Here is a 144,179-nt window from a genome sequence, read left to right on the forward strand (position 1 = left end):
CATTTATAGCTGTATATACCTGCTTAAAGTTATATTCCAATAAATTGGTGCCTTCATCTGCGGTGGAATTACAGTGCTGCTAGTGTTGTGAATTCCGCTGCAGGATTTGTCCTTCCATACAGTTATAGCTGTATATGCCTGCTTAAAGTTGCAATACAGTGCCTTTGTGTTTACCCTGCTACTGTTTTCCCATATTTTGATCTGTATAACTCCCCAATGAGGCATAAAGTTAAAATTTGTTTTTGAAATTCTAATCGTAGGACTAGAGCAGCTTGAATTTTTCCCTAAACCTCTTGTCCTTGTCTTGTTGTGGTTTTAAAAGTCTGTGTCTCTGGTTTCACCCCTTACAGTAATCTCACTTCCAATGTCCCTGCCTCTTCTCTTTCATTGCTATTGTCTGTTGTGTAACCTAAGTACTTTCCCACCCCTTGTTTTCCCTATATCCATAATACTGAGTGCCCACCCAGCAAACCAATATTGCACTTTGCAAGCCATCCTTACTATAAATTGTCTCCTGCTCATTTTCCCAGAGTTCCCATCTGCTTGGCACCCTAGCCACACTCTGAGGAGGTTCTATGTTAATCCTGCTTCATCCTTGGTAGATAAGAAATTTATTTTATTATTTTGCACTTCAGTTAACTGTTTAGAGTGTTGCTGCTTTATTTTTTGTCTTATTTGTTGATCTTGCCGTTAAATCATTCTAAAGGTCCATAATATATGAAATTGCCCTTTCAATGTAGTTTAAGTTTTGTTGTAGCATTACACTTGCCAGCAATCCTTCTTGGTGCTATTACTTCAAGAGGTAAACAGTGCCCTGTACAGGCACACATGCTAGGAAAGTAAATTTTATCTATAAAACTTTTAGAACTGAAACCTGAAACTTAGTGTGACTTAAAACAAAGCCGTTGTGCAGAGTCAAGCTTGTAGTGGCTAGTTTGCACATTAGACAGCACTACTATCAAATCTTAGCACAATTTAACCTAGTGTAGTAGCAAACACCAGAGACCACCCATGGGAACCTCTGTATAACCCAATCTACAATCTGCAGTAGCTCATCTAAATATAGATACAGACAACAGGGATATGCAATTTCCAAATGTCTCCATAGCCAGCTTCATAGATATGGGCATCTTGAGACAATGTAGCAGTTGTCTCATGTTCACAGACAACCATTTAATCCTTAAAAAAACAAATACAGTATGCTAGAGATGCACATACACAATTTCACTGGAGGCAAAAGTCTCACATACAAACAAGGTTGTCAAGAACACACACTTCATGCACTACACATAATGCCCACCACACACATAGCCACACACATAGACCAGCCTATGCTGAGGCATTAAAAATCAATCTTTGCAAACCTCAAAGACAACCTCAAACTATAAGCAGGAATGCCTATGCTCATCAATCACTACAGCACTCATCAAAAGCAACACCAAACACTACACATACATCTACATCCAGCACAGCTCAGACAGCAAAATACATAAGCCAAGCAAATACATTACCTAGGAGTCATGTCACAGGAGATTCCATTGTATGACACACAGATGCCCCACTCACCAGACTGGACAAGGAGAAGAGAACTTCTGGTTGTCTATCTGGATCCAGGCTCCACCAAGTTACACATGCACCCAAGTCTCTACACTACACGTACCAGTATGATTATATAATAGTCCATGTGGTAATTAATGACCTGAGACATACTTCCCTGGACAATATGAAGAGAGACATTGTTGATCTCTCTGAATATGTGGCTCAGGCAGGTACGCGCCTTGCATTGAGCAATATTCTACCTTCAGCAAGGATGATGCCAGAGTACAAACAAAATGTGACTGACTTCAATAATTGGCTTAGTTTCTGGTGTCTTTCCAGGGGGATTCAATATTTGTCAGCATGGGTGGACATAGGATGCAAAAGATGGTCTGCACCTGTCTCCCTAGGTTTCTAAATACTGGCTAAAACTTTACTCACTCACTTACAGCCTGTTTTAGGCAATGCAGAATTGACAAACCTACCATCATAGCAAATAAAACCCAAAGGAACCTGAAGATGTTACTATTCAATTCTAGGAGCCTAAACAAGAAACTACACACCCTACAAGCTATTCTCAACTGTACAGATATGGACAAAAGATGGAGGACTCTCAATCTATATTAACAAGCATAGCTCTATGTTGATTAAACAGGACATCGGGCTGGAATTTATCTATGTGCAATGTGCCATAGCCAAAGTTCCATACCATATCTTAGCAAGTGTTAGGTCACCCTCTATGTCCCTAGAATCCCATAGCTCATACCTGGACTTATTGGGGACACTCACCATTAAACCAAATACACTATTCATGGTAGTCTTTCATTACTCCTCTATAGACTGGGAAACATATACTGCCTCATACTCACAGGCACAATGATTCCTGGACTTTATTAAGACATACAGTTGACCAGATAGGTAGCACATCCACCAGAGGTTCAAACATACTGGAACCAGTACACACCATTATGGGGAGAGCACTACACCTCCTCCCCCAAGTCTCTCTGGTGAGGTTGGACCACAAAGTTGTCTCCACTGAAATATAAATCAACTTGATAACCTCAGCAAACCTGGTAACAGGAGCTATTCCAAAGTAAAGTACACTGTATTAAACGATACTTTATCAAAGCTCAGTGCACTTTCCAACCCCAAGTTCACAACAACTTATGTGGAATTGTACACAGAGATCCTGTACAATCATGTAAATGGGTGTTTAGAGGCTACTGCACATAAAAGAAGTAAGCTCTAAACAAACTCTATAAACAAACCACATTACCCTTAATAGAGTATATACAACAAAAGGAAAAAAGACATGGATAAAATCAGGGAGAGTAACTCCCACAATGATAAGGTCTTTCTAATTAAACTAAACATGAAACTAAGAGGATGGATTAAATCCATCAAGACAAATTACCAGATCAAGATAGCCTCACAGACAAGACAACCACTAGGCCTTCTACAGCTATGCCTGAAACCTCAAAGGCAGCACAATTCAGTGTGCTGAACTGGTGGTCAATGGTGCCATCTTAACTAAGCAGATTGACAGAGAATTTTTTGGTTGACCAATTCAGCTCAAACTTCACCCCCACTCCCTCTCTGACTTTCTCCATGAAATACCTACTAGCATAACCCCCTAACTGTTAATAGGGAGCAGGTCTTCGTAGTGCTCAGTAAGGCCAAAAACACAGCCTCAGTGGGCCCTGCCAATATCCTGAGATGCCTCCTAAATATCTGGAAACATTACCTATTAGGATTACTTGAGCCACTTTTTGATTATAGCCTTAAAACAGCCTTTGTACCATGAGAATGGAGGACTGCAATGGTTATCCCACTTCACAAGGGTGGACCATCAACCAACACCAGAAACTACAGACCTATTAGTCTTAAAAGTCTAATATGCAAAGCCATGGAATGAATTATAATGAAAATGATCAACAAAAACATAGACAACCTTCAGACACTGGACCCAACCCAGTCTGGCTTTGTCAAGGGAAACCTGGTAGACTTCTTTGAGAATGTCACCAAGGCAATGAATAAGGGGAAAATGGTGCATAAAACCCACTTGGCCTGGCTAAGGCATTCAATACAATACCCCACTCATGTATAGTGGACAAACTCACAAAACTGGGCATAGACCCCTACATATCTTGCTGGATTGCCAGCTGTGTCACAGACAGGACCCAGGAAGTCAGGAGTCACCTCCATGAGCAGACCAATCACTAGTGGGGTACCTCAGGGCCCTGTGCTGGAACTGCTCCTATTTGACATCTATTTCTCTGAGGTCAAGGTTAATGTCAAAGGCCTTTGGCTGATCAAATTCACAGATGACTGCAAACTGGGAGCTGTCATAGATACCCCATAACAAAAATATCTTACAAGAGAGTCCAACACAGACAAATGACTTCTGCCAAAGCCACAGACTAAAACTCAGTGTCAAGAAATGCATTAAAGTGCTGTTTGGTCAAACTGCCACCCAAGCTAATTACTTCATCGATAAGACTCCCCTAAGAGTTGACACAGTAGTCAGGAATCTGGGAACATATGTAGACAGTAATCTGCCCTTTGACCAACATGTGGCCAAGGTAGTAAGAAAATCATTCTATGTTGCCCAACTTATAAGTAATGGCATGGTATCCAGGTCCAATGAAGCCACAGTGCCACTTTATTTGGTCCTTATCAGACCTATCATTGACTATAATGCCCCCTTCAGTATATGCACCTGACCAAACATATGTAACAGTTGGAATGCCCACAAAGGTTCTTTACCAGGAAAATCCAGGTTATAAACAAAGTGTCCTATACAGATCACCTTAAAGCTCTATCTCTATACTATATCTCCTGTGCTTTGCTGAGAGATGATCAATGCCTGGCATACAAGATATCCTCAGATCTAGCTGTGATGGACCTTTTTCACATCTGCAGAATGAACAGCATTAGAACCGCTATATCCAGGGATTTAAATTTTGCTTGTGACATAAATAAGACAAGTTGGTGAGACAGATATGTGTCAGAGAATCCTCATGTTCTGGAACATGTTCCCCATCCATGTGAAGCAGAGTCCATCTCTAACCCTATTTAAGCGTAACCTTGACCAATGCACGAGAAACTGGAAATTCACCCCACATCTGGCTCCCATGTATGTGATAGACAGTGGCAGACAGTAATACCCAAACTAATATACCCCTAATATAACCTCTAGAATCTTCCTACCTAACATACCCCACCCTAATAAATAATACATTGGATTGGATTTTATGACTAGGCTTATAAAGGTCCTGATGGTCATTATCCTAGTATATAACTATGAACTATGAAGCTATGAACACTTATCTCATAACGCCATTCCTCCTGTCTCAACTGTACACACAAATAACAATCTGGGAGTGTGGTGAATTGGTAGACTTTAAGGATTCCCTGCGGGATGCATTGTCGGAGATGCTAGGTGGTCAGATTGGTCTGACGAGGGAGACGATTTTTCTGAGCTGTGATACAAAATCAGAATTGCCTAGGCATTGTAAGGCCTTGCTGTGTCTAATAATGGTAGCTGCCAAAAAAGCAATTACTAGAAAATGGAAATCAAAATCTAAACCAGCTATAGTAGAAGTGGTGAATATAGTAACAGAGATAAAACAAGTGGAATTGAGATCTTTAGGAAAAGGGTAGGAGCAAATTACATAGGAAAAATGGGACTTGTGGGAACAATACATACAAAGGAGGAATGAGGTTTAAAAGGCAGCAGGACTTAAATGAGCTATGTAATGATTGACTGAAAAAGATTGGGCAGATTATAAGTGATGTATAATGTTTGCAAATGGGAGTGTGTCAGTATGGTTTGTGGTGTAAAAAGCTTGCAACTAGGATTGTGTTGCTGTGGTTTGTTTTCGTTTGTATAAATGTATGATTGCCTATGTAGTAAGTGATGGTTTAATAAAGATGTTTCTTGTTTAAAAAAGTCAGGAATTGAATAATTTATGTAATATTGCTTAGGTTATATGATACATAGCAATATATGTGAAGTAAAATGTTTGTTATATTAATTATAGTGTGATTACTTTTATATGAATGTAAATTTGCCTATGCCACAAGTGATAATTCAATGAAGGTGTTTAGCAAAAAAAAAGCAAAAAATACTGTCCAAAATATCTTGTTGACCACTGCCAGCATTATTGTAAAAACATCTCACTGTGCCATTCCCCTTTTCTCAACTGTCCATGCAAATCACAAAGCTAGAAATATTGCCCAAAACATCTGGTTGATCACAGACAGCATTATTGCAAAAATAGTAATAACATTAATCTCAGTACACTATTCCCCTCATCCCAATTGCCTGCACAAATCACATAGCTAGAAAAAAAATCCAAAAATGTAAGGTTTATCACTAAGAGCAGCATTAATATAAAACAGTAATAACAGTTATCCCACCAACACCGAGACATACCTCTCATCTTTGACCAGAATAATGTCCCTGACTTTAAGATCTGCCCATTGCTGAAACTCCTTCAGTTGAATTAGCATCTATATTTGAAGGTCAAGAGGTCTCTATTCCTGTGATCTTGCAAAATTTAGGTTAACGTAATGTGGCTGGTTTGGAGCATTGTCCCCTAGAGCACCAGATGTTCCATAGGAGCACTTTCTTTTAGTAGGAATGTTTTTTATTTATTTATTTTATTCAGCAAAAAATAAATAAATAAATAATTACTTTAAAAAACATAAATAACCAGAGAAAGGGCACCCCTGGAAGCGCAGCTCCCTGGGCAGTTACCTAGTTTGCTTGTGCGTAAGGTCATCCCTGATTGCAATCTAAGATACAGTCCAAGACAGCAGACTAGGCAGAGATTTATCATAACACCATTTATAGAAAAATGCAGTAATAAATGACTAAGTAAGGCTCAGATCCTGCAGTAATTCATAGTTCTCTCACAATCATGAATAAAACTACAAAACTCCCAGAAAGAGTTCAAACTATAAACAGTTAACTTTTACAAGTAATTCTGCTAATGGGGATAGGCGTGCAGTAGAATGTATGAATGATGCTCAGATCTCACAGTAACTCACAATTTCCAACAACTGAAACTGATGCTACAAGACTAAGGTCCCAGAACAAGTTAAAAATGCAAACAGATAACTTTTTTTTTTTTAGCTAAAACAAGAAGGAATGCAGAGAAGTACAAAAACAGTATCACCACACAGGCCACTATAGTTGTAACTGGAAATATTTCAGCAGAATGGAAACAGAAGTTTTTTTCTTCCCTTTTTTGATGAAAAAATGAATTTCTCACAGTTCAGGACTTTTCACACTTCTCAGAGTCTTGAATAAAAGACCCTGGGTGGGAATGCCTCCATACTGGTTATAGCAGACTAGTAGCAGAGAGTTTTCCAATCAAATAAAGCAACTAGTGAAGCTCTTTGAATGCAGAACCTGCAGCAAGTCAGAGTTCTGTTAGCCCTTTTTTTCTGAACTACAGCTCAGTGACCCTAGGCATGCTTCCATAGATGTGTATAAGCTTTTGTAATTTGCTTATATGAACTGTCTAAAATAGTGCGGGTTTAATGAAATGAAAGATGAACAAATCAGAAACAGAACTATTATTGGGCAGGCTGATGTTGAAGTGTATCAAAATTTACAACTTTAAGTGTATTTAACTTTATAAGACACAATTCAAATTACAAGAGTGAATTAGCAAAGAAACAAAATCCTAACTTAAATGTGAGATAAAATTCAGAGAAAATGACAAGTTCAAAAAAATATATAATACTGGTTAAAATACATTTTCTTTAGAAAAGGAGTGAGTGGAAGCTTAGATCAGAGCATGGAATGAGGCAGAAGGTGTAATGGATGTGAAATGCTAGGACATTTTGCAGTCATTTGTAAGACAAAGTAAATAAAGAAATTGCTTTTGAGAATAAAACTAAATATAATGTTCAGAAAGTGTTTTTCATGGGTTATTTAAATATTGTGCCCAATACTGTTTCAGACTAACAAGTAAAACTCCCTTTTTACAGAACTCACATGAGTTTCAAGACTGATACAAGGATTGATGATACTGTATTATCACATGATACCTATAGAAATACCTCAAAACATCTGCATTTCAACATCTGCATTTGCATGACGCATAGACAAAACAGAATCCCTGCTTGCAGGCAAATTCAAGTACATTGGTAGATTTCTAGCCATATCTGAGTGGAAGGGGTACAAGTGTGAGTTATGGGTTTATGTGCTGGTTGTCTGTATATAAATAACTTGCTCATCAAAGCTGTGTCATGATTGTCAGGATAAATGAAGTCAGCATAAATGTGTTTGATTAAGTTGGTCTGCTTAACTCTGAACCAATAAATATACAATTAAAGCTAGATGTTGTTCCATACATCTTATCCACACCAAGAAAAATATCATTCTCTATGCTGTTGACAAAAGAAATAGAACTCAAAAGAATGCAAGAACTTGGTCTAATAGAAAGTGTAACTGAACTGACAGAATGGTCAGCACCAATGGTTCAATTAATTAAGAAAAATGGCAGGGTACTAATAAGTGTTGACTTGGACAAGCTTAATGTTGCAGTCATGAGAGAAAGATTTATTCTACCCACACTAAAAGACATAACACATAAACTGGTCAATGTCTTCCTCATGAAATACTTCAGGGTGAAAATACATTTTATTTATTTATGTATTTATTTCACATTTGTTTGCCAGGAAAGTCTAGCTGGTAATAACCTCTTTTCAGCACAAACCTGGGGAGAAAAGTTCTACAATTAAATCAATTTTACACACACAGAAAGCATCATATATACAGAAGAAAACAATACTAATATAGAAGGCGTATACAAAGGGCATGACTGCAATCAATCAAATGCTACAAGTTATACATGCTGTAGGTGGGGAAGAACAGACCTTACACATTAGAAGAGAAAATGCTGCTGTAATGAAGCTAGAACAAGAAAAAAACATGAGTTTTTAGTTACTACAAATGTATTCCTTTTTTAAATAAGAAATATCTTTATTGAATTATCACTTATGACATAGGCAATCATACAGTTATATAAATGAAAACAGTGTTAACATATTTTCAGTTGAAAGCATTATACATCACATATAATCTAATGCACAGTCATTGTCAGTCAAACATTACATAGCTCATTCAGTTCCTGCCTCCCCTTAAATCTCATTCCTCCTCCAAGACATTATTCTGCAGGCATTGTTCCCACAATTCCCATGTTTTTCTTTGTAATTTACCCTACTCTTTTCCAAAGCTCCCACTTCCAGTTCTTTTATCTCTGTTACCATACTGACAACTTCTAGTGCAGTTCGTTTAGACTTTGATTTCCATTTTCTAGTAATTGCTTTTTTGGCAGCCACCAGAACTAAACTCAGCAAGGCCTTACTATGTTCAGGCAATTCTGATTCTGTATCACAGAACAAAAAAATAATTTCAATAGTTGCATTAATTTGCTCAACCGGTATTTGTGACAGAGTAGTCTGCCATCTTATTACCCTCCCAAAAAATGAAATGTGTTTACAAGTATCTTTTTTCCCCATCACACCTCCAACATTTGCAATCTACCTGAGGAAAAATCTTTTGAGTCTGCTTGGAGTATAACAATACCTATGCAAACACTTCCAAGCAAAAATCCTAAATCTTCTATACTTTGTTGTATATTTGGGTGCCATAGATAAAGCCTCCAGTTGTTTCTTTGTGAATTGCTTAACTTTGTTGCATATTTACACACAATACATACGTTCTCCCATTGTTTCTTTGTGAATTGCTTATCTTATCTCTATTCTCAATCCTTTCTAACCTCCTCTGATTTTGATCCCTATAGTTATCATGCAATATTTTATATGCCTTACTAATTATCCCTTTTTTAATGGTAGCTTCTGTTATAGATTCTGCTAAAACCTCTACCAGTACTGGTCTTTCACTTTGCCTATATTATGATATCAATCCTTAATAGGGCAGGCAGTCTCTAGTCTGCAGTCCAAATGTATTCTTGGTCTCACTCTTTAATTATTTGCTCCCAATACCTTGGTTCCTTTGCCAGTGTTCTCCAGTAAATTTCTGCTCTCTCTTGCCTATTCTCTGTACCCCTAATTGCAACCATTCCTAAAGGCAGAATCTCCTTTCTGCATTCCCATGTTGGTTTAGTTCTTAGAATACTTTCTGCCACTTTATGCATATAATATTCTGTATGGTTATTGTTATCCTCCTTAAGGATCTACATCCAAAATCCCAGGCTCTCCTTATTTCTTGAGCTTCCCCTCATTTCATCATCATCCCTTTCCACCTTGAATGATATATTTCTGTTTGTGCTATATGTAGGAGCCTTAACTGTGTAGCGGTGAAATACCCCTCCAAATTAGGTAATCCTAAACCACCTTGTTCTATTAGATCAACATGCCTCACTTGACTCTTGTCTTCTTCCTCTCCCAGATAAAATCCGTCAACTTTTTATTAATTGCTATCCACAATGTCTCCTTCTGTTGATAAAACTATGCCTGACCTGTGTATAAAACTAAAGGGACTAAAAACATTTTCACTGCTTGCATCTTGTATCCATAAAACAGAAATTCCAGATTCTCAGTTTTTGTATTATCTTTTGTTTAATCTCTTCCTACATATTCTTAGCTGCCATAACAGAATCCTTTTTAACCCATACTCCTAAGTATTTCACTTTATCATGTTTTCATAGATATTGGTATTGCTGAACCAATTCGTGTGTGGGTACATAGTTCAGAGCTATTGCCTTTGTTTTATCTTCATTCATTTTGTATCCTGAAAAGAGACTAGAAACTGTATCAGAATGTTCCACAACACTGACATGTCCTTTTCTGGTTTTATCAGGTATAAAATAATACCATCTGCAAATAAAGCCAACTTTTCTTCATTACCATACTAATTATATATTTGAATTTCTGAGTCCCTTATTTTCTTTGCCAGGGGTTCTAAATATAACACAGATAACAAAGGTGAAAGAGGGCTCCCATGCCTTGTTCCTCTGTTCTGTGTCAATGAATGCAAATGGTTCCTTTGCCCAACTCAGAAAATCCCAGTTTACTCTGTTGAATACTTTATCGGCATCAAGCCCCACCACCAACATCAGTTGTATTTTCTTACATTCTGCTTTCCTCTGGATCATCATTGTTCTATTGATGTCGCCAAATGGTTAACCACTCCTCCACAAAACCACATTGATCCATATCTATCAATTGTGGCATCATCTTTGTCATTCTGTTAACCATTATAGACATAAACACTTTATAATCATGGCTTAGAATCAAAATAGGCCTGTATGAAGCTGGATCTGATGTGTCTTTACCACCTTTAAGCATTATAGCCATCACAGTTTTCTTCCAGGATGTTGGTGCTTCTCCTCCTTTTAAAATACTGTTAAACAAAACCTTCCAGATCTTTATCAGTTTCTTCCCTGCTAGCTTCCAAACTTCCACAGGAATACCAATTATTCCTGGAGACTTTCCTGTAGATTTTTTTATCTCAGCTCCTCCTCTCCTAACTGTTAATAAATGAGTCTCATCTATTACAAATGTATTCTTATGCAATATGTAGGACAGATAATGGTTTCTAAGAAGAGTGAATATCATTTAGTAAATTTTGAAAGACAAGGATTATTTGAGAGTACGTGAGAGGATTTGTAAAAAAGATGCGGCAAGATGAAAGAACAGATAAATGGACAGAGGTTTATTAGTAATGAAAGTTTAAAGGATGAGAAATAAAATAGTGAGATGTGAAGAAAATATATTAAGAGCCTTCTGTGGAGACTTAGGCTATGTTTAATTAATGGATTCTTTATTTATTTATTAGCCTAACCTGGAAGGATCTTCTAGAGGAAGGTAATGAAAAACAAATGACCTTCATTGCTCCAGTGGGAAGATTCTGTTTCAAGAGCCTGCCATTTGGTATAGCCTCAGCACCTGAAATTCTTCAACACTAAAATGACTGTTAGGATGCTACAGATATTAAACATTTTTAAAAAATAAATTATACTGTTGATCTAGCTGACTTGGAGAATCTAAAAGAGTAGTAAAGTAATCAATCTTATGTTGAAGGCTGCTTGTCTTCTGTCAATAAGTTCAGAGACCATTTATGGGCTGAAATCCAGATTCCTTTTAATGATGATGGATGTATGCTTTTCTGTACAGTAACAAACTAGTGAGATGCTAACACAATTAGGATTAGTAGTGGTGGGGCCTGAGACTGAAAGAGGGATATGATTGTCCTGAAACTATCTCGCATCAGATTGGGTGTGCAGCTTTCACCTAATCAGCAGGATAACTATGACCGGCCAGAGCTTGTTTCACAGCAGATTGGGTGTCTGGCTTTCACCTAATTAGCATGGATTGCTCTTTCATCCAACCAGACAGGAAAATGTCTATCCTCTATGTCCATATCTCCAAAATATGTGAATAAAAGAAAGAAATAACAATATTTAAAATTTCAGACCACAACTAGTTCTGCCAAACATCAATGAACAATTTGAAAGCACTTTCAGGCACCTACATCAGATCCATCATTCTGAGAAAATATCTAAAAATGAGCATATACAAAAGGCTAAAAAAAATGAAAACAAATTATTAAAAAGTGTTTTAAAATTCTTGCATTTAGGTGTTGGCCTGCTTTTATGGGGCTAATGACCCTTTTATTCAATAAAAATTAAAATTAGAAAGAAAAAGAAAAATACATTCCAGAAATTATCCTGATATACAATAAGATCATATTTGTGAATGTGTCCTGGAATTGTAGTTTAAACCATATTGTGGATGGTCATCTTAATATTTCAGTGAGTCAGTTTGGGTGAGAGTCTTGTTGTCTGTTGGTAACCAGTATTGCTGCGAAGACCTGCATGATGCCGTACTATAAAAATGTGAACTATCCTGGCAAATTAAACTTGATGCATATAGAACCCAGGGCTAAATACCAGTTGCTCTAGTAACAGTATTTAAACCTCAGGAACTCAGTCACAGACCATACTCCTAATGATTCTTGGAATCAGCTGGACTAATTTCCTGCTAAAGGTACATGCTGGTCTCATATTGGCTCATGCCTGATTGGACAGGTCAGATTCCTTTTGCATAGGACTTGGCTGACTGGAGAAGATCCGTCTTTGGTAGACAAGAAATACTGTTGTTCCATCTTTGGATAGTCATGTCTCTCATGGTCTCCATCAGATACAGCTATCTGTAATTATCCCCAGGCCTTAGCTTCCCTTGCTCCTTTTAGGGATATTGACTTATTTGTTGTTTACTTATCTGCATTCTGGTGAGTGGGTTAGTCCTGCTGGGCAATGCTCATTTTCAGGGGGGGGGGGGGTAAGGGAGGAACAAATATATCCAGCAAAACACATAAATATCCACAAATTAGTAAAAACAATACATGAAAAAGTATTACATGACAATGTCTTATTATACGAATATTGAAAAGTGTTGTGATGTTTAATAGAAAACAGAAGCTAGACTGGGGGTGTTTTAGAGTTAAGGGTGAAAGGGAGATTAGGACAGGAAAGGGGTTAGTGAAGAAACAGCAGTGTAGTATGGTGTGCAGTACAGAAAGGTAGAGAAGAAGGGTTAGAGTGGTTAGAATTCAATTTATATCACAGGAGAAATAGACATGCAACTAGTGAAGTGAAGTGAAAGTAACCTTAAGGTTAAAAAGATGCTAAATGGATTGGGATGCATCAGGTGTCGTTGCACTTGTAACACACAAGCATTCCTTGGAGGTGAAACTTGCATTGTTTTAAAAGAAGTGAGATTATCTAGTAATGTTAGTTTGAAATGGAGGGAGGTGGCTACGTAAGAAGATGCAAGGTGCTATATCTCCATACTCGGTTCTGTTTGTTTCTTAATGTAAACAAGATTTTTGTTGTTAGGTCTGAAGTTCCTGGCAGCTGAGTGCAAGTCAGGTAAAGGGATTCAAGCTGGGCACTGATTTGTGTGAAGAGGAGATGATGACTGAATTTTAGTTTCCACAGAACATACAGGTGTGACTATCTAGTACTGGTTGAGCTGGTAATTCTGCTGTTTTGTATTATGTGGATTAAGTTTGTTGCACAGATTTAGTAATATTACAGATGACACTTCTTCTGTAGAATAATTTAGGGAGTAGTATAGTGTTGACCAGAGTCTGTATCATGTCAGGTGATAAGCATCTGCTGATGTGTTATTGACTTCCTAGCATATTTATGCCTTTTCCAATGGTATGAGTATGTTCTGAAAAGATGAGTTTGTTACTGGTTATGAGACTAAGATATTTGTACTCTCGTAAAATCTCTGTACTTATATTGATTGCATTAGCAGTAGCAGTGCTTTTTTATCTGGACAAAAATCCACAGTTTAGTTTTGCTTTCATTTAGGAATAGGTTGCAGCTTTTTCACCAGGTTGTTATTTTGGCAAAGGGTTGTTATATTTTCGATGTAAGTGTTTGTGTCACTACATATTAAATTGAGTCATCAATGAAGTCGGAAGTAGAAGTTTGAGGCCTTTTGTATGTAGACTTATGTCAGTAGTGAAGATATAAAATACATGTGAGCCAAGAATGGAGCCCTGAGGTATTCTGCAATTGCAGTTAATGGAGTTACATAGGCAGTATTGCTATTAGTTTGGGTTCTGTCTATTAGGTAGGATTTGAACCAGTCCAATACTGCCTGAGTACAGCCTATTGGTTTAAGTTTATGTAATACAATATCATGATTTACTGTAACAAAGGTTCTGGAGAAATCTAGGATGTGAGCTGTGGTGATTAGGCCATTGTCTAATTGAGTGGTAGTATGATTTATTATTTCTTAAAGGGATGTTTGAGAATTGTGACCTACTCTAAAGCTATGCTATGTTTTGTTAAGTAGGTGACTTGATGTGAAGTGATCTTTTAGCTGAACATGTAATAAGTTTCCATGTATTTCAGAGACAGGACTGAGTATGAAAATTGGTCTCTAGTTTTTCATTCTTTGTTCATCACCACTTCAAAAAGTGGAATTAATTTAGAACACTTCCAGATGGTAGAGAAAAATGCCTTTCTGTGGGTTGCAGTTAAATATTGCAGTTAGTGGATAGGCTATGCTGTTAGAGATTTGTATTAGAAATATGTGTGGCAGCTAATCAATTGAGGGTGAGGCATGTCATCATTTTGTTGAACACTTTTTAGTGATTTTTTGGTTATTACATATAATGAAAAGTTGGGGAATAGTGTTATGTATGGTGATGTATGCATTTTGAAAGTGGATGAGAATACATGGGAGAGTTTGCCTATAACTCATTTGAAGTGAAGGGCAAATGTGTTTTCAGACTGTTGGTTGCTATGGAGATTTAGTGGGTTGGGATCAGCAGCTTTTATTTAACCCTGAGTGTACTGATGTTCTTACAGAAGTCAGCTAGGTTGTCTTTGCCATTTGTTTCTAAGCTGTTTATCTAGTTTATGTGTGACTGTTTGTTTCTTTGGACTGTGTACATCTTCTAGGCTTTGTCTCAAAGTTTCTTAAGGTTACATATGGCTTTGTCTATCCAGGGAGCCCCAGTTAATGAAGGACAGCTCTTTAGTGATTTTCTGTTGTTAGTTTGTTACAGGTTTTGGTGGTGATAGTTTTTGATGTTGTAGGTAGTAAACTGTTTTCCCAGAGGGTGAAAATTGGGTTGTGGTCACTGAGGTCATTTGAAGGATGTTAATGCTTAGTCAAGATCCATTCAAGAGTGTCGCATCTTTTGCGTTTTGGATCACATCATGTGGGATGTGTTAGCTGTCAGAATTCCAATATCTGGAAGCTGTAGTCTGGATTCTGTTTAGTTATGGGTTTTTACAAAATATTAAAATTACCTATAAGCATTGTTTCATTTGTGTATTTTGCCTGATACTAACTTAAAGTCTGAAGGAGCATGGTTGTTGCATATTTAAATAATAAGTAATTACATCTGATGTGTATCTGTTTCTTGCTATTGTAACAGTGACAATGAGTGAGTCTGGACTGAAATGTTGTTAGGGTGACAGGAAAATTGGGTGGAAGAGTGTATTTTTAACCATAACAAGCACAATACCAGTCTTTTTATTTGATCTCTCTTTTATATAGATAGTGTGAGCCAAAATTAAAATTTTGAGTTTTGAATGTTCAGCTTTAGTCAGGTAATCCTATGCAGTTGCATTAATGGCATAGTAGGTTTGGTATACAATACAACTAGACTACAGTGGCAACAGCTGCACACATAAGAATCCCACAGTAAGCTACTATATATTGAATGTGTCTAAATAACTGTACATTGCTGAAACCATAGGAAACAATGTAAGCAAACAGTAGTATGTCTATTTACAAGGGCAGCTTACATGACATAACTGCACTAAACCAAGGTATGTCCTGTCCCAAGTAGAATACAACTGGACATGTGTCAACATGGCAAGCAAACACTGTAACACACAAGGGTGTGGGGAGAAAGTATAGTGAAGGACCAGAAGAAATTATGTGTAACTGTCAAGTAGTTACTACAAAGACAAGGAAAGACAGCTCAGAGGGCACAGAGGAGATGCTAACTAATTGTTATACCCCTTCATTATTGGGAGTTCATCAGTACATCCACTGATGCGTCCACTGAACAGATGAAGTTTACTCGCCACTGCTAGCTTTCTCTTCCTCTCTCTTAGTCTTGGTGTCCCATCCCTATCCTTATTTTTGGGGAAAGGTTCTATAAAAAAAAAGTGATACACTCCCAACAGCTGCAACTTGAATTGCAAAACTGTTGTCTTACAGAAACGTGTTACCTGGAAAGCTTTGTAGCACAAAACTCTGAAATAATTAAAGCCAGTGAAGGACTTAGGGCAGCTTTCGTAAGTGAGTGATAAATGATAGAGCTTGCAAAGTTCAGTTTTATTAATAACATTTGCATACATATCAGAAATCAAACAGTGGTTCTAAATAGCAGTTGAGGTAGAAACTGAGGCATACGTACTATGTCTTAAGGGTAAGGCAGAACAGAGAAGTAATTGTAGCTGCCAAATAAAAGGAAAAACAAAGACTATGGTCTTCCTGTTTCTAAACAACTTCCCCTTCAGATGGTAGTACTCTAATATGTATAATAAAAGTTAAGGCAGACCAGTGGTACTGGAGGTAAGCAATAGTAGCCACCAAATAAAAGTTAAAAAAAAACAGGGCTATGGTCTTTCTTTGTTGTACAAGTTCCCCTTCAGATGGCAGTACCTTTATTTTATTTGGCCATTAGACACTTGGCCAGTTGTTAGCTTCCTGTACTTATTGTCATCATGCAGGTCACTGTTATGCTGTGGTTTAATGACTACTCCCTTGATCACAGTCTATCTTTTGTATGTTGTTTTTGGTGGCTAAGACCTTTATTCTTTTCTGTCCACTTTACCTCCTGCTTCCTTCTCTGCAGTACCTCTGTGCTGTTCTCCTACTGCCTTTTTTGGAAGCCACTTTATTAGGTCTACTCTTTTGTAGTCCACCCCATTTTTTTTCTTTCAGATCTCTGTTGCTATAGTCCTTCTGGTACAACACCTATGTCGTCCCTTTGTCTAGTCATGCTCTGTGGGTATCTGTTTTTAGTTCTGTGTCCTGATGAGGGCTTTGGTCCAGCAAACCCAACTTATCAGTCTAGATATCATTATCCCAGTGTCATTGCAGGACGCTGCTGCCCCCTGCATCATACAACATGCATAGTTCACCTGCTGCTGTTGGGGCCTTTCAGCTGCTTCCATCACCTGTGTTCCACCACAAAATATCATTGCATTCCATTTACTGATTGTCTGACATGATCTGCATACTGTAATCCCCATTGTTTGTTCCCTGATTGGCTATATTTCAAGGCTGAGATGAAGCAATTGGAAGGATGGACAGGTTCTGACTATTGGTTAAAATTTTAATTTTGATTATTTCCCAGTAGCTGTCACGCTGGTCCTCCTTAACTAGTTAGCTTAACAGTATGAGTGGTGGTCTCTTGGACAAATGTTTTGATTAATATCAAGTATTTTTTTAGGACAAACATTCTTTATTTCCTCTCCAACCATATTACAGATCTTGGGCATTCCATGTGCATTGTACCTCCAACCATATTTGGTATACCCAAGCTACATAAAGACCTTGTTGACCCCACCCTCTTCGTCCTATTGTAGATGCAAAAGCTTCAAAGACTTATTTAATAGCTAAATTCATTGATGTACAGTTAAAAGACATTTTGTTAAACTGTACGTGGATAGTAAAGGACTCTTGGGATCTCCTTAAAAAACTTGACAAAGATATGTATACAGATGACCTGTCCTTTATTACCATGGACGTTAGTGACCATTTCTCAGTGATCCCGCATGATACAGAGATTGAGTGGTTTTATCTATATTTATGTAGATACACCACTATTAGACATGACTGGATCTTAATACTTACAACTTTGATGGAACTAATACTTGATACAAATGTCCTTGTGTTTGAGGGACAATTATTTAAAGAAATAAAGGGAGTAGCAATGGGAGCCATTTGTGCTCCCATTTTTGCAAATATTGTCTTAGCTTTCTGGGAAAGGGAGTTTGTGTTTACTAGTAATTTTTTGGGATACTGGAAGTATTATTGCAGGTATCATGATGATGATCTTATATTCTGGGACAATAGAGAGGAGGAATTACAGCACTTTTTGTCCTTTTTGAAAGAAAGCACAGATTTCCTTGATTTTACACACAGTCTTAATAAAGAGGCTATTAATTATTTAGATATCACTATTTCAAAGATGAGAGAAGATCAGGCCTTCAAGACAACATTATATAGAAAGCCGACCTATTCTAATACTTTACTTCATTACAACAGCTTTCATCCAATACATCAAAAAAGGGCCTTAGTAAAAGGGCAAGCGGTACGTCTTGCAAGAATGGTGTCAGACTGGGATAATTTTCTTGATGAAATTCAGATATTAGAAGACATCCTTTTACATAGGAACTATCCCTATGATTATTTACATCCTTTACTACAAGAAGTGGTTAAAAAGAGGCAGAGAGGTATTTTATCACCTCTACTGGGGAAAGGTACTTCATTCGATATGGCTAACAAAGAGAATGATAAAGAACATAACACTAGTTTTTCTGTTACAGGTGTCTTTAGTTATAATAAAAAAAATAATAATATTTGTGAAATTTTGCAACAAAATTGGAATATATTTAATATTGATTCTGGATTTAATGAGCTGATGGGTTTTAATCCTAAGATAGTTTATAAAAAGGATTTGTGTTTCAAAAACATGTTGGAGAAGAATACTAGAGGGTGTTTGGAGATAGGAAAAATGTTGAAATGTGGTTTTTGTTTGCAATGTAAATACATTTTAGAAGGGACTAGTGTCTCAATACCTATGGAAAATTTTTCTATAAACAGAAGTTTTCCTGCAGTACAAAAGGTGTGGTGTACCTTGCCCTGTGTCACTTTTGTAAAAGTTTCTATATAGGTAAAACTATTAATGCATTAAGAACGAGGATATATCAGCATTACTATGATATTAAAAAGAAGGATGCAAAAAAACTCCCTTGCCTCACATATCTTGGAAAATGAAGGGCATTATTTTAGTTTTACCATTTTGGAACATGTGTTTTTGAATGACAGAGGGGGGTCCTAAAAATGATTTTTTTAGAATTATTAGAGTTGAGGTGGCACTTGAGAACTAATGCCACCCAACAACCAGGGCTAAATAAGAATGTATCAATTGGTTCTATTCTTAGGTTAAAAGCTGATGGCTTCATGTAGTTATTTGTTTGTTTTTTATTTAAATGTATGTTGGAAATGTGTATGTATATATATATATATATATATATATATATATATATATATATATATATATATATATGTTTTAGTTTAGATAGGATTTTATGAAGTTTTAAGCCTTTCTATGTTTTATCAAATGTATTATCTATATTTATAGGTATTTATTTACTAATTTTGATAATATTCCTTTAAGTAGGAAGGATAGGCATAACTGTTGTTTAACTAACTAGCACATGATGGGACATATATATATACATTTTGTTGAGTCAGTTGTCTGTCTGTTTTTCTACTAGATATTCTGATGAAGTTTTGTAATATACTAAACGAAAGCACTCAATAAACATCTTTTGTGGATTTTCTGTCCTGCTGGGGTTTATTTTTACTGGTTTGCTTTTCATTCGTTTTTGATTTTTTTTTTAAGACAAACATTCTTTATTTCCTCTCCAACCATATTACAGATCTTGGGCATTCCATGTGCATTGTACCTCCCTTTACCTTTATATTAAATGACAGCCCTTTTGGTATTAAATCAAATCATGACTATTCGTTTTTTATACAGCAGGGTCATGCCTAACTTTAGTGTTTACACACTTCTTCTTCCCCATTGTATATTTTGAGTGAGTAGCATATGTCAAGCCATTACATTTTTTGTTTCAATGTACCATTCCTATATCAATGCTATACACTTATACAATGTACAGTGAACAAATTTGAACTACCCCCCACCAGCCAAGTAGCATGTCTTTTTCCCTCATTTTCTTCAGTTTTGTTTTCTTTTCCTTATCTACTAACTCTGCTTCCTCATTTTGACCAGGTCATCTGCCTAGTATTATCTTTTACTTATTTCTCTCTTCCAGTTCTGGAAACATTGTGATTTCCTAATTTGCCATTTTTCCCTTATTCTTAAGTTTCCTCTTCATGGCTCCCTCATGCACTTTCTCTCTCTCTCTCTCTCTCTCTCTCTCTCTCTCTCTCTCTCTTTCTCTCACTCTTCTCAAGGTTTTCCATTTCTTTCTTTATCTACTCTACTCCTTCATTCCCAGGAATGCCTCTTCATTGTTAGCCATTTTGTTCATCATATCAGTCACATTCTTTCCCACTGGACATTTTCTATTTTAACAGTTTCTTGTTTTAACCTCCTTAGCTGTTATTATTAGTAGCTCTATGTCTCTGTCACCTTCTATCCTGTTTTGTATTGTTTGCCTTACTTCATCTTTGGCACCTTTGAGTCTCTAGTAACTCCTGAAGATATACTCCCAAGTTCCCCTGCATTCTTCACATCTCCAGCATACTACCAGTGGTCCTAGAAACATCCTAGCCAATCTACACAGGGTATAAAAATATTTATGAAGACATTTCCAAGTGACTATTTGAAACCTTTAAAACTTTGATACATATCTTGGGGGTTATTTCATTCCATTCCTCTACTGTTATGCTTATTTTAAGTTCCTGCTCCCATTGCCTTCTATGCAGTTCTACTTTTTCTGCTCCTGTGCCTCTCATCCACTTTCTCCCTGTTCTTATCATTCCTCTGGTGGGCCTCCCATCCTGCCTTCTTATATATATTTCCAGTATCAGTTCTAGATCCCACCCCTCTTGTGTCCATTTACCTCTCATCATGCACCATCTACCTCCTAGACCCTGACACTTCCATTCCTGAGTCTCTGCTGTATTATATTCGTCTCTTATTGGCTATGTTTTAATAATATTTCCAATTAATAACTGACACCAGTATTTAGTTTCTTGCTTTGCCTCTTCTCATCTTCAGAGGGCATTTTATGTGTTTCTATTCACATTTTTTATTCCAGTCCTTATTATCCTTTCTGTCTACATTTATCCTGTTTTCTCCACCTCCTGCTAAACAGTTTTAATTTCTTTTTCATAGTCTGTCTGTAGTCTCTTTATTTCCACTTCCAGTAATATATCTACTATGTCCCTTTTCCTGCTATTCTTCCTTTCTCTGCTTAAAATCATTTCTTTACAATCTGCCTCATAGTATGTATCTACCATTCTCAGCATATTTGCTATCTGACATGCTATTAGGTTCTCCAGTAAGTCTGGAACACCCAGGCCTCCTATTTCTATTGCTTGGGTCAGTTTCTCTCGGGATATGCTTGGCCTCTCCTCATCCAAAATAAAGTCTATCATAAACTGTTTCATTTTCTTTTTCAAGAATGTGACTTCTATCATATTCCAGAAGGCTTTCATTGTATAAGTAAATTGTGGCATAAAACACATTCTCAACCCTTGAACTCCCTGATGCATTTCTAACTTTATTGCTGATGATTCTTCTAACTGTTTTTATCTTGCCCAGTATTTTCTGTTATGTTACTTTTTCAGATTGTTCTACCATTCTTCCCAGCCATATCCTCAGGTATTTCACTTGAGTGTCCCACATCCTTTCCATTTCCTCTTCTCTGTTTTGTGTATCTGTCTCTCCTACTAGTATAGCCTTAGTTTTAGCTCTAGTCATTTTGTGACATGATATTTTCCCAGACTTATTTAGCATGTCCATATTTTCAGGAGGTCCTGTCTGAACTTTGGTAATGCCAGTAAAATGTAATCTGCATACAGCATCATTTTCTTCTCCATTCCTTACCATTGATACCCATAATGCATTTCTTGTCTTATTTTTTGGCCAAAGGTTCCAGGTATGTTGCAAATAAGAGTGGAGACAATGGGAAGCCCTGCCTTCTGCCCCTTTGCATTTGTATTTCTGTTGATAATCTTGCTGTAATTTTCATGGTGGCTAGTGCACCCTGATGTACTCTCCTAATCAGATCATTTTGTTTCTCTGGCAAACCACATCATTCCAACACTGTTTCATACATATCCTCCCAGGCAACCCTGTCAATGACCTTTTTGACATTTAAGACCACCAGTGCCAGTTTTTCCCCTTTAACCTGTGCTTCCTTATTATCAAAAATGCTTTGATCAGATTGTCCGTCAATCTTCTTTTTCCCCCTACAAAACCTCTCTGGTCCTTGTGAATCAACTTGGAGTATGACCCTAATCTCCCTACTAATATTAACAAGAAGCACTTGTAATCATGGTGTAATACAGATAGTAGAATGGTATGACACTTGGGACATGGTACTTTAGTAGAATGGTAAGACACTTGGGACATGGTACTTTTGCCACTGTTATGTATCACTGATAGTTTCTGTCTCCATGATTCCAGAGAGGGACCTCCATCCTGGACTTCTTTGAACAGAATTACCTATCTTTCCACACCTCTCACTTCTTAGTCTCCCACACTTCAGTCTGGATTCCATCTGAGCCTGGTGATTTCCCGCTCACCATTCTTGCCCAAGACCTTGCTATTTATTCTCATTTAGGAGAGCAATCTGTTTGCTTCCTTCTACTTTCATTACCTTCTGAAGTACTTGCCACTCCCAGTCCTCTCCCTGACAAGGGTTACTTTCCTGTTCTTCCCTGTTCTATATGTTCTGGTAATACTCTTTAAAGCCTTCTAAGACCCTTACTATATTACTTTTTATTTTACTCCAGTCCCTCTTTTCTAATTTTACAAATTCCCCTCTCCACTTCCTACTCTCTGAGACTGGCTGCTAGCACTTTGGTGGCTCCTGGGTTACCCATAAAATATAACTTCTTTACCACTATTTGGTTATTCCATATTCTTTCATCTTCCCACTTCTGAAAACACTGTTTTAAGAACTCTCTGTCCCCTCACTTTTTTCTCCTTCCTTCTCTGTTTATGTATCTCTGCCATTTCCTGTAGCAAGACTTAGAGAAAGCATACGACAGGGTGCCTAGAGAGGAGTTGTGGTATTGTATGAGGAAGTCAGGAGTGTCAGAGAAATATGTAAGAGTGGTACAGGATATGTACGAGGGTAGTGTGACAGTGGTGAGGTCTGCTGTGGGAGTGATGGATGCGTTTAAGGTGGAGGTGGGATTACATCAAGGATCACCTCTGAGCCCTTTCTTATTTGCAATGGTGATGGACAGGTTGACAGACGAGATCAGACAAGAGTCTCCATGGACTATGATGTTTGCAGATGACATTGTGATGTGTAATGAGAGTAGGGAACAGGTGGAGGAGACACTGGAGAGATAGAGGTATGCTCTAGAGAGAAGAGGAATGAAGGTCAGCAGGACTAAGACAGAATATATGTGTGTGAATGAGAGGGAGGATACAGGAATGGTGAGGATGCAAGGAGTAGAGGTTGCGAAGGTGGATGAGTTTAAATACTTGGGATCAATAGCTCAGAGTAATGGTGAGTGTGGAAGAGAGGTGAAGAAGAGAGTACAGGCAGGATGGAGTGGGTGTAGAAGACTGTCAGGAGTGATTTGTGACAGACGAGTACCAGTAAGAGTGAAAGGGAAGGTCTACAAGAGGGTAGTGAGACCAGCTATGTTATATGGGTTGGAGACAGTGGCATTGACAAAAAGTCAGGAGTTAGAGCTGGATATGGCAGAGTTAAAGATGTTAAGATTTGCACTGGGTGTGACGAGGGTGGACAGGATTAGGAATAAGTATATTAGAGGGTCAGCCCAGGTTGTCAGGTTTGGAGACAAAGCCAGAGAGGCAAGATTACATTGGTTTGGACATGTGCTGAGGAGAGATGCAGAGTATATTGGGAAAAAGATGCTAAGGATGAAGCTACCAGGTAACAGGAAAAGAGGAAGGCCTAAGATAAGGTTTATGGATGTGGTGAAAGAGGACATGCAGGTGGTTGGTGTGACAGAGCAAGATGCAGAGGACAGGAAGAAATGGAAACAGATGATCCGCTGTGGTGACCCCTAAACGGGAACAGCCAAAAGACGATGATTTCTATCTGCACTGCTTATTTTAATCTTCTTTTGTTTGGTCCCATTTTTTTCCTCATTGTATTCTATGTTAATTGCATCCCCTATTATGCCTCTGATCCCTTTTTGCCTCCTTTCTTTCTGTTTAGTAAGCTAGGAATCACCAGTGTGGCTCTAGTTTTTTCCTCTCGACCTCTATCAAAGCCAACGCCATCAAAGAATGATCTGACAGTGATATGGGCTCTATTCTTTTCCAGTTACCATTTGTGTCAAATTTATGTTAATATAACATCTGTCTAATCTAGCCCTAAGTATTGAACCTGTGTGAAAAAAGGTATATCCCTCCCTTCTCTTCCCCTACCTTATGTATTATATGCTATCCATCCCATCATTCTCAAGTAATTTCCTAAAAATCTTCCTTCTTTAGTGAACTTCCTGCTTTTCAGACCTTTATTGACCTGATTTCTTTTTCTCATTAAGTTCCAGTCTCCCATCAGCAGGCTTATTCTTTCCTGAAATGTATTTATCTCTATCAGAATAACTCTGAGGGTCCTTACGTCTGTATGTGGAGGGATATATATATATATAGACACAATAGGACATTTCCTTCTATTTAATAATCATTTAATCCCTACACGTCTCCCTTTTCTTCCCTGTATCTTGTCCTCTATTTTCAGTGGACTTCCTTTTTTTACTATTATACTTACATCTCTTTGTTTGTTGTTGCCCCATGCTGAATTCACCACAGACCTGTATACTCCTCTTTCCAACGTTTAATTTCTCATTCTGGTAGGTCTGTTTCCTGCCTCACTTACACTTGGAGTTTGTTCATTTCACATAATCTAATACAATCACTGTCTCTGGTCTTGCACCAGCCCACTAACGTTTCATGAACGTATTCTGAATCCCCCATTTTATCTTCTGTCTTTTTCACCTCCCTTTTTCCATTCTTCTTTTAGTATTCTTTTGAACCTTAGTTTTCTGTCCCTTTCCATTCTGCCTTCTTTGTCTTTGGGTCCCTTTTCCATTGTTGCCTCTTCTGTCACCCCCCCCCTCCCAATTTCTTAGTAAAACCTTTCCTAACTATGCACAATGTCCAACTGCTTAAAATAATTCCTTTCTTTTTCAGGGATATGCACTCATTGTGTGGTATGTGTCACCCTCGGTGTCCATCCTGTCATCACTATGATAGTGCTTATATTGCACAATAGGCATGAACATGCTCCACTATCTGCATCTCTGCCTAGTTATTCTCTTCCCCCTTTCATTTTTCCTACTCTTCTCTACTCGTTTCTCTTTTCAGTTCATATTCTGTCCTCCTCTGCTTTTCCTATCCCCTTTACACCTTTTCCTAAACGTCTCCCACCTGTGTTTCTTAGGTATCCCCTTTACACCCTTTTCCTAAACTTCTCCCACCTGTGTTTCTTAGGTATCCCCTTTACACCCTTTTCCTAAACTTCTCCCACCTGTGTTTCTTAGGTATCCCCTTTACACCCTTTTCCTAAACTTCTCCCACCTGTGTTTCTTAGGTATCCCCTTTACACCCTTTTCCTAAACTTCTCCCACCTGTGTTTCTTAGGTATCCCCTTTACACCCTTTTCCTAAACTTCTCCCACCTGTGTTTCTTAGGTATCCCCTTTACACCCTTTTCCTAAACTTCTCCCACCTGTGTTTCTTAGGTATCATTATTCCTTATTCTTCTTGTAACATTAATTCTTAATGCCTCACTTAACTTTTCTTCCCCCTTCATCCCATGGTTGCAAGCTCAATTCACCTGCATTTTTGTCCTGCAACTATTTGCTTTATGCTTTGATCTGTGGATGTACTTTGCCATTTCCTACCTACTCTAGTTTTGTACTTTCTCTCTTTATTGTGCTGTCCACAACTTTTAGTCTTACCTTTCCTTCCTTCTTTTGTTTCTTATCTTTCCCTTTTTTCTGTATTAAGGTTTGGTTTGGTTTTTCGGGAGGGATCTTATTCTTATACAGTGTCACTTCTCTCAATTTCAAGTATCTTTTGTTATGGTAATTATTATAAGTATATACCATCAAGGTGTAATTACCTTGTTTTTCTTTACATTGTGATGAAATTTGATAGATCAGATAAAAGTGTTCATCATCTTTGCACACTTTTCCTTCCATAAAGATGGTGGCAGTTTGGTCTTCTTCTTTACCTCATGTTGATTTTATATTGACGTTTCACACATAAAAGCAAAGTTCATCCTGAATATTATTTTGGACATCAGTAGCAACAAAATTCCAATCTCTCACACTTATTTTGGGTGAGATGAGCTTGTGGTCGTAAATAGTCTTGTTAATTGAGCAAAATGATGTGTTCCTCTCCACAGAGGATATTTTTTGTGTTGGTAGTTGTGTGAAAAAGTATGAAAACTGTAATTGTCCCAAGAGTTTAGGATAAAAATATTCCTACATTTTCTTGAGTACTTGCAAAAGCAATCATTTTGTATCTGTAACACCCAAATATCATATGAAACAGCATAAACAGCTCAAATTCACTAAGAATCAGCCTTTATTTTGGAAAAAAAATAAAGTCAGGCCTTTGTACTGGTTAAGTGTATTGTTTACCCTGCAAAATCTAATTTTTTCTATAAAATTGTCCACTTTAAGCATTAGAAAAGATGGTAACTCTAAGCAAAATAGTTCAAAATGTTGTGAAACAAAACTGTATTGGCCCAATTCATAGCTCTGTGATTTACACTTAACTGAAAATTTGGAGGTAATCTTAATGTTTTGTAAAAAGAAAGACATTGTGACAACTTTTTTGTATCAATAATGCCAGAATTCCCACTGCCAACATTTACTGTGACTGACATGGAGTTTGTAGATGCTGCTCTTGTGTTTCTTGTTAGCAGCAAAATAAGTCATATGGGGGAATAAAGTAATCTAAGCTTAATTTACAGACTAGTGGTTTATGAGAGTAGAGTGGAGTTCACAATTTTAATATTTATTGTTTAAACTTGCTTTTGTGGCAGTGGCATAACATAAAATTTAAAGGCTGACTGAGAAGAATGTGCATTTGAATTATTGAAGGACTTCTTGGTAACTGAACATTGTGAAGGTACTTTGAGTCTCATTTTTCAGGACGCAATAGCTGTTTGCTAGGAATATAATATTAAGAGGCATTAGGGGAAAGGGCAAACTGTACATCAGTTCCCCTCCAGCAGGGTATTAATGTACAAGTAATGCCCACTGAAAAATGAGTCCGCTGCTTCACGGCAGCATATCAAGCTGCTGTAGAGCTCGGACTGATAAAACAGAATAGCCGCCATTATTTTATTCCCGCTAAGAATTACTTTTTCTGTTTAGTGAGTGAAAAATGTAAAAAAAATGTTGAATGTATTTATTTTTGCTCGGAATTTATCTCTTTGTTCATGTCAACGGTCAGAGAAGATGCTGCACTGGTGTTGTGGTATGAACATGAGAGCTTTACTGCAATGAAAAAGAAAGTTGGATAGTTTTGCTGAAACCCAAATGCAACCTTGTCTTGTGCACATTGTGTATTACCCATCACAGGAAATGCTTACATTTTTAGAAAACTTTAGCAGAAATTGTTTATTTATGCCATTACTGGCTGCATCGCTGGGGTAGCAGATATATAAGCTTCAACTTCAGTGTGAAAACGGTATGTATCAGACACATCACGGATGTTTACACAAATTGCCTTGTAAGATAAACATTTACTAGTAAACCTAATATATTAAACAGGTCTATATTAGTAAATCGATGCAGCAGAAAGCCGAACACCATTTCATCGACACATATGTGTCAAACTTCCAGGTAACCGACCGCCCAGATCACCAATTTTTTTTCCTAGGGAAAAAAATTGGTTGGCCGTCACTGTGAATTTGTCCTTTTTCCCACTGTAGTGCAATCTCAGAGTTAGTATATTTAGTTGGGGGGGTTGGGGGTGTGGGGGCAAAGCCCCCCACTTTATAATGTTTGTACTGGTGTGTTGTATGTAGTTGGCCTACCGATTGTTTTCCCTAGGAAAAAAATCGGTGATCTGGCCATTCGGTTACCTGGGAGTTCGACACATATGTGTCGATGAAACAGTGTTCGGCTTTCTGCCACATCGATTTGGTAATATAGACCCTATTAAACATGCTTAACAGACCAATGAAAAGAAAACAGAAGAACTGGGCAGCCTCGCATCTGGATAGTGAAAAATATGAATATATTAGGGAGGAGGTAGGTGGATATATGGGTGCAAACAAGTTAAAATGATTTTAGCTGTCATACCCAAAAGACTTGGAGAAATTTAAAAAAAGAAACTTAAAATAACAAAGTGTGTGTGTGTGTGTGTGTGTGTGTGTGTGTGTGTGTGTGTGTGTGTGTGTGTGTGTGTGTGTGTGTGAGATTGTATGAAAGTAGAAGAGGCTGTGTGCATTTGTGTGTGTGTGTGTGTGTGTGTGTCAGGCAGAGAGAGAGAGTAAGAGCAATCCCTGGCAGTAGCAGAAGTTAGGAGGTCTGTAAAACCTCTTGGCATACCTCTCAACTGTCCAGATTTTCTCAGAATGCCTAGATTTTTGCTGCACATTTTTGGTATGTTATTTATTTGTTTATTTATTTAATGAGATTTTTTTACCGGGAAAGTCCCCTGGGCCAAGATAGCCTATTTTCAGTGGAGGCCCAGGGAGAAAAGCTCCAACAGAGAAAGAGGTACAAATTACATAAAATTCCAAGAAAATTACAATAAATGGGTACAAATTATTTGGTTATGACTTATACCACATAATGACATACCACATAATAATACAAGAAAGAACATACAGAGGATAATATACAAAATTTAAAGTTTACATAGGAATTAAAACATGATTCGTACTGAGACATGAAAGGGAAGGTTTGAAGGTAGAGTGATGAGAATTACAAGGAAGGAGCAAGTCTTAAACAGAGAAACACTCAGAAACAAAGGAATATGACATTGTGTTCACTGGGTGGAATATGTAGCATTGTGAATGTAGGAAAGGGGAGGGAAGAAAAGAGAAGTATGAGAGAAAGAAAGGGAGATAGAGAGGGATAAGGGAATAATAATGACAGTGAATAGAGAGGGGAGAGACGAGAGAGGGAGGTAAGGGGAAAGAATGGGGAGAGGAGAGTTATTTTAGTTAAAGAAGGAGAGAGGAGAGAACATAATAAAGGCAGTGTATAGAGAGAGGAGAGAGGGAAGTAAGGAAGAGGAAGGGGGAGGAGGAGGGTTTGGTTAGTTAGAGAAGCAGAGAGAAGAGGGGGAGGAGGGAGGGAAGGAAAGGGAAGTGGAGAAAGCAGTGGGGAGAAGATGTTAAGTTCCAGGCTTCTGTGGGTAGAGTTATGTGATGTCACTTTGTGTGACACAGCAATTACATAACCACTTGGAGAGAAGGTGGTTATGTAAAGCAATTATAAAGTTGGTGGGGCATTGCTATAGATGGACAGAGGGAGGTAGGTTGTTCCAGATCTTGAGAACATTCCAGGGGTTCAAGAATTTGCCTGCCGATAGTTTTGGTTTATGAGTTTGGAGAAGAAATTGGTGTTCAGATCAGAGTGTTCTAACCGGGTTGTATAGGGTAAGAAGGGAGCTGAGTGCAGGACAGTCATGGGGTTTGTAAAACAATTTATGTGTGGTAGTGAGCTGTAGGAGGAGTAGATAGTGTGGGGGTTCTAAGCATCGTAATTCTTTTAGGGCTATACAGTGGTGTGTAGAGTGGCGGCTATTAGTTGTGAATTTAGCAATTTTGTTATAGCATGATTCTAGTTTAGATAGCAGTGATGATTGGAGATTGGTTAGGATGGGAGCACCATAAGTTAGAGATGGCAAAAGATAAGATAGAGCTAAAGTTCATTTAGAGGGGCAGGAAAGGAACTTGTTATGCCTGTAGAGAAGCTAGAGTTTTTTGTGAGTTTTGTTGATATTATTCTGAATGTGAAGATCGAATTTGAGGTTTTCATCAGTTATTACCCCCAGCAGTTCAATGTCACTAACTCAATCTTAGTTGAGTTGAGTGATAAGATTTAAAAAGGTGTCTTTATTAATAGGTGTATTTTTCTTAGGACTAAATATAATGAGTTTAGTCTTTTGGGGATTTAAAGAGAGGTGGCATTCCTCATAAAACTTTTGGTTTTCTGCTAAATCAGTGAGAATTGATTTGAATTACAGCTGAACGTTTATGCGGGATACCACGGGTTTTAACAATTCATTAACACTGAACTTTTAAATACATTTTACCGAATCAAACAGTATATAAAAGTCATTGACTTAAAAAAAGTATCTAGTTTAATGAATCAAAAAAAATAAAATAAGTAAATACCTGGGCATTTTAAATTGTTATATTTTGGATGTAAAATGCTTCCTCCAACACCTTTAACATATACTACAGCAAGTTTGAAACATTAGGCGGAGGAAATATTTTACATCCAAAATATAAAAAAAGAATATAGTACTTAAAAAAATAAATAAGTAAAACACAACAACTTTACAGACCCCATTCTCTAAGCAAAATAATGCCCTCCAGGGTGTGCATTGATGTGTAATTAACACCCTTAGGGGTGTAGAGGCCCTTACACATTAATACACACCTTGTCAGGCATTACTGCTTGCTTACAGCATGAACTTCATGGCTACTTTCAGCAGTGTCACTCAAAAAGGGCATGCAGACTTAGAAACAAAATGTTCTAGAGCATGAATCATTGTTCAGATCACTTGATGAAAATTCAGAGGCAGCAACAAAAGTTAATTCATATCTGAACCTTTGACTAAAAAGAACAAGCCATTTTCTGATGGTGAACTAGTAAACATTGCCTGGGAGTATCTGCAAGCTTTGTTTGTCTTGACAGAACCTCATTAACTATTAAGTCTTTTACACCAGACTCTTGCCAGAAGAGTTGAAGACACCGCATCCAGTAATGAGGACAGCCTGATTAGTAGGTTCTTAAGTTGCCAAGTATAAACTTTATGCAATCTGCTGAAAGTACAAATGCAAGTGATGCAGTTCAGTTTGCTATCTTTGTTATACATGCAACATGAAAAGTTGTTCTGGAAGAGCTGCTAGAACTGTGACATACAGAATGTACAACAGGTAGGACATATTTGAAGAAGTAATGAAAATTGTGGATAAATTCCATCTACCAAGAAATAAGCTAGCAGGCTTCACAACAGGGGAAACCTCATTCACGACGGGCAAAAATAACAGCTTCATAACATTAATGCTTATTTTGTTGCCTCATTCCATTATTATCCATCACTGTGTCATTCACTATGAGCAGATGTATACAAAGTTCTTAAAACACAATACATCATGGAACAAGCAGTTTCAGTAGTAAACTCTAATAGGAACAGAGGCCTTCGTTATATAAAATTGAAAGCCTTTATTTTAGAGGTCAAGCCTGAGTGCAGTGATGTCACTAAATATGTCCAAGTTTGCTGGCTTATTGGCAATGCCACTCTGATCAGGGTCTAGAAAATGCAAAAATATAATTTTTTGTTTTTCAGAAAAAGGAAAAGATATCAGCTTTTTGTATGATAACATGTCTGAATGACTTGGTATTTACAGTGGACATTATACCCAAAGGAAAAGGACAACTTGACCATATAATAAATGACCATATTGTTTAAGTAACCCAGACATTTCAGTTGTTGTGAAACCAATTACTGTAGAAAAAAAGTTTCTCACTTTCCTACACTGCCAACAAAGCTCTTGTGCTTGTGAAAATTGTGAAGCACAATAAATACAACAAAGTCTTTGCTATTCTGATAGGCACATGTAACTGAAGATTTGGAGATTTCAAAAGGAATTGTAATAGCATGCAGATATTTAAAATTCCTTTTGAAGTGGATCCAGCTGCAACTACTGATCAATTCTCTACAGAACTCATTGGCTGTGGAACCAAAGTGAGTTCAGTACAGCATTCTGTGAAATAGAGATTGTTTTTTTGTCAGCAATATATTCTTATTGAACTGTAATCAAATCTTCTAAGACTTCCACTTAAGTGTATTTCATTACTTTGCAACGCATATTGAGTTAGTTTCTCAGATAAAGAACATTATCAAAGTCCAGAAATCATCTTTTGGAAACATATTTATCAGAAGAACTTCATGCCAATGCATTGCATGCTTTGCAGGCATTAACTACCTTTGCAAATGGAAGCAGTACAAACTATCTCCAGCAGATACTATCCTACTGAATTGCTCCACTTAATGCTTCATTCTTTGCTATCACATACTGATGTCAACGGGTATTTTCTCAGATGGAAAACATCAAGTTAAAAATCCAGAGCTCATCTTCTGGAGCCTTAGTGATTGGGAATACTCCAAATTTGTGCACTGAGTGATGATGCAGAGTTTGATTAATTTTGCAAACAAAAAATAGTACCAATTAACTGCAGAATTTGTGAGGTACATAATTCTGGGTGCATGTATAGCACTTATGAATGTGTTTGACTGTATTTTTGTTGTGTGTTATTTTACAAAAACTTATTTATTTATTTAATATTTGTTTACTGAGCAAGTCCGACTAGGACAGAGACTATTTTCAGCAGAGGCCCAGGGAGAAAGACAACAGACACATGTCTTTGAAATGTGGGAGGAAACCCAAGCGAATATAGGGAGGACATGCAGACTCTGCACAGAAGGCACTCCAGCCAAGAATTGAACCAGTGAACCTCTTGCGACAACACTAACTGCTGCATCACTACTCTACCCAGACTTGATTCTAATGTTTGTTTGGTACTTGGAAAGTGTATACACCAAATCTGACTTGTGCTAAAGGAAAATATTTAGACAATGGAGAAGTACGCCTAGATCACACAATTAGTGCTAAGTCCAAATATTAGTTGGTGATTATGACCTGTCAAACTTTTATTGAGATCATATTGTGAGAAGTTTGTCAATGACTGCCATATTAAATTTCCTATAATCTGGTGTTTGGTTTATTATTCATCAGAAGGCATCTCTTCCATTGCTTTAGTCTTACTATTACAGTCAGGTGTGCCATCCTTTCCTTCATCACAGCCATCATGAGTTGCTGTAAAGAAAGACCAGCATATTAGTTATTTTATTTTTATACAGAGACATTCCAAATTCTAATAAAAAGATCTGCTTGTTTTAAATTATTTAAAAAAAACAGTGATCAAATGGTACTATACATAAAACGAATCAACAAGTTTTCGTTAATGAAGAAGCTGTTCTCATAGATTAGTATAACATAATTCATTTCAACTGTTATCATAAAGAAGTACATTACTGTTTATTATTTCTGTGTTTTTGTCATGCAGCAGAGAGCCTGAATCCATTAGACTGATTGATATGAGGATTTTTCCACTCATTAAATAATAACTACTGCATTAAGAAGCAGCTCTTATCAGAATGGCTAAAATAATGTTGATTCATGGGTAAGGCAGGCTAGATGCATTGCCAGTCACAACTGCGACAGACGACTGGTGGCCCCCAGAATAATATACTTATCTGGTGTGCAGATGAAGCTAGCTGCATCTTTTTAGTTATGTTCATAATCTCAAAAGCACAATGCAGCAATGTGCTGATCATCAATGATGCTAAATACACTGAGGTTTAAGATACATCAAACTATACCCCAGTTAATTCAGCCCATACTTTACTCCCTTTCCCTTCTATCTGTCCCTCAGGATTTACCTGAAATTGTCTCACCTGCAGGTCTCACATAAGACCAAGTCCTAGATGCATCTTAAATAGCATTATGTATGATTTAGCCACCTCCCCCCAGCAACATTGTTCAACCTCAGTCTGCATGCAGATGTTGTACCAAGCAAATGGAGGACCCATCATAAGGGAAGACCTTCCACAGACCTAAGCAATTACAGACCCATAAGGCTGACCAGTCTTATATGCAAAGCCATGGAAAAACATATTATGGAGCTAATCAATAAGGACATAAGTAACCTCCAAACACTGAAATTTGGATTTGTCAAGGGTAGGTCATGCTTAGTAAATGTGGTGAACTTTTTTTTTAAAGGTTACCAAAGGAATGGATGAAGACAAAATGGTACACACCACATACCCCATTCTGGCCAAAGTTTTTGACACAATCCCCCACTCAGGCATAGTGGAAAAGCTAAATAAACTGGAAATAAACCCCTTCCTGGCCTGCCGTATTGCCACATGGACCAGAGATAGGACTCAGGAAATCAAAACAGTGGAAGTTACCTCCACAAAGAGACCAGTCATCAGTGGAGTCCCCCAGGGTTCTGTGTTAAACCTTTCCTGTTTGGCATTTACTTCTCTGAAATAAAAGCCAATACCAAAGGGATCTGACTGACTAAGTTTGCAGATGATTACAAACTGGCAGCAGCCAATGAATCTTAAAATGACTTAGCCATCCTTCAGGAAGGTTTGTTCCAAATAGATAACTGGTTCCAAAATCATGGACTGAAACTAAATGCCAAAAAGAAAAATGCATTATTGTATCCCATGAGAAATGATGTACCCTGAGAGCTGCTATATTGATAATATGCCCATAAGAGTTGATCCAGTTGTTCAGGATATGGGAACTTACATGGACAGTGACCTAATTTTCAACCATGTGTCCAGCTTATAAACAAAAGGACTGTGTCTAGATCTGGGGATGTTATTGTCCTCCTTTACTCAGCCCACATTAGTCCAGTCATTGTGTATAATGCCCCCTTTGGCATGTATCTGCCAGACACAGGCAACAACTGGAACACCCACAGATATACCTTACTATAAGGATACAAGACCTAAACAATATATCCTACACTGACTGACTCAAAGCCTTGTCGGTATACTCAGTATCCTGCAGACTGCTAAGAGGTGACCTGTGTCTGGCACACAAGGCATCCTCTGACCCAATACTGATGGATTTACTGCACATCAGCAAGTCAAATGGCATCAGAAATTCTCAGTTAAGGGATCTAAACCTCTTTTGCAACATCAACAGAATGGTTTGGAGGGGCAGATATATCTGGCAGAGGATACTGCTGCTCTGGAATAGAGTCCATCCAAGTAAAACAATGTTCATCTCTGTCTTTATTCAAGTGCAACTTGGATCTATGAATAGGAAAAGATAATGTACCCCAAGAATGCCACCTGCACTATTAATGGACAGACACAGTTCCTAAATGCTTTATCCCATGCATGAGTAACCTCGACATATCATGCTATGATCACAGTTACTCTCACCAGGGGTAATATATAACTATAAACACGGGATGGAAAGGGCCAGTCTAACACCAAATGGTATAAGTTAATTTCAGCACCAAAAGGGAAAATGGATAGGTTTAAAATGGCATGAAAGGGCAGCTAGCCTAGTAATGGCCTAGGAACCTATCTCCCACTTAATCAGTGTTTGCACTTTGATCTAAACTGGAAGGCAGTTGGTGGGTCTGCTTATTTGCTTTGTAGATAAATTATAATGCAGGGATGAAGCTATGAAGATCACATTGTTTGGATTGCCTATAGCAGCACACTATCAACTACAAGGTTTACAAGACAGGGGATATTTCATCATAGGTTGCATTTGTAATGTCCCATTCAAGGGCCAAGAAATGCCATGTTTGCATCTGTGGGCATGAAGTCAGGTGATGGAATATTTTCTGATGAATGTGCACTTATGCCAATCTGTGAAAGTAAAGATTCCAGACTGGCAGTTCACTGGATGCATATTTATATTCTATGTTAGACAGTAGCAGGGGAATGAACAGACCATGTATTTGTCAGACTCAGTGTTTCTGTTTTCTTAATATCATTCAGTTTCCCAGTTTGTATATTAAAACTGAGAAGATGAGGGGTAAAAATTTTAAAGCCCTTCAAAACTGATTGGGCTTATTTTCTCTTTGTTAGCTTGTTTCTTGGAAATTAGCTTCAACAGGTTCTTTTAATTGCAGTTTCCAAAATATTTTGACAAAGAAGTGAAAGACTGCAAAATGCAATACCTCTAGCAGGTTCTAGGTGTGACATCCTCTGCGCTATTCAAGTGTTCCTTCATCTTGTCAGTTATTATCATCTTGACACAGCTGTTAAAACAAGCAGATACTTAATAAATGCCTCCACAATGAAACCTATTTAAGTATCGCTTTGCAAGTAGTACATTTATGATGTATTTTAGAAGTTATGTTATTTTATGCAAGTCAAAGACACATTAACATGCAATAGCTAGAGATGTAAGGGTAATGATAATGCACATAGGTTCAGTATATGTATACTGACATTAATGAGATAGGATGTCACTAGAGCAGCAACAGAAAATAGACGAGGAAGGGTATAAGCAGAAATAATCAAGAAAAACACAAGTAGAAAAAATTCTGATAGTGGGCAGGTTGAGATAACAGTAGATAGGTAAGATGATGAGATGGGTACAGAGGAGGTGTTAGTAGGAGAGGATTAAGGATATAGGTTAATTGGAGGAGCAATAGTAGGGATGAAAGAGACCAGAATAAGAATGGTGGAAGAATCAGGGTGATTGATAGCGAGATTGGAAATGGAAGCGAAACAAAGTGGTGTTTGCCAGGATGAGAACATGAGCATAGCAATGATGAAGTTAGGTGTTGTTTTAGGTTGTGTTTGAAACAAGGGGTAATGTTGCCTTGTTTTAGGCTGGATGGGATGGAGTTCCAGTCCTCAGCAACATGATTATAGTGAGTCGCCTGCACTGTTATGAGACTTGTTCCTGGTCAGGAGATATTTGTTCTATCAGTGGAGATTCCTAGGAGGGAAGCAGTGTTTGAGGATGTTTTTTTAGTGATGGGCAAGTGTTGGGTTTCTGTATTATCTTGTGGTCACTAAGTAGTTGGGAGTGGCTAAGGTAATTTGGTAGTTTGAGCTTGTATAAGAACTTCAGTGCCAAGCAAAGATGTGAACAGTGAACAGTTTGATAAGTTGGATGCAGACTTAGCTATTTTATCGCAGCAAATCTCTAGTTTATTTTTTAAGGAGGAGTAAAGGTTAATCCGGATGAGTGCTGCATAGAGAAGTGAAGGGAGAAGATAAGATGTTGCTAAAGAATTCCTAGAGTCGTCAATGAAAAAAGCCAACTTTTGATTAGTTTCTGTGATGGCTTGAGTGATGTGTTGATCATATGTTAACTTATCATCAGTTAAGACACCAAGAAGCTTTGTGTTGGAAACTGCTTCAACTGAGGTACTATTTGCTGATGTAATGTTGAAGAATTGTTTCTGCACTGACAGAGATTTGGGTAAAACAGCATTATTTTGTTTTAACATTTAAAAGTAGTTGATAGTCATCCAGCTAGGCCTCAGCTGAGGAAAAAGAGTCCTGGGTCATCATGTGGAGCAGCGATAGACTTGGCACAGAGTATATGAGCATGGCATTCCCTGAGTATTGTGCTATGGAGGCTTCTTTGGTAGCTTTGTAAAGATTATTAGTGAATGTGTTTAATAGTAAAGGACCAAGAATAGATCCCTGAGGTGCAACAGAAACAGACAGGAAAGGGGAAGGAGATCTAGTTTCCATTTTACAGCCTGGAGTCTGTTAGTGAGATAGCTATGGAAACAGCTATCTACTAGACATAATGGTAGATCCTTTCTTTACAATCTGTCCGATATGACATATGGATCCTTGAGCTCCAGCTTGGATCCAGTTTGGACAATCTAGTGCTCCAAACTCAAGCCCTTAATAGACTTTTTACCCAGAATGCCCTGCTCCTCCCTGACTTACTCAGATCAAGCTTGACATCTGTATTCCTGTGGTTTGTACTACCTTCATTCAGAAAAAAGGCCTTGGGTAATTATGCTGGCAAGGGAAAGGATGGTGGGTTGTCGCATTGCACAGACTGGAATGAAAGGATCTATCATTATGGTAAGTACATAACTTCCATATCCTATTCATTCAGTCCATCCAATCCAACATATGAGACAGTGTCCACAGTGACTTGTACCATGGATGATCTTATGACAGACCTTTCAGTATAGAAGCCTCAAAGGAAGCCCTGGGTCTAGACATACTATCTAGCTTATAGTGCTTGACAAACACATGGTTGGAAGACCACATGGCAGCATGGTAAATCTCATCAAGTGATAATGGTCTGAAAAAGGCTGTTTAAGTTGTGACAGCTCTGGTTGAATGAGCCCTCGACTTAGTGGGTAGTGGTCTATTTTGTGAAAGGTAGATAAATACAATACAGTCAAACAGCCATCAGGAAAGAGAAACATTAGAAACTTTCCTGCCCAACTTATTATGTGCAAAGGACCCAAATAGCTGCTAATTTTTTCTGATGAATGCTGTCCTGTGAACATAAAAGCAAAGCTGTCTGTATACATCCAAAATATGTAGAATGTATTCTCCCTTGTTCTGGTAATTTGAAAAGAATACTGGCGAATGAATAGGCAGACACCAATTGGTTTCTGAAGTTACTTTGGGCAGGAAAGAGGTATAGGTTCTATGGCTAACTCTATCTTTAAGAAAAATGAATGGAGAAATAGAAGATAATGCATGGAGTTCAGAAACCCTTCTGGCTGATGCAACTGCCACTAACAGTAAGATTTACCAAGATATATATATATTAATTCTGTGAGATCAGTGGATTCAAAGGGAGGTCTAGACAAGACTTACAAAACAAAATTCAAATCCCAAGGAGGAGCTAGATCCTTAAAAGGTTTTATATAGCTTACGAGACATTAAAAAAGAGTTCTGAAACCCAGTGTGGAATGAGGAAATAGCCACCAAATGCACTTTGATAGTGGAAAAGCTAGATCCTGCCATAAACAAAGGAGACAAAAATTTCAGCACATCAGCCACTAGAGCCGAGAATGGATCTATGTTATGAGCCTCAGCCCTTATAACACATCTCTTCCATTCACTATGAAAAACATTACATGTAGACAATTTCTGACAGGCAATAAGAATATGTAATATGTCAAACATGAAGGAAGAGTCCCATGGCATCTTTGGAATTGGAGAAGCCAAGCAGTGAGCTTCAAGTGGAAGGTCTAGGTGAAGTTCCCGGCATGGGTGAGAGAGCAGATCCTGAACTGGATTTGGGAACCAAAGGGGTTTCTTTGAATATTGTCATAGGACAGGGAACCGGATCTGTCTGGGCCATAATGGGGCAATGAGAATGACTGTCACCTTGCACCAAATGGCTTTCTGTATGAATTTTGAGATGAGCAGAGTGGAAGGATAAGGATGAAGTAGCCCCTGAGGCCAACTACTGGACACAGCATTCTGTGATTTTTTTCCCTGATTAGTCAGAATGGCAAAAGAATTGCTGTACTTTGTGCTCTGAGGGATCGCAAATAGATTACAGCATGGTTCATCACAAATGGATGGAAAAATCATCCCTGCAATCATTAGGTTTAGTGACCACTTGTAAGGAAGGAGAAGGTTTCTGCTCAAACTGTCCACAAGATCATTGAGTCTCCGGAAGATGTGTGTTGCAACAAGAAAGGTGTGAGAGGCCATCGCTCATCGCCCATTGCCATACCCTCATGCCTTCTCTGCAGAGTGGGTAAGATCTGGTTCCCCCTGCTTGTTGATATAACACACAATGGTCACATTGTCTGGATGTTTAGTACTCCAACAGGAAACCATTTCTGTAGTTCATGCAACAGAAGGAGAACTGACCTAACCTCTAGAACATTTAGATGAAGACAAGCCTTTGATTCTGATCAAGAACCTTGGACCATCCTCCCTTCATAATGCACCCCCACCCCATCCAAGAGAGGATGCGTTTGTCATTACCATTGTTAGTTGAGATAGAACTTGAATAGGTTTGCCCACTGCTACCATCAGGACTGGAGCCACCATTTCAGATGCATTCTGCACAACTAAGTAATTCTGAAGGGAAGGAACAGTGAATCTTGTTTCTGGGATGACTGAGGCTGCAGCATCCACTGTAGAATTCTCATGTGATAACGGGTGAATTGAATCATAAGGATAGATTAAGCCTAATACTCTTAAAACTAGTATTGCTTGGCGATGATCAGTTTCCAGTAGAGACTGCACTACTGCCCTCTGTGATATGATCCTGTCCTGTGGTAGTGCAGTCTGAGTAACTCTGGTGTCCAGATGATATCCCAGGAACACTATCCACTGAATGGAGTTCAGATTGAACTTGGATAAGTTTTCTGGAATGCCCAACATTGCACAAAGATTTAGCAAGTAATCCTTTGCCTGAAGAAGAGACTCCCTAGAGGTGGTAGTCCAGTCCCTAGACCCAATCCCTTGGCTTCAATACCTGTCAGCTAGAATTATCCAGTCATCCAAATATGGGAATGTTTTGAATCCCTGTAGTCCTAAATGAGCTGCTACCACCACTATGCAATTGGTGAACAACATGGTGGCCATGCTGAGACCAAATGGTAGGGTCTTGAACTGAAAATGACTGGCTCCTAAGGGGAAGCATACAAAACTGCTAGACTCTTCCTCTATTTTTGTGTGAAGATAAGCATCCTGGAAATCTACAGAGCACATCTATTCATTCATCTGAAGACACAGAAGAAGAGATTGCACTGTGGCCACTTAGGAGTGGGTCTTTTTGACATAGTTGTTTAGGAAGCTTAAGCCCAGAATTGGACGGATGTCCTCTGTCGCTTTTGGAACTGAAAAAGAAGCACAAGTAAAATCTTGACCTATGTTGGTCTGGTGGGACCTCCTGGATGGCTCTTTTTTGCAAAAGAGAGAGAACCTTTCATGTGGTGGCCTTTGCTTGATTGTATGGGACATCAAGCAGTGGATGTTGGGGGGATGGGGGTTATTCCAAAATGGAATCTGATAAACTTTGGATATTATCCCTCTCGCCAATCTGTCTCCTGCAATGGCAAACCAATTGAGGGTAGAGGGAGATGCCTTCCAACTACCTCCAAATGGAATGGTCTTGCAACCCTTCAGGGATTCTGGGGTCACCTGTCTGAGAACAGCCCTCAAAATCCCTAGTGTTACAGATCTCTTTGATGTCCCGGACTGCATCCATTAAAATGGCTGCTTCTGTCATGACCACCTCTATCAGAAAAGCAGTCATACTAGTGGCTGGACTTCTAAAACCAGAGTGATTGAGACCTTTTTTGGTTCCTGGAAAAGTGCACTGAGGTGACATGAATTTCACTTCTACCACAGAGTGCATCTTATCATTCTGATCACTCTTCTGCAGAAGTTCTTTAATCGATGTACTAAACAATCTTCAAATGGGGAGTTGGTAAAGGATGCTTTAAAGCTGTCTGCAAAATCACATAAGTAAATTCAAGCATGATTCATCATCACAATGCCTGCTGCAGTTGCTCTGGCAGATCCATCTGCAACATTATATTAGACATCTTTTACATTGTGGTCATAAGTTTCTTCTGTGACTCAGGCAGGATTGGGTTCTTCAGAGTGGATATGGCCTGTTACACCAGATCCCTATGGAACTTGGTCATAAACGTGGTCATATGAGAGATGTGTAAATACTGAACAGCAAATCACACCAACTGGGCCTCGAGTCAGAGGAACAGCTGTATAATCCAACAGGAACAAAGTTAATAAAATTCATCCACATGACTCAGCAGCTGAAAAATAATTGCTTTATTGATAAAAGTAAGCGCTTTTGAGTTCTGGTCCAAACGCTTCCTCAAACTTTAATAAAATCATTTTAAACAACTACTACTAATATAGAGGGTAGTCATTAAAGATAACCTATAGACTGCCTAGCCTAATTACATCATCACTCTTTGAACCCCACATCAAGTTGTTAACAATGCTGCAACTAGAAACTGGAGACTACTAAATGCCAAAGTCATCATCTTCAATGTCATAACATTCAAAACAGGAAAACACTCAACTGACTTGCAAAAAAATATATATATAATTTACAGTTTATGCTAAAAATACACTCATACATAAATATGGTTAAAAATGCACTCATACTTAACATAGTATGGGGCATAGTTATTTATGTATGAGTGCATTTTTAGTATAAACTGTAAATGATATATATATATATATATATATATATATATATATATATATATATATATATTTTGCAAGTCAGTTGAGTGTTTTCCTGTTTTGAATGTTATGACATTGAAGATGATGACTTTGGCATTTAGTAGTCTTCAGTTTCTAGTTGCAGCATTGTTATCAACTTGATGGGGGGGGGGTTCATAGAATGATGATGTCGCAATTAAGCTAGACATTCTATAGGTTGTCTTTAATGACTACCCTCCTATATTAGTAGGAGTTGTTTAAAGTGATTTTATTAAAGTCTGAGGAAGCATTCGGACCAGAACGCGAAAACGCTTACTTTTATCAATAAAGCAATTATTTTTCAGCTGCTGAGTCATGTGAAGGAATTTTATTAACTTTGTTCCTATATGAGAGATCTAGTTTATGGCTCATAGAACAAAGAAACTGGAAGCATAAACCCGCTTCCCTAGTTTACCCATAGCTTGACTCTTCTTGTTTGGCAGATGGATGGAGGCAGAGTCTTCTGACAACTCTTTCTTGGTGGCTGTCACAATAATGGAGTCTACTGGTGAGTCGGTCCAATAGGGATTGTTCCTGGGGACGGGGGTCTAAGGATCTTATCAGGCTTCCTTGGGAATGACTTGCAGGTATCTGGTTCCTGCCATGATTTCTTAACTGCTAACTCCGCCATCTTATCTGCTGGAACCACCCAGGAAGTAGAAAGAGTCATAGCAAATGCCTCAAATAAAACTGCTTTGTCCAAAGAGGAGAGGTTCTCTGGGCCAGGATGTTCTCTGTCACATGAGCTCCAGGATCTCTCCAAAGGAAGCGTCCTTGGGAGGGGATTGTGGGCAGTCCTCTCCATCAACTGAATCAGTGTCTGAGGTGACAGACTTGTTCAGAGTCGGTATGCTTCCTTCTGCATGCCCTTGACCTAGATGACTTGATGGATGATACTCCTGAGTCTTCTGTGGGGTGCTACTGTGATGTCTCAATAGACTTAAGGTCACTGGAATGAATCTGCCCAGGGTACACATGCTGAGAGGATAAACCCAATGGGTGGGGTTGATAGGGTGGATTCTTGATCATGGGCTCTTGTGGTTCCATCTTATCAGGCAAAATGAATTTCCCCAACACCTAGAAGGATGTTCCGAATTAAGTGGGATTCAAAGAGACCCAGAATGAATCCTTGAATCTGACGGAGAGGACAGCACTGAGGAGGAGACCAGAGCCTAAATCTCCAAGCCCAGTAAGTCTGACAAAATCAACAGAGCTGACCACCTGATCATTCAGCTCCAAGACTCCGACATTGGATCCAACTGAATTCATATCAGTGAATTTGAACCCAAACCCCTGTGAGCCAATGACACTCGGGTTAGTGGATCCCAGGTCAAAGGAGCCAGTTGACTGAACAGATCCAAGGGCACCAAAGCCAAGCCACGGGCCAGTGAAGGAGCCTGGATGGTAGTAAAGTGAACAGATCTGATCAGTTCCATAGCTAATGGAAAAGCAATAATCCCCATCTCCATCTGGGTTTTAAGGAATCTCTGCAACAGATGATCTGGGTCAATGGAGGTGCTCTTGTATGTTTTGAAGGAGTTGGTAGGCAAGGCTGAAGAAGATCTTGAGACAGGTTTCTACAGTGTCTTGGGGGAGTCTTGAATGGTGATGGTAGCTGGAGGTTCTGGATCTGGAGATGGAGTGCAAGTTGCTGTGCAGGCCACATGCTCTTCATCATCAAAGCTGGGCCTGTGGGTTCTGCTGAATGTTTTCTTTGCTCCGATACTTTGGAGTGAGAATGCTTCTCGGAGAATTATTTTTGATTTGGATGTTCTTGGATCCGGAGGAAGTAGGCCCTTGATGATCAATTTGTTCTTCCTGTTGGAGAGGGCTCTAGGCCCAAAGGCATCACAAACTGAGCAGCAGGCATCTAGATGCATCACCCCCAAACATGAATTTTGTGCTCCCCTTTAGAGCATTTCTTAAAACTGGTGCCTTTTGGATCCATGGCACAAACTGGATCACAAACACACAGAACACACACAAGTTGATAAAATGATTAAGAAAAAAAAACTTATACTAAGCTACAGTTTATATCCAGCACCTAAAATCAAGAATTACCAATCAAATTCTATGAACAACAGTAGTTTCTAATTGTAATAATGATTAACAGTAACACCAAAATGGTGAGAGAGGGAAGGAGGTATATTAACTAGAAATAATTAACTACAAATCTAAACCACCCAAAAAGGGTAAGAAAGGAATAAGAGTAACAAGAAATGACTGTCAATAATAGCCAAATCACTACAGACTTTGATGAAAAATTGAGTTGGAGCATTTGGATATCCATGTTGCTTCACCAAGAGGGGGTAAACAAGATCTAGGTTAGTCAGACAGAAGTGGGGCCTTCTGGGTAAAAAAGTCTAGGTAGGGCTTGAGGATGGAGCACTAGATCATCCGGTTCAGATCAGTGTTGGGGTTCAAAGATCCATATGTCTGATCAAATGCGGACTGAATGAATAACTGCTAGGTCAGGTTTGAGGAGAGTGTATAAAAACTTTAAAATTTGAGGAACTTTGTACATTCTATCTGCCTTTTTAGAGGCAGTAAGCTGACTGTCAGGAAAGCTGCAGGCAGTGACACACATCCTCCAGAGCTGACAAAACTGGGGGCATTGGCGAAGGTCCTGGAAATGCCTTTTGTAACAGCTCATAGTATTTTCTGAGGGACTGAGAAACCTCAAGTGTTCTCCTACTGATAACCCTGGCTCATTCTAGAAACAGTCCAGAGAAAGAGAATCCCCCCCCCACCGAGGAAGAATCAGAAACTGAGCTCTCCTCTAGGTCTCGATCAGAAAATTGAGGGGAACACCTTATTTTTGTCCCTTCATCTTCTTGTTTAGATTCATTAGTTTGAATCTCTTCAGGAAAAGAGATATCCCTCTTTCTTTTACCAGAAGCCACCTTATGAGAAGGATCAGTAGACAGAATTATACCCCGAGGAAGACCTAGTAAACTAATCCTTTCTAAAAATACAAGGAGGAAGAGTAGATACATGTTTAGTTTTATGTTTCTTTTGACATGAAAAATGAGGCCACCGGTTGTATTAATGGCAACAGTAGCTTCCCCAGGAATGAGCACTACATTATGATTAAAAGGGAATGCTTCCCTGTTCCCTCTCCCAGAACCAACAAGAGTGTCTCTCCCTTGCCCCAGAGTGGACCCCACCCCAACAGCTGGTCCATATTGTCTGTAGGTGATACACAAGAGGGAACCGAGGTGAAAAAGAGTGGTCTGAGGAACAAGCAATTGCACAGCAGTTACCCACCTGTGGCTAAGGCAAACTGCTTGCCACAGGTGGGTGACACTGTTGTGCACCTGTGACTCAGGCAAATTGCTAGCCTGCTGTTGTGGCAGAGGCTGTTTTCTTAACTTTTTCTTTTTGTGTCTGGAAGAAGGACCAAGCATGGGACCGGTAGTTTGTTCCATGGTCAAGCCAAAAATGGTGCCTCTTTCCTGGGGAAAGCAAGCACAAAAGCAGGTAAAAATCTAAAATATTTAAAAGTCACTTTTTTCACACAAGAACACAGTAAAACGCAATTTATAACACTTTGCCAGCCCCTAAAATAAAATAATTTCTTAACAAAAAAATGATTTTCAATTAATTTAAGCAACTTTTAAACTGACAGGAAAAAAAGAGTGCTTCCATTTAAAAGTACAGTAATTCTCATGACAGTCCATTAAAACATATACTCCTAGCTTAAAATAACTTTCCTAAACAGGAAAGTACAATAAAATAACAGTTTCAATAAAATGGAAGTTTTTTTTCCCTCAAAGGGACCTAAACTGCTCAGCTTAATCTCAGAAGCTAAAGTAGATGTCAATGAACTGTGGCTAAGTTTGCTGATGACAGCTAACTGGGTGCAGTTATAAAGTCCCTCTTGGACATTCACATACTCCAGCACAGCCTCGACCAGACCACACCTAGTGTGTCAGCTGCAGGCTCACCTTAAAATGCCAAAAATAAAAATAAAGTGTACAGAAACAATGAGACTTAGCACGACTGAAAAAAATGGTCCAATATAAGGTAACTTTATTTCAATGTAGAAATGCAGACTAATACATTTGGAAAATAAAAAACTGGGAAAAGGTGTAAGCTACTAGGGAAAGGGGAACAGCAGAAAGGGTGAAGAATTGTTTTATCCCCTAGGTCTCCACTGAAAAGGGTTTTTTTTCATGGCCCAGTCAGACCATCATGTAAAACAAATATAAATAAATAAATAAACAAACAAATAAATAAATAATAACTAAAAAGATACTTCAGGAAATGGGAAGATAAGTAAGAAATGTGAAACAAAACAGTAAAGAATGTGAGTGAATTACTGGTAGACAATCCATTGCTAGAAAAATATGACTTAGTAATCTAAACAGGGACAAAATATGTCTGTACAGGGGACAAAACTATGTGCAGTTCTGGATTCATCTTCTGTGATAACATGATAGAAGACTAAAGCAATTCATTGGCGAAAAACAAAAATACCATATGAGTCAGTGATGTGACAGATGTACAGAGGGATAAGGAAGCTGGGACCAATTTAAGGCAATCAGATTCACTCATTACACAGGAGGTACTTGACTCAGGAAAGACTGTGTAAGATGGGGATTGCAAGAGGCCAAGTGCTGGTGGTGTAAGGAGAACACAACAGGGGAAATAGACATATCAGTGGGTTTACACAGACCTTTGAAAAATATAGTGAACAGTTAAGCTCTTATGAGTAGGCATTTATGGGATGAGAGCTGAAGACCATGGGGACTACCAGCTGGTTGTAGGTGGTAATGGAAGTTAATACACTGTGTAGAAGCAAGGCGAGATGCTGCTAGTGAGGGCTGGGTAAAGAGCTTTGTAGCCCCATCTGGAAGGTATCCCCTCCTCAGGTAAAAGTTAGAACAGAGTGCTTTAAATTAATTATCAGACTTCAAAAGGATGGGCTGATTATGTGGGAAGGAGAGCACATATGATAGTCAGGGAATTCATAAATGGGAGGAAGAAATCAGGGAGATGGGAGGAGGAGCAGGAGAGGATGAGGGTAATGTGGGGTTGGTCCAAGAGGGATTGGTGAGAGAGAGGAGAACTAGGCTGAAGTGCCTGATCTGCTGCAGCCCGTTAGATAAGATACGGCACTGGTAGGATGAGCAGTCAGGAGGGAAGTAGTGAGTATGCAAAGGGGAGGAGCAGACAGGGGAAAATAGAACCCTTAAAGGGAAGCATGTAGAGGGATTTAAATTAGGTGCATGCTAATGGTACAAGGACAGCGCAGGTGGTAGAGCTGTATAGTAGAGAGGTCATTGTAATCTTTAGGAAATGGAGAGAGAGCAGCATCTCTGCAGAGCATGTACAGTCTCAGATATGGTACTCACTAGTATATGAAGCAGCAACAGTACAAGAACACTAAGAATATGTAGGTACGGGGATTGTGTAAGTGTAAGGGAGGGGATGGGTAAGCAGCATCTCTGCAGAGCATGCACAGTCTCAGATATGGTACTCACTAGTATATGAAGCAGCAACAGTACAAGAACACTAAGAATATGTAGGTACGGGGATTATGTAAGTGTAAGGGAGGGGATGGGTAAGCAGCATCTCTGCAGAGCATGCACAGTCTCAGATATGGTACTCACTAGTATATGAAGCAGCAACAGTACAAGAACACTAAGAATATGTAGGTACGGGGATTGTGTAAGTGTAAGGGAGGGGATGGGTAAGCAGCATCTCTGCAGAGCGTGCACAGTCTCATATATGGTACTCACTAGTATATGAAGCAGCAACAGTACAAGAACACTAAGAATATGTAGGTACGGGGATTGTGTAAGTGTAAGGGAGGGGATGGGTAAGCAGCAGATATGCAAAAGGGAGGGGGGAAGGGGCAGATATGCAAAAGGGAAAGGGGAAGATAGGCAAGTGGAGGAAGAAGCCCAGCTGTCAGAAAGGGGAAGACAGAGCTTACACGAACAGTTGAAAGGAACATCCACTTTGGTTGATTAATAAGTAAAGATGCACTTTGAAATAAGTAAATCAGGGACTGAACATTGTGCAACATGCATACATTTTACTGCTGGTGTTGCACAAGGGTAAACCTCTTTATTCTATTTTGTTTTAATACATAACAGCCTTGTATATGTGCCTAAAACTGTAGTGCCAGTGCTTAGCAGGTTGCATATCAACCTTTTGTGTTGGAATATCAGAAGGCTGTAGGTTTTAGTCCCACCAGCAGAATGTCACGGTGGTGCAGCAGTAGCATTGTTGCCTCACAGCAAGAGGTTCTCCCGTTCGATTCTCGGCTGGAGTCCGGGGAGTGCCTTCTGTGTGGAGTCTGCATGTCCTCCCCATGGTTGGGTGGGCATTCGAAAGACATGCGTAAATGGGTGTGCCTTCATTGAAGGTTGAACGTCGAGCTGGCACCTCGGAGTTCGTGAAAATCTACTGCCAATCATTAGCAGACCGGAGTTCCGCTGTGGCGACCCCTAACCGGAAAAAGCCGAAAGACAACAACAACAACATATGTATTTGCATTAATCTTCCATTACTGACACTGCAGTCCAGCATTAGACGGTGCTGCATTCCTGAGTGTACCATCCTTTAGGTGGGATATTAAACCAAGGCTTCATTTGCCTAAATTGGTAGTAGCTTAGGTGGATGTAAAAATCTCATGGCACTTATCAAAATAAGAAAGGGGATTTCTCCATTGTTCTGGCCAAAGTCAGTATATAAATACAATATTGAGTCTACTGGGACTAATCCAGTCAAAGAATAAATAAAATAAATAAATACATTGTTTACTGTCTCCTGCTAGGGTGAGTAAGCTTACTGTAATTTGGCATCTTGTAAAATTGTAAGAGGTACACATGAGCAGATTGTAAGTGTGTGCAATGACCCTGTGTTAACTTTTGTATGTTAAAACAAAATACTGTGTGGTCTGTACCATCCATCATATAAAAAAGACAAAAATGTATAGAAGTGCAGTGTGAAAATTAGCGGGTTAGTACTAACTACAAAACATCATTTTATTATAACTTGCTATAGAAAGTGCACTGTGAAAATAAGTTAGAATGTTTTATAACATATTGCATGTGAACTCTACATGTTGATAACAGACATGAAAGGATTATAGAAATTTATTGCCCAAGAATGGTCTGCCAAAGCACTAATATAAGAGTCTTTAAAGGCCAGTGGACACTGAACTGTGAACATTCTGCAGTCAACATTCTACTTTGCTCTGAAAGAAAAACAGGTAATATTTTTAAGAGTTGCACATAGAGGAATTTCAGACTACTCTACCTAACAGAAGGAGAAGGTAATGCTTAGGACAAAGAGTGAGTGTAACTTACAGATCCTGTCCATTGACAGTGCTTATCAGGGCAGTTCTCTGTCAGTCTTTCATAAACTACCTGTTTGTAGGTTTGCCTGGCAAGCTTACATCTTACTGGTCATTAAGAAGGTTGATTGCTGGAGCACCTTGCTGATATTTTCATTATTGTATGCATATCAAGCTAATATTCTAAGAAATGTAATAACTGTTTACTTCTGACTGTAAGGTAGATCTTATTTCATCATCCCAGAATGTGCTCTGTAAAGCACCTGGCACTTTTTTTGTGATGTTTATTTTTCAGACGTAGTTACTAGGCATGAGGTCTATGAAATCACTGAGAAGCCTACCCCAAATTCCCTTCTGCTCTGGAGACTTGTTCACATTTGTAAATTAAGGTTGAAGTAGTCAAACCATACACTACAGGAATCATCTCTTTAACAGCCTTAACCATCTGCACTGACTGCCGTCAACTTTCTTCTTTGATCTGATAGAGAAGATAATTGGTAGTATTGACAGCCACTGCGCTTGGGCATAAAGGCAATCTGTGCAGGTCACACCTAAGTCAGTACTCAGTCTAAGGATCCAAACCTCTACTGCATCATCAACAGAACAGTTTGGAGGGACAAGAATATCTCACAAAAGATACAGCTGCTGTGGAACAGACTCTCCATCCTAATAAGACAATGTTTATCCCTGTCCATATTCAAGTACAACTTATATCTATGGATGAGGAAACACAAAATTTACCCCTGTATTAGTACTGGATACAGGCAGCTCCTAAATGCTTTATCCCATGTATGGGCCCCTTCAAATTATCTATGATATGATTCAAGTTATTCTCTTTAGGGGTAATATATAATTATTGACCATTGGATGGATAAGGCCACTCTATAACCAAACGGGGTAGGTTATTTCCAGCAAAAAAAAAAGGAAACTGGCTAGGCTTAAAATGGCCACCAAGGGCAGCTAACCTAGTGCTTACCTATGAACTAATAAGTGCAGCTTCAGTATGATTCATAGAATCCAGCTGTGCTTAGCTGCAGCCACTTTTAATAGACTTATGCAAATGAACATTTAATGAGATGGAAACAGGGACAGCCTCATAATGTCTTATGCCAACAAGCCCTCGTCCCACCTGTTTACAATTCATAGCCATTTTCTTTTTATCTGTTATGGCACTATGAGCAGAGCTGCTATAAAAAGTGAAGTTGTACCTTTTTTATTTATTTTGCAGTTAGTGAAAATACTTGTTGTAGTTGCCAGCCTAGCTAATTTCTGATGTGAACTGCTTGTCCAGGCTGATCCAAACCTGCAGGTGACCATCTTACCAGCCAAGAAGGTGCAGGTATAGAAAAAGATTAATTCATTATAACTTTGCTGACCAAGAAATTCTTGACAGATTTAGAGTCGACATGGATATTGTAAGGGCTTTAGTGAGTTTGGGAACTGGGGGGGTGGCCCTCCTATACCTGTGAATACTAAGGTATGTATACCCCGCACTATACTTACCATGAGGACTTTCCAGAGACAGACTAGGGGGCATGGGTATTTCTCTGGCTTCTGTCTCAAGGACACTTCAGCAGTTCCTAAACATACTCGTGACTCATGTGGACCAGTATATTTATCTGTTAGTGTCACCTCAGGACTGAATCAGAACCATGAGTGCCTTTTATGGGATGCAACATTTCCTTGAGGTGCTTTGTGTTATACATTGCACCCATGTTGCCATTAGGGCTCAATCAGGAATATTGGGGAATGGTATTGAAACAGGAATGACTACCATTCCATCAACTGCCAGGTAGTATGTGATGCATGGGGGAGCATCACCATGTTAACCCAGCATCCTGGCAGTTCCCGTGACTCTCTATATTAGAAGAGTGAAGCGGCTTAAGGGTGAATGCTCTTTCGTCGGCACGTAAAGCCTGAAGTCTAAAAAACAGTGAAGTTATGGAACAGCGATTATTTTCCCAGGGGAAAAAAATTGCTGGGCTGTTCTCGGGACTTTGCTGTTTTCCTCACTGTGGTGTGATCTCGGCATTGGTATATTTAAGTAGGGGGGGGTGGAGGACGAAGCCCCCCACTTTATTTTGTCTTTATATATTTTTTTTCTTTTTGGAACAGCAATTTTTTTCCCTGGGAAAAAAAATTGCTGTTCCGTAACTTTGCTCTTTTCAGACTTCGGGTTTTATGTGTCAACGAAAGAGCATTCGTTCTTAAGTCTCTTTGCTCTTCTAATATAGACCCGGATTTCCCATGATTACCTTGTTGATAATTGAAATTTTTAAGTATATTTGTGTCAGTAGGCATATTTTCGAAAATGTATTATTTAGTACAGAACCACCCTCCCTTTGTTATGTTCCTCACATTTTTTTCATTGTCTTTTCCAAGTGATGCAGGCTACCCACTTGAACCATGGTTGATGACACCAGTTCATAACACTAGAATAGCTGCCAAGGAAAAATATAACATCACCCTTATTACTGACATGGATCATTGAGCTTGTGTTTGGCCTGCTGAAAGCTGTTTCCATTTCCTGCATAAATCTGGGGACACACTTCAGTATGACCCCACTGCTACATGCAGGATGTTTACCTTGTGCTGCAATCTGCACAACATGCTGTACCAGTCTGGTGAAGAAAAACACCATATGCCAGCCAGCTGGCAGTAGTACAGGACCTCATGTGGCACGTTCATGTATGGCACATGGCTAAACAGGAAAGAGGTGCCGTCTGATCCACAACTATGGACCTTGACATTCAGGTTAGTGTTACCTTTATTATAAGCATGCATCAATTATAGTCTATATATTCATTATGCGGTGTGGTGCAAGACTGTACATTAGACATTCCTTCTCATCTTTAAAGAAAGTACTTTTTAATTGCAGTTATCTGTTTTTATATATGTTTTGTTCAGTGGCAGCATGCATTCAGTGTCATGCTGACCGTTAACTGACATTTGTGCAGTGAATTGCAGTGGCAGGAAGCAAAATCATGAATGACACTTTCTAATGTATTGCATGTTCTTAGTTTAGGGGCCTGCTGTGAAATATTCAGGTCATATGTTCTACAGTAGTACTGCTTGTGCAGGAACATTCATTAGTTCAGAACTCCTGAGGAAAGATTTAAGTTAATAACTGGAAGAAATGTGTATATGTATGCATGCACTGGTACAGTATTCCACCTTGCAGTTTAGTGGATATGCTCACTTCCACTGGAAAGGAAAACTGTACTACATTTATTTGGTATGTTCTGTCTTCTCTGTACAGATTTTTAGATGCATAAGAAATAACTTTTTTCTCCATTATGGTGGCACTGCAAATCAGATTAACTCCTTCTGTCATAGGCACCAACCCTTGTGTCATCAAAGGTACTTGCAATCATAATTTGTGCAGTGTTGAGGGTGAAGTGGCAACACTGCTACTATTGCTGGCAGGATTTATTGTGCTATTGTAATCATACATCCCTGGTGTATAGTAAGCTTTCAATATACTGTTATTCATTCTAGCTTGCACACTCTCCTCCTTTTTTTTAGGTTTTGTTGTTTGACAACCTTATTCTCTAAATTTAACAGTAAAACTTGTCAGGTCAAACAGATGCTGCTCAATTTTATCTTGTGATATTTTCTCTGGTAGCATTATGTAGCCTGATTTATAATAGATCAAATGGGTCATGCACAAAGCCCCCTAAGGATAGTGTGGGTGATGGTGCCCATGACCCTGAGGAAGTGCTAGCACATGCACTTGATACTGACTTGCTGTGATGACATGACCTACTGGAGGCAGGTAATACCACAGACACTGATCTCATAGTGCTGTGTGACCGAAGCCTTGATTGAGAGATTCTGCAACGTGTAGATGAAGGTGGAAAAGACATGCCTGCCTCCTTGTGGGTTACCCCCCACACACATTTTTCCAGTACGATCTTGAGAGTCACTCAGTGTGCACCATACTCTACACCCATGTGTCTTGATAGTGTCCCTCCCCAACCTTGTCCTTGTCCACCTGTGTTTCTAACTTAAATCTAGTAAGTCCTGACTAGTATATGCATGGAGGCAGAGATGGCCGCTGTATGTGTCACCATACTGCACATGAGGATGATCATGGCATTATCCCTGCTCTCTACTATACCCATGCACTGGTGGAAATCCTCATTCACACCCTGACCATCTCTAGCTGACTCTGAGGCAGTGGACTGCATCTGAGCAATGTTCTGGCACATCTGCTGCTGGGCAGCCAAGGCTTTCCTTGTGTCTAGAGTGAGCTCTGAAATGTACATTCATCTGACACCACTTTGCACATGCGTTATAATGGACACTGCTATCTTTGAGATGGTATTGTCTTCCTGAAGTGCTCCTTTGGTTCAGCAAATACTGGTGTTGAGCTACAGTGGGTCCTACCCTGTACTGTTTACAATGTAGTGTTCTCATCTTCTTGACTCTGAGCCTGTGTCATTGTAGGCAGAAGTATGTATCTGCTGAGATGTCTTTGATCATACCCTTGCACTTACTGACTGCATGTCATTGTCCTCTGGCTGTGACTTAAATATGACCATTATAGCATCATTATCAACAGCCATTTTGCTGTCAACATCTGCTAGCTGTGCTGGCATAGTAGAAAGCACAGTTGTATATGTAAACTTACCATGAATGATCACTGCTGCAGTATCCTTACCTATATGGATTATATTCTGCATGGAATATAACAGCAGACCAGCTTCCAAATCTTCAAGGCATCTTCCATGTGCCCAAACCATTAGTCAGCTCAAACTGAGCTGACTAAACGACAGGTTTGGTGGCAAATTCTTTCAGAGCTTTGCTGCCAGCAAAGACAGGGAGGCTGAGCCCTGAAAAGGCAATGCTAGGAACAAAAAATAAACATCCACACTTTGGCATAAAAAATACACCAAAAAACAAAAGGGAGGGAGGGAGGGAGTGGCTACTGCAGCAGTGATCCTCCAAACATCTACTGTTAAGGTAAGCTCAATGTACACAATCATACCATGTTCATGATACTGATCACTGGTGCTATACCTTTAGCTATATTGCTAAATTACCATAGCTAACAACATCTGGGGGGTGGAAGGAGAAGAGTCCAGAATCCCCTAGAGAATGGTCCTAGCAAAGTGTGATCTGGACCTAGAGAAGGAATCAAGCTTACAGTGCATTGTAAAAGTATGTACAGAGGACCAAGTAGAAGCCTGAATCTGAAATATTTAGTTCGGTCAAGGTAGTACCTGAGTTGTCTGTGGACATTCAAGGTATGGAGTATCCTTTCTCCATCATTATTAGATTCAGTAAAGAAAATGGAAAGATGGATAGTTTCATTTAAAGTAAACTCAGATATTTCTTTAGGCATAAAAGAAGGATTAGAGCTCAACAAAACTCTGTCATTATGGAAAATGAGATAGACTTGACTCATCATAAGAGCTTGCAACTCAGAAATCCTTCTTGAAGAGGTCAGAGCATTCAGTAAAACTGTTTTCCGTGTTAAGAACCTAAAGTCAGCCAAATTAACTGGTTCAAATGGAGCAAGTGTTGGCTTCTTTAACACAAAATTAAGATCCCAAGGAGGGGCCACCAATTTTCTTATAAAAAAGAAATGCAAAACCCCTTCCAAGAACATTTTGACATAAGACTGCATTGAAAGAGCAGGATACATGGGCAGACATGCTGAAATGGTTGATGAATTAACCTTGATAGAGGAATAAGAAAGGCCATAGGGTAGTAACTCACACAACTATTGTAAAAGCAGAGAACAACTAACACCAACTATGAAACCTTTTCCATTTGTTACTGTATGAGTTTCTAGAAGCAGGTTTTCTTTCCTCCATTAGTACCTGCTGAACATCCTCAGTAAACAGACCCATAAAAGGAATTAAGACCCTATCATCCATGAAGTCATTTGAAATGATTGGTATTGGGGTGTATCAAACACACCTTTCTTGTATGAGTAGATCCAGTCTGTGAGCAAGCTTGTGGTAACTGCCCCTGGCCATTTCCCAAAGAGGGAAGAACTACAGTTGCCTCAACCAGAAGGGAGTCACCAAAATGACTTTGGGGGATGCCTTCTGAATCTTTAGAAATACCCTAGATATTAGTGGAAAGGGTGGAAAAGCATACACTAACATTCTTGTTCAAGGAAAAGGAAAGAAAAGGCATCCATCTTCCAGACCTTCTTACATGGAGTCTTGGAACAGAATCTTGCCAGTTGATTTTTCAGAGAGGCAGCAGAGAGGTGGACCTCAGGGATTCCCCACAGATGGCTGAAAACTTGGAATACCCCCAGTCTAGTTTCTATTCATGAGTCTATGCTCTCTGCTCAACTTGTCTGCCACATAATTTTCCTTTGATGGAATGAAGGATGCCTGTAGAGTGAGACTGTGCTGTAAAGCTATATTCCAAGGTAACATGGCTAGTCTGCAATGTGAGTACAACCTAGTTACCCCATGTTTGTTGGTGTACCACATTACTGTCTGTAACCACTTGAAGAGGTCCCATGACCAAAGATGGTTTGAAGAGTTGAGTGCCTTGATCAGGGCAAGTACCTCCTGGATATTTATGTGATTGCATCTGTCCTTGATATCCCACACCCCCCTACACTTTTACTTTTTTATTTTTATTTATTTAACATTTGTTTACCGGGAAAGTCTGACTGGGACAGGGCCCATTTTTAGTGGAGGCCCAGGAAAAAATGCTCCAGATGCATATCTTTGGAATGTGGGAAGAAACTGGAGCACCTGAAGGAATCCTATGTGAATGCATGGAAGACATGCAGACTCCACACAAAAGATACCCCAACCAAGAATTGAACCAGAGAACCTCTTGCTGTGAGTCAACAATGCTAACCATTGCATCACTGTGTCTCCCTCCTGAAACTGCTCCCCAAAGCAAAGTCTGAAGCATCTGTGGTGACTGACTGCTTTGGTGCAGGGAGGGAGAAGGGGAGGCCTAGATTTAAGGATATATGTTGTTTCAACCAAAGGATCTCTTCTGATGATTCCTAACACTGGGATAGGAAAAGGTAAAGGGTGTTGATGCTGGGACCAAAGAGATTTCAGATACCACTATATCTTTCTTATTTGCAGCCTTACCTGACGTATCACAAGAATTATATGTGCCCTTAGACCCAAAATCCTGAGGTATTCCCACTCAGTGACTATCTGAGTGAAAAAACTTAGAAATAGATCTAAATAAAGACATGTATTTTTTTCTATGGAAGCAAAGTTCTTTGAACTGAGGTGTCTATTTGACATCCCAGGGACACAATCCTGGGTGAAGGAGTCAAGAAAGACTTTTGAATGTTCTCTAGGAATCCCAGTTTGTGTGAGAGATCTCTCACCCAAAAAGGAGATTCCTGACACTTTGAACAAAAATTCTGCAAAGATAAGCAAGTTGTCTAAATATGGAAAAATGTAGATACCCTGTAGCCTGCAATGAGCTATAACTGGAGCTAGACACTCTCGATGCAGGGGATTGTCCAAAGGGTAAGGCAGGTAATGGATAATGTGATCCAGACACACAAAATCTTAGGAAAAGTCTGAAGTCTGCATGAATAAGGATGTGATGATAAGCATCTTTTAAGTCCAGTTTACTAGGAAACTTGAAAGAGGAAGAAGTAACTGGTTGTGAAGTGGCATAATTTTGAAACTGGACAGAACTGGCATCCAAGCATTTTCTTTTTTTGGCATTAGGAACATCCTTGAACAAAACCCTTCTCTACCTTGGAAAGAGGAACTGGTTCTATCAGTCCTTGGGACAGGATGGAGAAGAAGTGGAAACAAAAGAGTCTGATCTGGAGAATGAGGAATGATCCCCTGGAAAGGAGGAATTTCCTCCTACTGCCATCTGTAACCCCGATGAATAATTTTCAAAACCCATCTGTCTGAAATTTTCTGTTGCCAAAGAAAAAAAAATGAAAACCTTCTATAAGAAAAAAGGGCAGGGAGGGAGGGAGTCACAAGGTCTCTTGAATAGTCTTTCAGAATTAAACTGTCATTGGTTTTGCAAGGTTCAGGACTTCTTTTTAAAACCTTCTTGCCATTTCTTCTTAAATGTCTGTTTACCTGTATTTTTTAAAGCTGTTGACTCTTTTTTTTTTTTTTTTTTTTTTTTTTTTTTTTTGCTAAAATTGGATGGTGAAATAAAACATCCCTTGGAAATTTTGGAAAAGGAGGTCTGACAAATCTTAGAGATTTCCTGGATCAGCTTGCCCCTTTCATCACAGTTTTTGATCACCTCTGCAGCAGAGGGGCCAAACTCTAAATATCTATCCAAAGAAGAATTTAAAATCTCATTTTTAGCATCATCTGAGAGGTTCTGAGGATGCAGCCATGCAAGCCTCCTCAAACCAGTATCAGTGGCCATAGCCCTGGAAGAAATATCAACAGTCATACACACACTGCAAACAATGAGTTGTGGCCTATGCAGTAGAAGAACCTGAGTTATTTAAAGCAACATTTTCTTCACATGAAGAAACTGCAGACGAAACATTCCTCATACTTTCACAATTTGTCAGAGCAAACTTTAACATATGAACCTGGCAATTAAAAATTCTGAAATTCAAAGTTGTGGAAGTATACACCTTTTTTCCCATACCTATCAATAATTGTTCCATCCATATCAAAAAGAATAGTACTGGAATTAACTAAGTGCTTAGCAGAAGAGGAATAAACTAAGGCTATAGCTGCTGGATCAGGTTTGGGAATAGTGTATACAAATTTAATAGACTGAGGAACTTTATACACGCCATCTGCCTTTTTAGGGGCAGCTGTCTGACTGTCAGGGAAATTGCAGGCAGTAACACAATCCACTAAATCAGACAGAACAGGAGGGATAGATGTAGGTTCTGGAAAATCCTTCTGAGGGAATGAGAAACCTCAGTGTTCTTTCACTGAAAACACTGGCACATTCTAGCAACTGTTTCAGAGAAAGAGAAACCCGACAGGGAGAAACAGAAACTAGAGCTCTCCTTTGAGACTGAATCAGAAATCTGAGGAAAAAAAAACTTTATCTGTCCTTGTATCTTCCTTTTCAGATTCAGAATCCTGAATCTCTTCAGAAAAGGAAGAACATCTCCTTCTTTTTCCAGAAACTACTTTACAAGAAGGATAAGTAAACTACTCCTATCCAAAGAAACTTGATGCAGAGTAGATACATGCTTGGTTTTCTGTTTCTTGAGTAGATACATGCTTTGTTTTCTGTTTCTTGAGTAGATACATGCTTGGTTTTCTGTTTCTTGAGTAGATACATGCTTGGTTTTCTGTTTCTTTTTGGCAGGAAAAATGGGGCAACTGCATTACTAATTACAGAAGCTGCTCTCCCAGGGATGGGCACAACATTCTGATATCACAGGGGAAACCTTCCTTATTCCCTCTCCCAGGACCAACAAGAGAGCCTCTTCCTTGCCCACTGAGGGGACCCCAACAGCCATAGAGGATGTGGCTAACCCTGGTCCATAGTGGCTGTACATGTGACATCTGAGGGATCCAAAGTAAAAGATGAGTGGTTTGAGGCACAACAAATGGCCACAGCAAAGCCACCCATCTGTGGCTGAGATAAATTGCTAGCCTGCTGTGGTGGCAAAGGCCATTTGCTTTCTTTTTGTGGCTGAAAGAAGGACTGACCATGGGACCAATGGTCTGTTCTATGGTTAAGGCAATAATGGTGCCTCTTTCCAAGGGGTGAGAAGCAGTAGTTATCAGAAAACACTATCAGTCCATAAAAGTTACTTTTTTGACAGAAAAAAAACAGTAAAAAGCACTTTAAAAGTAGTATGCCAGCCCCACAAAAGAAAAATAAACAATTTCTCCACAGATAAAACAATTTTAATTACTTTACGCTATTTTTAAACAGACAGAAAAAATGAGTGCTCTATTTAAAAGTGTGTTACAGTCTTGAGACAATTTGTTAAAACAAAACACTCCTAGCTTTAAAATAACTTTCCTGAAGAGGACAGTAATAACATATCATCAGAATTAAGGAAATTGATTTTTTTCCCCAAAGGGAACTTATCTGTCCAGCAAAGGAAATTACAAGCCAACTGTTAATCCTTGAAAGCCTCAAAGGAGAGTACTCTTTGGCGGCAGTAAAGGGCTTTGTGCCTAAACTTGTCTTTTAGTCAGCTCAGCTCTAGCTGCTTAACAGTTTGGGTGCATGGAAGGTGCCCTGAAGCCTTGAAGCTGACTCGCTGTTAAATCCTTGGCAGGATATAACCCATATACCTAAGGCTACTGCTGCAGTGATCAATATGCTGAACATCTACTGGTACTGTTGCTGACCCAGTAAAAGAGTAAGTGATAACATGGTTACTGAGACCCTGGACCACAGTACTGACTAAGAAATGTTATGTGTTATATGTACATAGATATCCTCCTCAGTTTTTTTAAGTACATGGTTTTGCCTTCAGGCAAGCACTAACCTTCCTCCCTGGGTGTCTGCAGCTGCTGTTGAGATCGATAAATGCTGGTCTAAACACCATCTCTGATTTATGCCTGTGGCATGCTCATCAGTATAATAGTCATCTCCCTGTATGGACAGAAGGTATTCCTCATCAGCAGTTAAAAGGATCAGTATTTGAGGTTACCCACTGGTACTGCTATGGCCAACTGTGTTCTGCCTAGCCTTTGATCTGGCATTTCACAAAATGTTGTTGAACTTTTTTCTGTTCTGTGTCAGTTTGCAGTTTCTCCCCAATGCCATTTACATCCAACACCACTCAATTCCATGCTTAGCCCTCTCAGTTTGTTTTGGCCCCTTGGCCAAAAAGGCATTTGCCATATGCCCTGACAGTCTCCATGAGGATACAATTCTCTTCAAGACTGAAGAAGTCTCTCCTCTATATGAATCCCTACTGCTGCATCATGTTATCACCTGAAAAAATTAATATGTTTACTCTCCTACTGAAACCAGAGTTACACATGAAAGCTGCACATCAACCCAGCAACATGGCAGTGGAAACACCGTCCATACTAAATGTATGACTACAGACTACCATTTCTGACACGCAATCAGTATCAAAGCATTGCAGCATTCGCATAATGAATGAAAACAAGACTTTCAGTCATGCCCCAAGGTTAGTATCCCAAGGTTAGTATCAAAGCATAGCAGCATTCACATAATGAATGAAAACAAGACATTCAGTCATGCCCCAAGGTTAGTATCCCAAGGTTAGTATCAAAGCATAGCAGCATTCACATAATGAATGAAAACAAGACATTCAGTCATGCCCCAAGGTTAGTATCAAAGCATAGCAGCATTCGCATAATGAATGAAAACAAGACATTCAGTCATGCCCCAAGGTTAGTATCAAATCATAGCAGCATTCACATAATGAATGAAAACAAGACATTCAGTCATGCCCCAAGGTTAGTATCAAATCATAGCAGCATTCACATAATGAATGAAAACAAGACATTCAGTCATGCCCCAAGGTTAGTATCAAATCATAGCAGCATTCACATAATGAATGAAAACAAGACATTCAGTCATGCCCCAAGGTTAGTATCAAATCATAGCAGCATTCACATAATGAATGAAAACAAGACATTCAGTCATGCCCCAAGGTTAGTATCAAAGCATAGCAGCATTCGCATAATGAATGAAAACAAGACATTCAGTCATGCCCCAAGGTTAGTATCAAATCATAGCAGCATTCACATAATGAATGAAAACAAGACATTCAGTCATGCCCCAAGGTTAGTATCAAAGCATAGCAGCATTCGCATAATGAATGAAAACAAGACATTCAGTCATGCCCCAAGGTTAGTATCAAATCATAGCAGCATTCACATAATGAATGAAAACAAGACATTCAGTCATGCCCCAAGGTTAGTATCAAAGCATAGCAGCATTCACATAATGAATGAAAACAAGACATTCAGTCATGCCCCAAGGTTAGTATCAAAGCATAGCAGCATTCACATAATGAATGAAAACAAGACATTCAGTCATGCCCCAAGGTTAGTATCAAAGCATAGCAGCATTCGCATAATGAATGAAAACAAGACATTCAGTCATGCCCCAAGGTTAGTATCAAAGCATAGCAGCATTCGCATAATGAATGAAAACAAGACTTTCCGTCATGCCCCAAGTTCAATGCAGTGTAATAGAGGCAGAAATGTACCTCATAAATCTCAATCTTATAGCACAAGAAATCTGGACAAAGCCTAAAATAATGGGGGGGGGACAAAGGCTCAAAACAGGGATACATTTTAAATATTGCTTTTATAAGCTTAGAAAGTTGCTAGAATAACAGGATTTGTGTTAGCATGCATTTTCTGAAGGATATAAAGTCTGAAACTCAAATGTATTCCATTTTAAGGACTCCAATCCACAATGATTTGGCAAAAAAACACAAATTTTATGAGGAAAGGACCAAAACTATGAGACATAAATCTGGCCATTCTGCAAAAATCTGGACATTTGAGAGGTATGATGCACCCACTGACACTGCTGAACAAGTGAAGATAATTGTGAGAAAGGCAAAGGACAGCTAGACTTGTTTTCTGCCAACCCATATTATGATGTTACTCATAGCAGAGTAAGAAATAATAATCAAAATTTGTATAATTACCCTTGAGATATGCAAGTGATGTTAACATGCATTGTGAGATTATTAACAGGAACTGCTCGAGTCTGCAGATTCTGACATCAAGTATGTAGTTGGTGATATACCAGTTTTTGCTTTTGAAAATAAACATAATTTCGAGAGACAACTTTGCTATAACTATTATAGCAAGATCTCGACTAGTTTGTCTGACAAGAAAGGTACGTATCCATCCATAGCTTGCAATTATTGCCAATATATAATAAGAAGTGAATGTTTTGATCATACTGTGACTGGAAAACGTATAATGTTAGCAGTTATACAGACTGCGATATAGCAATGTGTTATAAATGTAAAGTTTTAATGTAGGGCAAACTAACAGATGTTTTAAAGATAGGCTATATCAGCATGTATATGATATTAAGAAGCAGAATCTGCACAATGCCCTAGTGAAGCATGTTATGATAGGAGGTCCTTCATATGGTTTCAAAATTCATGATGCTTCCATTACTCAAAGATGATTTAAAGGAAATGGCATTAGAAATTTGACAGAGAATAATCCTACCTTGGTTTAATGAATGCTATAGTCTTAAACATATTTTGATAAGTAGAAAACTAAAGCATTGATTTGATTTGATAGATGAAATGTCCTTTATGGAGAATGACACTGCTTTACATAAATTCAGTACTGATCTGACTGACAATTAAATGTCCATCACAGGGATGCTGTCACTGTATGTTATAAATTAGATGTATTATTTATTCATGTTTTTAAGACTTGAAGAAGCACAACTTTTTTGGTATGAAAGCGCTTGTTAAAATGAAGCATTTTTATGAAGCAGCTCCTCCTTTCTATTTCCTGTTTTTTGTTTTTTTTTATGGTAATAGAATTACTGCATTATAAAATATTATGCCCAGCAATAATTTAAAGGCCATGCTGTCATAACATCTTACATTGACAGCAAAATGACATTATGGCAGCCTTAGCAGTACATTCCTGTGCATACCAAAATAACCAGTGAAAGACATGTCCAGTTGTTGGACTGCTCATTGCTTTCCTTTCACATAGTGAAAGAAGCTATAGCTTTGAAAAACAAATGAAGCAGTCCATGTGACTACTTCAGTCCAGTCAATAAACCAACCTGACACTGCTATCACTTCCACAGGTATTACCCCTATATGGATGCGTGGGTGAGCCATGCTGATGTCACACCTCAGAGGGTGTGGCTCACACCTTCTTATCCCCTGTTTTCCACATAGATACTTTACTTTTGCACAGGCACTTCAATTCATAGAATAGAAGCTATAAAGGCCCCTGGTTGAGGCTCAAGTTAGCCTGAGAATGGGCAAAAGTCCTTCTCTACCTTCTGCAGCAGTCATATTGGCAGAACTCAGAAGAAGCAGCAGCCAGCACAGAGTGGAAGAAGGTGAACATCTGGGCGGAGTGGGGGAACCACTTGCCATGCCTGGGAGGGATCCCACTCTTAAGCATCAGTGTTGGCATAGGTACGATGACTGCAGAGGTGGAAAGGGGCTAGTTGGCCCATTTAGTATTGCAGGTTCAGGAGAGAAGACCAGAATTCTATAGTAAGTATTTTTCCTTTTCTCTTTATGTCATAAGGTAGTAAATATAGGATTACAATAGCATACCTCTCAACTGTATATATTTTTGCAGAATATCCAGATTTTTTGCCTCATATTTTTGGTCTATATTCAGAAAATTGTGGTTTTCTGGCAAATTAGTAGCAAATCATTAAAGTCTGAAGTTAGAAAATATTTAATTTTATGCCCTTCATAAAATGTATGCTAATACTAAACCTGTTGTTTTATCAACTTTGTAAGAGCAATTTTAAAAATTGTCCCTATTTTTAGGCTTTGTATCACTTTTATTTATGGCTTTGTCCAGATTTTTTGCTCTAAGAGGTTGAGAGTTATGGGCAACAGTATTCTTATATGTATACCTATAAAAGTACTACTTATATATATATATTTTATATATTTTATATATATATATATATATATATATATATATTATATACATATCTATATATATATATATATATATTATATATTTTATATATATATATATATATATATATACACACACACACACACACACACACACACACACACACACACACACACACACACACGCATGTCTGTGTGTTTCAGTTAAAACTTAATTTTTTCTCTGTTCTCATGTATATCTATAAATCTATCTACATATAAATATATCAATAATATGCATTGATACCATTCATATATATTTTATATATATATAACATATACGTGTGTGTGTGTTGTGTATATACAGCTGTAAGCCCAAATATTGACATTTACAAAGTCAACAACAACATGTAGACAATGCTGCTATGCATGCATTGATAGACAATCTGAGCCTATGTAAAACCTGAACTTAAAAATTGTAATAAAACATATTTTTTCAGGGGGCAAGCCCTTCTTCACACCCATACACCCCTGTAAATTATATATACTAACTCTGTGATCACACAATCTCAGGGAAAGGGCATATTTCCCTACCCCAAGAATTGTGCAATCTCGCACACCTGTCGACCATCTGTTTAGTCATTTAAGTTTTTTCAGCTAAACAGATGTCAACGCATGATAGGGATTGGAGACCCCCCACCTAATGTTATTAAAAGCTACTAACTTACCTAGTTAATAGGAACTGGACAGTACAAAACTAAGCTAGGTGGGGTGCTACGCCACCCACACACCCCAATGTGGGGGGCTGCGCCCCCCACACCCCCTACTTATATATACTAACTCCAGGGTCGCACTACAGTGGAGAAAAGGGCATATACACTGCCTGTACTATTTTCAGTGAAATGAGTTTTCGGTGAAATGAGTTTTCAGTGATTTGGTCTTGGTGAAATGAGTTTCGGTGAAATGAGCATTCGGCGATCTGATAGGAACCCATATATATATATATATATATATACAACTATTAACTACTTGAAGGTTTTTTGGGGGGGGGTATTATGTATGCACAGATTTAGTTGTGGAACTTTTTTAATGAGATTTGTGATTGACTCCCTTCAGACTCTATTGCTTTATTTAAGAGAATAACTTTACTTTTTACATTCTGATGAAGTTCTTGTAAACAATAAAGAATGAAAGTGCTCAACATCAGTTTTGCCTCTGTTCTTGATTCCATGGCTAGAAAGTTTTGAAGTTTATTAGTTTAGTTCTTTTAGCGTACTGTCAGTTTATTTACACATACATATATTTATATATGTTTACATTATTTCTATGTGTGTGTGTGTGTGTGTGTGTGTGTGTGTGTGTGTGTGTGTGTGTGTGTGGTGTGTGTGTATAAAAAAATATATGTGTGTGTGTGTGTGTGTGTGTGTGTAGAGAGAGAGATGGATGGATAGATATAGATATACTTACATATATATTTTTGCACACACACACACACACACACATATATATATATATATATATATGTGTGTGTATGTAAATATATATATATATATATATAAATAAATATATAAATATGTGTATGTATATATATATATATATATATATATATATACATATATATATATATATATATATACATACACGTATATATATATATATATATATATATATATATATATATATATATATATATATATATATATATATATATATATATATATATATACTCATATATACATAGATATACATATATAGATATGGCAGCATTATTAGTCAGTGTAAAATGTAGTAATTTTGTGTAGTATACTTGATACTTGCTTACTAGATGCTTATTAAATCATAGGTTCATAAGCATTGAATATAAAATAAAAATTGTTATAACACCAAATTATGAACAAATATATTGCCTCCTTTTGTGTCTATCTTTCCCTCCGTCTCTCTCTTCCTCTCTCTCTTTTTAATTTATGTATTGTTTTTCATTTCTTTCTTTCTTTTTCTTCCTTTTATATTCCCTTTTTCACAGGTGCAAAAATCACATGAGCAGCTTTACCACATGCCTCCTAGGTCAAGAAACATTCACAGCCTCCCTCTGCTCATCAAGAGACATCCTCACAGGGTCAGAGTGGTGGATCCTGTCCTGCAGGTCCCTTGGTACAACAGAGAATAGAAAACTATGAATTGCGCAAGATTTGGGATTTAGTTGCAGGTGTGGTCGAGTGGGCACTCAAGAGGCATCTTTGGCCCATATAAGACCTCCTTCAGTAGGTGCAAGATTTGCTGTCCTGGTTGGCTCCTAACAGAGCCACAGGCATCCTCCAACTCCATGTCAATACTGCAGATTCATCATGCAGTGGGGAATATTTTCAGTCAGGGCTTTTAGCCTATATGTGTAGGGTAGATGTTTGAGGCCCTGGATTCTCCAGGTGAAGAATCTCTGTGGTCTCTCCAGCTGCTGCATGTGCTTTGTGAGGTACATGCCGAATGGGGCATTGTACTCAAGAATCAGTCTTATAAGGGAAGAATACAGGAATGTTATGACCAACTTTTCCCTGGATGAGATACCCCTACTAATGAGGTGGACCATGTATAAAGCTTTCCATACAATGGAGGCAATATGGTGGTCAAAAGCCATTATGCTATTAACCTGAGTGCCCAAGTCCCTCACAAATAATTGCATGCTTAGTGCCTTATAATCAGTGTGATAATTTGTGGGGATGTCATTCTCCCCAAAAGGGATGATGATGCATTTTTTGACATTCAGTTTGAGGCCATGTTTCTGGCACCAGTCATTTGTTTGGATGAAACCCTCTTGGAGGATGTCCACATCACTAGGGGAATTGATGACAGCACCCATCTTGCAGTCATCTGCAAACTTGGTCACCCATAGCCCACTAGATTTGGCCTGCACCTCTGAGAAGTATATCCCAAACAGCAGAGGTCCCAAGACTGATCCCTGGGGTACACTGCTTGTTACGAGTCTACTACTTGAGGTGGCTTCCCCTATTTTAACTAGGTGGGTTCTATCAGTGAGCCAGTTTACTACCCATCTGGTAATATATGGATTGATGCCTAGTTGAGAGAGATTATCTATTATACCTGAGTGCGGAATAGTCAAAGACCTTGGCCAGGTCAAGGTAGGCGGTGTGTACCACCTTCTCCTTGTCTATGGCCTTGGTGACTGTCTCAAAGAAGTCAACCAAATTTAAAAGGCATGACCTCCCTTTGACAAAACCAAACTGTGTGGGATCAAGTGGCTGTAGGTTGCCATTGTTCTTGTTAATGAGGTCCATGATAATCCACTCCATGGCCTTGCAGATTAGGCTAGTTAAGCTGATGGGTCTATAATTTCCTAGATCGGTGGATGCTCCACCTTTGTGTAAAGGGATGACAGTAGCTGTCCTCCACTCGACTGGGACAAAGCCAGTACTCAGGTTTTGGTTGAATAGGGTGCCTAATGGTGCTGCAAGTTCCTTCCTGAGTTCATGTAGGATGCATCCTGGGATGTTATTAGGTCCCACGGAGGCTGTATTTTTTGCCTTTGAGAGGGCAGTGATGACTTGCTCCCTAGAGATAAGGGCAGGGGGCAGTTACTGGGGATGTCTGCCAGCAGATTGGCTGTATCTACAGGGCTTGTGTATGTGGTGTCCTTGTCCACCAGTTCTGAGCAGATCTGGGTGCTTCCCTTAAGATTGCTGACATATGTGAAGATCCTTTTGATTGTCTTTAGTAGATATGGCCAGTTTGGACTCGAAGTTTGCTTTGGAGGATTTCACTAGTGCTGTTATTTGTTTGTTCAGGCTAAGGAGAGATTGCTTCCAATTAGACACCTGCTCCTTCTTGGTCCTGGACAGCAAATTTTTTCCTTTTATTATAGAGTTTATTTATTGTAGATGTCCACCAAACAGGTTTAGTCTTCCTTGAGGAGGAGGATTTCATCCTGTCTGGTGTTCCTGATTCCATGTAGCAATATAAATGCTCATATAGTACTTTGGTGTAAGTTTGGACATATGTGCCAGTTCCTATGGAGGTGGAGAGGGCTGTGAAGCTGTTTATACCTTCCCTCAGGAGGTTGTAATCAGCTTTGGAGAATTTTTTTTTGTTTGACCCAAGCTAGGTGGGGTTGGGAGAGATGGTGACTTCGAAAGTGACTGCTTTGTCATCTGATCTTACCAGGGATGATGACACTGTAGAAAAGCTGCAGTGGTTACTCATGTTGGTTAATACCAAGTCCAAGATATTTTCACCTCTTGTGGGGGTGTCGACCAACTGGTCCAAGGCATTTGCATTGACAAAATCAAGGAATCTATGGGCATTTGTGTTTTGGCATAAGTATTTCTTTCAATCTATGGTTGGATTGTTAAAGTCGCCCAGGATCATGGTAAAAGGTTGAATCTTGATAGATTTGAAGAGGTACAGATAGCTGGAGTGGGCATCTTGAGTCAGAGTTAGAGGCCTGTAGCTAGCTATGATTTTAATAGGGGTCTTGTCAGTTGTTAACTGCACCTGGAGTATTTCCTGTGCATCATACTGTTTGACCAGCCTAGAGTTATGCATGTATTTTATATATATTGCAACTCCACCTCCTTTTGTTTTGCTGCCCATGGCATAGGATCTGAATAAATGATAGGAATAGTAACCTGGTATGGCTGGGGGTGCTCTCCACAGCTTTGAACCAGGTTTCTGTGACTGCACAAATGTCAGCTTCTTCCAGATTTAAGAATTCTTGCAATTTGTGCAGTTTCATGTTTAGACACCTAGCATTTAGCAGCATGACCTTTAATTTATGTTTTGATGAAATTTTCATGTTGGTAGTTTTGACCTCATGGCATTGCCTAAAAAAAGCACTATGGGGAGGCAAGTGCCTTTGCCGGGAGCCTGAAGCCCAAGGGAGACAGATGCAGGCCATCTCTGGCAAAGCATCATGGCTTGTCAATCATGTCATCCCAGGTACTGGATCCCCTTTGAATGACACGAGAAACTAAGCCAGTTGTTAAAGTCAATCACTTTCTTTGTATTGAGGGATCATTCCGGGTGTTGGTAGAATGCTGCTTAAGGCTAGGGACATACTTGCCTAGGACACATACTCAGCGAGCTCCATCATGTCTCTTTTCATATAGTCCAGGGAGGTACATCTCAAATCATTCACTCCAACATGGACTGTGACAGAGTCATAACCGCACCTGTTGAGAGACTTAAGTGCATTGGTGATATGGCGGATTCTGGCACCCGACAAACAACTAACCGTGACTTTCTCCTTATCCAGCATGGTGAGGGGTCCTTCTGTATGTCTCACAATGGAGTCTCCTATGACTAATATGTTGGGTTTATGTTTAGGCCTTAGTGGCTGTGAGACACAGGTGTGCGAACTATGTGTGGTGTGTGGTGTGGTGGGCAGTGGAGTTAGCATGCGTTTATGCCTCAGAGTTCTCTTTTATTTGGGTATGCTTTTGTTGAGGACTTCCGCATATGTGGGAGTGTGTTGTGTAGGTGTGGGTGGTGTTTGAGGTGTGGTGTTCATGTTGCCAACCTTCTCAGTACCAGATATACTGGTTTATGGGGGAGAGAGCAATGACACCAGGTGCTTGATGTAATTGCATCTCTCACAAATTGTGTTCCTAGGTGGTAGTAGTAGACGGTTGTCCATGTACATAAAGCAGTTGCTACACTGTCTGAGGATGCTCATATCGACCAGACTGGCAGGAGAAAATGTAGGAAATTGCCCATCCTTATTTGTCAGAAACTGAAAGAGCTAAGAGGGTTAAGGGAGGAAGGTCTATGAGTAGTACTATTAGATGATAACACAAGTGTTACTAAGGGAAAACCTGTAGCTGGAATACCTCACAAAGGGTTAAAAACCATGCAGCTGAAGCTGTGGATGCCACAGACCTGTATCTAGACTATGCTACTCAGTAAGAAAAAACTCCCAATGAAGCACAGATTAATCAATTATAGTAAAAAGAATAGAACTTGCAGTATGAAAAAATACAGTTAAACAGCAATGAAATGCAGTAAAATATGGTTAAACATCAATGAAATATAGTTAATCAGTAGATTGCTTTAAAACAGTAGCTCACAATCACAACAGTACCAGACAGCACTAATAAAGCAGTGATTCAGTAGAATACTGTCATAAATTTAGTGAGACTACCAACAAGCAGTAATAAAGATGGCAAATTAAATGCAGTTGAAGTCCTAAGCACAAGCAGTAAAACAAAGTTGTAGAAAGAGGTGCAGTGTTTTATTTATTTGTTTGTTTTTTTTAGTAGAAAGTAAAGAGACAGAAGATAATGAGATAATTCAAGGTTCAGAAGGTAAAGGGGTGGGGCTTTACTATGTTGTCACTATAAACAGTAGAATGAGCTGATGTAATGTGAGTAGGGGAGTGTCCAGTATCAACTTTATACTAGAGGCGGGCAACTCAAAGCCACCAAGATTTAAGACCACCACAGCAGCTGGGCAGGTGGGTAGAACAAAAAACAGTTGCACAGATTACACAGATATACAGTAAAACCAATGGATGCAGACATCCATAACTACAGCACTTTTAATACATTTGTTATGCCATAACATCCCTGTTTGTATGGCAAATGCCAACTACTAATAAATTCTATCTGATTTTACCATATAATTTCTGAGGATTCAGGAAGTATTGGCAATGTAAAATTTGTAATGGGCTCTGCAGAGACAATGAATGTTACATCATTTTTTTTTTTTGGCAGAAAAACATTTTTCTATGTATAATACCAGTAATGCAGCTTATGTAGTGGTGTGTTCCTGCATTCTATCTACATAGTATATTAGAACAATTATGTGCAAGTTCAAAGTTAGAATGCAAGAACATATGAAGAAGGTTAATAGTATCTCTCCAGTAAATGCTGTTCCTTCCCATAGTGCTGAATGGCAAGTCAACAGGACAGATCAAGGTAAATGCATTATCTGCTGCAAGAAATCAAGATGATGGCATAAAGATATTAATTTAAATTGTTTAAGGCAAGAAGCTAAAAGTATTTTAAAATATAGGTCATTGTTTCAGAATGGTTTAAATGTTGATGTCTTTTGGGAAAATTTTATGTAAATGAATGTGATATTTTTTCATTCTTGAAGGATTTTGATAGATACATATTGTAATGGTGTAGGGATATGCTTTAGTATAAAAATGTAATTGGTGATTAGGTTTGTTCATTGGTATTAAGCCTGTAATGGTAATTGTTTTGTAACTGTATGAACACTTTTCAACTGAAGACATCTAGAGTGATGCAATATACTTTTGTAATCCATTATTATAGATGAGATTTTGTTGTATTATGTCAGTATACAAAACTAACCTGTTTTGCTACAGGCACCTTACTGGCAGTATGTAGTCATGGACATCTGGCACATGTTTAGTGAGCCACTCTTAGCTGTCTTAAAGTACTGTGGGTGCACCTGTATCAGTAATTTCCTTTCTGTACACTCCTGCTCCCAGGAGGAAAAGAATCGCAAGTTTAACAAGTCAGCTTTACCCGCTACAAATTCTACCAGTGTCTAAGCTAGCTACTCATATCTTAGGTTATCTTGGCTGCAGTCAAGGCTTTATTCTTGCATAACATAGAGCCAAACTTATATTAAATTAAAAAATAAAGTTATAAAACTCACATTATGGCTTTGAAGATGTCATCCATACTTGTAAGAGGCTCATCAGACTCTGCATGTAGAATGCATGGTGTAAAAATCACTGCTAACGCATTAGGGGACATTTTGTTAGAGTCTTCTAACAAGGCCACTCTGAAATGAAAACAGTACATATATTTTTGTTAGATGAAAATACAGTAAGAATCTATCCTATGCTGTCCCTAGGCAAAGTTAGATTTAGTTAACATATTTCCAAAATGACAAACATTTAAGCACTCTACTATAATTACAGCAAAACATAAAAGCAGTAGCACAGCTAGGGTGGCATGAGACGGCAACTGCCCTAGGCACAAAGTGTTGGAAGGGCACAATCAGCCAGTCTCTGTTTAATGTAGTACTACAGCAATAGCCCACGCCTGGGTGTGGGTAATGCTGGATTTACCCACGGTTGATGTGGTTTGGTCACGAGGGCGAAGCCCGAGTGGCCAAACAAAGACAACCTTGGGTAAATCCAGCATTACCCACACCCAGAAGTGGGTTATTGCTATTATACAATGACATTATTTAAGAAAAAAAATAATTACTTTTCTTAAATAATGGCATTGTATAATTTCTCCTTACTGCCCTTCCACAGCTGTCTGATATTCTGCGGCAGTTCTGATGTACTGCACATGCATATACTTACGCAGTACATCAGAGCTGTGGGCAAAAGCAACGGAGAAAGCAAGATCTCTGTTGCTTTTTAAAGTGTCTCGCTATGTCGTTACTTTTTTTAAAGCTGTCTCGCTATGTTAAACCCATTTAACATAGCAAGAAAGTTTTGAAAAAAGCAATGGAGAAAGCAAGATCTCCATTGCTTTTTAAAGTGTCTCGCTATGTTAAATGGGATTAACATAATGAGACAGCTTTAAAAAAATCAACGGAGATGCTCCGTTGCTTTTTTTAAAGCTGTCTCGCTATGTTAAACTTGTTTAACATAGCGAGGCAGGTTGTAAAAAGCAACGGAGATCTTGCGTTCTCAGTTGCTGTAAAAAAAAAAAAAAGAGTTATACTAGTGGAAAAAGTCCGGGCGACCGGACCTTTTTCCATTACTATAACTCTGATTTACAAAGCGCACGCTGACCAATCAGCGTGCACGTTTTGGAATATTAATGGGGGGGTCGTATAATGTCTTTTAAAAGCTCCTTTGCAGTCAGACCTGAGCACTGTAGCAATGTGTGTGTGGTCTAAACTGTGTGAACTGCTTGCTACATTGTAACAAGCAGGTTGCTACAGTTTGAATAGAAAAAAATGGTTTTGTCTCTTTATTTTTTTAAACAAAACATTAGTGACATAGCACTCCATGCAGGCATGGTATAAACTGTAGCAACTATTTGCTACATTTACAGCAAGCAATTTGCTACAGTTTAAAAAGAAAAAAGTTGTTTTCTTTAAATGAAAACATGAGAACCGTAGCAGTCTATGCAAGTAGGGTATAAACTGTAGCAACTGTTTACTACAGCTTAAAAAGAAGATTTTTTTAAACAAACTATGTTGAAGGTTTGGAGGCAGGGCACAGAAACGCAACCTGATTGGGGTGCATGTCGTGCATCTGGCTACCTTGTTGGTATGCCAGTAGAAAGAACATTTGGTTTTTTTTTTGTTTTGTTTTTTTTTTTTTTTTTTTGCTTGGGGGGGCATAAATCTAACTGTAGTGAGCAGATCACTTGCACTATAGTCATCACAGTGAAGTGCTTTTTTTTTAGAAGGGGGGTACTGGTTAATGGTACTGGACCAGGACCCAACTGAACTAGCTATGCTTCTGCATAGAATTTACAGTGAAGTTAACCATAGCCTAACTACACATACACACACATATATGCATATAAATGTATTCATTTGTGTGATTGTGTGTGCTTTTAAGGAAAGTACAGCCGTTTGAATTAGGTCTCCACAACAATAATTGTATTTATTTATTTAATGATATTTTGATACTTTATGAATAACAGAATCACCGCTTCAACATCAGTTTCATTTTTATGTGCTTAAACATAAGCACAGTACAAAAACATGTGCAAAGCATTAATTGTAAAATGTGATACCAATAAATACAAGCTTTTGCAAAATAAAACAGTTATGTAAATGAATCCACATAAGAGTATAAAAATGAGGCCAAAACTAAAAGATGTAAAATGCAACAAATGAAGTAAAATTATAAAGTTCAACAGAAAACAATCTACCTAATTTATTGCTAACAAACACCTTGCCAAATAAATAGATTGTGACCTATAAAACAACCAGTGCCATTCACAAAGTCATCAAGCTAACAGCAGTGTGAATTATGCAATGCAATAGTGAAAATAAGGCCCCAGTGCTGGTAAATCCAGTAGGATCAGGCCTGGAGAAAATATGAAGCTGCTGTAGCTGATGGAGAATTCTATAAAAAACATTTGAATAAATCACCATGAAATCAAAGCTGGCTTTTAAAACAATAAAGAAGCCCAGAGAAGTCAAAGTTCAGTGAAGACCAAACACAGCCATGATCTAGGAACAGTGGAACCTTATAACACTAATGCTGTAACAACATTCTTGGTCACTCTGAAAGCAATCCTAAGATTCAGAAGTTACCAAAAGTTCTTTATGAACCACAGTTTGACCATGGTTACAGAAGATATTCTCAAAAAGAAGTAGACTATAGCTAATAGATTTCAGTCTACTGCCTGATCTCTTTCAATTTCCATATGGGTGGCTGAGGGGGTAGATTCAAGCTCTGGCCATTAGCCTAAACCCAGCTATATAAGAAACAGTACAAGATATACTAATCTCTTCCCTTTTTAACAGCCTTAGAACAAAGGCAAGCACCTCTATTATACCAAAAAACGACCCCCTGGAAGGCTGTAGATAAAATAAAAGCATAAACCAGCACACGTATGAGAAACAGAAACAGTGGGAGGAAACAATTCTGAATATTCCCAACAAGTTTCATGTATCCCCAACTTCAAAAATTGAAGAGTGTAATGAAGAGACATATACAGTAGACTGAATCACTTACTATAGCGAAACACAGTACATACTGAATGTAATCTGTAATTGTTACATCCCTACACATTGTGCAGAACCAGAGTCATGAATAGTAAGGGAAACCATTATAAGGTAATTATGTTAATCAAGGATATTACAGTTGTTCTAGTAAATCTCCCATAACAATAGATGTTCAGGTGATCACTTCTGTAGTACCCTAAGCTATAATTTCCTACTAAGAGGATGACAGCTGGCTGACTTCCAAAACATTAAGGCACTTTCCACTTGCCCAAACCATTAAAAAGCTCAAGATGAGCTCACTAAAAAGCAAGTTTGGGTGGCAAACCCTTCATAACTTTCATGCCAACTGAAAAAGGGAGGCTAAGCTCTGAGAGGACATTGCCAGGAAAAAAACAAAAACATCCACACTGTCATAAAAACACACCAAAAACAAGGGAGATAGAGAGAGGGAATGGCTACTGCAGTAGTGATCATTAGAACATCTACTGTTATGTTAAGTTTACTTACACAAGTATAGTATGTTCAACATATTGATCACTGCTGAATTAGCCTAAGCTACATGGATAAAAAAACTATAGCTTAGAACATCTGAGAGGTGGAAGGGGAAGGGTCCAAGAGCCCCTGGAGAATGGTGCTAGCAAAGCTTGACCTAGACCTGAAAAAGGAATCTAGGTTGTTGGACTTTGAAACCGTATTTACAGTGGACCAATTCTCTTCTAGAATACTTCAAGTACAATCCTTTCCAAAAAGATACAGATGAAGCTAAGCCATGGAAGAATATGCCTCCACCCTGTCTGGAATTGTTTTGTTATGGTGAGAACAGCAACATTTAATAGCCTGAGATAAGCACTTGGAAATAATCTGTTTTGACACGTTATCCCTTTTTCTACTTCACAAGAAACAACTGATAAGAAACAACTGATCAGAAGTTCTGAAAGGTTTTGTTCTATCAAGGGTAGTACCTGTGTTGTCTGTGGACATTCAGGATATAAATTATCCCATTCAGGATATAAATTACCCCATTCAGGATATAAATTATCCCATTCAGGATATAAATTATCCTTTCTCTCTCATTTTGGGGTTCAGGGAATACACAGAGAGAATGATAGTTTGGCTTACAGTAAACTGGGATACCACTTTAGACATAAAGAAGGATTAGATTTCAAGGAAACCCTGTCTCTGTGAAAAATGAGATCATGCTGACACACTATAAGAGCTTGCAACTGAGATAAACTTCTTGCAGAGGTTAGACCAATCAGCCACACTCCTTTCCATGTTCAGAATCTGAAGTATGATAGCTGAGCTTGTTCAAATGGAGAAAGTGTTTGCTTCTCTAACACAAGATGAAGATTCCAAGCAGGAACCAATGGTTTTCTTGGAGGTCTGTTATTTAATACCCCTTTCAAAAACATTTCCACATGAGAAAGCATTTAAAGAGGGTTTCCATGAGCAGACATGTGGATATGGCTGACAAATGAACCTTAATAAAGAAATAAGACAGACCATAGGAAAGTAACTCACACAAATGTTGCAAAACCAGAAAATCAGTAGCCTTGAATGAGTGATAGTTATGCTGTTGGCACTAACTAGAAAGCCTTTTCCATTAGATTATATATGATTTTGTAGTAGCAGGCTTTCTTGCCTTCATTAGCATCTATTGCATGTCCTCAGTAAACAAGTACAGAAAAGGTATTAAGACCCTATTATTCAGGCAGTCAGCTGAAGTTGTTTGGGGCTGGGATATATCTCTCTCCCCGTTCCTGTATGAGTAGATCCAGTCTGTGAGGAAGTTTGTGATAATTGCCCCTGGCCAGTTGCAAAATAAGGAAGAACCACTGCTGCTTGGGCAAGAATTGAGTCACCACAATGATTTGGGTGATTCCTTCTGAATCTTGAGAAGTACCTTGTGGAAAGTGTGGAAAAGAATATAGGAATGCCCCTGTCCACAAAAAGGAAAATGCTTCTTTCTTTCAGGCCTTGCATGGAGTCCTGGAGCAGAATTTCATCAGCTGATTGTTCAAAGAAGAGACAAGTAGATCTATTTGAGGAACTCTCCACAGATGGATTAAATCTTGGAAGACCCCCAATCTAGTTTTCATTTATGAGGATCTGCCTTTGCCCTGCTCAGTTTCTCTGACACACAGTTTTGCTCTAATGGAATTTAAGATCCCTGTAGAATGAGATAGTGCAATGAAGATACATCTCATGCTGGCATGGCTGGTCTACATAGGGAGTAAGATGTGGTTCCCCCATGATTGTTTATATACCACATCATTGTGATATTATCTGTAATTACTTGAAGAGGTCCTGGAACCACAAATGCATTAGAGAGTTGAAAGTCTTTATTAGCACTAGCATCTCTTTTATGTTTATGTGCTTTGGCCAGTGTTTCCTGTCCCGTAGACCTTGCACTTTTATCCCCTTTGATACTGCTCCACAATCAAAGTCTGAGGTGCTTGTGGTGACTGACTGCTATGGAGCAGGAGAGGAGAGGAGAGGGAAAGACTAGGATTCAGGGGTATTTGATGCCTCCACCAACTAATTTATCTTCTCACAAATCCCAGAACTAGTATTTGAAAATATAAAGGATGTTGGTGTTGACATACACAACTGTGGGCAGCACAGAGGTATCAAACTCTTATCACACTCCATGAAAGTTCTGGAGAGGTTGACTGATAAATGAATACACAGAGTAATAGAAAGGAAGCTGGGAAATAAGCAATTCAGACTCAAATCAAGATGAAGCACAACCAATCTGATGTTTGCAGGATGACAGTTGAGAAGAAGCAAGAAATGAGAGTAGTCCATCTGAGTGTTCCTAGACTTGGAGAAAGCATAAGACAAAGTTTAAAGAAAGCAGATGTATGCAGTCTTGCAGTGGTTTGAAGTCCCAGAAACACTGGTAGAATTCATGCAGCCTGTGTACAAGGACCCAGTGACTGAAGTATGAACAGTGTTCAATCTCACAGAGGGGTTCCCAGTGGTAGTGGGTGTGCATCAGGGTTTATCTCTGAGCCCACTGCTGACTGTTCATACTGGTGATGGACTACATTAGCAAACAGCTCAGAGGATCAGATCAACAAAGTTTCTGTATGCAGACAATGTTGCATTACAGGAAGACACTGAACAATAACTTCAAAGGATAGAGGAATAAAATGCAAAACTGAAGGTACATGGAATAAAACTGAATTTCAGGTCTGCCAGATAAGCTAATTCAAATGGAGAAAGTGTTAGCTTCTCTAACACAAAATGAAGATCCTAAGGAGGAGCCACCTTCAGTTTTGCATTCTGTTCCCATAGTTGTAATGGCAGAAAATGAGGGAAATCAGAAGAAACTGAGAATTGAGACTGAAGAGAAAATAGAGGTTAACAACTTCAAGTGTCTGGGATACAAAGTCCAAATGAGTCAAAGCTAGAATCAGAGTGGCAGCAGCCAAGAGGAACAGGGTGTCATGGGTAGTGTATGACAGAAATACCCTGTAGCCTGCAGTAGGCTATGACAGGAGCTAGACTTTGTGAACACTCTTAGAGAAGTCAATTGCAAAAAGGGAAAGCCAGCAAACTGATATTGAGATCCAGACTCACAAAAACCTTAAGAAACACCTGAAATGAAGATGAATAGGAATGTGATAAGCATCTTGAAATATAAAGTCACTAAAAACAAATGAAGAATTAGGGGTAACACGTTGTGGAGTGAAAGTATTTTGAACTTTGGTAGTACCACATACTGGTTTAGGAAAGACAGATCCAGAACCGGTCTTCAGGCATTTTCTTTCTTTGTCACTAAAAACATTGTTGAATTAAATTCTTTTCCCAAATGGAAAGGAAGAACTGCTTCTATTACACATTGTGACAGCATGTGTTGTAGAACAGGAGGAAAAAGAAGAGCTTGGTCTGGTGAATGTGGAGGAGGAATTCCCTAAAAAGGAGGAATTTCTTCCCACTGCCATTTGTCGCCTTGTTGAATCAGCCTCAAAACCCATTTGTCTAAAACAGTCTGTTGTCAAAGAAAGAAATGGAGATTCAGACTTTCTGGTAGGGGTAAGGGACTGCCAGGGTGAGGATGTGGAATAAGGCCCCTTATATAGCCATCCTGCCTTATGTGACTATCCTTTGTTCTGGGGAGAGGTCCTGCTTTCCTTTTTGAACCTCCATGCCACTGTATTTCATATGTCTGTTTTCCAGCATTCTGCTGAAACCCTTTATTTTGTGTTTTGTTTGAGGGAGGATGACATAATGGTTAAGGTGTTTACCTTAATGGCACAAGGTGCAGGGTTTGATTCTCACATGGGGTAACTGGTTAGGCTTCAAATGGCCCAAAAGGGCAGTCAGCCTAGTACTAACCTATGAACCTATGAATCTTGCCAAAACTAGATGAGGGAGAAGAAAATCCCTTGGAAAGTTTACAGATGCGTTGGGGGGGGGGGTGAAAATTCTGAGAGAGTTTATGAAATCAGCTTACCTCTCTAATCACATTTTTGATTACCTTGGCAGCAGAGGGGCCAAAAACTAATTCTCTGTTCAAAGGACATTTTTTTGAGGTTCTGAGATTGCAGCCAGACAAACCTCCTCAACATGGTACCAGCTGCAAAAGCCCTGGATGCAGTATCTCCACAGTCATAAAGACCTTAAACGATGAATAGTAACCTGAGAAATAGAAGAAACTAAACTACACAAGGCAGATTTTTCTTCACAAGAGTGAACTGCAGATAAAATCATTCCTCATACTTTCACAATTAACATATGAGCCTGACAATTTAAAATTCTATTAATTGAAGTTGCAGAAGCATGACCTTTTCCCAAACTTATCAACAGCTTTACCATCCTTGTCAGAAGGAGAAGGCTTAGACTTAAGAAAATGTTTAGAAACAGCTGGCTTAACTAAAGCTATGGTCAGGTCTGGGATGCGTGTATAGAAACATGAATGACTGAGAAACATTAAACACTTTACCTGCTTTCTTAGGTGTAACAGTCTGTCTGCCAAGGAAACCACAGGCTGTGACAAACCTATCTCTAATGTGGACATCACTGGTGAGATGGGTGTAGATTCTGAGAATTCCAGTTGTAACAACTCATAGTATTTTCTGAGAGACTGAGAAATACTCACACTGAAAACAATGGCACATTTAGGAAATAGTCTCAGAGAAAGAGAATCCCTTACACAGAGATTCAGATACCGTGTTCTCTTCTGAGTCTGAATCAGAAATCAGAGGAGAAAAGGCTGTATCTGTCCTCTCACATTCTCTACAGATTCAATTTCTAGAATTTCTTTGGGAAAAGAGGAATCACTATTTCTTTTACCAGAAACCACTTTATAGAAAGGGTCGATAGCTGGTACAAGACCTTGAGCCAGATGTAATAAATTACTCCTGTCATGTGGAGCTCATACAAGAGAAGAGAAATGTTTAGTTTTCTGTTTCTTTTTGACAGGAAGGTTGTGGCAAATAGTTTTATTAATGGGATCAATAGCTTCCTCAGGGATGCGGGGCAATATTCTCCCAAGACTGACAAGAGTGGATCTCCTTTGTCCACTGAGGAGACTCTGACAGCCACAGAGGAGATGGCCTAAGTGAAATGGGTCTACTGCATCCTCCCTGTTGCCACCCCCCCCAACAAACAAGCACACACACCACCTGGTCCCCCCATCTTGGCCTACCAACACCATTCAGATTACTTTTTTCTTATCTTTTCTCACAGTTACCTTGCTCTTCATGTTTTTACTGCAGTTATTCATTCATTCAAGACATTTTCAGTAGGCAAGACTGCTCTCTTTTAACTATGTAGAAAACAACTGCATTAAACTGGGGTCCACAAGGCCCCCAGAAGCTATCAGAGTTTCTCGATGCTTTTTTTCTGGAGGTGCATTTTACAGTTTTTTTTTTAGCTTTTACTTCCACTGATGGCCTAAACAAAAATTATAACTGAGGGAAGTTATTCTGTTTTAGTTCTTTGTTTCTTTTTCTGAATCCTTTCAACACATTCTAACTGACCAAGACTACAGTGTAATAATGGGAGTAGAGATGTCAGGGTCTGGAGACAGCAATGCCCACAGAACCCATGGGAATACTACATGGTCTGGGATGCATTTTTCATTTTTTAAACAACTTTTTCATCCTGTGATGGCCTGAACAAAAATTATGATTAAGGGAAGAAATTCAGTCTTGCTCTTCAAATTTATTTTTTGCTGAATCCTTTCAACATACTGCACTGTAATAACTAAATTACGCTGGGGGTCTGCAGGCTGCTAGGCACCACAAGCCAGTGAGTTACAGATGCTTTGTGGTGCATTATGGAACTTTTTTCTAAATTTTTGATTCAATGATGACCTCAACAAAAATCATACATAAAGAAAGAAAGAAATTTAACAATACTTTTTTTTTATTTCAGAAGAACAAATGAGTTGTATCGAAAGATTAATGTTCAAAGTTAGTCATATAGTAGTGCACAATAAACATAGAAGCCAAATGCTTGTAATGATTTATAAAACATCTAGAAATAGTATCTGCCTCCCTAGAAAGTCACTTTCTATGTATCCCCATCTGGTGTTAAATTGAGATGAAAATTAAAAGTCAAATGGCCGCAATCATATTTCAAGTCGCAGCTGTCATTTTGTATACAGCATGCCTCCTCACCCCTACCTACAAAAGACAGTGATCTGCAATGTACCCCTCTAATGACTAAAATGGACAAGCTGAAAAACAAATAGAACATATTTGCTAGCAGACATTCATAAACAGAATGCTTTTTTATCCTCCCCCAAAAGATAGCCATGTGTAAATTCACCTGATGTTGATAATGACTACACTGTCCCCAGCCAAACATGTGATAGTGACCTCTAAGGTTTGAGGTGAAAGTTAAAGCAATGATGACATCATCCCCAGCTCCCCACATAAGCTACAGTGACCTTCTCTGTACACCTCTGAGCAGGAATGGTTTTAGACTAGATGGGGTTCCCAGGAGAGGAATCATTTGCTTAATTTACAGTCATTTCTCAAAAGACCTTCAGTGTTTCTGGGGGAGACTGGAGGACCCCCCCCCATACCAAGGCTATATAAGTGGATTTTGACATTGACTTTGTAATAAACCCCACCAAGCAGTTATAGCCACATCTATATCCAATGCAATGCTGGCACAGTGGTGCAGTGGTTAGTGTTGTCACCTAACAGCAAGAGGTTCTCTGGTTTGATTCTCGGTTGGGGTGCCTACTGTATGGAGTCTGCATGTCCTCCCTGCATCTGTGTGGGTTTCCTCCAGATGCTCTGGTTTCCTCCCACATTCCAGAGACATGCTGGAGGTGGATTGGACACTCTAAATTGGCCCTAGGTGTGAATGTATGGTATGCCTACCAAGGAGGGTTGGGTGCTGGGCAACCCGACCCTGTAAAAACCATAACTGCTACAAAAGCAATGGGTGCCTGCAAGGGCGGTCATTGGCCAATGTGCCACATGGTGTGAAATGGCAGAGAGAGAGAGAGATGTACAATGCAGATTTTTAATTATGATAAAAGGGAATGGACTTTTAATACATTTCAACTTTTTAATGAATTTCACCTTTGTGCGGTGGTGCAGTGGTATCATTGTTGCCTTACAGCAAGAGGTTCTCCCGTTCGATTCTCGGCTGGAATGCGGGGAGTGCCTTCTGTGTGGAGCCTGCATGTCCTCCCTGTGGTTGGGTGGGCCTGCGAAAGACATGCGTAAACGGGCATGCCTTCGTTGAAGGTTGAACGTTGAGCTGGCACCTCGGCATTCATGAAAATCTACTGCCAATCATTAGCTGACCGGAGTGCCGCTGTGGCGACCCCTAACCAGGAAAAGCCGAAAGACAAACAACAACAACAACAACCTTTACTCTAAACAAACATTTGCCCCACATTAAAATATTCCAAACTGCTTCACACAAACCACACGAGTCCTGCAAAGCCAGAATAATAACGAAATACCAGCAGGCAGCTAGTTATTTTCCTCAACAGACAGCACAACAATTATACCTACTCTGTCTGTGTATATCAGGGTCAGGTGTCAAGTTAAATAACTCATCTTATTTTCTCTCAAATACATACTAGTCATTCAAAGTTAGACAGCAGTGACTGCTTAAGACTGAGCAAAAGGCAAGAATGTCAGTTGCTTTCATCCAGACAGCCCCAACCCCATAACTTTTAACCTCTTACCTCCAGATTCAAGGACAGATTAAAAAAAAAACATCAAGGACACATTTTAAAATATTAGTACTATTAATGTCATGAGTTGACAGAATAAGACTATGAAATAATATGCATTTGTGTAGTAAAAAAGTGTATAACTCTAATTATTGTCATTATTTATTAAGTGTAACCCACCACCTTAATTAGGAGGGAAAGAGCTAATGTACAAGACCAAATCAGGGACAGTTGACAGAAATGCCCCCAACCCCAGCAGTTATAATAATCAGGTCAGATGGCCATACCTCTCAACCAATTACTGTAGGAATTCTGAAAAAAAAATCCAAAAATGAAATAAGGGACAAAAGTCCAAAATTAGGGACAAATTATAAATATTGTTCTTATAGAGACTGGCTAAAATAACAGTTTTGAATTGGAATACATTTTTTGAAGGAACTAAAATTAGAAAATCAAATGTTTGACATTATCTTGTGCCTTAAATCCTCAATGATTTTCCAGAAAACCCACTGTATGAGGAACAAACCAAAAATAGGAGGCAAAAACCTGGACAGTTGAGAGGTACGTTGATGGCCACATGATAATTTTCACCTTTTCTAGTCCACACAAATAAATTGCCATATAAAATATTCCAAATTGCTCAACACAAATCACAAAGCTGAAACTACCTCACAAGACATCTGCAGCAGCTGGAAATGCCACAGAAGTACCTCACAAAGAGGATTATTTGCCTCAAACCTCCAGCTTTACTCTGTAGCATATCGCCTACTCCGAGGAGATCTCTGCCTAACATATAAAGCTATGTTAAACCCAGAGCTGTTGGACATGTTACACCTAAAGAAATCCCAATCCCTCCGAGCTACATGCTCAAGGGACCTAAACTTGTCACCACAATAAACAGGACATGCTGGAGGGATAGATTCCTATCCCAGAGACTTCCTACACTCTCAAACAAGCTACTCATCTATGTCAAGCAAAGTTCCTCATTAGCACTCTTCAAGAAAAATCTTGATGAGTGGATGGGAAATAGGAAATACACCCCTTGGATCACTTCTGTGGCTCTGCTTGACAGGGGCACAGGAAATTAACTTTCTTGGGTGGCGTAAGCCAGGGAACCTTGTTGGCTAGGCTTACTTAGGCCCTTGGGCCGATAGCCTAGTACCTACCTATGAACCTATAAACCTATAAAGCAAAATACTGATTGATCACTGCCAGCATCACAGAACAAAATAATAATACCGACCTTACTGCTTTCCGTGCAGCACTGTTCCTCTACTTCCTGTAATTTTGCTACTAAAAATGTCTTAACTCCCAGGCGGAACATTTGCTATTTAAAAATACCCCAACTCCCAGGCTGAAGCTATAGCTGATCATTAAAGTCAGACATTAAAGATGAATGCTTTGATTAAAAAGAAAAAAATTATATTGATACAAACAGTACTGTGAGCGCCACCACTTTGCACCTTCCAATTCGAACGTTGCGCGGTCTCTGCTCCAAGACCTCGCAATGTTCAGGTCTAACCTCACATTGCTTGACATTAGTGCTCAAGTCTAGTGGAGCTCCTCCTCCCTGGGGCACCCATCATGCTAAAGACAGGGCGGGTCTTGTTATAGCACAGTGCGGCATTTTATTTATTTATTTATTTATTTTTTGCAATGAAACAATATATTTCATTGCTTTAAAAATATGTAAATAAATTCAAAAGAATGCACTTCCAAGCATAGTGATCTAGGCGATTGCCTAGATCACCTATGCACAAGGCTGGCCCTGTTGGCTGCATGGACAACACCAGAGGGATCCAGAAGGAAAAAAAAATGAGTGGTCTGAGAAACCAGCTTGGCCACAGCAGACTCACCCAACAACTGTGGCTGAGGCAAGTAACTAGCCTGCTGTGGTGCAAAGGCTATTTAGTTAACTTTTGCTTTTTGTGGCTGGAAGAAGTTCTGATCATGAGAGAGGTAGTTTGCTCCATGGTCAAGCAGAAAATCATGCTTCTTTTCCAGGGAAGCTAAGTAGTACAAGTCAGTAAAAATAGAAAGAAGTTTAAACTACTTTTTTCCATTCAAAACACAGCAAAAAAGCACTTCAATACACTATGGCAGCCCCAAAAATTATAATAAACATAGTCTCTCCAAAGAAAAAAAATAGTTTTATTAAACAACTTATAAATTGACAAGAACGGAAGTGTGCTCCCATTTTAATATATACTAAAATCACATGGCAGTTATCAAAAACTCATTTAACTAGTTTAAAAATATTTTCATTAACAGGAAAATTAGTTAATAATGAAATGTGGAAGGGTTTTCCCCAAAGCAAACTCATCTGCCCGAAAATGAAATAGCCCAAGCTGATTATTGATCCTCAAAAGCCAGCAGAGGAGCACTCTCTTTTGTAGCAGGAAAGCTCTGAATGTCTTGGCAGCCAAACCTGTTTTTTAGTCAGTTCATCACAAGCTGTGTAATGGTCTGGGCATGTGGAAAGTGCCCTGAAGCTTTGAAAGCTGATCGTCTATTATATCCTTATCAGGATATAACCCATATAGCTTAGACTACTGCAGCAGTGATCAGTATGATGAGCATCTACTATTATGGAGAGTATACTCACTCACCATAACAAAGTTTATCATTCAGAGCATTTCTGCAGGAATTACAAAAATTGGATGTGAGAGTGCCGAGGAATGTGCCCTCTCCTCCCAGAAATGTGTAGATGCCATCAATATGTCCCACAGGACAGTGAAAACATATCCTGTCCTGCTTCCAAAATAGGCATCTAATGTTGTATGCATAGAAAAAAGTGAATGGATGTCCAAATAACAGCCTCACAAATGCTTTAAACTGATTCATTTGAAGAAAGCAACGATGGTTACTGCTGACCTGTTGTATTTATTTATTTATTTATTTATTTATTTATCGTTATTTTTTAAAGTTTGTTGAATGAGGTAATGTTCTGAACACATATGCACCTTTGTCTGGCTAACTAAGTCACACTCCAGAAACATACGACACTAATCACTTTGTATATCGAGCTGAGAGAATATACATTCATTAAGAGGACCTTGTATATAGACTGCTACACTGTACATAAGTGTTCATACTAATTGTCAAAATAGAAAAGGTGACAAAATGTAGGGACAGGCCACAAGCAAAAGGGGGATGCATTCCAGATGTAGAATTTCATAGAAAACTGGTATCTTTTTGCAAACATATTGTGAGGAGGGGATGGATTAAGGGATATGACAGAAAAGAGATGAAAGAAGATAGGATAAATACAATTATTGGGTAACACAAAAGAACAGCAATCTCAAACATGTCTTTTCTCACACAGCCTCCCACAGCCCCTGAAAGTATATATACTAGTCTCAAGACTGCCATAACTCATAAAAAGGGAGTATTCTGAGAAACAAATATCTTGGATCAGTATATGTAAGTCTAGCTTTTTTGTTCATTCACTCTTGATATTCCTGTACTAACAACTCTCAGCATTTCAAATGGCTAACTTCTTTGGATTAGGACTGATGTTATTATCTTTACCTGGTGCTTGATATCAGTAACCAAGGCCTCTTACAAGACTAGCAGAATGTGGCGGGATGTTTACTCATTCATGTAAATTGGTACTACAGCATTAGATCTGTGGCGCAGAGTTGCCAGTGGCTGCCTGTGGCCTACAGGCAAAAAATTAAGCAATTAATATTACCTTAATAGGCTATACATCGAAAGGTTTCCTCCAATAAGGAGATCTGTATACAATCCACTTTTTTGAATTCTCTTTTATTTCAGTAGGATTGTTAATGATTCCACGTCTTTGTAGTGGGCAGTCCAGTTTAAGTTCTTTTTCATATACAGCTCTATTCCTATGGAAATGACATACCTACTACTAGAGATCATAGTCTATACTGGAGCTTCTAAAGAAACATCTTAAAATATAACCATTTCAAAATAGTGTAAGAAACTTCTGTGTGGAAGATTTTCAGTCCATCTATCTCTAGTTAATCACTGTATATTAATCAGATCAGACAAAAGTAGTAGATGTAGCAAACGTAAACTCATCTTAAGTCAAAAAAATAAAAAAAATAAATAAATAATATATAATTGTACAGAATTACTAAGTATTCGAAAGTAATCCAAGCAAGGCAGGCAGTCTGTTTCCAGTCGAAAATCCTGTATTAAGTACACAGACAAGCGATCCAAGTAAAACAAAAATAGAGTAATGGTTTCCTCACAAGCTTTCTAAATATATATATACTTTTTTATCAGGCAAGGGAGTGGGTTTTTGTGCTGTAAAACAAAGTGTTATTGGTACACATGTTAAATTCACATCCCTTCCCCCATCAGTGTGACATTCGAGCTGGTCCTGCCCTACTTAGTAGGGATCATAATAATATAACCCTTATGTACTTTAAATAAAATTTATAATGATGTGGTACCTCTTATTTAACCAGATTATTAAGTAGATTATTAAGTCTGTGATTTTATCCAAGACAATATACTACATAGCTGGAAATATATCAACCTTAGTCCATTTGCCAATCAAAATATATATATATAAATATATACATATACATTTTGCATGTAAAAACTCATTTGTAAAAATCATATTCTATTTTTATAACCTATTGTTAACAAAAATCGCTTTCGTCCTGCTAGACTTCTTCAGGTCTGTGTACAAGAACCCTAAAAACTATCTATAAAAAATATATATATAATTGTATAATTAGTTAGTATTGTTATTACACAGCATTTTGAATAAAGTGGAAAAAAGAGAACCAGAAAAAGAAAAAATGTATGATGGAAACAAAATATACACTTAAATTATAACTGATTTAAAATGATATTTTAAACCACCTGGTAAAATAAAATAAAATTAGTCATTTAAACAATGTGGCAATTTTCTAAGTTCCAGTGCACTTTTAATTGAACAGTAGTAGTTTGGTCCAGGCTTCCTAAAAGAGTTCAGCTTTAATTGCCACGAGTTCATGTTTCTCCAGAATATTCGGGATGTCTCCTTCAAGATCATTTCATACTTTTTCATTGTCACTTCTTTTAAAGTAAAAAAAAGCATACTTAATCATTTTATGCACTTTGTCTTTCATTACATTATGTTTGCCATGTAATGATTTTATAATTTTTGTGAACCTACACTTATGGCTTGAACAGTAAAATAATGGATTGATTCACTGATCGATTAAATGATCGACTGATTGATGGCCTTTGTGAATTCACAAGCTACTCTCTCAGTAAAAAAAAAAATTCTCTGTCAAGTAAACTTGCATCTGACAGCCCATTCCCTGACTTTGAGTCTCACTTTTACCTCTTCATTTTCACATGTGGAATCCTGAGCACACAAATTATATTCACCCCTCTAGGGCTGGTATGATGATTACTTCTAGGTCCTTGCAGCCAAAATGTCTCCTAGTTTAGCATCGCCTAACTCATCCTGATATTAAGGTTGTGGTATCCAGAATGCAGACCTTTGTACTTAACTGTACTGCATCTCATTCACTATGTGCCTGCATACATGTAGAGGATGCACAGAGCACAGGCTTTTCCCCCAACTGAGGACTGTGGTCCAGATTTTTGTATCATCTGCACATATTTCTTTACCAGACATACCTATACTGAACAGTGAAGGCCACAGCACTCTTCATTGTGGCACTCTGCTGTTATTTCCCTAACTCCTGACAGATACTGATTAACCACTATCTTCTTCCTCTGAATAATCCAGCCATCAATTAAGATTCTGCCATACTGTTAGCTCCTTCAGCCTATAGGTAGACTTAACATGGCCTGAGTCCAGCACCCATGAAGCTAAGGGCTGTGTTCCTGAAATTCTAATTTCATTCTTATTTATATATTTTCTCAGTTATTTTTAATCCTCCTATGGTCCTGTTCAGTGGTTCCTCTAACTTCATCCATCTGACCTATTTATTCCATTGAGTGTGACAACCAGCTATCCATAGTCTAGGCCTACTATTTTTTGTTGCTGACAGGGGATCCTAATTAGTCCACTCCATACCCTCTGAAAAGAGTCAGATGGTAAGGAACAGCTAGTTTTTAACTCCAGATGAAGTCTATAGTTTACAGCTGGTGAAAGCGCTCAACCTTTTAAATAAACGTCTCACCTGTTTCCAGTCTTCCTCTCCTTTTTTTGTTTTATCAGTTTGTGGCTGTGTGGACTGTTCTTAGTTAAAACTACAAATATGCAAGAATGAGTAACATCAACAGATATCAAATGATGACAGGTGGAATACTGCAATCTGGACGATGTCATGAGTTCCAAGGCTTTACAGTAACATTAGGATAGACACCAGCCAGAAAAGAAGCAGCAAAGAAAATTTCATATTCAATTTATTCCAAACAGTTACACTGTTCATCTGCTGTTCAGGAAGTGCATGATATGAACCGATGAAGGGCCTGACACATACCAAAAGGAAACTCAACATATTTTGGGATAAGGAGAAAGAATCGAGGGAAATACTTACTTCACTAAATGAGAAATCAGACGTTGTAAAGTCTTGTAATTTTCAGGTGGAAGTTTTGCTGTAGCCTTGTAAAGAGCAGTGAGTTGTTCTTCCTTAGGGCGATCTGCAGAAAAGAAAGACTGCATTGTATCATGTGAGAATGCTAAGGTCTTAGAATCAATGATAATGGTATATGAAAGGGGGAGCAGAAGACACATGCAGCAGTTTGATACACTTTAAAAATAAACACTAAACATTTTGTTGAATAACGTGATACCATTCCTATTCATATCTTACCCAGCAGGACTAGGTTGTTCAGTCAAACATGTACGGTTCGGTTTTGGTTTTAGAATCTCAGTCAAATTTTCATATGGATTTGTCAGTGTGTTTTTCTCCCATTGCTGAGGCACAGTGACCCCAAAGTGAATGTAGTTAAGCACCAGGGGTGATAGGGACACAAGACCCTGCAATGAAACTCGCAGAGAAATAAAAAGTTTTTCTAAGCTTCCCAGTCATCCATTTAGCTGATTTTTTGAAGACTTTGAATATTTGAGCAACTTGTAGTCCACTGACTGACATGGATCCTCATCTTGCGGCTGTCCTTGTTGGCCATCTGCATACAGCTTGACACTACTTTTAGATTCTGTTCCTCTGTCAAATACTCAAGCTCCACCCTCCCTCCCAAATTAAGGCTACCTACTGCCCCACTAGTAAAAGCTGGTAATCAGGAAGCTATTGGGTTCCCAGTAAAAAAATCATCTCCAAGGAAAGTAGGACAATGTATTTTTGCACAATATGTAGATGAATGTGCAATGATAAATCTGTCCCATTTCCCACCCCAGTTCTGATGCACACTGGAACCTTTTCTATGTGCCTTGAATCATTTTGTCACTATTTGCTACCCCATCCACTTGAACAGACAGCTGTCATGAGACACTCAAATTGACGCTGTCCTTCCAACATCTAGAGTCTTTTACCAAAACTGGATTGTGTTGCTACAGAAAGAACTCCAGTCAGCAGGGAATATGTTTATCCCCTTTGTTTACCTACTTGCCTTTTCTGCACCATGTCAACCGAATCATGTCTGATGTGATTTAGGTTTAAGCTGAAAATGCTTAAAATATGATGTTAAAGGGACAGTCCCAGGGATTTTTGATTCATCACTGGGATTTGATTTTGATTTGTTTTGATTCAGCCTTTGTTTACATTTCAGGTTTGCCTTTCTGAGCATGCTCACCTTTAGCTGCTGGGGGTGGGGGAAGAGTGCCTGAAGGAAGTTTCAAAGGTGTTACCCAAATTCCATCTCAAATTACATTCATACTGACAAAGCTCTCCATGTGAGCCATTCATTAGTTTAATCTGTGCATTTTAGCCATTGAGAAAAGTAGCCTGGCATTTTATGACCTGACTGCTGCTGCTACTCTAAAAAGCACATCAGTAATGCAAGGCTATCAAAACATTAGTAAACAGCTTTTTGTTTCTTGCATTTCATATTTTATTCTGCGGTGATTGTGAATCTTGGCCATCTACAACAGTTTTATGGCATGGTTTCTACCTACAGAAAGCATCTGAGTCAGGCAAACAGTAGTGGAAAACATATTTCTCTTTCTTTCATGTTTTACTGGATTCTGATTTTTGAATACTATCCTGGTGAAGTGACTTTCTGACCTGCTAGTAATTCCATAGAAGGCAAGTGTGACAGAAGGTTGGAGCATTAGTAGACACACTCTTTTTATCCTTTTTCAGCTTCTAGTTTGATATGTGCTGATTTCTCAATACTACTAGACAAATGCACATTTTTTTATGAGAAGGCTGCTTGTACATCTGTAGAAGCATGGGTGATGCAAAATTTAAAAAAAAATAATATACACTGATGTCCTTTTTCCCTGGCACAGCTTTCTTTATTTTAAATATGAGCCAGGAGCTGGGGGCATAGTTCCCCAATCCAATGTAAATCGGAGCAGAACACAAATCCAAAGATTAGTTTATCCTGGGAGCTGAAACAAGACTGGAACTGTGGATTTACAGGATATTTAAAAGTAAAATGACACTGTGGGCGGGAATGAAAGTGATGTGTTGAAGTGGGTGTGACTTCTGTCAGCTTAACTCGGACCCTAATTTTAAACACTGGGATTGTCCCTTTAAAGTAGAAGGGAACATCCACTTCAAAATGTATTCATCAGGACTGGCTGATGAAGACATATAACAAGATATTGAGTTTACATTTTCAATCTGATTGTTTAGATGATCAATGATTTGGTGTAAGTTAGGGCTTATGCTGTCCTTGTGATGACTAGCTTAAAATATTATTTTACAAAGAAAACGAGAAAACCCTTTAATCCCTTGCCAAAGTGAAGGATGGAATTTTATGTTAAAAGACAGGTTCAAGAGTGCCTTGGATACATGGAAATCACTTTCAGTTAACCTAAAGTCCGGTGGCTTCTTGTCCAGTAATGAACAGATCTGCAGCTGGATATCTTCTTTTCAAACTTTTCAAAATGGAAACTTTTCTATTTTATATATTGTTAGGCTCTAACTTAGGAATACTCTTCACAGTCTCAGGTTGTCAGACACCAGTTGGTTAACTACTATAACTTCTCAATAACCAATAAACATGCTCAGGACAGCTTATTAAATTTCATGCCCAACTCTGGAAAGCCCTTCTCACTTCTATGAAAAGGAGTGAAACCTACTCATTTTTTTCTGTAATAACCTTTAAAAATCATCTACCTGAATCTTCTAAAAATAAATTGTGGCACAACTGCATCTCACCTCACAGATTCTCCATTTCTGAAACAATATGTTTTGCAGCAGCTTTATTAATTAAAGCAGTACACAGACTCCAGTACCCTGACTGCTATAAGGATTTTTTTACTTCAGTGATTATTGCACTGAATATTCCTAAGTCATTTATTGTTTTGTTAATTTAGTTATAAACCAGATTTATCTTTGCATTTACTGAAAATTGTATTTCCATTGTATATATTGTGGTTCTTTTTTTTTTCAAAACAGGTTTATTGTTTTAACATATAAGAGAAATATCATAACAATTTTATACAAGTAATTAAAAATAGGTATTATTATAATATTCAACAAAACAACTAAAGTATTTACAAAGACATCCACTACAATCAGATCAATTAATTAAACTAAAATACCATGCTATTGAAATTAAATTTTTTTTAACAAATTTTGTAAATTATCCCATACAATATAATAAGATGTTTTTCTATTTGTTCTTGTCCTAATTGTGTTTATTTCCATATGGCACACTATATTCATAACATTTTTAAATTCATTGAACGAAGGAGGTGTATCTGAAATCCAATTTCTAGTTATTATTTTCCTAGCCACTGCTAGAATAGACCATAACAAGGGAAGCTTAACCTTTTAACACTTTGAGGTACAGGTGTGTTGAATAATATAAGAGATTTAGAAATAATGAAATTATCTGTAAAAGAGCCTGCAAAAATTCATTAATTGACTTCCAGTATTCTTTCAATTTTATACAGTCATAAAACATATGAGCCCAGTCAGCATTAATTTCTACATTACATCTCTTACATAAATTATCTTTATTATTTATTTTATTCATCATCAAAGGTGTATAAAAGATCTATGTAAAAATTTCCATGTATAAAGTCTCCAGACAATGGAAGACGTAGTTCTATAAGCAGATTCCAATATATATTGTTTATCTTGTTGATTTGGTGGGTCCCCATTAATAGAAGTGAAATAATTCCAGTATGAATCTACACTGTAAAAAGTTTCTTGTCTGATAATTTTATGTATGTATGAAAGTTTACCTTTATCAGAAACTTTATGTTGTAAATTTAATATCAAGTAATCAATCAGTGTTGGAATAGATTCTTTAACTGTTATAGACATTAGATCTATTTTATTAATGAGATGTTGTCTAAAGGTCTGAACCTCTAACCAGCAAGTTTCTCTTAGATCAAATTCTTGTTTTAAGAAATCTAGATTTTTAACTTTATTATCAGATATCAACTGATACCAGTACTTTAGATCATTATCTATAGCTAAATGAGTTCCTTCAGAAGTAGATGACAAAATCATACCCTGAGTATACATTATAGGGAATACAATAAAATTCCATTCCCTATACTTAGGGTGCATGAATATAAAGTTACGATAACTAATAATAATATTTAATGGGTAACAAACCATATGTTTAGGTGTAATAGGTGAAGTACAAAATCCCTTTAGTAACCATAACATGGAGTTATTTACAATCATATTTTTATGTGTTAAGGAGATTTTCATGAAGTGCATACTAATTAGCTCCCAATAATCTTTCCATTTTGTGACATATGACTGATCTATTAATAAAGTAATAACTTTTACAATAGAAGAGATAGTATATAAATTAAAGTCTGGAAAAGAAATACCCCTTTGAGACCAGCTATTAGTATGTTTCTTTAATGCAATCCTAGGTCTATTAGGTGCCCATAGGAAATTTAACATTAGTGTATTCAGTTTCTTGATAATTATTTTTGTAGGTGGAAGTATTATTGATTGTATTAAGTATAAAATCTTGGGGAATATTATCATTTTAATAATTGTAAGTCTCTCCTCCATAGTAAAAAACATATTATTCCAGGTATTAAAAAGATTTTATATATTAAGAAAACAGGTATTATAATTATTATATATAATAGATTTAATATCTTTAGATAATATTATACCTAAATAAGTTATCTGACCTGAATTGGGTACATATTTAGTAAAATCACTAATGAGAATATTTTTCGTGTATATATAGGTAGTATTTTAGTTTTTTCTTCATTGAATATTAAACCAGAAATACTTTTAAAATTCATCATGTTATCAAATAGAGACTGCATAGAAGAATTAGATCCTGCTGATGTAATTAGAACATCATCTGCAAAAGTTGAATTTTGGATGTTGTATTTTCATCTATTTCAAAACCCTCTATGTCAGTACTGTTTCTGATCAAATTAGCCCAAGGCTCCATTACTAAAGTGAATAATAGTGGAGAAAGTGGACATCCTTGTTTTGTACCTTTAAGAATGGGTATTTTTGTGAAACATATGTTCCTACCTTAATATAAGCCAACGTTCCTTTGTATAAATGCTCAATTAGATTTACAAATGCATCTGAGAAGTTTGTGCACTTCATTAAGGTAAACAGATAGTCCCAACTTACTGAATCAAATGCTGAACTTATATCAAGACTAATAAGTGTCAAATCTTTCTTTTTCCTATTTGCAAAATCTATTAATGTTAAAGTTCTTCTTATATTATCAAAAGTATTTCTATTTACAATGAAGCCTGTCTGATCTATATCTATAATGCCAGGAATGATTGTCTTCAATCTATCAGCAAAAATACTCATAAACATTTTATAATCAACATTAAGTAATGAGATGGGCCGATATGAAGAACATCTAGTTGGATCTTTATTAGGTTTTAAAATTGGCGAAATAAATGTATATTGCCAAGATGGGGGGGGGGGTTATTAACTCAGTTTGGGCCAAAATAAAAACCTTATGTATTAATGAATATGTACTTTTAGAAAGGATTTTATATATCTCTGGTATAATACCATCATTACCCGGTGCTTTGTTTGATTTAAGCTTATTTATTTGTGTAATAACTTCTGTATATGAAATACTCTTGTCGAATAGTTTAATCTGTTGTTTATTAAGCTTTTTATTCATGTTTGTGGTTATAAACTCCTTTATTTTATCTTTAGGTTCCATGTTAATGTTATTATGGTTAATTTTGTGAAAGTGATTTCTAAATTCATCTAGTATTTCTGGTATACTAGAAACATTCTTCTTTTCCTTAGAGAAAAGATTTCTTTGATATGGTTTTGTTTATTCAACCTTTTTGTTTTATTTTTAAGTCTATGTAAGTATTTGGGGCTTATTGAATAAGACAAAAACTTGTATTTCTCTAAAGTTATTTTAACTTTATGAGTTAAAATTTCTTTGTATTTCTCATTTAGTTTGTTTATTTCTTCAATAACTTTCTTGTCCATAATATTTTCTTTATTATTATGTTTATAAGAGTCTAATTTACTTTGAATATCTAACAATTCCTTATCCCAAGATTTCCTTTTATTATTATACCATCTGATACTTTGTCCATATAGATATGATTTTAAGGCATCCCAAATATAAACAATGGAGACTTCAGGCGTATTATTTATGTCTAAAAAATATTTTACTTCTGAAAGTATATATTCTTTATAGTCTTTTAGTTGAGTTAAGTATGCTGGTATCCTTTCGATCTGAACATTATGAGTATTTTTTATCATGAATTCAAAAACAATTGAATTATGATCAGATATAGGACATGAAATGATTTTGGAATTAATTAAATCTGTTACCATCTGGTTAGAAATAAAGACCCTATCTATTTTTGAATAAGTTTTGTATCTGTTAGAAAAAAGGTGTATGGTAATGATTTTGAATCTATCTGATTATTAATATCATTCAAATGATAAGAATTAGCAAAATCATTTAAATGTTTTGCATTAGATGTAATTCTTCTTTCCCTATAGTGGTAGTATCACTTTCATGTAGTATACAATTAAAGTCACCAGCTAAAATAATATCTCCTATAGAGAATGATATGATCTTATCAAGATGATGTTTCACTGTATTAATACCAATTCCAGGTATCCAATATACATTAATTAAAGTGTAAGTCTTCCCATTAATTTGTATTGTAACCATACAAAACATTCCTTTGTCATCCTGATAAGACTTAATGGTTTTAGGAATGGGCATACTTTTATTCCATAAAATAGCCACTCCTCTTTTTTCTGAGTGTGCTCTGAACTAACCAATACTGTATATTTGTTTGTGGCTAGTTTATCAATATCTTTTTCAAGAGATGAGTTTCTTGCAGGAAGACTAAGTTGGCCTTATGTAAATTAATGTATCTTATTAGGCTTGCCCTTTTACATGGATTATTCAATCCATTAATGTTTAAAGAAATTCCTTTTAAAGATGTCATTTGGCATTTTTAAAACTTAAGAATCTTATGATCAAAATAACAAATAACAAGATAAGTAATGTTACATCTCCTCCTTTAGGTGTACCTTTAAATATAGCTGTATTTATTGAATCTCTTATGGGATTTCGTATTGGATTCAATTTTGTTTGTAGTGACAATGAATGTACAAAATATATTGTGGATGTCAAAACTATATACAAATAACAATGAACAAGTGAAAATAATGTAAGGATTAAACCTTGCATCCAGCCTGGAGTTATAAACTCCAACTTAGAGTAGTATTTACCACTCAAGTTAACCCCCTACCCTAAGTAGCAGTACCTCACTACCACCTTATCAATTTAATACTAGTTATATTTAACTGAGGTTAATAGTTTTCAATTCAATTATCTAGCAAGATAAGACTACACATTTGGTAAAACAGCATCATATAAACTAAAATAAACATTTTTTTTAAAAAAAAAAACTGTTCATACTACTATATACATCCATGTAATATAAAACACTTGTATTCAAATAGCATTCAAATAATATTGATGTTAGAAATCAAGAGGAGAGAAAAATAAGTTCTAACATTCATTTAAATCAAAAACTTTGGCTAATATGATTCAGACATTACATATATTAAGATGCATCTATTTTCTGTCATGTAAATGCAATTAACAGCTTCCAAAAAAAAAACCTTGAATTGCTTGTATATGAGTATTTACTCAAACTCATTATTGTCAATAGAAGAAAATATTGTATTCATAGAAATTGTTATAAATCATACTGCATAGTTATGCAGATTCTCAGAAACACTTATATACATATATACATACACACACACACACACACATATATATATATATATATATATATATATATATATATATATATATACACACACACACACACACACACACATATATATATATATATATATATATATATATATATATATATATATATATACACATACACACACACACACACACACACACACACACACACACACACACACACATATATATATATATACATACACACACACACACACACACACACACATACACATATACATATATATATATATATATATATACACATGCATACACACACACACACACACACACACACACACACACACACACACACATATATATATATATATATATATATATATATATATATATATATGATCTCACTGAGTTGTGTCCTTGCCAAGCACTATCTTACTTGCTGTCCCTACAATACATCTGTCTGCTTTATACAAAATAATGCACAGCAAACACATTTTAGTAACCAGATTTTACAACCATGCTATACTACTGCTTTAAAATATATCACATGACAATTTCTTCCAGAATAGAGTTATAAAATTATTTATGCTTGTCAATCAGATGAATTAAATGAGTTATAGTAATGTATATGTTTGGAACATAAGTTTTTAACACAGATTATTAAGCTGCTGTTAAGTAGATTTTCAAAAACACTTGAATAAATGTTTCATTTTCTATGCCTTCTAAAATAAGACATTTACTTACTACAAGAAACTATCATTTAAACTCATTATAACTGACATATTTTATGAATTATAACATATATATTTAAGTAATTATATAAAATAACTCACATTTAGATGTTAAAGAGTTCATTTTCCTTCACATAGTCGCATTTGTATCATTTATATTTCCTGGTAGAGTGACATTCCTGAATCTGTGATGTGTCAGTGTGATATCTAGGTCAAAGGTGAGACTGGCTGCTTTCAGCTTCTCTGTGAGAATTCTGAGAGTTGAAGCTTTTGAAGTAGCTCATGGACACTGTGCATGAGACAGCCCACATCCCAGATTGTCTCTCTTAACATTTTGGCGGGAAACTTATTAAAAACTAGTGACAAACATTCATTTAGCAGTGTAAATGCATCTAAACATGACAAAACCTTCACAATGTATTTTACAGGTTATTACAGCCTCTATGTAAGTGAAATTAAGCCCAAAATTATTAATAAGTAATAAAACTCAATATTTTTGTCCCAACTCAATTTTTATGCAAATCTTACTATTTACTGTGTCTCTATGATCAAAAGCATTTCTATATATTAATAAAGAAAAGAAAAAGAGAGTAGAAAGTAAAAGGGTGTAAGGCAGAAATAAAAAAATGTAAGAGAAAGCTATAAGAAGTATATACAATGGAATATTACTTACTGTTTATATTAATAGAGTTAAAATAAAACATTATTTACTATTATTTAGTTCTAATTATTATTAGTTAAAGCATGACAGATTATTTACAAACAAGCATAAGCAGTATAATCAAGAAAGTATAATTAGGAATAGCATTTGAAGAACATATAAACTTTTTACAAGGAATAAATATGTTATTATTCTATTAATCATATTTTCATTACTCTTCTCTCCCTGCCCTCCCCCACCCCTTACCCACTACATAATCTAAATAGAATGTCATTGTTTAAACAAAGAAAAGAAGAAAAGGAGAAGAAGAAAAAAGATAAAGAAAAAAAATGTATCAAATTACTGACCTTACTTCTCCTTTTCAGAAAGAGAAACAAGTTGAATCACAGCTTGCCATTAAATCTCCAGATATTTTGACTAGTTATGAAACAAAACATTTCTTTGCACACAGAGAATAACTTTGATTAAATCTTTTCAAAATATTTGTGGCTTCTGGAAATGCAGGAACTATATTTAAAAGATTAATAATGAAATAAAATGATGAGAGAAAAAAAACATAGAACAAATAATTTGTTTTTTAGTCTCTTCTTCTTCTCTGAAGTCTTCCACGAAGTTTCAGTTGCCAGTCTCTTTAATGAAGGACTAGCCCATTCCATTTCCTCTAATTTATCCAAAATCTTATTTATTTTGATAAACAGTAAAGCAGAGTCTAAGTCATCGAAAATTTTAGGACCATCAGGAAGGAAGATTTTAAGCTTGGCAGGAAACAGAAGGTATGTTTTAAACTGTGCTTTTTTAAGCTCCCTTATTAGTGGCAGAAAAACTTTTCTTTTAGCTATTACCATGGAAGAATAGTCATTGTCAAAACGCACAGTTGTCTCATTAATCTTAACAGGAGCTTTAGCCCAAGCAGATTTAAGAACCATCTCTTTATCAAAGATGATAGAAATCTAACTATAACTGATCTAGGATATTTTTTGTTAGAGTTAGTATTAGCTATAGATCTATGTGCTCTTTCGATACCAAAAGAGAATGCTTCTGGTAAGTCTAAAGTTTTACCATGTTGTTAAAAAAGAAGTAATATTGTTACCTTCAATATTTTCTGGCAGTCCAAAAATCCTAATGTTATTGCGCCTAGATCTATTTTCCAGGTCATCCAGCTTTGTTTGTAAATGTGTATTTTGTTTCAGCAGAAACTCAATGTTGATTTCCTCTTCTTGTACTCTATTTTCCATGTCATTCACAGCTTCTTCTATGCCTGTCATCTGGATCTTCTGTTGTTGCAGGTCTATATGTAACAAGTCTATTTGTTTTGTAGTTTTTCTATGAAGGTGTCTATTTTAGTATCCATTTTATCCATCTTAGCAGTAAGTTGCTGGATTATAATTATCAGAGACTGAAGTTCTTTCTTGATGCTGGAGTCTTGAGAATTTGTCTTACTGGAACTCATTTCAGACTGATAAACTGACAGGAAAATTTCCAAAGTGATTTCTGACAGGAATATTGTTAAGATTTCCTTTCTTTTTTAGATATAGTTCAAGAACTATATAAAACAAACATATTTAGAAAGAAAATTACTTCAAAAATTAATTTTTTAAGTAATGAATTCCTGTCAGTGTAATGAAATTGGTGGAGCTGAAGAAATCTGCTGCTATCCTGTGTTCATCCTTGGCCACGCCCCTATATATTGTGATTCTGATGACATCTTAATGCAAGATGAAAGAGCTTAACTTGATTTTTATTTTCATTTTGCACTACTAAACTCATCATTTCCCGCATCTTGGACTTTGCTTTTAGTTTTGTTGTATATACATATATATATATATATATATATATATATATATATATATATATTAAATACCCCTAAATACTGCAGCTTTTGAGACTGTCTTCATACTCTGTTACTAGCATTCCTTTCACTATCAGTGCTGCCTACTGCTAGACTCTTTCAGATAGGAGTGCCCTTCAATACTACCCAATGTACTCCTGCTGTGATCTCACGATACCTGCTACAGTTCTATGAGCGCTTTCCTATTTCTTGAATTTGTTCTTGTTGGAATACACCCAGCATCTTATTGGCTTTAGTTGTTACCCTTTCTTGTTGCTTACAATTATTCGTTTGTGCTGTAATGCCTTTCACTGATATCACACATCTATAAGGGTACTGTTAGCAGAGTCATAAATATGGTGAGACAAAGGGGGTGGCAGCCCCGGGTGCAAGTTATTAGTGGGTGTAATCAACAGAAGCTGATGTTCTGGGAATGCAGTGCTTGCTCGGCTTTATGCCAGTATTGCATTTGTGTTCATTGCTGAAGCACATAAGCGCTCAGTGTGTGGTGATTGTTACATCTGTTTTGTAGCTTCAGAGTATGAAAGAACTTTTTCTTTTCCATTTTGCTCCTCAATTTGGAATGGGGGGTAGCTTTGGAACCAGCACACAATGCCAGATGAAATAGCAATGGTTGTGACTGCTAGTACATATTCTGTATTCAGTACAGCACTTCTATAATATATTACATTTTTAGACAGTTTGCATGGCAAAATAGAATCAGTTTAAAAAAAAACTGGCATGTTCTTTCCTTTTCTGTTCTGTGGTGATAGCTTGCTTGTGCCGATGTTTTAGACTTGATCACAATGCCAGCAACTGGGGTTCAGTGATGAGCTGATATAACTGGGGGTCCCTCTGAATGGCAAGTAAGACTCAGCACCTGAATCAACATGCCTTTGTATGAGGGTGAGATGGGGACATAACAACAGCCCTACCAACTCCCAGTGAAGGTCAGTTGCATCATCAAGGAGTGCTTAACTAATGGAAGAAATGGCAAGTGTAAGGGATGCTGTGATGTATTTACTGTCTGACAGTAAAACTAAAAACCTAAGGAGGTGATGTTATCTTATCCACAATGAGACTGATGCTGTTCGAGCTTACAGAGCTATACCAGCCTTATAACATGACAAGGTGCTCTGTATTTCCAGGCTATCATAAGGTAACATTATGATGGCTGAGGAGATCATAATCCCCATTGGGGAAATAATTACCCTTAGAGGGCTTGCTTAATGTTTGCCCTGCAGTTTGTGGTTGCTACAGGGAGAACATCAAAACAGCAATGGCGTCAGAGGATGATGTTGATTAGCAGTGATCAGCACCATGATGGGAGTGTAATGTGTGGGAGGATGGATTATGAAAAAGAATAAAAAGCAGAAACCACCAAATGCAAGAATAAGCTACTCTTACTAGTGAACAAGCTGTTGTTTTTCATCCTCAGACAACACCTAGTGGGTGCATAGACTATTACTGGCAATGCGTCTCCTGACATCCACTCTCCAGAAATGTTGTCAAGAGACAGGGCAGACACTTGCAGCTGATGTTTCTTTGCAGTGATGAGTATATTCTTTATTGGTTTACTCCACAGGTGGGAGCATTATGTCTTATTCACCAGTTCCTCTACAAAATGGTGCAAAAAGCTGCAAAGAATAACCACAATTAATGGGTATGAGCAGTACTGTGTAATCTGCAGGATTCCCAAACTGCTGCCTCCATGAATGCCTTCAGCTTTATTGTTTACCTAGGTACAATTAAAAAGGAAATCAGGTACCTCAGTGTTGTATGATAAAATATGTAGTAAGAGACAGCATCATTAGTCAAGTCACTGAATGGCTTTTGTAGTCTGTGATGGAATGGTATTTCCTGGATTGACAGGATTCAGTTTGGTTATAACACAGTTATTTGCAACTGAGTCATTAAATGGGGTTTTGACTACTTGGTTTTTAACCTAATCTGAGTCTCTGGAACCTTTAAGTAGATTATATTAAGTAAAGTGGTACATGGAGGGTAAGGGGTGGCTTTCCCCCTCATACAGTATTTGTGTATTTTCAAATCTGTTTAGCGGAGCAGGCTGAAATAGCGTTTGGAGAAAATGGACTCAATTAGGCATACTATAATTTATTTCTTTCAAACTTACCAAGTGAGGCAATAAACTCCTTCTGCAGTTCAAAGGTGATGACAGGTTCTTTTAAGTCACAAAGCCACTGCTTCAAAATACCAGCAGTCTCATGGATGCCATATTCCTCCAGTTCCACAACATCCAAATCTCCAAAATGAAACAAACCATTGTTACCGACCACATTCTAATGCATCATGTACAAGGTATGCAAAGTATTCAGTAACATAAAGAAGCAAAAAGTGATATGATCTTATTTATTTCACTACAAAGTATATTACAGGAGTATACAAGATGCACTATTCTTTTTTCAAAAAACTTAAGCCTCAAGCGGATAGCAGCACTGCCTAGTGGTAAGATACAATACTATCCAAAAATGTGCATTCTAGTTCACCCAGTGATACAATGACAGGGTGCCTGACAGATACTAATTAATACTCTCAATGATTATGACCTGCCAGATGAGGGGAGAAAGAAAGTGATGAATGCCAGCTTATGGAGGAGGAAGTTTTCACTTCTATAGTACCCCCTAGTGCCACCTGTCGATGATATGTAGACAAGCAGTATGCACAAGGGCCTGTCACCTCATACCCAAAGGTGCAGGCCTACATATGCTTTAGTCAGAGAATGATGATGTGATAGTATGCCTCTTGGGGATGGGGACAGAGTTTCTAGGATACATTACAAACTACCATACATAGCTGGCAGCAGTACCGACACTCACTGTATCCAAAGCTTAAGTTGGTGCCATAGGCTGGATTATAGGATAGTCATATCAAACTGAGGGAGCACATTGAATTTACTAGCGGGGCCATTGGTTGTAGCCAGCAAATTTGTTAAGGAAGTGAAATTAAGAATATTGTAGCCCACTTTCTTCAAGATCTTTCTTCCTGACAGTGATAAAACTTTCATGGACTCACAAGATGCTTTGAACTCTATCAAATAATATGAGTTCCAAAACACAGAAAGCAAACAGGTGCATGAATCTGGGGGAGGTGAGTTGTGATACAGTTCAGCAATGAAAAGAAGGTTTGGTGGAACATACACTCTTCAGATATAGGACAGAGAAGTAGTCAACAGGACAAGAGCAGTTTAAAGTTTTTAAATATATAATGCTTCAAAAGCAAAAAGCTGCTTTGGTGGCTGGCAAACAACCTATGAAGACTTGAGATATTAGGACTGGCCTGAAGGTCCACTATGTTCTTGTGAGACATATCTGTGCATGATCAAAATGTGTTAATGCTTTTAAAATATAAAATTACAACGCTTCATGAGTGGCATCTTCCCAGAGCCAGAACTAGGGTAGGGCAAAGCCAACAGCTGCCACAGGCACAAGTTGTTAGGGAGCATGATTGACACTGTAGATGTGGTGTTAATCGGTACCAGCAAGTCAGTGATGTTGAATAGGTTGGCGCAAGTGCAATGTTGGAGTCACTTAAGCAGCTACAACATGAAATTGTGTTTGCTTAAATGATTTGCTTTGAATGAAACTGTGTGCTTGTTTTAGAAACAATGACATTGGGGTGTACATGCTGGGGGATTGTCCAGGGTGCCATTTGTGCTAGCTACAGCTCTGCATTTTTCCAGAATCTTCCATTAAATTGCTCATGAGTGTTCTGTAAAGAAGATGCTAAAAGAAAACTTTGCTTATGTCTGAACCCCACCCCCACCCTCCTAATATGGTCTAAGGTCTTCCATTATAATAAGTCAAAATGCTGTTTAAAAAAGCTTAGACCAGAAAAGGGAAAGAAGAACTTGACTGATAACAGCATAAAATGGAATTATGCTTCTTTCCACTTTCACAGAAATAGCTTGTAGAGTTAAAAAAAGAGTAACTAATACAGGGGAGGTCAGGCTGAAATACACAACTTCTAGCCATCAACTAGTGATTAAAAGATCTAAAGTGATATGATGACCCTTAAGACATACAAAAGTAATGTTACCTTCTTCAATGCACTGCTGCAGTATTTTCATTGTAGCAGTTTCCCCACACTTCCTGTATATGCCTTCAGTTTGGAGACCCCTCTCTTCAATATAGCTCAAGATCTTCTCCATCAGTAATGGCACATGATTGTCCTCATTTGTTAAATTCTTCCACTCTACACCAAAGTAGGCAGGCTTTGTAATGCCATCATCCTACAAATAGTAAAGAGGGAAAATATTAGTTCAACTAAAATGCGCACCTGCAGTGTTTTCTGTTCATAAACCTGGTTCTGTAGTATTTGTTTCATGATAGGGGTGTTTGCTGCAAGTGATAAAACATAATAAATAAGATATTATTACAGTATCCAAACTTCAAATCAACAGATAACTTATGTTTTTCCTTACCAAGAAGGAATCTCCCAGACATCTGAGTACAATTTATGACTTCCACAAAAAGTAGTTGAAATTATTTTCCTTTAATCCAGTGTCTGGCTCAAGGACTTCTGATGGCCTTGGACACAGTCTGCAGTTCTGTTGCAGTGATACAGGCAGTACACTTGATTTATTTCAATATATACAGGCATGTTACTTAACAGTAAGAGATCCACCTTTAACTCTTAATTTAGAGAAACTTGTTCCTTACATGACTGTAATCGTGAATTAACAAGCTCCATTCATCTCCCCTGGTTTCAGTCAAAAGTGCTGACACATACGCACACTCCATAGGATAGAGCAACCACTGTGATGAGGTTACACCCACTTGGGGGGTACTCTTGGAGATGGGGCAAAGTCTCCTTGTACATAAGCTGGTATCATTGAAAAAGAAGTTTTAGCCCCATTTATTATCGGGTGCTTAGAGTTCAAGTGGTGGACCCCCAGATCTCATCAAGAGGGCTAACACTAAATATCACATGCCTAGGTCACCTGTCTTGTGGAAGAAGGAAATACAGTTGTCCACAAAAGTTCAATTTGATAGAGACCAGAAGACAAGCTATAGTTTGTGAACTTGGGTGAGGATGTGAAGCTTGTAGGCTGAGACAGCATTTTTTTTAATTCAGAGTGGTTTTGGATTAAGCTGATTTCCTAAAATCTTATTTAGGTTCATAGGTTCAAAGGTTCGTACTAGGCTATCTGCCCTAGGGCATTTATAAACCTAGCCAGAGTGTGTGTGGCTTTCGCCACCCCTTGGGATGAGAATACCACACCCATTTAGGGTTTAGTTTACTGTGCCTCTGTCTAGTAGTGACACAGAGATGACCCCCGGGGTAAACCTACGATCTCCCATCCACTCGTCAAGATTTCTCTTGAAGAGAGTTAGTGAGGGGCTCTGCCTAACATGGACTGGGATTCTGTTCCAGAGTGTAGGGAGCCTCTGGGTTATGAATCTGTCCCTCCAGCACGTCCTATTTATTTCTGTGTTGAGGTTCAAATCTCTTGCTCTCGTGGCTCTGATGGATTTGGATTTTCTGAGGTGGAGCATGTCCATTAATTCCGGATTGGACATGGCCTTGTACGTCAGGCATAGATCACCTCTGAGTAGGCGGTATGTGACTGAATAGAGCTGGAGTTTCTTCAGCCAGGCAGCATATGACATATGTTTGAGACCCTTTATCCTCTTGGTGAGGAACTTTTGGGGTCTTTCCAACTGCTGCAGGTGTCGGGTAAGATACATCCCAAATGGGGCATTGTACTCAATCATGGGCCTGATAAGAGAAGAGTACAGGGGCACAATGACCTCTCTTGATCTAGATGTGAATCCCTTCATGATAAGGTGGGCAATATAGAAGGTCTTCCTAACCACCTTGGCAATGTGAGTGTCAAATGAGAGGTTACTGTCAACTTGGGTGCCTAGGTCCTTGATTACCTCTTCCGTACTTAATGGATTACCACCTATGTGGTAATTTGTGGGTACCTTGTTTTTTTCCAAAGGGTATGACTATACAATTTTTGGCGTTCAGTTTAAGGCCATGGCTCTGGCACCAATTATCCATTTCTATGAGGCCTCTCTGAAGGATGCTTGTGTCCGCTGGAGTATCAATTATGGCACCCAGTTTGCAGTCATCTGCGAACTTTGTCAGCCACAATCCTCCTATGTTTGCTTGCACCTCGGAAAAATAAATGCCGAACAAGAGGGGTTCCAGGACTGAGCCCTGTGGGACACCGCTTGTGACTGGCTTAGAGTCTGACATGGCTCCAGCAATTCTGACCTTGTGGGTTCTGTCCTTGAGCCAGTTTGCAACCCATCTTGTGACATATGGGTTTACATTTAAGCTGGTGGGTTTGTCTATGATGCCCAAGTGGGGTATTGTGTCGAAGGCTTTTGCAAGGTCAAGGTAGGCTATGTGAACTGCCTTACCCTCATCAATAGCCTTAGTGACTTTTTCAAAAGTTGACTAAGTTCAAAAGGCAGGATCTGCCCTTGACAAAGCCAAATTGGGTAGGATCCAATGTCTGTAGGTCCCCAATGTCTTTGTTTATGAGTTCCATAATGATCCTTTCCATAGCTTTGCAGACCAGGCTCGTCAAGCTTATGGGGTGGTAATTTCCAGGGTCCGTAGAAGCACTGCCTTTGTGGAGTGGGACCACTGTTGCTGTACGCCACTCTTTGGGTACCTATCCTGTAGTAAGGCTAAGATTAAACAGCAGCCTTATGTGTGGGTTTAGTTCCTCTTGGATTTCATGTAACATGCAGCCCGGGACACCGTCTGGTCCCATTGATGCTGTGCTTTTAGCTTTGGAGAGGGCGGCTCTCACCTGGGCATCTGAGATGTTAGGGAGGCTACACTCTGCTGGGATAGATATTTCTCTTTTGGGGGGGGGGTGGAGAAATTTGCACTGAACCTGTCTGCCAGAATGTTGGCAATGTCTGTGGGTTCAGTGTATTTTGTGTCATTTTGGACTAACTCTGAGCATATCTGGGAGTTTCCACCCAGGTTTCTAACATAGCTAAAGAAGGCCTTGTGATTGTCTTTTGTGTTTTTTGCGATTTTTCTCTCAAAGTTGGCCTTGGATGATTTTATGAGTGATCGTAGTTTTTTTGCTAGTAGTGATCAGAGATGCCTTCCCTTTTAGGGATTTTGCTCTGTCATGTAGTAGCTTTCTCCTCCTGTTGTAAAGTTTGTTAATGGCTGGGGTCCACCAAACAGGGCGCCTGCCTTTGGGGGAATGGGTCTTGGTTTTATTAGGGATTGCATGATCCATGCATTCTTGAAGGTGCCCGTAGAAGGCAATTATAAAGGATTCAGCAGTGTGGGTTGTGGTATCCACTGGCCCAGGTGCCTTGAAGGATACCACTTCAGTCTTAAGAAGTGTGAGGTCAGCTTTTGAGAAGTTCTTCACTGTGGTCTTTTGTGGAGGGGGCGGGGGCGGGATGTGGATTTCCAGTGAGATTAATTTATGGTCTGATCTCACCAATGAGGGGTATACTTCCAGTGTGGAGCATTTTGTCCCCATGTTTGTGATGATCAGGTCTAGTATATTATCTCCTCTTGTGGGAGTGGTGACTAGTTGTTCCATCGCATTTGAGTTTATGAATTCTAGGAACCTTTGGGCTAGGGTGTTGGGGCTTGAGTAATGTTCCCAGTCTATGTTTGGGTAGTTGAAGTCTCCCAATATGATGGTATTTGGAGAGACATTCATACTCTCCAGTGTGATACAAAAGGCACATCTCCAAGCAAATGGTTATGCTCCCTGAAACCAGTCTAAATATTTATCTCTGAGACTGCTGCCCAAGAAAAAAAATACCCTTTTTGCTGTTGTTAGATGGCTTACTCTGCTGACATAGAATTTGCTGGTAAATGACTATAACTCATCAGTTAATACCTGATTGTGATGTTTTGTTGCATTTGTACTTAGTTATACAATAATGTAAGCAGGACACCAACCTAGGTTATCTGTTTCCATATATACATTTTTACTACCATCCCATTCTGTTTTGAAAACCTAACTAGTCCTTGTGCCTTCAAAACTGTTTTCTACTTCAGACTGAAAATATTTGTATCACATTTTATTTATTTATTGACCGGGAAAGTCCGACTAGGTTCCACAGTGCCTGTTTTCAATGGGGGCTCAGGGAGAAATGCTCCAGATGCATGTCTTTGGAATGTGGGAGGAAACCAGAGTACCCAGAAGAAGCTCATGCAAACTCCACACAGAAGGCACCCCAGACGAGAATTAAACCAGAGAACCTTTTGCTGTGAGGCAAAAACATTAACCACTGCACCACTGCGCCACCTATTTCACTGCACTCATATTACAATGCATCGGTGACAAGGCTAAGTTACTTCTGCTTGGCCAAAAAGAGGAGGCCAAAAATATTACATACTGATACATAACTGCTAACAACAAACCTTCAGATCAAAACCCAAAGTAGATACTGTATAATGCGGGGACAATCCCCACTCAGCATCTTCTCACACACAATGTATTTATTCCTACCTTGAAAACTCAACCTTGTCAAATAAAGGAATATTTGTGCATGTAACAGCAAGCTTCCTAAAGCAAACACATGCCTACTTTGTGCAAGAAGCATCCAGCAGTGACAATCCCCACTAAGCATCTTCTCACACACAATGTATTTATTCCTACCTTGAAAACTCAACCTTGCCAAATAAAGGAATATTTGTGCATGTAACAGCAAGCTTCCAAAAGCAAACACATGCCTATTTTGTGCAAGAAGCATCCAATGAACAGTGATATATTACCAACATATTCAGCTGCAGAGACATGAATGAACTTGGATTTACTCACTCATACAGATCCTTAATACCTATTGAATAATGTTTCATACGTAGGACCAGTCAGTACTCTGTTGATTAGATAGTCATGTGTCTTGATCAGAGTTAGGAGCTGCTGTGAATTCTAGGGCTTCAGAGGATGCAGAAGCAACCTAGTCTGGTTTGGTGTCTCTGTGCCAGAGTCCAGATATGTTAATAACTAGGGTTACCACCTTTTCACATGTCTAAGATAAGACATTTTTTACAGAAACATGAGATTTTGCAGGTGAACTCTCCCCACAACCAGTGCAAAAGAATGGACTTCAGTTTTTTTTTTTTTTTTTTTAATAATATCATACTTTGGTAAACTCTGAGTTGTTTGTGTCATGTCATATCATATTAAGGTGTTCCATATCCAGAATAATTGTTTTATATTACAATTAAAGGAAGGTTACAAAATATCTCTCATAAAAAAACCTCAGGTCATTCCTGAAATTCATGTCTTTTTCACTGGACATAACTACCCAAAAAGGGACTGCCCTGTATAAAGAAGGACAGGTGGTAACCCAAGCTGATACTGTACAAGACATATGTGGTCACCCTGAGTCCAGACAGGATGACACAGTGTTATGCACATACAATAATCCTTAGTCCTACTGTAGTTCCATGCAAATGGTCATCCTGGAGAGGGAAAGTGATATAATGATGTTGGCACATGATCATCTTGAGTCCAAGTGCACTAACACAGTGTTGCATAGACATGATTATCCTACGTTTAGATGTAAAAATACAGTTCTAAACACGTGGCCACCTTAAGTACAAATGTAGTGTCATAATATTATATATGGAAAAGCATGAATGGTGTATAGTCATGATATACAATTGAGCATAAAATGGTGTGTCTGTATTAAACGCTGAAGAATATGTAGGTGATGTGGTTTAGTTACGCTGTTATTAGGTCACCATGCATTGTAACTGTGACGAAAGGAGATACTGCCAGGAGAGCTATCTGGAATTTTGTAAATAATTGTATGTCATCGGTGAATATCAAAATTATTTACATAAGTTGCTTGCATTACAAATGTATTAGAACTACATGTCATGTGTATATCAGACTGCTCTGTACAGGTGTTTGTGTTGAGAAGATATTTTGTAGAGTGCTTGTGCTTGAAATGTATCCACAGTGTGCCCTGATAGAAGAGAACAAAAATGTACATGCACTATTGTAACAGCTTAAATGTATATGTTAACAGAGAAAACTGAAGGGTTGACCTCAGTCCAGCAAACTTCAGAAAAATATTTGAAATTAAATTGCTTTATGGCAGCAACAGATACAATGTCTGTGCTAGGCAGCTCTCTGTATTGTCTTTAGGGTGAAATAATTACTAGTCTTGAAATGTGGAAGAATGTAATTGCTTTATGACTTCCAGCATCTGCCAAAGATCTGAGGTCTATGTATTTTCACAGGTAGATGCTAAATACCGCCAGCTCCCAGTAGTGGTAGTTTCACCTGGGATGGAGTCAGATGACAACATTTGATATCATTCTGCTAGCTATCCCAGCAGTAATATTTGAAATATTAACTTGACAGGTCTCTAAGAGAGACATATCATTCTGTATTGACAAGAACCATTCAGCACATCTGCTTTGCTGTATAGTAAGTAAGTTACTAAGGAATAGTACAATTCTCTTAGATACAGTCAGGAATATATCAAAGCTAAGTTTAGATATTTTTCTGTATTTATTTGTGACTGTCCTGCAATGTTGTTTTAAATATTTCCTGAGGTTTTAAACTATGATGTCACTGAATATATACTGAGTATTTGCTTGTTCTCTTATTATTTCTTCTTCTTCTTTCGGCTTTTTCCCGGTTAGGGGTCGCCACAGCGGATCATCTGTCTGCTTATGATTGGCAGTGGAGTTTTATGGTGTCGAGTTGCCAGTCCAGCACCCAACCTTCCACAGAAGGTACACACATGCACACACTCACACCTAGGGCCAATTTAGAGTGTCCAATTCACCTACTGCATGTCTTTGGGATGTGGGAGGAAACCGGAGCACCCGGAGGAAACCCACGCGACCACAGGGAGGACATGCAGACTCCGCACAAAAGGCACCCCAGCTGAGGATCGAACTGGAGAATCTATTGCTGTGAGGCGGCAACGCTAACCACTGCACCACTATGGCTGGCCTCTCTTATTATTTATTATTAAATATATTTAAGCCTTTCATTGTGGCTTAGCTGTGTGGGGATATTTAAGTTTTGAGAGTACTTGCATATTTATTTGGTGACAATGTGCAGGCCACTGCTAATAGCCTTGCTCTTGGTCATACTACCATTTGTATTAATATTATTACACAGTAAGATTGGATACCCGTTGTTAAGGGCCTTAAAGTAGCTGATAAGTAGTTGACTGGTGGCAGTGGTAAATATCTTACAGTCTGGGCAGAAAGGGGCATAGCTAGTAAACCTGTGCCAGCCTTTCCCAGGTGTGTGCATGTGTAAATCAAACCTTAAAGAGTGTGTGTGTCAGCTACTTTGGCAGGGACACAAAGCACTGGTTGTATAGAGAGGGTGCTAGTAGGTCTTGGCTTGGTCACTCAGCTAATATCTCAACTCTATAGCTGTGCCAGTGGGGAGTCTTATTGGGGATCTGGAGAAAGAGGGAGAAATCAGCCCCGGACTGACTGTGGTCTCTGTGTGCTCTTAAGGGAAATTGCACTTGATGCAGACAGCTGTATCTGAAAATACTGTGTGTGTTCCTGTCATCCTCCCAGTGAAGGTCACCCATTGCTGCCAGTGGGGAGTATTGAAGCTCCTTGATTACTGGTCCAGTGGAGAGATGTCACAGTAACAATGCCAAAAAACATGGCATTTTTATTTCATTTCCTATTTTAAATTAAACTGGATATGCTAGATAGAAATACTATGGACTGTCAATGCTGGAACACTGTTCTATTAATGAAATACACTGAGCTTTCTCTTTTGACATGAAAATAGCATTTTTTTATTCTGTCTCAATTTTAAGGGACTGTGTCCAGTGGCTCTAGAGTCTGGTTTCCATGTTAGGAAATAGCTTTATGGGCCATTCAGTCCTACCTGGGAAGCCTTATTGGCTCATCCATTCCTACAATGGTGAGAGTAGCCAGTCCCTTGCAGTAGCATAGTTTAGGCTGCCTCTGCACCCACAATGGCTGCCTGATTGGGGGAGAAGATGTGTATGATCCCTCACACACCTCCAGTTTTACAACTCAATAGGGAAATTCCTATCTGACATGACATGAGCTAATGCAATTACTACAGGCAGGTGATACATCCTGACACCACTGGGTGTCATCACTGCCACAAGCTTGGCAGCTTCCCTGCCCCCCCCCCCCCAAAGGGGGAGCAAGCTGGCTCATGCTCTTCCTCCCTACAAGGTCCCTTCAATAGCTGTATCAATAATCAAACATGGTCTTCTTGGATGTAGTCAAGGCTTCAATTCATACCTCTCAACCTCTTAATGCAAGAAATCTGGACAAAGCCTGACAAAATGGGGGGAACAAAGGCCCAAAACTGGGAACGGATTTTAAATATTGCTCTTAGAAAGTTGCTAAAATAACAGGGTTTGTATTAACATACATTTCCTGAAGGATTTGAAGTCTGAAACTCAAGTGTATGTCATTATTTAGTGACTTCAATCCTCAGAGCATCCCAGTGATTTGCCAGAAAACCACAAATTTTATGAGGGACAGGCCTAAAATATGAAGCAAAAATCTGGGCATTCTGCAAAAATCTGGACACTTGAGAGCTATGCTTCAATCCCATATCGCACAGACCACAAGGCTGGATAGAAATAACAATTTATTTTTTTTTGTTAAAAAAAAAAGTGATACAAAGTTTAAGTAGGAAATGTGAAATGCACTTGGCATGATTGAATATATATATATATATATATATATATATATATATATATATATATATATATATATGGGTGTACGTTTGAAGAACGAAAGTTCACTACTTCGAACTTCAAAAGTACACCCACACTAATGCAAAAGTGCACTTTCACGAAAGCGCACTTTCGCGAACCCGCTAGACCAAACGGTCTAGCAGTCATGGACCTTAGGGTTAGGGCATGGGTCATGGTAAGGAGATAGCCCTACTAGCTATCCCCTTACCCTAACCCTTGCCCTAACCCTTAGGTTTCTGACTACCGCACGACAGTGGAAGACATTCCAAATCATGCTATGTCCTCTACTGTGGTACAATAGTCACGGACCTTAGGGTTAGGGCACGGGTTAGGGTAAGGGGAAAGTTAGTAGGGCCATTCCTTTACCTTGACCCGTGCCCTAACCCTAAGATCTGTGACTATCGCATGACAGTGGAAGACATTCCAAATCAGGCTATGTCCTCCACTGTGGTGCGATAGTCACAGAACTTAGGGTTAGGGCATGGGTTAGGGTAAGGGGATAGCTAGTAGGGCTATCCCCTTACCTTGACCCATGCCCTAACCCTTAGGTCTGTAACTATTGCACCACAGTGGAGGACATAGCCTGTTTTTCAATGTCCTCCATTGTGGTGCGGTAGGTTCAGTCGAGTGAGCTTAAGCGAAAGTGCACTTTCGCTTAAGTGGGGATGTACTTTCCCATTTCAAAAAAGTTAATTTTCATTGTAGGAAAGTACACCCATATATATATATATATATATATATATATATATATATATATATATATATATATATATATATATATATATATATATATATGCCAAGAAAGTTATTTTACTGTTGTATATTCAAAGGTCATGAGTTTTTACAAGCATACTGCCATAGGAGAACATTGAGAACTCAGTCATATCATCTTCTCCCCATATCCCTGGTGAAAATTTGCAGTCACCTACCCAGTCATTAGACTGGTTTTAAAGGTAAGGAAGTACTCTGCTTTATAATTAAGGCCAGCCTATTCCAGAAATGGGGAATATGTTGGATTAGACATCTGCATGCCATTTGGTGGTGTTGATGTTGTATGTAGGTTTAGGTCTCTAGAACTGGATTTACTTTTCTGCTTATTTTACTTAGGTGAAGGAGTTCAAAGAGTGCTGGGTCATTCATAGCATGGAAAATTAAACACCCATCACATGTCTGTACAATGCTAAGTAAAGGAACAAGGTTTTTAGCTTAATAGAGTAGTTAAAGGTGCAGAGACCCAAGATCTTTTTTGGAGAAGAAACATTGAGGTTTCTTAAGCTGGTTTAGGTGCTCAACAAGGTACATGTCAAATGGTGCATTATATTCAGTAATAGGTTCATAGGTAGGTACTAGGCTATTGGCCCTAGGGCCTATATAAGCCTAGCCAAATGGTACCCTGGCTTTTGCCACCCAAGAAAATGATTTTCCTGTGCTCCTGTCAAGCAGAGCCACAGAAGTGATCCCCGGGATGAATTTCTTATCTCCCATCCAATCATCAAGATTTTTCTTGAAGAGTGCTAATGAGGAGCTTTGTTTGATATAGATAAGTAGTTTGTTCCAGAGTAAGGAAAGTCTCTGGGACAGGAATCTATCCCTCCAGCATGTTCTGTTTATTGTGGTGACAAGATTTAAGTCCCTAGAGCATGTAGCTTGGAGGGATTGGGATTTCTTTATGTGAAGCATGTCCAACAGCTCTGGGTTTGACATAGCTTTGTATGTTAGGCAGAGATCGCCTCTGAGTAGGTGATATGCGACAGAGTAAAGCTGGAGTTTTTTTACACGATCTGCGTAGGGAATCTGTTTGAGGCCGGTAATCCTCTTTGTGAGGTATTTCTGTGGCCTTTCCAGTTGTTGTAGATGTCTTGTGAGGTACATACCAAAAGGGGCATTGTACTCTATAATGGGGCTAATGCGTAATGAGTAGAGGGGAACAATGACCTCTTTTTTCCTGGATGAAAAACCTTTTGTGATGAGGTGTGCCACGTAGAAGGATTTCCTGACTACTGTGGCGATATGATTTTCAAAGGAGAGACTACTGTCCACCTGTGTCCCAAGGTTTCTTATCATACTTTCAGTGTTAAGTAAATTACCGCCTATGTGGTAGTTCATGGGTACAGAGTTTTTACTAAAAGGGATGACAGTGCACTTTTTGGCATTGAGCCTGAGGCCATGGCTTTGACACCAGGCATCTGTCTCAGTGAGGCCCTTTTGTATGATGCCCACACCGTTAAGAGTTTTGATTATGGCTCCTAGTTTGCTGTCATCTGTGAACTTTGTTAGCCAAAGACCTTCTTTGTTAGCCTGTACTTCAGAGAAGTAGATACCACACAGGAGAGGACCTAGGACTGTACCCTGTGGTACTCCATTTGTCACTGGTCTGAAGGTGGATTTAGAGTCTGCTACTTTCACAGTGTGGGTTCTGTCAGTGAGCCAGTTGGCAACCCATCTTGTGACATAGGGATTTATACCTAGTTTAGTGAGTTTATCTATAATTCCAGAGTGGGGGATGGTGTCGAAAGCATTGGTGACATCTATATAGGCTGTGTGAACCATCTTACCTTCATCTACGGCTTTGGTGACTGCTTCAAAGAAGTCTATCAGGTTTAGGAGACATGATTTGCCTTTTACAAACCCGAACTGGGTAGGATCCAGAGTTTGGAGATTACCAGTGTCATTGTTTATAAGTTCCATTATGATACGTTCCATAGCCTTGCAGACCAGGCTTGTCAGGCTAATGGGGCGGTAGTTCCCTGGGTCCATGGTGGTTCCCCCTTTGTGGAGTGGGATAACCATTGCTGTGTGCCATTCAGTGGGCACAAAGCCTGAGGTGAGGCTATGATTGAACATGGTACTTAGGTGGGGTGCCAGTTCGTTCTGTAGTTCATGTAGAACGCAGCCTGGGATGATGTCAGGACCCATGGATGCTGTGTTCTTGGCTTCTGAGAGTGTGTTTTTTACCTGTGCAGCCATGATTACAGGAACTTTGCATTCTTCTGGTATAGAGATGGGCCCTTTGGGGGATGAGAGAGGGGTAAAGTTAGCACTGAATCTATATGCCAGGATGTTGGCAATATCAGTTGGTTCTGTATATTTAGTGCCATGGTGCTGTAACTCAGAGCAGATCTGAGTATTGCCATTGAGATTCCTGACATAGCTATAGAATGTTTTGTGGTTGTCTTTAGAATCAGTCACAATTTTGTTTTTGTATGAGGGATCTCAGCTTCTTACTGAGGCTGACCATGGAGTTCCTCCAATCATGGGATTTTACTCTTTTTTGCAACAGTTTCTTTCTTCTGTTGTAGAGTTTGTTTATAGCAGGGGACCACCAGATTGGCTTCCTTTTTTTGGAGGATAGCACCTTGGTTCTGCTAGGGATTGCATGATCCATGCACTTGTGTAAGTGCTTATAAAGTGCAATTGTATAGGATTCAGCAGTCGTACCTCTATTGTCCATCAGCATGGGTCTCGTGAAGTTTGCCACTTCTGTCTTAAGAAGTGTGAAGTTGGCTTTGGAGAAATTTTTTATGGTGGTTTCCCTAATTGGGGGGGGGGGGGGTGGGATGTGGATGTCTATGGTGATTTGTTTGTGGTCGGATCTGACCAACGAGGAATTGACCTCTGGTGTGGAACACCAGTTGCCCATGTTGGTAATGGTCTAGGATATTGCTTCCCATGGTGGGGGTGTGGATAAGTTGATCCAAGGCATTGGAATTTATGATTCCAGAAAACTTTGAGCACAAGAGTTGGTAGTAGTTTTCCCAGTTAATGGTGGTGTATTTGAAATTGCCCATTATTAGGGTGTTAGGTTGTACCCTAATATTTTCTAGTGTATCAAGAAATGAGGAGTGGGAATCCTGGGGCATGGTGGGGTATCTGTAGCAAGCTACAATTTGGATTGCGGTCTTGCCCAGAGTTAGTTGCACTTGGATAATCTCAGATGCATTATGCTGAGCAACTAGCCTGGAGGTGTGGATATCCTTAATAAATATGGACACGTTTCTGCCTTTAGTGCTTCGGTCCAGGTTAGGTAGCTGAAAGGTGTGGTATGAATTATAGCCTAGTAATGCAGGGGTGCTGTCTGGAGCCTTGAACCAGGTCTCTGTTAGTGCACAGATGTCGATGTTCTCCATTTTAAGGAGTGCCTTGAGTGAGTGCATTTTGAGGTTTAGACTTCTAGCATTAAGTAGCATTACCCTTAGATTTTGCTTGCTGTTACGGTTGTGAATTTGTCATTTGAATCTTGCCTAAAAACGGCACTATAGGGGTGGCAAGAGCCTTAGCCAGTATCCGGAATCCCAAGGGCGACAGGTATAGGCCATCTCTGGCAAAGCATCGTCGTTTCTCGATCATGTCATCCCAGGCAGACAGATACTGGATCCCCTTAGAATGACACCAGAAGCTTAGCCAATTGTTGAAGTGAATCATTTGCCCTTGTACTGTGGTATCATTCTGGGTGATGGCAGGATGCTACTCAGGGCTAGGGTCATACCTGCCTGGGCTACAAGATCGGACAACTCCTCCATGTCTCTTTTCATGTAGTCCAGGGAGGTATGTCTCAGGTCATTCACACCAACATGGACAATGACAGAGTCATATTTGTACTTGTTGTGGAGTGACCTGAGTGCATGCGTTATGTGGTGGATCCTGGCACCTGACAGGTAGCTGACAGTAACTTTCTCCTTGTTTAGCCTGGTGAGTGGAACATCAGTGTGCCTGACTATAGAGTCACCTATGACTAGAGTGATGGGTATGTTGTTATGCCTTATGGGCTGTGGTTGATTGGCACACTGAAGTTGTGGGCTATGTGTCATTTGGGTTGTGTTGGGAGGTGAGCGTTGCTTGTGTTTCTGCTTTGGAGGTCCCTGTTGCTTGGGTAGATTTTTTTGAAAGCCTCCGCAAATGTAGGTGTGTGTTTTGTGTTTATATGTGTGTGTTTTGGTGGTGTAGGTTTTGAGGGACTATGTGATGAGTGTGGTGTGGTGCAAGTGTTTACCTTCTCCTCTTGACTGTCTAGTCCAGTCTTTGGTGAAGAGAGCTTTGCTTCCAGTTTGGCTATATAAGTGCATCTCTCACAGGTTGTAGTCTTGGATGGTAGGAGGAGAGGGTTGTCTGTGTACATGAGGCAATTGCTGCATTGCCCCAAGATGCCCAGATTCATCAGGTAGACAGGAGAAAACACCGGGAGCTGACCCTTAGACATGCCTGGATAGGTGCTTATTTATTAAGTACTGAAAACTGTTTTCCTCTAGACAAGTGCTGAAAGTTGAGTGCTGTAGTAATTTGTAGCTTATCTAGTGCTTACAATGAGTTCTGAACAAGTGCTGAGCTCAAAGAAACAGATTTGAGTGCTGAAAGTAGAAAACTGGCTAGTTCTAAGAAACAAATTTAAGCTAGAAGGCTTCCCTCCAATGCAGAAAGGTTGGGGGCTCAGAAGCTTGCAAACAGTCCTGGATACAGCAAATCTGTATATGGACTAGATGACTTACAGGAAAGGCAGGAAACAAGCTTAGAAAAAACTTTTTGGACCTAATAAGGGATTAATAAACTGATAATGTAACTTGTTTGCACCTTGATGAGATAGCATGAAAGATAAGGTGTTCAAGGAAGAATTGTTTAACCACCACAGGGTCATTGTTGATTAAAGGTGAGTCTGTTGTCAACATACATACCCAAGTCCCTAATGACTGTGTCAAATTTAAAAGGAATGTTATCTACCTGGTATGCAATACTGATGCAAGTTTTACTAAAGGAAACTATGATTCATTTCTTGATTCATAGGTTCATAGGAGATTACTAGGCTAACAGCTCAAGAGCCATTACAAGCCTAGCTAGTTTTACCCAATTTTCTATCCCTATTGGAAAGATAACAATTGTCAGCATGCATGGTTTTGACATTTTTACAGACTTCCTCTATTCATAAGGGACATGGATGCCACCACAGGACTGAATTTGCAATTTCCCATCCATTGGTTCAGATTACACTTGAAGATGATCAGAGAAGGGCTCTGCTTCACATGAATAGGAAGCCTATTCTAAAAGAGGGACAATCTCTGGGACACATAGCTATCTCTCCAGCATGATTTGTTCATGTCAGAGAACATATTTAGATCCTTGGAGCAGGTAACTCTTGTTCTGTTAGCTTTATGAATATGTAACATCTCCATCAGGGCTGGATCAGAGACTGCCTTGTAGGTCAGGCATAAATCACCCCTTAGTAATTGGTAGGAAACTGAATACAGTGATAGGGCTTTTAATTGGTCCACATATGACACATTGGTTATACCCTATCTTTTTTTGGTGAAAAATTTCTGAGGACACTCCAACTGTTCGAGGTGCCTGGTGAGGTACATGCCAAAAAGTGCATTGTACTCTATTACTGGTCTGATGAGGGCTGAGTACAGTGGTACTGTGACATCTGTAGATCTGGATGCCATGCCCTTGCCTATAAGTCGAGACACATAGAAGTATTTCCTCACCACCGTGGACACAAGGTGGTCAAAGTTCAGATTACTATCTATTTGAATACCCAGATTGCTCATCACTGGGCCAACTCTTATAGGGGTGCTACTAATGTAATTTGCAGAGTTATTTGATTTCCCAAAGAATATTATTATGCACTTCTTCGCATTAAGTTTGAGGCCATAGCTCTGAGACCAATCAATAGTCTGCATCAGTCCTTTCTGTAGGATATCAAAATCATTTGAGAAATCAGTGATTGCCTCCATCTTGCAGGCATCAACAAACTTGATCAGCCAAAGACATCTAAGAAATATATCCCAAACAGCACTGAGCCACGTGGTACTCCACTGGTGACTGGCCTCATGCTGGATGTGGATTCCCCCACTGTAATAACATATGTCCTACCCATGAGCCATCTGGCCATCCATCTGGCGATGTAGAGGTTTATGCCCAATTTTGTGAGTTTATCTATAATACCCAAGTAGGATATTGTGTCAAATGCCTTGGCCAGGTCAAGATAGGCATATGTACTGTCTTAGCCTCATCCATGACCTTGGTGAATTTCTCAAAGAAGTCTACCAGATTAAGTAGGATCTGCCCTTGACAGAGCCAAACTGAGTTAATCAGGTCCATGATTATACTTTCAATAACCTTGCATATGAGGCTACTCAAGCTTAGGTGCTGGTAGTTTCCTGAGTCCTTCGATGGTCCCCCTTGTGCAGAGGGATGACTGTTGCTGTTCTCCACTCTGCTGTGACAAAGTCTGTCTGGAGAATGTCATTAAATATACATCTGAATGGGTCTGCTAGGTCATGTATCAAGCTATTTAATAGTCACCCTGGGATTCCATCAGGGCCCATTGATGCCATGTTTCTAGCTTTAAAGAATTCAGTGACAACCTGTTCTTTTGTAATAACAAGTAATGGAATGGTAGGAGATATTTCATGTGGAGTAACTGGAGGTGATGAGGGGGTAAAATCTGAGCTGATTGTATTGCCCAGCAGGTTTGTTATTTCTCCTGGCTGAGTATAGGTAGTGCCATCCACAGCCACCTCAGCAAACCACTGAGTGTTTCCCTTAAGATTTTGGACATAACTAAAAAATACTTTGTGGTTATCCTTTCCTTGGCAGAACATTTTAGTCTCGTATTTAGATTCTGAGGACTTAACTAGTTCCCTGATTTGCCTGTTGAGTATCACAAGGGATTTTTTTCAATGTTGTGCACCCTTCCACTTACTTCTAGACAGGAATTTCTTCCTTCTGTTGTGTAATCTGTTTATGCCAGGGGTCCAACAGACTGACTTGTATTTCTGGATACACCTGGGTTTAGTTTGCTCAGGTACTGCTGTTCCTATGCATTTAAGTGCTTGTACAGGGCATTCATAGGTTCATAGGTAGGTACTAGGCTATCTGCCCAAAGGCATTTATAAGCCTAGCCAGAATGTGTTGGCTTTCGCCACCCCCTTAGATTAGTTCCCTGTGCCTCTGTACAGTAGAGCCACTGAAGTGATCCCCGGGGTCTTCTGCATAGGCATTAGTGTTTTCTGGGTTAGGGGGAGCTTTAAAATTACCTGTGCTATCACTTAATAGAAGGCAATTTGCCTTGGAAAAATTATTTAAGGTTTTAGGGTTTGATGGAGGTTCTACCATTATGTTTATTTCAAAGGAGACTGGTTTATGATCCAATCTTACCAATGAGGACAGTATGCTGGGAGATGCAAAGCTCCCCCATATCTGTGAGTACTGTGTCAAAAATATTTGATCCCCTGGTGGGAGTGCAGATCAACTGTTCCAGAGCATTTGCATTGACAAAGTCAAGGAATCTCTGAGTTTGCATGTTAGTGGTCATGTAAGTTTCCCAGTGTATGGAGGGGTAGTTAAAATCACCCATGAGTAGTGTGTTGGAGTGAATTGTAAGTCATTTTGTAACTTCAGGTATGCAGAGTAACTCAGGCACGTCATCCTGCTTGACCAGTCTTGAGGTGTGATTGTTTGTTATGTAAATGGAAACACTTCCTCCTTTCATTTTTTTCCTTTTTCAGAGGGTGGTCTGAATGTGTGATAGACATTGTAGCCTTGCACTGCTGGGGAGCTTTCTGCAGACTTGAACCACTTCTCTGTAACTGCACAGATGTCAGCATTGTCCAGAGTAAGGAATGTTTCCATGGAGGGCAGTTTCTTGTTAAGACTCCTAGCATTGAGCAGTAGTACCTTCAGCTTGGCATTAGGAGAATTTGTTACGTTGGTAGGTCTGTTGGTTTGTCACTGCCTAAAACGGGCACTATGGTGGTGACGTATGCCTTAGCCAGGTTTAAAAGCCTAGCAGGGACAGGTGCAGACCATCTCTGGCAAAGCAGTGTGGTCTGTCAATTATGTTGTCGCAGGCTGAAAAATACTGGATCCCCTTGGAATGATACCAGTAGCTAAGCCAATTATTGAAGTCAATCATTTTCTGTTTGTATCGTGGTATCATTCTTGGTGAGGGTAGAATGCTGTTCAATGTGGAGTCATATCCAAAGCAAAACCAAGAAAAAATGGACTTGCTCGATGAGAGTTTAATAAAGACAAGTAAATCCACAAAAAATGAATGTCAGACTGTATCAAATAAGCGCTTTCGTTTGGCTCCTGCCAAACTTTTTCAAACAGTTTACACATCACTTCCTGCTGATTAAATAATTTTAGTCAGTGATGTAAGCAATTAAAACCATTCAAAATATTAAAGAGGCAGCATGCCTACCTAAAAGAACCTTTAAAAACAATACTAACAAAGCAATATTTTACAATCAAAGCAATTTTAGTGGATGTGCCAAACAGAAGGTCAATAAATATTTGCACAAACAATATATACGTGTGTGTGCATAATAACTGCATATTAAACTGCCAAGAAATATAAGAAATACACACAAATCAGCAAAGCACACAATAAGCTTTCAGCCAGCAGCCCCCAACTCTGATAGACTTGCTACAGCACACTTCTGCCAAAAGAGTGCATTCAGAAAAAACCTCTTAATGTAAAACTGCTGGTTTTAGAGCTCACATGCAAGGAAACCACACAATCTACATACCACAGTCCAGTGAATCTAGCAGACACAATGTAGTTAAATACTACATCAGCAGTGGAAACAATTCAGCTTTGAAATTCTACTGAAGTGTGAGAATGTAATAAATAATACAGGATTCTTATGAAGTACAGTAAAAATAATCAGAAGAAGTGCAAAATGATACTTATTTTCATTCTTTTAGCAGCGGATGACTTTAGATGCAACAAATTCTCTGTAAGTCTCTGATGAAGTAGCCAAACCAAATTGGAGAAACTGAACTATTGGTGTTGTGGGTTAACCCATGATTAATACAACAAATACGCCAAGCATTTGTTTGGTCTAGTTCTTACTGGAGAATATGAGTATCAGACTGGTATTTCATAGCCACTTATAGTTTGCAATAATCAACAACCCTGGTTAGCCATAGTTCCTTGATATTAGGGTTTATGTTAGCAAAATGTATACCAAAGGAGAAGGGCCTAGGACAGAGCTTCACAGTACACCACTGTGACATTTTCTTTGTCCACAGCAAATACCCCTGACCTTAACAATTTTGTTCCTGCAGTTCCCAATCTAGTAAACTATGTATGGGTTAATGCTGTATTGGGAGAGTTTGTCAATAACCCAGAATTGGGGGATAGTGTCAAAGGCCTTGGCAGGGTCCAGATGAGTAGCGAGAATTGTATGCCCTTTGACAATATTCACAGTAATCCTGTCAAAGAACTCAATCAGGTTAAGCAAGGAATGATGTCCCTTTTACAAATCAAAGTAATATAGCAATAACTCATGCCTGGGTGTGGGTAATGCTGGATTTACCCATGGTTGGTGTGGTTTGGTCATGAGGACGAAGCCCGTGGGACCAAACAAAGCCAACCATGGGTAAATCCAGCATTACCCACACCCAGAGGTGGGTTATTGCTATTATACAATGACATTATTTAAGAAAAAAAATAATTACTTTTCTTAAATAATGGCATTGTATAATGCCTCCTTGCTGCCCTTCCGCAGCTGTCTGGTATTCTGCGGCAGTTCTGATGTACTGCGCATGCGTATGCCTATGCAGTACATCAAAACTGTGGGCAAAAGCAACGGAGAAAGCAAGATCTCAATCAGTTTAGAAGTGTGGCTAGTTACTAAATATATCAAGACATATGCAATAGTTTGACTAAGAAAGACAAGAAGCTTATTAAAATTATTATATTTATTCAAACAGTATGATTGATGTAGATCATCATAATTATTTCTGATATGTTTTTAATGAAAAATATATTTATTGTCACCTGCTTCTGTTGTTAACATCATTTTATGGTTGCCCTGGGTGAGGCCTGTATTCATATTGTAAAAATGGCCAGTTTATTGTAAGAGCAGAGCAACATTTATTAAATAACCTCTTACTGATTTAAAACATAGATAGTCATATTTACAAATGATATAGTAACTGTGGCTAGAAGTAAGAAAACACATTTTATTTGAAAAACAGATGAAGATTTTAGGTGGAGCTGAATTTTGTGTGGGTAATCCTCTGGTATTTTTTGTAAAACTTGCATCCCTTGGTGCCCTAGTTCACAAGCAGCATTTTGACTGAATGTAATTATGTTTATGAGGCTCTGAAAAACGCTTTGGAGATAGAATTAAACTTTACTGGGGTCATCAGTCCTATAGATGGTAGAAAACAGACACATTTTATATGTAATTATGTTCCTGTTCCCTGTTTGTCCTGCAGACAAGTGGATGATAGAATGAATTAAATCAAACATGGGCATAATGTGGCCTGGCAAATGAGTTGAATGGTATCGCTGGAGATATGGGAAGGAGTGGTGTGTGCCAGAATTAATAACGTCTTGCTATAAATTTAATAAAATCAAAATCAAATTAGCTTTTTATTTAAAAAAATAAGCTCTAAAATAAACTGGAACTTGATAAATGTTGAGTATAGAACATTGTTGGTGATAAGCGGAATTTTTATTATAAAAAGGTTAGTGCAATTATAGGAAACTATTGTGTAGATGTGGTGTTTTTCAGCATTGTATTGTTTCAAGCAGCATGTCATGTATCATGTTTATCTGTCTCTGTCAGGAGTTAGTTGACAAAACCCTGAAATTATTATGAAGAGTAAAAGTATAATTAAGTAGGAAAAAAGTGAGTGGAAGAAAGCAATGACTACTAGTTAATGGAGGGAAATAGTGCAATGATAATACACAAAAATCAGTGTAAAATAGCAAATGGTTATTTAATGACTATGGTTAATACCAGAGGTACAGTATGTTTGACTTTCATCATGTTAAATTGAGAATATTATTGTGGAAACTGACTGATGACTTGCTTGAGGTATGACTTTCTACATGAATGGAAATATTATCTCTGTATTACAACTGCATGTAAGACAATTAAATATGGATATGAGAAGATTGATTGTGTTTTTTTTTTTATCTTTCATTACTGTGTGTGTGTGTGTATGTGTGTGTTAACATTTAACAGTGAAGATTTTTCTAAATTGCCATCTTGGTGCTGCTACAGTACAATGTGCATGAGGTCATGCTCAGTCAAAGTAAACTGGTACAATGCTATATACACATGGTCATCTTGGGCCAAGCTAGCAACATTATGCACGGACGGTCATCATGAATCCAGGTGCACTGACACAGTGTTATGTAGTTGTGGTCATTCTGAGCAGAAACAGGATGAGTAGTGATGTAATAACAGGTGTACAATATAAAGGAACAAAAATCATTTTCTTGTAACTTTCATGTCAGTTTCAGAACACTTTAGGGGGTTTACTTTTTAAATCTTACTTTTGCCATTTTGCCACACAGCTACTGCTTACAGAGGAAAATAACAATTGCCAAAATAATTCAAATACTTAATTTTTTCCAGAAACTGCAAGTGTAATGCTTACAGTGTGAATGAAAACACATTAGGAAATTCATCAAAGTGCATCAGTAAACATTCTGTTCTTCTGTGACATTGGATTATGCATCCAAGTGCAGTAATGCCTCGAGAATAACCACAGCTCACACCCCAGGTAGTTGCTATCTAAAGAATTAGGGTTCATAGAAACAGGTGAGGAGACAAAGGAATAATCCACTAATGCCTGATGTAGAGTCTTCCAAGGTGGCATCATTAATCCAAGTAAAAGAAGCCTGGAAAACATCACCACATCAACACAACAAATAAGTGACAGAGCCTGTGCTTTTCCACTGCCTTCTTTTGTCGTGTTTGTAGGTACCTCCTCACCTGATCCCCTTGATGCTACTACCATCTTCTCAAGTCTCATTCATGTCCTCATTCTGACTACTTATAGCCTCCTATGAACATGGACAAAAGTTGGGATTTTATGGGCCATCATCCACCAAGGTTCAGATTTTTTATTCTTCAGTGTCCTGCTCCTTTGTTGCCTGCTGAGGGTTAGTGACATTGCACTGTTAGCGATATCAAATATGCATGAGAAAATTATTCTGTATTCTGTAGTTCTTACTGACTTCACCAGCATTTTTTCGTTGGCAGGGAGAGACTGCACAGACTGCCACTGCCCCCTATCTCCAATAACTGTGAGCATAATTCAGAAAACCTCACCCTAGGATGGGCAAGCTGATCTCCAGATGTCTCCTCTGGAATTGAACTCTGGTTCTAAAGCTTCCCTGTAATGTCACTTATACACATATAATGTATGCCCAGTTTGATCACTGACCCTTCTGAAACCTGACAAGTAGCCACCCTTTCTCTAAGGCAGATGCCATTTACCATCACTATCATGATTTCATGCATCCACCCTTTCACTAACTTTAAATGCACTGTTACATACTTCAAGGGTATAGAAAATCTAAAGAAATCTTTTTTGTTTGTTTCAGCAGTTTCTTTCTAATGTCTAGGAAAAAAGCCAGTTGGATAAATAAACAAAGAACATGCCATTGTAAATGTTATTGAAAAGCACCAGAGTTACACCTTTCAACTTTTATATCCAGAATTAGGGACAGAGCAAAACATAATTAGGGAAAATACCCTCATTTAGGGATACTTTTAAAATGCTAGTGCTATTAACTTAGAACTTCTTAAAATAATTAACAGTTTTAAGACAAATGGAACCAAAGTCTGAGAAAATAGTACATATATCTCGCCAAAATCTGGACAGCTGAGAAGTATGTTGCCAGTTTTAGTAAACAGTGTCCTCATGAGTATATCTTTTATGTCACTGTGTTAAGAACAGGAGGATCATTTACAAATTTACCTGTGGACTGGTTTCCACTGCCCAGACTTTACACCATTTTAATATGATCACCCTCAGCACACACCATCTCTTTAAAGTCTGATTATTCTTGTAAGAAGATGAAATGTATTCTAATCAGTATGAAATAAAATATATTACAATAGCCACATACAGAGATATGTTCATAGTAAAATGGTGAAATAATTGATAATGATACTTAAACATCAGTAATGCATACACGTTTCAATCTAAGAGATCACTGCAGCTTAACTAAAGTCTGAAACTTGTTAAGTAACCCAGCTATGTCTTTTTTTCATCATACCTGCTCAACTTCAGGATGGGTACACCAGGGAAAAGCTTTCCCCAGTGTCTCAATAAAATTTCTGAATAAAGAAAAAGCCATGATCTTTATCTGTCTTATCTCAGCCTTGTGTAATATTCACTCACTGATATCTCTCTGTGTATCAGATTAACAAGAATGTTGCAGTAAGTTCTAGAGTGACATTTAAATCATTATGATGTCATTACAGAATCATACAAAACAGATAGCCTTCCCATCTTTCTGTGCTGCATCTCAGCACAGACCATTTAGCCCATGGGTATCTTGCACATCCTTGATGAAACTACAATGGCATGTTTCACTGCCCTGCTGTACTCTGTGTAGCGATTATAATGTATATGGCATGTTATATTCACAAAATACATGAGTACTATTATTTTGTTTGCTGTGTCCGAGATACAAACACAGATATACAGGCATAAATACACAAACATGCACCCACACAACAGTATGCAGTGTACTATAAAAGGATTTTTAATACTTAATTTATAATTCATATGTATTCTGCATACTTCTAGTACTAAATGTTAATCTGATACCCTTACATAATAGTATCAGAGAAAAAATCCACAGATTGTGACTGTATCTGTGGACTTTGTAATAGGGATAGGGAAAAAAAGGTGTGCTTAAGGCCAAAAATCATATTTTATGCAGTCTGGTCAACAGTTCTGAGTTTTGCTGGAACATGGAAGAGGTAAACCTGTAGGTGGAGGATATACCTAGATTTCAGACCAGCTTTTCACACAGTCCCACACTGCAGGATTGAATGCTAAATTGAATGTTCTAGGTGTAGGGAAAGCTAGCAAAATGTGTGAGAAATGGCTAAATGGAAGATGACAAAGGCTGGTGGTGAAGGACCATTGTTAGTAGAAATACAGGCAATAGATGGGGGTCAGACAGAAGTCAATCCTGAGCCTCAGTCCTTTTTGAGATGTTCATCTTAGATAACCATTTTGTCGATGATACCAAAATAAAAATGTCATTAAATGATGGGGAAAAATCTTGTACAGATATATAGCAAGGTTATTAGAGCAGACAGAAACATTGACAATTAAGGTTTAATACGGGGAAGTCCAAGGTTCTTCAAAAGGAATCTAGCAACTTCAGAGAGTAATAACAATTGGGGTATCACATTGGGCAGGACAGAAAAAATACATCCTGAAGGTAGTGACAAATGAAATAAAGCATTAAACACAAACAAAGAAAGCAGTGACCATTTGCTGCAAGATACCTGGATGTGTCCAAAGAGAAGCGGACTTGAGAAGCATAAAGGTTTTGCTACCTACCTAGAGATATCTTGCCTGGGGCATCATCTAAAATGCAAACACTATAACTGTGAGTAACCATCAAGGACTATAACAGGTAAAGGGGGCATTTGAAACCCTTGCTTTGGGAATGGGTACTTTTAGCTGGAAACTAAAGGCCGAATGGAAACAGAGTAACAGAGTAAGTACATGAAGAGTGAGCTGTTTCTGAGGTAGAGCAGGATGTGACTGTTATAGTTTACAAGCGATTCACTTTGCTGTATTATTAGATTTCTGGGCTGAGGTAAGAGTCTTAGAGTTAAAAAGTATGTGGTTTTTTTTTTATGGTTAGGATTAGGGATGGAATTTTAGGGTTAGGGATAGACATTTAGGGCTATAGATATGACTTTAAGATTAGTGTTAGGAGTGTATTTTTTGGGTTAGAGATACAGTTTTGGGGTTAGCATTAGGGACAATATGTTAGGATTAGTGTTAGTTATCAAGTTCTCATGTTAGGGTTGTAGTTTTAAGGTTAGAGATAAGAGACTCAGGGTTACGGTTACAATTATAGTTATGGTTAATCCATTTAAAAGGCATGGATTACTGGCAGTGATTTGGTATAACTTGAGTTCACATTCAAGAAAATCAGATACACAAATGATGAATGATAAAAGCTGTATGTAACCAGTGCCCTTAGATCAAGTGACCTTGGAGACAGTTTATATAGAGGTAGGGGTATGAGCTGCCTGGCAAAAAAATATTTAAAAATGCTCCCTTTCACTGTTATGGATGCCACAGTTATGGTCTTCATGATTTTACTTTTGATGCCAACCCTTGTCTGGTTACTCCTGAGTTACCATATACATTTTTTGCCAATGTACCTATAAAAGAAGAACGTCATATTGGTATACATTATCCACAGCTACTAGGGAATAAAGTGGCTAGATGCCAAAAGGCATGAATAAAGTTTGAAAGAGATAAATACTTCTACTTGGTGGAAAAGATGGATACTGAATCACTATTAAGAACTCACGGCATGTTACCTGTGTAAAGACAAAAGTTTCAACAGGAAGATTGGGAAGGATAAAGGCACTGCATCTATCAGAATGAAAGCACAAATCTCTCTAGATTTCAGAAGTTTTTTTTTTTTTTTCGGAAATAGTATGGGACAAGTGAATTGCAAGATCTCTGATTTATTAAAAGCTCCATGGATATATGGGAAGCTAGGACAAAGACAGGACTGAAGCATATGTGAGACACTAGAGCTCAAAACTGGAAGCCAAGATGGGCACTTGTCAGATTATGCCTCACCTTTGTGAAGGGCACAGTTGTATAAGTAAACTTATCAAAACAGTAGATGCTAGCAGAAAGAGCAATCTCTGACCCAGATTTAATGGAAATGCTGCACATTCGCAAGTCAAATGGCACATAGGTCACTTGCTCAAAGGACCCTAACCTGGTATGTGACATCAGCAGAACTTGCTGGACAGACAAATTTGTCTCACATAGACTGCCCGACTTTTGGAACAAGCTTCCTATTCATGTTAAACAAAGCCCCTCATTTAAGCATAATTTGCACAATTTGATGGGTAACCGGAAATTCACCCCGGAAGTTCCACTTGTGTCCCTCTTGGACAGGAGCAATAGGTTGATTATAGTGTCTGCTTCAACTAAACATCCTTGCGAACATGTGTTGAACTTGGCTAGGTTTGTAAGGGCCCTGGGGCCATTAGCCTAGTAACCTCCTATGATCGTTTGATACTATAATCAGCTTGAACTGAGCTGACTAAAAAGACAGGTTTAGGCACCAAGTCTTTATGCCAAAAGACAGAGAGAAGCTGAGACCTGAAACGATAATACTAGGAACAAAAGAATACATCTTCATACCCTGGCATAAACAATACACCAGGAAACAAGGGGAATAGAGGTAGGAAATTGTTACTGCAGCAATGATCATTTGAACATCTGTTATGTTAAATTTACTTACACAACTGCACTATGTTCATCATATTGATCACTAATGCAGTACCTTTAGCTTTGTGGGTAGATCACCATAACTTAGTACATTTGGGAGGTAGAAGGAAAAGGGTCCAGGAGTCCCTGGAGTATGGTCCAAGCAAAGTCTGATCTAGGCCTAAAGAAGGAATCAAGCTTGTAATGCTTTGAAAAAGTATGTACAGAGGACCAAGTTGCTACTTTCAGAATACTTTTAGAATCTATCCCTTTCCAAAAGCCATAGATGAAGCCAAGGACCTGGTAGAATGGGTCTTGACACTACATGGAACAGTTTTTTTAGTGGTGAGTATAAAAAAAGTAAACACCTTATACAACCATTTGAAAATAGTCTGCTTTGGCACAGATTGCCCCTTCATATCTTCACAGGAAATGAACTGATTCAAAGATCTGAAAGATTTAGTTCTGTCAAGTTAGTACCTGAGCTGTCTGTGGACATCCGAAGTATGGAGTATCACTTCTATCTCATTTTTAGGTTCAGGAAAGAAAGCAGGGAGATGGGTAATTTGGCTTAAAGTAAACTCAGATACCATATAAGGTATAAAAGGAGGATTAGCTCTCAAAGAAACCCCTTCTCTGAGGAAAATGAAATAGGGATGACTCGCCATCAAAGCTTGCAATTTAAACATCCTTCTTGCAGAAATCAGAGCAGTCAGCAAAACAGTTTTCCATGTTAAAAACCTCAAGTCCGCCAGATTAGCTGGCTCAAATAGAGCAAGTGTTAGATTCTCTAACACAAAATTAAGATCCCAAGGAGGAAGCCATTGGTTTTCTTGGAGGTCTCTTATGCAAAACCCCTTTCAAAATTTTTTTGTGATGAGAATGCATTGAAAGAGGAAGATCAGTGAGCAGACATGAAGAAATGGCCAATAAATGAATCTTGACAGATTTGTAGGAAAAGCCCCAGGACAGTAACTCACAGAAATATTGTAATAAACAGAGAAGTAGCCCTAAATGGCTGCTGATTTGCTAATAGCAGACCTTCTTTCCTCCATTGCTACCTGCTGCATGTCCTCAGTAAACAGATACATAAAAGGACTTAAGACCATATCATCCAGACAGCCAAATGAAGTTGATTGGAGTTAAGATTTATCAAACACCCCTGATGTTGTGTGATTAGATCCATTCCGTGTGGAAGGTTGTGGTAATTCCCTTTGGCCATTTCCACAAAAGAGAATGACTGTTGCCTGGGCCAGAAGGGTGTCACCTCTGAAGCTTCAGAAGCACCCTGGATATCGGAGAAAAACAAGGAAAAGCATACCAAAACATTCCTGTCCAAGGAAAAGAAAAAGCAATTGTCTTCCAGGCCTCCTTGCATGGGGTCTTGGAACAGAATCTTGCCAGCTAATTGTTAAGAGATGAGGCAAATGGGTCTTCTTGAAGAACTCCCTACAGATGGATCAAATCTTGGAAGACCCCTTACTCTAGTTTCCATTCATGAGGGTCTGCCCTTATTCTGCTCAGCTTGTCTGCCACACAGTTTTGTTCTGATGGAATATGGGATGCCTATAGAGTATAACTCTCAACTGTCCGGATTTTTGCCTTCTATTTTTTGGTATGTTTGACATAAAATGTGTGTATTTCTGGCAAATCATTATGGACTGAAGTCATTAAATAATGACATACATTTGAGTTTCAGACTTTATATTTTTCAGGAAATGCATGCTAATGCATACCCTGTTAATCTAGAAACTGTCTAAGTTTATAAGAGCAGTATTTAAAATACGTCCCTACTTTTGGGCCTTTGTCCCCATTATTTTGCCTTTCTCCAGATTATTGTCCAGACTGTTGCACTAAAAGGTTGAGAGGCATGCATGGAGTGTAACTGTTCTGTGAAGCTGTATCCCAAGCTAACATAGCTAGTCTGCAGAGGGAGTATAACTTGATTTACCTTGCTTGTTAATGTACCATATGACAGTGTATTGTCTGTAACAATTTGAAAAGATCTCAGGGACCAAAGATGATTCAAGGAGTTGAGTGCCTTGATCAGGGCCAGCATCTCTTCTATATTTATGTGCTTGTGTCATCCTTGGTGTCCCAAACACCTTGCACTTTTATCCCTCCTTCAACTGCTCCCCGAGCAAAGTCTGAGGCATCTGTGGTGACTGACTGCTCTGAAACAGACAGGGAGAAGAGGAGACATGGATTAAGGAATATTTGCTGTCTCCACAAAGAGATTTTCCTTCTGACAAACCTGTCGTTCGTCCAGTCAGGATAAAACAGACAAACAGTTGTGGGTTTGGTTCAAACTGCTTTATTATACACAAACACATCAGGATTGAGGCTTAATAACTTAAACTTAAATAAATTATATACAGACTGACTACTGCACTCCTACATGTTAACACTCTGGCTGTTCACTCAAAATGTCACTGCTGCCTGCACGTCCTCTCTATTTGTACGCACATGCCCTCACTTTACAATGCTTCTTAAAGACACAACACTCACTCTGTATACATCCTCCCTCTTTGAGAAATAAGTCATGCATAGTAAAATGACAATTATTGACATGCAATTGTACAGAAATAATCCTTTGACATGCAATTATACAGAACTAATTACATGGGAAACAATCATGTCCAGGATGCTGTGTTTTACACTAGGTCTGGAAATATGACCTGATTGTATAACATAAAAATTAGGACTGGGTTTAGCAACAGGGACTGTCTTTAATGAATGTTCAACTTCAGGGACATCTGGGACATTATCAGGAACCAGAATAGGTACTGTGCCATCCTTCGACAGCAACATCGTCTGGATTGCTCTGAGATCTAGAGTCTGTATCACAGGTACGATGCTGCGATATCGATTCAGACACTAGAAGAATATGCCTGCAATTTCTTCTGTATTCTACACCCTCAGATTCTACTAAGCAAGATCTCAGCTCAGCACATACACCTCTTACTTGACCAATTTAATCAGAACCTTTCGCCATTTGCATCCTCACTCTCTCTCCTTCTTTCAATGGACGAAGAAATCTGCTCATTTTATTGTAGCTGGACTTCTGGAATGAAAACTTTTTGAAATAGTTGGGCTTTAATTGCTCTGGTGTTTTTAGCTTTAGGCACCAACAAACTGGAACTGATAAGCAAGGTTATTGTTGCTTGCCTTGACAGAAGTCTCTGAGCAGGCGAACCAAGTAAATTACCATGGGGTATATTTCTGAGATTAAGCAAATTCAAGAAAACATCGGTACTGTCATGCTTTGACCTCTCTAGTAATTGCTTTGCACTTTGTACTACATGTTCAGCTATGCTGTTTGACTGTGGGTACTCAGGACTACTGGTAACATGGATAAAGTCCCACTCTTTTGCAAATTTCTGGAATAGCTGACTGGTAAACTGGGCACCGTTATCAGAAATAACTTTGTGTGGACTACCATGGACTGAGAAATGATGTTTCAACTTAATAATGTCAGTAATGGACTTTAGGTTAGGTAGCAAATCAATCTTGAACCAATTTGAATAAGAGTCTACCAACACTAAGTAATATTGACCTTTCCACTCAAATATGTCAGTAGCTACTGTTGACCAAGGTAGTTCAGAAATCTGGCTCAGCTGAAGTGGCTCTTTTTGCAAATGCGGTCTAGTACTATTGCATACTGAACAGGTTGAAAGTACTGTATCGATATATTTTGACAGAGAAGGGCAAAATACTAGTCCTCTCGCCCTTCTTTTAGTAGCTTCAGAACCCAAGTGGCCCCGACGCAAAATCTGGATGTACTCATGTTGTAAGGAAGTAGGAATGACAACTTTATTACCTTTGAAAATGATACCAGCTTCCATCAACATCTCATCTCTGAAAGGAAAATAAGGTTGCACTTCTGTTGGTACACAAGATTGCTTTGATGGCCTTCCAACATCGATAAAGTGGTTGAGCTTTTGCAAAATTGAATCAATCTTTGTATGATCTCTTAGCTCATCAAGTCTTGTGGTAGAAAAATTATGAATTTCCATGATATCAAAGTCAAAATTCTCTGCATCAACCTTTTCTGTAGCATTTCTGGGTGATCTGGATAAGGTATCAGCCAGATAAAGAAGTTTGTCTTTGGTATAGACCATTTTGAAGTTGTACTTTTGTAATCTGAGCATCATTCTTTGTAGTCTTGCTGGAGTTGTATGCATAGGTTTCTTTAAAATAATGACTAGAGGTTGATGATCAGTCTCAGTCTGGATAGCTCGGCCATAAATATAATCATGGAACTTTGAACATGCAAACACGATTGCTAAAAATTCCTTCTTAATTTGAGCATAATGCATCTCAGTTTGGGTAAGCGTTCCAGATATATAGGCTACTGGTCTATTCTCTTGAAGAAGAACTGCACCAAGACTAACTTTGAAGCATCACAGGAAAGAATTACTGGTTTGTGGTCATCATAGTATTTTAAAGTTGGTGGGCTGGCAATTTTCTGTTTCAGGTCATCAAATGCTCTCTGGTGTTGTTCCAGCCATGACCAGGCAACATTTTTGCATGTCAGCTCTCTTAAGGGTGCTGATAATTCACTAAAGTCTGGTATAAACTTGCCAAAATAGTTAACCATGCCAAGAAAATGCTGTAAGGCTTGGACATTGTCTGGTGCTGGCATCTCAAGAATGGCTGTTTGTTTGGAAGGATCTGGTTGTAAACCTGAACTGGTAAATAAATGACTGGCATAAGTGACTTCTCATAACCTGAATTTACATGTCAGAGGGTTGAGTTTTAGATTCACTTCATGTGCTCTTTCTAGAACTTTCCTGAAGTTTCTGTCATGCTCTGGCTCACCATTGCCTCCAACTAGTAAATCATCCACTAGTATAGCACACGGATAGCCTGAAAAATTTGCTCCATTGCATGCTGAAAGACTTCACTGACAGAATTTATTCCAAAAGGCATTCTGAGAAATCTGTATCTACCAAATGGTATAATTGTAGTCAGTAGTGAAGATTTGCAATCAAGCATTACTTGCCAAAATGAACTCTTCCTCATCTAAGACAGAAAAACAACGGCATCTGCCATGAGGGTAGCAACTTCCTCGACTGTACAGATAGGATGGTGGGGGTCTCTTTAATGCTTTGGTTAAATCTGTTGGGTCAATAAATATTCTGATTTCACCTGAGCTTTTCTTATGAGCAACCATTATGGAAGACAGCCATTCAGTTGGTTCTGTAACTGGACAAATCAAACTTTGTTGCACCATCGTATCTAACTGGACTTTGACTGTATCCTGCATAGCTATCAGTTCCCACTGCTCTGACCACTGGACTGACCTCTGGGTCTAACTTTATGGAGTACACAACTGGAAATTTGCCTAGTTTGTCTTCAAAAACATCAGCATACTCTGAGAAAATAGCATTGGTGAAACTGGAACTAGGACTTGTGCTTACATGATGGACTTTTTTGGTAAAAGGAAGCAGTTTCATCTTTCAACTTTCTCTGAAACATAATAATGACTGTACAGGTCTTTTGAGTATATAAAACTGCAAGCTGTAACTGATCCCAGCTGAATAGCATGAAAGCACTACTGAGCCTTCAGTTTGAATCTCTTCATCTCCATAAGCAACAAGCTTCGCACAATTGGCCAAATTAAGTTGTCCACCAGCTCTTACTCTAGCAAATGTTTGTACTGACATAACAGTGCACTTTGAACCAGTGTCCACTTTGAGCTCTATGAGTTTATCATTAATCAGAACAGTACAAAACACTTTGTTCTTTGCCAACAAATCCACTGCATTAACCTTATCGCCAACTACTGACACACCATCTACATAGAAAGTAGAGTTGTAGCTTTCTATATAATTATCTTGTTTTTTAAGTAACCTTTCTTAATAAATGAATGAGGCCTGCTTGATTTACAAAGCTTTTGAAAGTGGTTCCATAATCCATTTTTTACACTTCTGGCATTGCTGACCAAATGCTAAGCAATTTTCTCTTTTAGACTTGTGATTGGCACCACAATTACTACAGTTAACAATTAGACTTGACTCGGGTTTTGCTGATTCACCCTTGTGCTGCACTGAGCATGTCTGTTCTACTGAGCTAGTCTTAGAACTTTCTGGAAAGGTACGGGCTCTCCCTGGAAATCCCACAGGGGCTGCAGCTGCCATGTGCTTAGACCTGTTTTTGCTAGCCATGTGCTGCATGCTGTCTATGTTTGCTCTAGAGGCTGCTGAAACCATGCTCTTATCACTTGCAAGCATATTTATGTGTCTTTCTGTAACCTCGTGTATTTGACAAATCTCTATGGCTTTGCTCAATGTTAAGTCACTGTCTCAAAGCAAAATCTCTCTCACTGCAGCATTATTAACACCACACACAATCCTGTCCTTTATTAACTCATTTTTCAAATCACCAAATCTGCAGTTTTAGCTTTGTTTCTCAAGTCAGTTATATAAGATGCAAAAGTTTCTCCAGGATTTTGGTCTCTTATATAAAATAAGTGTCTCTCCAATGTAACATTTGTCTGGGGGGGAGCTACATATTTCTCTAAATTTACATTTCCAGCACTCAGGGTCCTCCCTTGATTCAGCTTGTACAACAAAATGTCAGTTTTCCCCTTCTCCTGCATATACTGCTGGTGCATGCACAAATAAATGCTCTCTTTCAATGGCTTCTGACCCCACTAGATTAAGCAGAATAAATGCCTTTGTATGTGCATCTTTATCAGAATAGTCTGCTTTATGAAAATAATGTATTCCTGTGCAAATACTCTCCAATTCTCTGCAATATTATGATCAAACACAAGTGGACCGGGTCTGCGAAAAGCCTCTGCCATGCCAACACACAGTAATAAAGATCCTTGGAATTATGTACTAACATGCACACATATACATCAGAAATTTATGCCATAAACTTGTAACTATGTTCAATAGCACAACAGATTCTTCAAAATAACTGCACTTTGCCAGATAAGTTTCTGTAGCACAAGAACACTTTGAAATCATTGTACATTGTGAAACCACCATTATCAGTGTAAGAAACACTTCAAAATGACTGCAATTTGCAAATGAACTGTACACAGCACAAGAAACTTTTTGAAATAACTGTATTCTGTGAAATAACTCTACAGTGTAAGAAACACTTTAAAATAACTGCACTTTGTGAAATAACTGTACATTGCACACAGTAAACTCTTCAGAATAATTGTACTATAATAAAGCACACACTGCAAACACTTTGCACACTTTGAGATACTTTGAACAATTCTAGTTATACTTTGAATAGTGTAGTCAATGCAAAATAATAGCTCATATCAAAAGTCATAGTCGTTTACTAAAAAAATGCAGTCACTTTTCTTTTCCATACTTGTTTTGCCCATTTATTGTACTTGTTATGTTCGTTTGACTTTTATCATGCTCATATTTTTTCTTGTGCTCATTTTATTTTTAACATACTTGCTATGCAAGTCAGAAGTAATTCTGAACACCCTCATAAGTATTCCGAATAACTTTATCAAATATCATGGTTTTGAACATTTTGTTTAATCAATAACGTTTTGTGCTTTTTAAGTTTAATCAATAATGCATTTTGTGCTTTGCATCATTTTATTTATGAAATAAACCATTTATGCAAGTTTTATTTACCTGAAATTAATTTCTGACCTTTTCAATCATTTGAGCAGGTGGAGAGGAGTCATTCCTCTATATTCTAACTCTGCACCTCATGGCTCGACTTCTGGCTTCTTTCTGGCTCAGACATTCTGGTTCTAATGCCATGTCATTCAGGCCTGCCAGTTTTGGTATCATGTCATTCAGATATGCTGCTTCTGACACCATGTCGCTTGTCCAGTCAGTATAAAACAGATGAACAGTTGTTGGTTTGGTTCAAACAGCTTTATTATACACAAACACATCAGAATTGAGACTTAGTAACTTAAACTTAAATAAACTTATATATAGACTGACTACTGGACTCATACATGTTAGCACTCTGGCTGTTCACTCAAAATGGCACTGCTGCCTGCACATGCTTTCTCTTTTTACGCACGTGCCCTCACTTTGAAATGCTTTTTGAAGACACAACATTTACTCTGTTCTACAAAACCTCAGTACTGGGATTTGAAAAGACAAAGGATGTTGGTGCTGAGACCAAAGAGACTTCAGATACCATTGTATTTTTCTCATGTGGAGTCTTGACAGGGGTATCAATGGACTCATAGATGCAGAATGCACTCTCAGTGACTGAAGTCTGATTGTAAAAGCTTAGAAATAGATGAAATATAAATCTATTATTTCTTGTGGAAGAAAAGCTCTTTAAGCTGAAATTTCTACCTGATGCCCCAGGAACACAATCCTGTGTGAAAGAGTCAAAACAATACTTTTGAATGTAAGAGATCTCTCACCCAACTGAGAGATTCCTGACACTTTGAAAATGACTCTGCAAATATAAGAAAGTCATCTATATATGGAAAAATGTGGATAACCTGTAGCCTGCAATGAGCTATAACTGGAGCTAGAGACTTTGTGAACACTCCTAGTGCAGCGGATAGACCAAAGAGTAAGCCAGAGAACTGATAATATGACCCAGACACACACAATCTTAAGCAATGCATGAAGTCTGGATGAGTAGGGATGTGATAAGCATCTTTTAAATCCAGTGTTACCAGGAAACCTGAATGAGGAAGTGACATCATTTTGACTTGAGCACTATCACAAACAGGTTTAGGAAAGAAATATCCAGAACTGGTCTGCAAGGCATTGTCTTTACTTGGCACTAAAACTTCTTGAATGAAAACCCTTCCCTACCTGGGAAAAGGGAAAGTACAGCTGTGTAAAATCTTACCATAACAGTAGATGTCCTTGCCTTCACTGCTGCAGTATTCCTTACATATGGGATTCCCTGCTATGGAAGCCTAACGTCTGTCCAGTATACCAAAGCCTACTGTTGCTTTACGGTATGCCAAACATCACCAGTACACTCCTTGTGTAATGTAGGACATAAAGGTGATGTTCAGGCATACCATCCTCAGAACTGATTGCCCCAGCAAGAACACAAATCCAAGGAAGCCCAAGAGGTAACCTGTACATCTAGGAAAGAAAAGGACTAGGGGGAAGGAGGGAGGGAGTGAATGCTGCAGCAGTGAAGACAAGGACATCTACTGTTATGGTAAGATTTTACACAACTGTACTATTTCCTTGCATTCACTGCTGCAGTATCCTTACATATGGGGAAGTGCCAAAGTTCAGGAAGAAACTTGGTAGGAGGAAGGAGCAGTAGAGCCCTCTAGGAAACCATGAAGAATGGCCCTCGCAAAACCAGCCCTAGCTGTAGAAATACCATCCAACTTGTAGTGCTTGGTAAAAGTGTCACAGAAGCCCAGGTAGCTGCTTCAAGAATAGAATTAGTAGAATAGAATTAGTATCCAACCCCTTTACAGAAGCACTAGAAAGCCTTTACAAAAGAAGGTAGGCTCTTGCCATGAAAAGTGTAACAAAAAGAAAAAGTGTTTGAAATCCAAGAAGAAATAGTTTGATTGGATACAGCTAATCCTAAAGACCTAGGATGAAAAGAAACAAACAATTTATCAGATAGCCTTAGTCATATCCAAATAAAATGAGTTGTCTATGCATGTCCAAAGTATGCAGCACTGTCTCACTATCAGATTATGGACAGAGGGAAAAAGTAGGCAAATGAATAGACTGATTAAGTAACACCTCAGTAATCACCTTAGGCATAAACAAAGGATTAGTACTCAGGGACACCAGTCCTTATGAAATATTTAAAAAAGAGGACAAGCCATAAGGGCTTGAAACTCAAACACCCATCTGGTAGAAGTAAGAGCTAACAAAAGGACTGTCTTCCAAGAACAATGTTGTAAGGAAGCTGAAGCAGCAGGCTCCAAGAGAGCCTAAGTCAACTTCTCCAAAACAAAATTAACATCCCATGGAGGAGGAACAGGCCTCCTGGGAGATCTAATGTGAAGGATGCCTTTAAGGAATTGTTTAGCCTCAAATCTGGAAGCTAAAGGAGAAGATAAAGGCAGACAAGCAGAAATAGCTGATAGGTGGGCCTTAATGGAAGAACTGGTCAAACCAGCATTGAGCAACTCACACAAATAAGAGAGAACCAAAGGAGCATCCACAGTAAGTGGGTCCAGGTTATGAGAGAGACATCTAATAGAAAACCTCTTCTTTTGGATAAGTAGGATTTTCTAGTAGTAGTTTTACTGGCCTGCTGCAGGACCTTCAGCACCTCCTTAAAAATGTGTCTATGAGGAATCAAAATTCTACCACCCACAGTGTCAGTTGAAGTGTAGACAGGTGGGGATGGATGAGAGATCCCTTGTCTTGTGTGAGTAGATCCACCTTGTGAGGTAACTTGTGATGATTGCCCTTGGCTATATGCAGAAGTAGAGGGAAACAGTGCTGTCTCAGTCAAAAGAGAGTCACCGACAAGAATTTGGGAGCATCCTATTGTATTTTGAACAGGACTTTTGCAATGAGGGGAAGGGGAGGAAATGCATAAAGAAACACACCCTTCCAAGAAAAATAGAGGGTGTCCACCTTCTAAGCCAGAGGACCTGGGACTATGGCAGAAAACAGAGGAAATTGTCTGTTCAGATGGGAGGCAAATAAATTTACTTGAGGAGTACCCCACTGATGGACAATGTCCAGAAGCACATCACTGTGAAGCATACATTAGTGGGATTGAGTTAAGGACCTGATCAGAGTGTCTGCCACAATGTTCTGATCTGAAGGTATATAAACTGCCTGAAGCGTCAGTTGATACTTGACAGCAAGATCCTATACCAGAAGTGCCAACTGGCAAAGAAGATAAGATCTTGTTGTTCCCTGTTTGTTTATATACAGCATCACATTGGCATTGTCTGTAAATACCTTGAGAGGTCCTGGACAGAAAAGAGAATGAAAGGCCTGAAGAGCCATCATAAGATCCCTCATCTCTTTTACATTGATGTGCTTCTTCTGCTGAAGAGGCAACCACATCCCCTGTACCTTTAGGGAACTAAAAGCTGCTCCCATCCCACATCTGAAGCATCTGTGAACAGTTCCTGAGAGGGAAGAGGGGGATGAAAAGGGAGCCCTGGATTTATAGACAACTGCTGAATCCACCAGTGAAGTTCCTTCTTGAGGCAAGGAAGAAGAGGAACCAAAAGTCTAGAGGATGTGCATGTTGAAGCCACACTGACTTCAGAAACCACTTGGCCACAGGGAGCATTGGAATGGTGGATGCCATAAAACCCAGGGCTCTCAGAAAATCCCTGGCTGAAATGGAAGCCAGAGGAAGAAGACTTTGAAAGAAGAAACTGAGAGTTAATGCCTTTGGAGGAGGCACGGATGCCAACATAGGCACCGTCTGAATCCTGCAACCCAGAAAGACATGATTCTGAGAGGGAGTAAGAGAGGACATTTTGAAGTTTATTTTGAGCCTTCAACTCTGAAGAAGGGAAATGGCAAAATGACTTTTTTGCAACAGGATCTCTGGAGAAGAAGCCTGAATCAGCAGATCGTCCAAGTAAGAAAATGTTTTGATCCTTTGAAGCCTGCAAAAAACAATCACTGTAGTGAGGCATTTAGTGAATACACTTGGTGCAGTAAAAAGGCAAAGGGCAAACCAAAGAACCTAAAATGCCAGGAAGCAAAAGAGAAATGCAAAAATTTCCTGAGAAGATGATGGATTGGAATATGGAGATAAGCATCCATGAGATCCAGAGACACCATATAGGCCTGGGGGAGCAGGAGAGGAAACAGAGTCTGATGGGACAACATACAAAAGGAGAGCACCTTTAGAAAAATGTTTAGATGTGACAAGTTTAGAACTGGTCACCAAGTACCCTCTTTTCTGAGCACTAGAAACATTCTTGAGTACAACTCCTTCTCCCTTTGGGACACAGGCACCTCTTGAATAGTACCCCAAGTCAAAAGATCTCGAAGAATCTCTGGGAAAAAAGGGAGTTGTTCTGGAGGATGCTGAGGAATGCTCATAAAAGGCGTTGGGATTTCCACACCATGAAGTACCCCTGATGAATATTGGATAGAACCCAAGAATCATGAGTAATGTGAAGCCAAGAAGGAAGAGAAACAGAAAGTCAAAGAGAGAGAGGAATGTGGCTGTGAAGAGATGGATAGTCATACAGTAGCCTTAGCAGGAGGAGACTGCTTGCCACTCTTTTAACCTTTAGTAGGAGGGTGAGATTGCCTGTGAGCAATGGCTGGCTTATTGAGGTAGTTTCTCTGAAATTTAGGTATAGGAGAAACAAACAAATGTTTAAGCTCCTGTAAGGCCTTCCCCTTATCCTGAAGGGACTTAAACAAACCAGCAGCTGCTTCCCCAAACAAAAGATTATTATCCAGAGGAGCATCCATCAACTTAGCCTTAATATCATCAGATAAAGGCTGAAGCCTAAGCCAAGAAAACCTCTTCATCACTGAACCAAAAGCAGCAGCCCTAGATTAGGCATCTGTTGCATTATAACTACACTTGATAGAATGATGAACTACCTGAGAGGAAGTTCCTAATAAAGAAAGAGATGAAGTTTTACCCTCAGAGTCAGGGAGATCAGAAATAAACTGACAAGCCTGAAAAAGGAGAGCCAAGACATATCTGGACATATAGGTCTGATAATTAATAGCCCTAAAGGCCAGAGTGGTATAAACCTTCTTACCAAGCCTTCCCATGGTTCTGCTGTCTTTATCAGAAGGCAGAAACTTGGGTGAAGGAGGCAATTGAGAGGGCTTGTCAGAGGCTACAGACACCACAGTGAGGTCAGCAGCAAGACATTTGTACAAAGAATTACAGTCCTCAGGCACCCTATAAAACCTATCAGGATTCATGTGAGCAAGGGGCAAAGAATCAGGAGCTTTAGAGGCATTGGAAAAAGTATCAAACAAAGCAGCCAAAACAGGAGGAATAGGAGAAGGTCTCAGATATTCCAGTTGTAGCAACTCATAATACCTCTTATGGATGTCAGAAACCTGAGCACAATCCCATTTAAAAAATTCCATCATCCTAGAGATTGTGTCCCAAAGAAAATTTCTTCAAAATGAGTATCAAGACTATTAGATTCCTCCTCCCCCTCTGACCCACAACCCAAAGGAGAAGGAATTTGGGTAGAATATGTCAGGGATTTCTTATTAGAATTCAACTCCTCAGAAGAATCCTGTTCGCTGGGGGCCTTTTAAGGGGAGTAGAGGACCAAGGGGGAGCAGGAACAGAAACCCCCTGAGGATGTTTTAATGCTATTAAAGCATTAAACAAACCCTGAGTAAAGGCTTGCCACTCATTCTATAGATCCCTAGGAGCTGGAGAAACATGCTTAGTTTTTCGTTTTTTTTTTTAAAGGAATGCACACCGTATAAAATTTCAATAACCACAGTAGGAGCTTCCTCCCTAACTAGAATATGTGGAACATCCCTAGGCCTCTCAGAAATAATCAATGGTTTCCTCTGAACGTCTGAAACAGATGCCTGCAAAGGCTTGTCGGATGTGCTGCAAGCCAGATCCTCGCCAGCCTCCAACCCGGTCACAGCAGAAGAATCCAACAACAAATGTGGGTAAGCCTCTGGGTTCTCACCAGTCTCAGGAGAAACACCCAACACAGGCTGGACAGCAGAAGATTCCAGTCTTAAATTTCTTTACCTTCTACTTCCCTAATGGCTGACCCCGGAGGGGGGGGGGGGTTCCTTCTATTGTACTTTTATTCGGAAGCTTAAGGCGCTGGTTCACAAGATACAAAGTAAGGGAAGAAAGCCTACTACAAATGTTTTTTGATAAGAATGCCTGACAAATCAAACAAGATGTATGGTCATATGTTTGATCGTGAGAAGCTCCTAGGCAGAAATGACACTTATTGTGGCGGTCTTTATCGGGAATATTTCTCCTGCACTGGCATTTACCCTTCCTGGATGACATTAAACCCTAACAGCAATAAAAAAGCCAAGAAAAAACAAAACTCTAATGGGTTACTTATTTGCAATGGCTTGGACTTCAGAATACAATGTAGGCATTCACTGGAGAATGAAAATGCATTCAAACTGGCAGAAAATGGACAGACTGATGATCGGAAGAAGTGTTTGGACTGGAGGCAAAGAAACATGAATGTCACCTTTATGTCCTACACTATGTGAGGAGCATACGGGTGACATTTGTTGTACCTTAAAGTAACAGTAGGCCTTGGTATGCTGGACAGACGTTGGGCTTCCATGGCA

General features: G+C 38.6%; 1 protein-coding gene across 1 annotated transcript; it reads right to left on the reverse strand.

Annotated features, from left to right (window-relative positions):
• Nucleotides 1-32,884: 32,884 nt before the first annotated feature.
• On the reverse strand, nucleotides 32,885-104,287 carry LOC122804117 (unconventional myosin-IXb-like). The gene is made up of 4 exons (XM_044073765.1): nucleotides 104,093-104,287; nucleotides 89,049-89,151; nucleotides 71,418-71,546; nucleotides 32,885-33,067 (listed from the first exon to the last, which is right to left on the reverse strand). The coding sequence occupies exons 1-4, from the start codon at nucleotides 104,202-104,204 to the stop codon at nucleotides 33,058-33,060; spliced, it is 354 nt and encodes a 117-aa protein (XP_043929700.1). The 5' UTR covers nucleotides 104,205-104,287; the 3' UTR covers nucleotides 32,885-33,057.
• Between the last annotated feature and the right edge of the window lie 39,892 nt (nucleotides 104,288-144,179).

Source organism: Protopterus annectens, chromosome 6.part0, assembly GCF_019279795.1.
Source record: "Protopterus annectens isolate FY-2018-M chromosome 6.part0, PAN1.0, whole genome shotgun sequence".
Taxonomy (NCBI): domain Eukaryota; kingdom Metazoa; phylum Chordata; order Ceratodontiformes; family Protopteridae; genus Protopterus; species Protopterus annectens.

Bases quoted from the DNA above. Each gene is read 5' to 3' on its own strand.
- LOC122804117 (XM_044073765.1), bottom strand. From the start codon at position 104,204: ATGGAGAAGATCTTGAGCTATATTGAAGAGAGGGGTCTCCAAACTGAA. The intron at 89,152-104,092 runs GTAACATTACTT...TCTTTTCTGCAG, and splicing joins GCAGCAGTGCATTGAAGAAG to ATCGCCCTAAGGAAGAACAA. The intron at 71,547-89,048 runs GTAAGTATTTCC...TTTTCATTTCAG, and splicing joins CTGATTTCTCATTTAGTGAA to AGTGGCCTTGTTAGAAGACT.